The sequence below is a fragment of the Dreissena polymorpha genome, chromosome 16 (genome assembly GCF_020536995.1).
Source record: "Dreissena polymorpha isolate Duluth1 chromosome 16, UMN_Dpol_1.0, whole genome shotgun sequence".
Classification (NCBI taxonomy): Eukaryota; Metazoa; Mollusca; class Bivalvia; order Myida; family Dreissenidae; genus Dreissena; species Dreissena polymorpha.
Window position 1 is genome coordinate 27,001,575 of NC_068370.1, and position 128,138 is coordinate 27,129,712.

At 34.4% G+C, this 128,138-nt stretch overlaps 3 protein-coding genes and 1 non-coding gene across 8 annotated transcripts; 1 reads left to right on the forward strand and 3 right to left on the reverse strand.

Moving 5' to 3' along the window:
- The first annotated feature begins 22,158 nt into the window (after window positions 1-22,158).
- On the forward strand, window positions 22,159-33,573 carry LOC127861536 (neurogenic locus notch homolog protein 1-like). The gene is made up of 5 exons (XM_052400134.1): window positions 22,159-23,001; window positions 29,756-29,926; window positions 30,118-30,261; window positions 32,857-33,068; window positions 33,450-33,573. The coding sequence occupies exons 1-4, from the start codon at window positions 22,182-22,184 to the stop codon at window positions 32,991-32,993; spliced, it is 1,272 nt and encodes a 423-aa protein (XP_052256094.1). The 5' UTR covers window positions 22,159-22,181; the 3' UTR covers window positions 32,994-33,068; window positions 33,450-33,573.
- A 9,203-nt stretch (window positions 33,574-42,776) lies between these two features.
- LOC127861526 (delta and Notch-like epidermal growth factor-related receptor) lies at window positions 42,777-65,547 on the reverse strand. The gene is made up of 5 exons (XM_052400088.1): window positions 64,434-65,547; window positions 47,323-47,481; window positions 46,988-47,131; window positions 44,676-44,894; window positions 42,777-44,443 (listed from the first exon to the last, which is right to left on the reverse strand). Exons 1-5 carry the CDS (start codon window positions 65,338-65,340, stop codon window positions 44,196-44,198), a joined length of 1,677 nt encoding a protein of 558 aa, XP_052256048.1. The 5' UTR covers window positions 65,341-65,547; the 3' UTR covers window positions 42,777-44,195.
- Window positions 61,545-61,634, reverse strand: Trnaf-gaa (transfer RNA phenylalanine (anticodon GAA)). The gene is given in 2 exon segments: window positions 61,545-61,580; window positions 61,598-61,634. It is a non-coding gene; the product is annotated as a tRNA-Phe (tRNA).
- Window positions 65,548-79,461: 13,914 nt separating the features above from the next.
- LOC127862664 (multiple epidermal growth factor-like domains protein 10) lies at window positions 79,462-112,395 on the reverse strand. 5 transcript variants are annotated; one of them, XM_052401874.1, is made up of 5 exons: window positions 110,519-112,395; window positions 86,327-86,497; window positions 85,944-86,087; window positions 83,161-83,379; window positions 79,462-82,818 (listed from the first exon to the last, which is right to left on the reverse strand). In XM_052401874.1, exons 1-5 carry the CDS (start codon window positions 111,495-111,497, stop codon window positions 82,361-82,363), a joined length of 1,971 nt encoding a protein of 656 aa, XP_052257834.1. In that variant the 5' UTR covers window positions 111,498-112,395; the 3' UTR covers window positions 79,462-82,360. The 5 variants fall into 5 exon arrangements, with proteins under 5 accessions (XP_052257834.1, XP_052257830.1, XP_052257833.1 ...); XM_052401870.1 differs by lacking the exon at window positions 110,519-112,395 and adding an exon at window positions 101,411-103,513; XM_052401873.1 differs by lacking the exon at window positions 110,519-112,395 and adding an exon at window positions 91,040-92,542.
- Window positions 112,396-128,138: the final 15,743 nt, after the last annotated feature.

The following is a 128,138-nucleotide window of genomic DNA, read 5'->3' on the forward strand; positions in this document are numbered from 1 at the left end:
CTTAGGCCGACTATCACATCAAGCCCGCGATCAGTGGGATATACGTTTATTACCTGTTCTCCCAACATGTTTGAATATTTAGATATAATTTACCTTATTGCATTATCAAGGTCACAGCTTTTATATTTGTTTTGTCTTAATTTGCAACATTTTTTGTATTGAACCGAACGTTGAACCTGTTACATTTTCGTAATTGACAAGTCACAAAATATAGATAGAACGAAATCTTTGTCATCTTACATTAGGAATTTGAAAAAAACACACACATATATCTTGCCGTCGGTCTAGAAGTCTGTCTTTCCAAAAGTTTAAAATAAACTGATTTGAATGTTTAATAAGAACCGGAATGTAATATTTATTTATCAAACAACTGCATCAAGTCTTTGCCATAACAACTGAAACAAGACTATTGCCACTTGCCAGGCAATACAAGTCATCAACCTACGCAGGATCTACCATTTTCAGCAATATATGTAGTTTATTTATTGCCGTAGCAACCATAATTCTTGACGTAGGAACAAAATGAAATGTAGTGCATAATCTCCATATTGACATCTATCCATGTTTCAAGTTTCGTGAAAAAAATATGAAAAACTTTTATAGTTATCGCAGGATCTACCATTTTCAGCAATATTTCTAGTCTATTTGTTGCCATAGTAACCATAATTTTTGATTTAGGAACACAATTAAATGACGTGCATAATCTCCATATTGCCATCTGTCCATGTTTCAAGTTTCATGAAAAAATATGAACTTTTAAAGATATCGCAGGATCCAGAAAAGTGTGACAGACTGAAAGACTCACAGAGCGCATATCATAAGTCCATCTCCGGTTTCACTGGTAGGGGACTTATAACGAAATAAGAAGAATGCTATTCTATTTAAACACACGATACTGCGCATGATTTTGGAACATGTCACATGTTAAATTAATCAATGGACTATACTTGTTTAGTTCTCTTTGAATGCAGGATTTCTATCCACTGTGACTTATAAGTACTTCTCCATTAAGGGTAATATACATGCTACAAAACACAACGTTGATTATCATATATGTTCGGTGATTTATTCATAAAAATGCCCTGATGCTTATCGTTCTCCGTTGATTTGATATACGGAATATTCCCTCTTGCAAAGCACGTTAAATATTTTAACCAAATTTTGCACTTTCGGTAAAATATAATTATTGGGATAAAATATTTAACTATAAACACTGGTTATAATATGATAAGAATATCTTATCATGTTTTACACGATTTATTTTGTCTATGGTATGCTTACTAGTAAATGCATATTTGTGTCTAAATGTATTACGACAAATAATTAAGAAAACAACAACATCAAAATTGTGTCTTGTTCTAAGAAAAGTGGGCTTAATGCATGTGCGTAAAGTTTCGTCCCAGATTAGTCTGTGCAGTCCGCACAGGCTAATTTTCGGTAAAAAGAGACTTCCTTTAAACGAAAAATACCATTTAAGCGGAAAGTGTCGTACCTGATTAGCTTGTGCGGACTGCACAGTCTAATATGGGACGACACTTTACGCACATGCATTCTGTCCAGTTTTCTCAGAACGCGGCTCAAATGAACTTACTGCGAGTGCGTTCGTAAATCATCTATTTCAATTTATCCTCGTTCATATATTGTATTCTACTGTATTTATTACCGTTCAAGCAAACTATTGAATAAATTTTACATTTTTAATTTCGGAACTGAAATTTGAATTAATTACCTGCAAATGACTTAATGTTAAAACATCATTGCGATATAAATACTGCCTAATAAATTTTTCTTGTGGCTTAATTGAAGTGCGAGCCATAAAAAACTACAAAGCGGAACGAAAAACAAGACAAACGCTGTTAACGTTCAACGTAAAAACAACGTGCGTGGAAGTTAAACCCTCTATAAAATGGTTTATACTAAAACGCTTGAGGCAACGTCATGGCTTGAACAATGCCCTCCTAAATAATAATTTTGACAATTATTAAACACACAAGGTTTGTTTCTTGTAAACTCTGTGACATATTTATTCGTTTTATCAGCAAATTAGTTCATTAATCATTACGAGGCTACATTTTAAAATTGAAATGCGTCACTGCTGCGAGTAGAAAGGAAGTTATCATAACTCGAAACATACATTCAACGTTTAATATCTACTGCACGCAACGAAGTAGATCATTTATGCATTTCATTTTAAAAATAACAACAGATTATTGCACAAGCCAAAATGTTGCAACCACTTAAGCGAAACTTGACACGTTTGTATTTAAATCCCAATTTTAATTTTTCTTAATATTTTTTTGCCATAAAACCACGTGTGTACGTTAAACGGTGAAAACGTATTTTACAACTATACATGATACTTCAGTTAAATAAGATATCGAAAACATATCTACAGTCGTTTAAATCTCGCGATGAAAGTGCATATTAAAAACGATTTTGTACGATCTACATGGTTAATTTATGCACTGCTGTACTTTTAAGACTAGTGTCTCTTAAAACCATAGTTCCTGCTTAATTAATCACAGAAACCTGTTACTTGGTAGTAAAGTGCTAAGATATACATGTTCAAAAGTCTGATACTATTAATATTCAACCTACATATTGCGTCTTTTTCTTTTATATGATGTATTATGTATAGCGAATACGATCATAGTTTTTAATTGCTCTTGTGAAAGCTTAATGAGAATTGCTTGTTGTAAGTGAAGTAAGTTTATCTGCTTAACGCGTATAAATGTCCATAGCTAAGTGCACATGCACTCTTACAATGTTGAGGTGTACCACAAGCATATCGCCTTACTTAAAAACAAACGAATAAAAACAAAAAATCCACTGGGTTTCGCGGATAACAAAATAAATGTACTTCTCGTGGTTATGAATGCTGGTGAATCATGTTAACTTTGTATAATATGTGTTAAGAAACGCTTGTCAAACTGAATTGAAGATTCTAGTGCACATGTAACATGTGGACCTTTTAATGTGTCTGATGAAAGAAAGCTCATAAATGGACGAACCTATTCCTTTTGTACTATTACTGATAGGTATTAAAAGCTCTAACCTACACGAAGGCATGTGAATTATTTTGTATAAATAATTGTACATACTATAGAATGTGTGAATTTTCACGATTTAAGGTGAAGAAACTCTATGAAGATTTCAAATACAATAAAGCACACATTGTCGTAATGGTTTCTTAAGTGCTTCTATAACTTACAATACACTTTAAGCGCAAATGAAGTATTTTTTTCTTTCAAGTTCGACTAATTTATGATTGTTGTACATTTACCTATATAACAATATTTTCTCATAATTTACACGGATGCATCATATTTAATGGGAACTTCCTGAAGATGTCTGATCACCACGCAAGTTACATATATGGCCTGATTGTCAATCGATTAATGTTCAATAATGTTAATATAATTTTGTGGTTAAAAATAACACTCGACGTCTATTTATGGTATTCGAACATGATTTGTCCAAATATTGTTGCTGTCACATTTAACCATTAGTAGTACAGAGCTTTTCGTGATCCTAAATCAACCTAAAACAGACTACCTTATGACAATGTATCAAAATTCAGAGATTAATAAAAAATAGATTTGATGTAACTGTATCAGAAAAATGTTTCTTAAATCATTGGGTATAAATGGCTTGTTCAAATTTGAAATGCGCACAGTTTTACAGAAAGCCGGTTTTTGACCACCGTACGGATGCGGAAGAGAGTTCTCTTTCGTCAATGAGATTTTATTTATATACTGAATTTATACTGAAGTATATTTATATACTTTATACTTCACCGCTCGTGTAGTTACAAAGAGAGGTCACATGCACACTACGTATGAAACTCATTAAGAGTGATCTACCTTTGATAAAACATTAACACGATCCGATTGAAAAGCAATTATACAAATAAACGCGAGGAAACTCTAAAAGAGTACCTTTAACTTTCTTTAAAAGAACACAAGAACAATGCATAGGTATATTTAGACAATTAACAACGTTAAAACAGTAAAAACAGTGTTGATTTTTTTTTAAATAATCATTTAAAGCACTCAGTACAAAGGAAATATATGGGGAGGTTCCTAACAGCATTTTCATTGTTTTGTTTGAATCCCAGTCATTATCTTGTTTTAGTACGTCATATTATTACGTATTTGGAACATGTTAACGTTCTGCATATTATGACCACATTATATATCGTGGAATAACTAAGAATTGCCTGACAACAAACAGCACGTGTGCGCATATATTATTATGGCGTTACAAAAGAAACTGGGCTCATCGTTTAACGCGATCAGTTACGCAGCATAACGTTGTCGATGGTGAATTTTGATTCTGTTCAAATTGCTCTAAATTGTTCAGTGTTTAACGTTTAACAAGTATCACGAATGCACGTTTATCGCAGATGAGGCATAGTGGATAACCTATCAACTCTATCAATTTCTTTACGTCTGTTTCGGACAATTTAACCAAACACGAATTCATTCGTCTGCTTAATAATAGCTGCGTCTGACAATTCATTTTTATGTTCTATCTTTGTTTTCTTAAGCTTTTGGAATTTGTTGGCACTTTCTCCTTCGGCATGGGATTTTCTTTCGCCCTCTGTACAACTTATTTAATTTGTTTTAAATTGACAGTTTGCATGTCCTTGTTCAAGAATTCGTACAACGAACCATCAGACTTGTTTGGGTGTAAAATGTGTTCTTTTCGTTTAGAGCTCGAGTTAATGTTAAACTTGAAAATATGTTCAAACTAACTAGTTAGCTATCTTAATAAATAATCAAATTCTTTTACTTACTTCTTTATTGTTCGAATGAAGCTACGACAATTGCTTATTTAAAGTATAAAATACGACCATCATAGTATGGGCACGGATGGCCGAGTGGTCTAAGCGATAGACTTTTGAATCGAGGACATCAGGGTTTAGTTTAGTTTAAACACTTTTTATTTATATACACATTCATTTACAGACAATTACATATAATATACAGTTTGAGGTACATGTAGACGAATGGATTGGGCCTAGAGTTATACCAATATCATCGAAGGGCCCTCTCCATAACACCAGGTGTCAGTGGTTCGAGCCCTGTTGTGGTTTACTTTTTTTTTCTTTTTTAATTTTATTCTTCATTTTTACTGGAGCGTTTAAGATCCAATGGTTACATTTATCCAAATAAAGCATTTAATGACAAACTTCAATACACGCCAAAATCTGTGAAAAGGCCCCTTTAAAATCAACCCCTGGACGTTCTGAAATCAAACAGCTTTTAACCAAATATTATTATAAGATGTATAAACATATACATGAGATGACCTACTAGATTTCAGTAAAAGAACGGTAGATTTATGATTAAATTAAAGAGAATATTTGAAAACTGTGTATTTCAAACATTCATACTTTTGTTAAAAAATCAGAAACACATTTGCACAAGATGACCTTTATTTGATTCCTTTTCAGTTTTCATACTTTTATCAATAGATCGTACTTTTTTTAGGTTTTAAAATTAAAAATTCATTTTGTTTATTATATAAGTTATACAATATACAAAAATCATTTGTATACTGCAAACACATTCTAATTTGTGTGACATAAATGTTTGGTGTTTTTAAGGACAGACCATTCAACGATTAAGAGATCAAAACGCAAAAATGTTTAAATGTTTTAAGACTGAATTACCGTAAACACGAACATTTTCAGTATCTAGGGTGTCCCCACAGGAGTTAAGGATGTGTTATTGTTACGACTCAGGTCTTTCCCTTTATCAAAGAAGACGAAAGAACGGTATTGCATAACATTTTATTGCTTAAAACGTATACCATTTTATTGAACAGAAAAGTTCAACAGCATATTAACGAAATAACCGCTGAGAGATGAGAATTGTTTTCATTTATGTTCCCTTTATTACCTTGTAATCTACGTAAAAGTTAGAATGTTAACATTAGGCATCATGGATGATATATCAGCATATAAATCATGAACATAAATAATACTTCAGTCTTTAAAAATGAAAATCACTTTACTTTACTACACAAACTTCGAGTTAAAGAAATGTACGTGTTATTTTATACCTCAAACGTTAAAGCAAATTTAATAAAACTTTTAATGCTAACCATCTTATCAGAAATCCGCCTTTTAAATAAATTAAATGATATTTCGTCAGTTTTAGAATTTTGAATGTCCCTTGGCCGAAAAAGAGCCTTACTTATATATTTAAGGGTGGCGTCACGGGCTATTATGACATCATCAAACAAGCTTGAATATTCATGTAAGGAATGGAATTTTACGGCTACAAAGTATATAAACACTAACATAAACATGGATTTTGTACATCTTGAGTGAAATTTGCGTTATTCTTAAGGAATTTAAACAACAAAAGACAATACAAAAATAGACTGGTTACTTTTCCTTCAGAACGGCTTAAGGACAATGTAAAAACACGTTTTGTAATGTTAAACGTAAACAACATGGATACATGCAAATAAAATGCTTTGAATGGGAATTGGAGCGACAGGCCATACCAGGCCTTGACACTAACTTTTTTGACAGGGTACCCGGAGGGAACCCTACTTTCAACTTTTGGTGGCCCTCACCAAAACTAGGGAGTCCTCTTGTTTCAACACACAGCTACTCTCGGCGTAAGGGCAAATAAGTTCAAGAAGCATACTAGTACACATTTTTATTTCCTATATTCAATTCTAATGCCATTTAAAGCAGACCTATTAAAAGCTCATAACCTTGTCTTGTAAACTTTTGATATCATGTATTTCATCAATATCATAAGCATCGTCATCCTTGTCATAATCATCTTCAGCATTGCCCTTCGCCGCCAGAGCTTAGCGTTTCAGAAGTTCTTATTTTAAACTTTAAAGAAATAAAAGGTAATTACGCACATTCAGGGGTTTCACTGGCTCAACAAAACTTGTTGCAACTTTTTCGCGCCGTGAAAATTGTCGATTATTCCAACCTTATTAATAAGAACAATCATTTGAAGAAACCTTACTACATTAATGTCATTGCCTATATTATCACTTTAAAAAATATATTATTACATAAAAAACAATAAGTACCTTCATAAGTCATACCTTCATAAGTCTTAATAAGCTTTATTTGTATATAAATACCTTTTTTTCAACTTGATAAACAACACAGATAACCAAAATAATAAAACAATGTTAACTTCAATGTATTAAACAGTATGCTGCCTAAATGTTTCAAAATTAATTATTTAAACATAGAATCACACCAATTTACATCATTTGAAAGGGAAAAAGAAATATAAAACATCAGAAAATAAATCATCTCACTTAACTTGTTAAACAGTTATATATGGTCATTTTGACACGTCATACATCAGCTTCTGTTGTTAAAACGTTTTCTGTTAGTGGTGGATGATTTCCAGGATCAATTAAATTATAGTTGTTCACGCCTATTTCCTGACAGAAAGGCCCAGATAATTACCACCATCTATTCTAGTTGCCTGAAATAACATAAAGCAAATTTTTTTTTACAAACTATCAACAACAAACAAACAAACACATGTCCGAATTTTAACATATCCGAAATATAGTACACCAAGTGAACGATATACTTTTTATTTCAGAAATTGTTGGTATCTTAATCAAATTATATCCTTCCAAGGTCATTATAATAATGGAACTATTAAACAGAAATGCTCACAAATACCTGTAGAAAAAAGTGTATACCGGCATGTGTTTTTGTGGAGAAATTAAATGCTTTTGCCAGCCCGATCGTCTATGGTTTTGATTAAATAAATAGCGGCCCTAATAATTATTATAATTACTGATCGTCGTGACAGTTTGTCCCAGTGTTACTTTTTGGGGGGGCTCAATATCATAAAGGAGCCATTAATAATCCGATAATCCGATAATAACCCCCATAAAACTTGACAATAGCAGTAAAAACACCGTTTGTAACACTTACACGCTTCAGTGATTTCAATATACTCTATGCACTGTAGGTCGCTTACATCGTCGAAAATCAATATTTACAACTAACAGACGCTGGCCGCTTATGCTCTGTCGCGTGCTTTCGATTCGCAGTACATTTTCGGATAAGATTTTACCGATTTTTTTTATACGCCGCTCTTTAAAAATTGGAGGCACTTTTAAAAATTCAAATGGTCAATCAAGACAAAGTGGTGATATAAATTTAGGGTTCCCGGAGGACCACCCAGCCTGAAAGAACTGGTGGTCCTCGCCAAAATCTGGGGGCCTCGGGTCCCCGGACCACCGTTAGTGTCGAGGCCTGCATACTGGCGTTCATGAACAGATATGGCCTGTCGTGGCAATTCAGGGGCACGAAATAGGTACGACTTAAACTAGTTTTAACAGGTAAGTGAACATTACACATTTAACTAAACACGATAATGCTGGGGCATTACACTACACCCACTCAGCATGGCAAAGCTCCTACTGCCATATATATTAACATGTAATACAATCCCCTAAGTAACAATTGCAAGTAAAACATTTAACACTTAACGCAGAAAATTTAAACAAACAACTATTTTAACTTGAAAGGTTAAGTTCACACTATTTTCCCAATGTTTAAAAGTTCACTATTTAAAACGTCACTTTGCACGCACACGTACACATAAACACATGGTCAATGGTAGATCATAATTTATGTCTTAAATTGCGATAACAGTTTTTCAAATCTTCGTAATTGCTGAAGTCTTGCGCTCAGGGTTGGTTTCGCTCTCTTCCCTTTCCGCACAACGCTGTTCAAGATCGATCGATTTTCGCCGTCATTGCTGCGCCGCCGCTTGCTGCTTGTACTCCTACCAGACGACTGCTCTCGCGCCCTGGTCTTAACGTCTAGCTTCCTCTCAATGCGCCTGACCTCTTCAAGCACGCTGAGCACCTTTCGCTCAGTCCTGACTGCGGCCCTCAGATGCTCTTCCGTGGTTCCCAGCATCCTATTGAGGAGGTCTTCCGCCCTTGACGGCAAATCCGCCTGAGTTCCCTGCTGAACTAACCGAGACCCAGGCCTGTCCACGACGGTCCCCGAAAAAAGTGGATCACATATGTCCGAAACATTCGGCAAAACATTGACGTGCTCGTCCAGCAGGGGAGTGGATAACGTCGACGATTTCTCAGGTGTCATCTTCAAGGCGGGTTAAAGGATTGACGCTTGGGGCAAGGTCAATTTAGGTAGGAATAGACGTGGTTTGGAGGACGTGTGCAATGTAGACTGCAAAGCTGACGGCATTGTCACAGAAGGAGCTGAAAAGGAAGGAGAGGGACTCTGATGAGAATGGCACCTCAGTTTGCTAAGCAAACAGATCCAAGCTGGGAAAGTAACTCGGCATAGTGGCGAGTATGGAGACACGTATCCATCAGGTTGCAGGGGGGACTGTGTTGCCGCGCTAGCGCTGTCCAAGGAGGCTCTCGACAATGTACGTGCTGGACCGCTTGGTGCAAATGTACACTCCGGCAGTGGAAGGCTTGTTCTTACAACCGGACTTAAAGCTTCTGCAGTTCGATGAACCACCGGCGTGGCCACGGCAAACGTGGAGTCAATGGTTAAAAATGACGACTTGTCCAAGTATTCTTCCTGGGGCCCAAGCCTACCAAGGGTTAGCTGATCAACAGGCTGTGCGGTCGACATCGACTGGCTTAAACCAGTGGTTCGTCCGAACTCTACCGTCGACTGAACCTTCGACGGCACGAAGGCAGCAGGAACGCGGCCCCGATGATGGTTTACCGGATCCGTTGTCAGAGTTATTGGCGCAACCATTCGCGTTGGCTGGTAATTCAATTGCTTAGGTAAGGTCATGGCTGTTGTAATCGGCATGAACGTGCCGGTGGGCGATCGCTGTGATACCAACTTCATGGATGATATGCTTGGTGACGCATGCACGTGTCGTTCACCCGTTACCATAGAGGCCGAAAAAGTCTCTTCTGTCAGCCATGATGGAAGAGCGGGTCCTGCTGTATTGTAAGGGTTTTCCTCCTGATCGAACCATGCGTCATAAGCCGAGTCATCTATGGTACTCAGCAAGGTCTCACTCTCTTCGCGGGAAAGCCGTATAATGTCCGAGTCGCCAACGAAAATGGGATAGTCAGCCTTTTGCAGCCAGGTCAAATAGTGCTTCCCACCTGCCATGGCCTCCTCCCTCTGGTGGCGCTTATACCTGGATGTGGCTTTTAAGCGTTGCAGCGTCCTGACACCTGAAGTTACATAGATCGCAGTTAAACGGAACCCTGTCGGCCGGTATGTGATCACGCATGACGTGGGAAACGATTCTGTTCTTACGTCCATAACAAGGACATCTTCGTCACCGGTAGACCCGTCGATCCAGTGGCTGAGTCTTGTCCTAAATTAGCAACCGAACATCCATGTACAACATTTCTCAGCTGCAACCATGATGCCTATATGTGTGTGCGTCTTTTAATGTTAAAGTGAACGAAGCTGAAAACCTCACGACCTCATTAGACGTTGGACTGCGTGCACCAAGAAGGATGCAATTACATGCGGGCTAAACGTTTCTGAGCTCGCAATACCCAGTTTGGCGGCTCATGACCGGAGTAGGGCTTAATTTTATTATGGTGTACGACGCGTTTTAAGCCATCTACGTTGATTTGTAACTCACAGTTTATAGGCGAATATCTTTTCACGATCAAGTATTGACCTTCATGTGCTCTTTCCAGCTTTGGGCACACACCAACCGAACGCGTCTCATGAAGGCACCACACCAGATCACCGACTTGATAATGGTGGAAATGCATCGTATATCTCCTTACTCGAGTTTGCAGTTTTTTGAAGGTGCTTACGTGCGACCTCGTGTGCCAGCTCGTGCCTTAAACGCAATAGCGCAACGTAGTCAGCGGGACTTACAGTGTTTCGCTAGGTACTAAACTCGTGCTACCAAATATTACCTCAGCCGGCATACGTACTTCTCTACCGAGAACCAGCATGTTTGGCGTGAGGCGAGTTGACTCTTGGATGGTGCATCGATATGCACCGGCCAGGCAGCCAAGGTTTTCGTCCCAGGCGTCTTGCCCTCCTACCAGGAAGGCACGAACCATACACATAAATGTTCGCATAAATCTCTCTACTTGGCCGTTGCCCTTGGGTGGCGGGCACTTGTACGCGTTTTCCTAATTTGCAAAAGAGCGCAAACTTTCTCAAAACTCTACTTTCAAACGGCCCACCCTGGTCGGAGTGGATGGACAATGGGGCGCCCACCTTGAGAAAACGTGATTCAATAGTCGGTTTGCACACTCCTCGGTGGTCTGAGTGGCAACCGGTATGACCTCAACGTACTTGGAGAAAATGTCCGTCGCTACTAAGATATACCGAGCACCGCGTTGCGTTATCGGAAATGGCCCTGTAAAATCAATAGCCACTATATCTCAGGGAGGACCAGCATTTAAATGTCCCAGGGGAGCCTTTGGCGTCTTTGTTTTATCAGATTGGCATTTGTCGCAGCCAAGGACATGAAGCCTGACATCGACTTTTGCCTCATACCAATAAAAACTCTGACCTAGATGGGCCTTAGTCCTTTTGATGCCAAAATGACCGGCCGGCAATGCATTATGCACGAGAAGCAACACCACTTTCCGTACGCTTGAGGGGACAATAAGCCGAAGTCGGTCTTGAGTACCATCCGCACTTTTGTACTGCTTATAAAGCACGTTCTTCTTTATGCAGAGAGTATCCCATATGACCCAATAGTGACGTGTTTCCGGACACCTAGTTTGCATCTCGTCGCTAGAAAGTTTTACGCCGTCACGGGTAGCAACGTAAATAACGCTGATACCTGGGCCATGTAGCTGCAGTTTTGCCATATGCTCAGGTGTGTACAAACGAAGCCAAGGCGGGTCCCGTGTTTTAGGTGACGTTTCAGCAGAGGAACCGGCTTCAACCTGGGTAACTGTCCTGACAGGGGTCAGATCTTTGGGCACTTCCGGTTGAACTGTCTCCCGATTCATTGTAGATCCAAATTTATCCGGGAATTTACCTGGCTACACCAGTTCCATGCACTCCGCCAGCCGCCGACATTTACGACAGGGGCCACAATTGATGGGTTCGGTGGTGACAACTCGCTGCACGTGCAATCGCGAGGGGACTCGCACAACCGACTTAGTGCATCACAGTGGGGTTGCTTGGAGCCCATGCGATATTCGATGGCAAAGTCAAATGGAGCTAGTATCTCAAGCCATCGCGCTATCTTGCCGTTTGGCTCCTTGAGGCTAAATAGCCAAACAAGCGACTGATGGTCACTACGAACAATGAAGTGTCGTCCCAGTAAATACTGTCTATAGAATTGTATAAAGAATACTGCGGCGAGCAATTCTCTTTCAGTAACGCAATAATTTCGCTCAGCCTTATTCAGAGACCTACTCGCGTACCCTTTTACGCGATCGCGTCCATCCTGTATGTGAGCCAACACCGCGCCAATACCAATACCCGAGGCATCCACGTTCAAGTAAAACGTACCACCTTCGTTAAGAGGGTACCCCATTACCGAAGGGCTCACCAGCGCTTGTTTCAGATCATTAAATGCAGTTTGACAACTACCGTTCCACGCGAACTCTGCACCTTTTGCCGTCAGGGCCACCAGGGGCTTTGCAATTTTTGCAAAGTCTCATAAAGCGACGGTAGTACGAGGCGGTTGCAACAAATTGCTTTACCTGCTTTGCTGTTTGGGGGACTGGTCAGTTAATCACCTTGGCTACATTATTTGTGTCAGGCTTAATGCCCTTGGTGAACACGACGTGTCCGAGAAATGTTACCTCCGTTTCCAAAACGTTGCATTTATCTGGGCATAGCTTCAAGCCCGCATCTTTAATACGGCTCAATACCTCGTCCACCCTGCTCATATGCTGAGCCAAATCTACGCCAAACACGATGATGTCGTCAACGTAGACTAGGCAAGTTTCCCACTGCAATCCATGCAGAGCAAGCTCCATTGTCCGTTTAAACGTGCTGGCTGCGTTATTGGGGCCGAACGGCATGCGCGTAACCTCATACTGGCCAAACTTGCACACGACGCGCTTTTTGGGATGTCTTCATCCTTTAGCGGTATCTGAAAGTACCCGGAAGTGAGGTCAAAACTGCTAAAGTACTGGGACCCGGACTCCGCGTCAAGGCAGTCATTGACCCTGGGCAAAGGAAAACCATCGGGTTTTACGAGGGCATTTACCCGTCTGTAGTCAATGCATGGACGTACCGCACCGCTCTTTTTACGAACCAACACGATCGGGCATGCCCAAGATGAGGTACTTTTTGAAATGACCCCTTTTCGCATAAGGTCTTCGATGGCATTTCTCTCCTCGTCAGCGTTGGCCAACGGCACACGCCGTGGGCGCTGCTTAACCGGAGCGGCGTCCTCGGTGTTAATAGGGTGTTCTGTCAAATTAAGACCCAGATCCCAATCATCCTTCGAAAAGGTGTCACTGTACTCGACCAATAAGCCAGCCACCATGCTTTTTTCGGCGTCCGTTTTACCCAGCGTTGATCTGGTATACAACCCTGTCAGATGGACAGGGACATCTGTTTCGCTCGCTTTGGGAAACATAACATCCGCAGGAGACGACTGGGAATTCCTTAACTGGACCCTGCGAACCCTTGCTAGGCTTTCCTCGCCTTCGTTTTCCTTCTCTGTTCATACACTTACGACCCTATCGATCCTCTCTGCACGCGCGATCTCAGCTTCTTGCTTCAGAGCAACATCAGCCGCCTCCGTATTGAGAACCCTTACCTTACAAGTAACGGCTTTATTGATATCTACCAAGGTCGCGCCCATCATGAGATGATACCTGTCTTAAAAGCCATTGGTTGCTTCTATTATGTACTCAGCTCGGCTATGATCGTCATCGCTTTCTCTGCGACCTACGAAAACATCAACCAAAGCCGCAGACTTGGTCGGTACGGTGACGTCTTCTGCGACAATGACCTTTCTGTAACGAGACTCAACTGCCTTCTTAAAACACGGTATTTCTAACCTACCAAGGACAACAACACCCTTACTTAACAGTAAGTCGGCTGGACCATGTTTACTGCCCACTTGGACGTCGTACCCAGCAGCGCCTGGTCCTCTATCTCGGCAACTACAGCATCGCACTGCAGCTCCACGTTGCCCAAGCAAAGATTTAACCGTGCGGTTCCCCAGTCACGGATGGGTGAGCCCCCAGCTCCCATCAACGGAGCGCTCCCCTTCAACACAGGTCTCTTGCACACCGGTATTTGGCTGTTAAAACTATGTGCAATTATCGTCCTTGATGAGCCTGTGTCAGCCATGAAGGCTATCGGCACCCCTTCAACGGAACCCCGTAAGTACACCCCGTTACCCAACTTAAGGTCAAAATCACTATGCCCAAGTTTTGGCATTTTGTCACTGTACTGATTATCTGATTGGTCCTCATTTCCTGTGACAAACGTGTCTAAATGGAACTCTTCTCGGGCGCACGAGAAGGTCCTTGCCCGTTTTAATGCTTCACTTCGTCCTGGCCCTTAGTTGGATATCGCTGTTTCTCCTCGATCCCATTCCTGGATGGGCATTCTCGAGCGTAATGACCTTTGTTATGACATTTATAACACTCCACGTTCAGTCTAACCCCTTTTCTAAACGGGCCGGTTGCTTCTCTATCCTCTAGCTTCTTTAACCGGGCCAGTATCTGGTTTAGTACCTCGTGCTGATCACCTTCAGGTTGCTCGCTCCCTGATGCGTTCAGTCTTCGATTTGGAGCATCCATGCGTTTAATTGGTTTGCTTTCCGGCATTCTGTTTACCTGTTCCACCTGTTCGTGAGTGCCGTCGTCCACTGTACGTCTGGCGTAAGACTTTTAGGACGGTCCTGCTTACACCCGTTCTTTACCTGAATTAGGTTCACTACCTGAAACACGGCCTCCTCTAGATCTTTGGGTTCTTTGTGATATTCGACTTCAAACCTAACGTCTGAATCAAGCAATCCGACCAAGAACTTCCTTTCCAAATCTTCGTTTCGAATCCCACGAGCACGATCTGGGTGTGCCTTATCAAATAAACGCTTCAGTTCAGCTGCATATTCTTTCGCTGTCTCCCCTTGCCTCTGGTTACGTTTACTGAGCTTTGCCGCGAAAGCTTGAGGAGTTTCAATGACCCGGTACCTGGAAGTCAGTTCATTCATTAAATCGCGATAACTCGTGAGAACTCGCTTCGGCAACTGGGTAAAAACGAACTCACTTGCCTGGCCTTCTATCATAGGCAACAAGTTGTCCAGTCTCTCATCGTCCGTCCACCTGTAGCGTGACGCGATAGCGTCAAATTTGGCTCACTGCCCAGTATTCCTTACCTGTGAAGGGGGATTTTCATTTTGCTCAAACCCCTTGTCGCACTATGCATTCCCCTCGAAGCGGAAGTCGAATGCATGTTCTCATTCTGCACTGCGGCCTGCAGCTGGGTTGAGTGCACGTGGTTATCCTCTACTGAGATACACCCACGGGCATGGTATTGGTCGCCCCTTGCCCCAGATACTTCATCTGCACTAAGTTCTCTAATGGGATTACCCACCTCTACGCGTCCAATCATCGGGGGTGCTCCTGGGGTCTGACGCCACGCCAACTCCCACTGTGTTTCCGAGGTGGGAACACACAGCCTATGTTCAGCGGCACTAGTCTTATAATTGAGATTCCTATCCATCGGCGCAGAACCGCGTGACGCTTCGTCCCTACTTCCGTTCTGCTCATCCCATTGGTTATATCCCGTGTTACATACATCGGCGTGCATGCCTGGTTCCTGCCCGTCACACGAGTAGATGGGCCTGTTGTGCATACCATAGTTGAACTCACCTTTTCTACTGCGGTCGCCTGAAACGGGGTTTAAGGCGTGACTTGTCTACCCTTGCCCCTTTATTAGTCTGCCCGCTGGTCTACCTGGTTCATCTAATATCGAGCGGTCATGCCCTTGCGCAGTATCACCTACACTGCTCTCAAAAGCCTGTCTAGCCAGGGCATTGTCATTTATGTCCGGAAGTACGTGCCGATCACCCATACACACCGATGTTTCAGTTGAAACAAGCCTATTCTGAAATAACCCAACGATCCTTGTTAGCTGTTCAATGTTCCGAGACATCCCTTCAATTTTCGCTAACATATAAGCGGATGACGAATGGGAACGACTTCCGGTAGCACTACTAGCCCGATAGGAGAGGTCGGATACGGCATCGACGGTTTCAAGAGACTGGTCCCTTTCGTACGGGCTTTTGATCGAGATAACCCCCTCACTATCGACGTGTTGCAAAGTTGCCATAGTATCGTTATATAATGCCGAATGTGTTTACAAACGCGAAAACAAAAGTCTCTTCGGAAATATAAGTTCTATCACTGAATCTGTTATAAAAAAAACCTGCCGACAACGCCAAAAGTAATGTTAGGACTCAGGTCTTTCCTTTTATCCAAGAAGACGAAAGAACGGTATTGCATAACAGTTTATTGCTTAAAACGTATAACATTTTATTGAACAGAAAAGTTCAACAGCATATTAACGAAATAAAAGCTGAGAGATGAGCATTGTTTTCATTTATGTTCCCTATATTACCTTGTAATCTACGTAAAAGTTAGAATGTTAACATTAGGCATCATGGTTGATATATCAGCATATAAATCATGAACATAAATAAAACTTCAGTCTTTAAAAATGAAAATCTCTTTACTTTACTACACAAACTTCGAGTTAAAGAAATGTACGTGTTATTTTATAGCTCAAACGTTAAAGTAAATTTAATAAAACTTTTTATGCTAACCATCTTATCAGAAATCCGCCTTTTAAATAAATTAAATGATATTTCGTCAGTTTAGAATTTTGAATATCCCTTGGCCGAAAAAGAGCCTTACTTATATACTAAAGGGTGGCCGAAGGCCGAGGCCGGTGGCCGATAGCCGAAGGCCGAGGCCGGTGGCCGATGGCCGAAACAAGTGGCCGATAGCCGTGGCCGTGGCCAAACATACAGAGAATGAGCGCTAAATGTGCCGAAAATATGACGTCACGGCCTATTATGACATCATCAAACAAGCGACTACTTGAATATTCATGTAAATAATGGAATTTTACGGCTACAAAGTATATAAACACTTACATAAACACGGATTTTGAACATCTTGAGAAAAATAAGTGTTATTCTTAAGGAATTTAAACAACAAAAGACTGTGTCAATACAAAAATAGACTGGTTACTTTTCCTTCAGAACGGCTTAAGGACAATGTAAAAACACGTTTTGTAATGTAAAATGTAAGAACATGGATACATGCAAATACATTTTTTTGAATGGGAATTGGAGCGACAGGCCATCCTGGCGTTCATGAACAGATATGGCCTGTCGTGGCAATTCAGGGGCACCAAATAGGTACGACTTAAACTAGTTTTAACAGGTAAGTTAACATTACATATTTATTTAAACAAGATAATGCTGGGGCATTACATTATTGGGCATAGGCGGTTTGGGTTAAGGGCTGTTTATTCCGTCTAAGTTTTTAGCAAAGTTTACGTTTGAAAATGGTTATTTGTGCAATTTGGGATATTATGTGTGCACACTGACTTTTGTACTTGTTAGCACAACAAAACAATGTTTGCAAAAAATACTTTGAGACCTTATAGTCTGCACATAACTTCTTATACTGTTCAAATGTCGATAAGTTCAAACTTCTAAGCGACGGTTCCTGCGTATGGTCCATTGCGAAATAGTTACATTATAGTGCATTTTTTCCGACGTCTCTTCTTTCATGGGCATCCTGAGCGTATTTGAAGAAAAGAAAAGAATCTAAAGGACGCGTATCTTATGCCTACCGTGTCAACCATTCTCAGATTAATGACTTTTAAGATAGTAATTACGAATGCAAATGTTCTAAATATAATGAATGGTGGGATTTGCATAAACTATTATTTTAATAGTATAGCTTTTTTCCATAATACTTATGAAATAAAGGACAAACGGTTAACAACATGTTATGCAGAACGATACTTAAATAAAATTAACACCTTTTGTTTCACAGTTATCATTTAAAAGACGTTTGCAGACTTCGAAGACGATATTGAGTGCCATAAATTATCAACAACATAATGGGGAAGCCTAATGAATGATGACCTTCGGAGTTGTTCATGGCATTCGCTTCGAAGTAAAACCCGTGAAGAAGCAAGATTGCTTACTCTCTTCTTTCCTGTCCCTTGTGATAATAAATTGGGTCACAAAGATCTCGGCGGACCAGAAGCAAAACGGAATCCGTTAGGACGATATGGAAGCAGTCGGACGACCGAAACTTTTCCGAAAATCTTGCTCTTGTGAGAGATCACAAACCCAAGAGCAGCTGCAATAAAATACCAACATCATTGCGGACAATTCAGCTAGACCGGGTAACTGAAAGAGAGGGAATAGCATCGGTAAGGCAAGAACAGCCTTTCATCAGCCAAAGAACATCTGGAGATACAGTGTGATAGGCATCAACTCAAAACTAAGGCTCATGAATTCATATGAAACCAAAACTTAACTACGGAGGAGAGACCTGAGACCCACCGTAACCAACATTAAGACTATCTTCACCGATACCTGCATCAGATAAATCCTTTAGATCCGTTACAAGTCTTCACAACGATTCAATATAATGTGTAATTCAAAATATAAATGTTTTGTTAAGAAACAAGATTTCAAGTGGAAATTATGTAAGCAAAGAAATAAAACATGGCTTCGTGTTGTAAAAAACCCCTGCTTTGAATTAGGAGCTGTTGCACATCACCGGAATTATTACAAACGCAGGTCAGTTAGTTACATTAGATTAAATTTGCTGATCATAGTTTTCGTTAAACCGCTTTTGGTACACGTTTAGTTTTGTGTAAATTGTTTACAAGTATTTTCAAAATGCCTAATTTGTGAGAACCGGCACGTGTGATATTGCATATGTTTCTCTTTTAAGATTATCATATAAAATTATACTAAATATTGCAGTTGTGTAAGTACAGTCATTTAATGACATTTATGAGAAAACACGAATGTATGTGTACGATCGGTCTTATTGGTAGCATGTTAAAGCTGACAGGTCTCATTTGTATTAATGTATGTGCAATTATTATTTGGCATATGTTAATAAGTAAACAATGTCATCGTGATCAAGATTATTACGCAACGTTTATCTACCTGAGGCCGACCAAAAAATATATGTTTAAACAACCATTGTTGCATTATCAAATAGTGCATCTGTACGTTTGATTGCATAAAATAATATACACGGAAATTGATGCATGAATAATGTTGCTTAATCTGTTATGTGCTTGTTTACGAGACTTCTATCTTAACGTTGTCAAATTCAACGAAGCACAGCGAAACCGATATAACTACGTAATAATTCGATACTTAGTGTTTAAGTAAAAACAATATTGTGTTTTAATAGAACATAAGCATGTGACTTTGATTCAGTAAAAATAATGACTAAGATCCGTCATGGTTAATGCGTATTTTAAATGTCTATTTTCATAAAAACATTTAACATCAGCGTTTAATTGCTTTGATTAGTATTGCATATTGTGCCTATTACTTCCCTTTGCTAATGCATGCGTTGTGTAATGTAAATATAGAAATACATAATATTAAACTGACTTTCTGTAAAACTTTATTCATTTAATATTTTAAATTAAAGTGAAAAAACTGTGCGTGCGCTTTGATTTACGAGAACATCTACTAATACATTTATGTTTAATGAACATTTATTAATAAAGTGTGGTACATTTTATATTCAGTAATCTGTTTTAAATCGAGCTAAGAATCACATAAATATCTATACTTCTGAAAGCTACATAAAGGAGACACAATTATATTTGTACATATCCTGTTACAATATAAGAATAGACAAACCGCGCGACAAGTCCGGTATGTTTAACCACATACACGGATATTATTGAAAATTAATTGATGAAAAATCAGGCTATATCTCTCAATTGCATGCTGATGATACTTGATTGGTAAGGTTCCTTCCAATCAAATGCATCTGAATGCATCCAAGTAAATTCTTCATCCGTGTAATGTGAACAAGTACGGAGGCGCGTAAGTGTAGAATTTAACAAAATATGTGACGATACAGAGAAATACTTTTTATTTAGCTTAATATGTTTCAATGTCAGTTTACATTTTTTATTTTATGCTTTCCGGTGGTTTATTGAGAAATATCAGTGAATTAAAACTGATAATTTCACTGTTTCAAACAATGAAAATTATCAGTGAAAATTATCGATAATTTTCACTGTTTATGTTTAATGACGTCAATTTTTTTGACGAAATGACGTCATTTTCCCAGCGAAATTCTTTAGTTAAACTCTTTAACAATGTATATAAACTGTGAAAAAAAGCATAAAATAAAAAGAAAATTTGTTGGGTTCAGTGGATTATCGATTTTAATTTACTCGTGATCATATAAAATATATATTTTCTATGATCACTCGTGAATTAAAATCGATAATCCACCGAATCCAACAAATATCCTCTATATAATTGTAAAATGTTCAAAATCATTGAATCATATGACCGTTGGAATATCTAACACTTTTTCATTGAAATTGTGTAAGATGTAAATACATTATAGTCAAATCACCTAAACTAATATCGATAAAATGAAGCTCATAACTGACATATTCATGACATCTTCACTATAATGCATAATGGTTGCAGTTATGGCGCACCAAACCTCGAACCTAACGAAGCGTTTCTTACTCAAATAAACATTGGTGACACATGCTTCAAATGAAGTAAACATATTTTCGGCATGGAATAAACAAGACCGAATTATCATTTTTAACCACATACATTACTTATTTACGAGCTTTAATTTTGTTTTATCTATACGTTAAAGATTTTGTGGTCTCTATTTGTAAAGTCAAGACATTAACTAAAATAGACTTAAAAAGGTACTGCTTTGTGCGGATGAATAATGCACAATATTGAGTTATTATAACACTCGATGAGGTCGCTTTGTTTTCAACTTGGCGAGAACAGTGTTTGTGAAACTTTAAGACTCTAAAGGATATGAAATAACTGTAGTATCTTATATGCTCCCAGACGGTGCAGCCTGGAATGTAAACAGCTGGGTGGGTTGTGTAAAGATAATAGCGCGTTCTGGATGTGGATGTTGAATGTGTTTAATCGTATATTTCTTGAAAGTGGAATACAATGTATAATGAAATGAGGAGCACATAGGTTGACCAGGCAGCGATTTTCTCATCTAAGTTCTAAGTTTTTACGACACCAAGTCAGGTCTCTTGTTATAAATAGTTTGACCTTTAATAACACACACACTATGCTGACCAACTTATATAAAAATTGTGTTCGAGGATACTATTGCGGTTGTTTTCTACTATGGTTTTATTCCGCTAACCATATTGCATCGGAATTTCTATTCGGTTAGATTAAATAGCAGTTTAAGTATTGGACACATGCATATCGTTACATGTATAGCACTTGTGATTAATTATATATTTGCTTAATGTTACTTGTTATTCATTGTTGTCTGAATAAATATTGACTTTAAGACCGAACATCGACAGCTGTAATGTTTTTAATCACTTCATAAAGAAATTTATACAAGTGGTAAACCATAGATTTTTTTTTAGGTTACCAGTCAATGCTTTGCTTTTTTTTTAAATTATTTAAGTATGAAAGAACATACGAAGAACCGACGATTTGTACATGTGTGCTTCTGAACATATATAGGCATAACATCCAAAACCGTACCTTTTAAATTCTTTATCACCAATTGACAAATGACATACGACTAAACTCGTCTTCAAAATGGCGATGCTGGTAAAATTAATGGTTTTACATATGTCAGCAAGCGTGTTCTTTCATAACCCGGCCTATGCAAAATGTCCTTTTGACGCGTGCTCTATAATACCCCACTCGTGTAAAGCTAATCAAGAGTGCGTAACTGTGGATGATTGTTCAATGATGTGCACGTGTCCATCAGGGCAGTGCGATAATGTGACGTCAACAAACTTCATAACTTCAACACAACCCACTGAGGCAAAGGTAACGTCAACGACAATATCTGGGACAAATTGCTCATGCGTTCACGGTACGTGTGTGAATAACGCCACAACTCCATGTGTCTGCAACCACAACTGGTTTGGTAAAACGTGTAATGTAACATGCAATCAAATTTGTGGAGAAAGTATGTTATGCATTGGTGGTATTGAAAACATGCTATGTATACCAGATGGTGTGAATGACAATCATGAGCCAAAGAACCTTTCAAACCCCGACGTATGTAGTCCGACCTACGTCAAACGACCAGATTCGGAAAGAAGTTGCAGTTTGATTCCACTGAGTTGTGAATTTGGAGTATGCATTGAAATGACGGATACGATTCACTGCAATTGTGACCTTGGGGCTACCGGTCAGCTGTGCGAACAGAGATGCTGTCGAAACTGTGGTGCGCATGGCTCATGTCGTGTCGTGCCTGGATCTGGAATAGAAGAGTGCAACTGCGAGAAGAACTATACCGGCGCGTTTTGTGAAATACCTAACCACATAGCTAACAATTCTTGTAACTGTGTTCATGGCTCATGTAATGATGCGAGAACGTGCATTTGTAACAAAGGATGGACGGGAGCCACGTGCAACATATCCTGTTCGGATCATTGCGGTCAGGGTAGCACTTGTGCAGAAGTCTTTAGCAAAGTAATATGCAACCCAACCAGAAAAGAGACCACGAGCCAGAGTCAGACCACGAGTATCCCGCGCCAGGACGCTTGCAGCTCCGACTACGTCCTTCGACCAGTACAAGAACGGGAATGCATGGGCATATTTAATTGTACATACGGGACCTGTGTTATCCAAGGAGACTTTATGTTGTGTCAATGCGATATTGGTGTATCGCCCGGATATCAGCTATGTGAGCACAAATGTTGCAAGGACTGTGGAAACAACGGGCGGTGCTACTACCACCCTGAGCTAAATGAGATATGTGACTGTGACATTAAATATGCAGGGTCACTGTGTGAGATATACAATCCGCCAGGTACGATTGGGTCTTTATTTACCAGATGATTTCACAACACATGGTAAAAACAGGTATATAATGTCCCAGTCGTGAAATACTTTAACGTGTCTCAGTTGCATTAGAACATAACAGTATTGTGTCAATCGTCTTTGATATATTTAAACTTAATATTCATTTCTATAGTTTGTAATGGATACTATATGGCTGTTCAATGAGGAATCGCTTTTATATAATTAACTTCAAAACAGTATTACCTTATTAAGTAACTCAGATGTTGCTTTTGCATATACCGTTGATATTATCACTGAATTGCAACAGTTCAAACAATGCTGCGTCTAATGACAGTGTATAGCATTACATGTAATTAGTGACTTAATTCCTGTTTTATCTCGTTACTGTTGGTGAAAAAAAAGATTACTTTTATTGTTCTTTTAACCGTGTGTAGCATATTTATACGTGTTTATATTCATGTCAAATTGTACGTTCGATACGTTCACACTACAGTAATCTTACTGACGTGTTTCAAATAACATTATTTTAAAAAGACCATATCACGTGTTTGCATTTCTGGAGCAGATCAGGGATTTAAATTTATAAAAGAAAGTCAAATTGACTTTTTCTTGAAATTTTGCGGATTCAAACTAAATATTGCAAGAGCATCTTCTTAGCGCGGCTATTTTATCATAAACATTTACCTAACAGTTTCAAAATATTGAAATGCAAGCATGACAAATATATACTGAAGTTGATGCTTTTTATTCATATATAGCAATGGTCATCTCAATTATTTGGTATACTGTAACCTAGAATAAAAATTAACTAGATGTATAGACATATGGACGACGGACATGAAAACGTTATCCAATTAGCGTCTAATTAGCATTATTTGCTCTGCTGAGCTAAAATGAATTGCATTAGGCCTAAGACTTTAAAAAAATGACATTCTGATAAAATATTGAAAGCATAATTAAGTATTAAATGTTTGTTTTACACATCCTAAAACTTTCAAAACATTTTAAGGTAGATATAGATGTATTTATATAATAAGATTAAAATATGACACAAGTTGTTAATGCTTCCATTGTGCGTTTGACACACATGGGACACTTTGTTAAATATCTTTATTTGCATAACACGAAAACCCTACGTAAATTTATTATGACAAACATACAATATATACCATGTTATGTGTTCTAAATTCTAATACGTCACTTAGCTGATCATCTCGGTTCTTTATTATTTTAAGCATGATGTTTAAAACATAATCAGTAACAAGAATTGATCTTTTAAGACATTTCTTGCATATATTATTTAGCGGTTCATTTTGGTCAATATTTTTCCAATTCTAAGAATTAATTTTATAATCTCTGATTGTAAATCAATAACCATAAACTAATTATAAACTTAAATATTAATTGACTCTTGCTTAGAAGATCATGTAATTATGTTTAAAAGGCATTTCAAAACTGACTATGATTACCGTACTTTGCAATTCGGTTCTTTTTAAATAATTGGTCACGTTTGCATGAATCCTTTTGAAATGTTACCTATATCGAAAGTAACTCAACGGGCTGCAATTTAAAATGCATGCACAGAGAGTTATACAAGGCAATTATTAGAAGAAATAAATATTGTGATAATTAATCTACAATGCCATTAACACATGCTATAACCCACACCCAATCATTATAAAATATCATATTTATATTATTTACAACTTACATTGCAGATAATTTTAATATTTGGTTATTTGATCGGGACTATCGCAAACTAATTAATTGGGGAGAGTAATTTCATGTTTTAGCCATAAACCGTTTTATTTAGATATCAAAATATATAATAAGTTCAGTACCAACGCAAATGATCGATGCAACTAAGCAGTATCCTGCCAATAATATACTGAATTATTTTTTTGTTATTGTGCTTTTCACATTTAAACATTGATTATAGTGATATAACTGAAATTTAGATTAGATTAACGGCGTCCCACGGTGTCCACTTTGTACATAGATGTTTTTCATAATTGATATGACGCCCTAAACTTATGTTTGTGATTGGTACGTCCGCAAGCAAAATTGTGTTTAACATTCGCTGTACTATTTGTTATCTGATATTTGAAACCTTTAGGCTAACTTTTCACATTTACTTATATCCTAAAATGAATAACATGATTGATATAGCCTTTAATATAATATTTTATCACATGCCATACCCTGTTTCCCATGTAATATAACCATTACATATTTTTTTTTATTACACATGTGTAATACAACATTTTTAAGCGTTTTAATTGGCTTAGTTTTCGTTTATTGACCTAATCGCATTTTGTTATTTTGTTGAAATGACGTTGCAACGTCAGATGACGTCACGAAATGTAAATAACATTCGGGATTTATGATAATGTTTGCGTAGATATTTATTTAATTGGCCCCTTTAAAAGAATGTGATAAAAAAGATCTGACACTCGTTGTCATATCATACCATATTTTATTAAACTCGTCCAGGAACTTCGTTAGTAAGCGAGCGTTTCCTGAACTCGTTTTATAAAATATGGTATGATATGACAACTCGTGCCTAGATCCTATATATTTATAATGTGGTATCATACTTATCAGTGTGTCATGATTTTATTTGTATTTTCCGGGTGAAAGAAAAGGTTACATTATTCCGATTGGCTGAATTTGTGCATACGAACATCCAATAAAATACGTTATACCGAAATGTTGATGAGATTAAAATCAATACGAAGTGGTTTCAATGAATGCGTGAAAAAGAAATAAAAATCATTACATAAATATTTGAAGGTAAACCATTAAACTTATCTTTATCAAGAAAACGTACGAATTTCAGTGAGCATATGAAGTCTGTATATCATTCAAAATGAAATTCAGTTTGCTGTATCATTTGATTTGCAACATTTGCTAAACTTTTAAATGAATCAAAAGTATGTATTGCTACAGTTGATTTAAATTGAAGACCAATGTATCCGTAAACGAAACGTGTTAGAGTAATATACAACTCCTTAAATGAAACATTAAGAACAAATAATATATAAAACATGTTTCCTTACTCTGTTCTATTACAATGTTAATAATGATTTCAGTCGCGTAAAATACTGCACAGTTGGTGCACATTACATACTGCGTTTTCATCACATGATACACAACAACTGTAATTATCTCTGCCCCTTGGAAACATGCCGATATTTAGTTGTTCTATCGCTTACTTATGTACTTACTTATGTAAATGCTATATAAGTTTGGCTGCAACATCGATTAACTACGATTCACCAAGTCTCATAAATCGATGTTGATTGCAATTTTTATATTTGTTTAAGATTTATTTGTGTGCTACAATAGTGTAATACTCAACCCGCATTTGCGCAAAGAATGAAGTTCTGTTTGAAGTCAGTACATATTGTCTAAGATATCTATTTTGAAGTGAATACTATGTTGTTTTTAACGAGTTCCAGATATAGTCATTTTTACTAAGCCCAGATAAAGAAACCAACGTAGAGGAATTGTCTGCTCTTATTTTTCGGCGTAAGCTGTATTAAGCCAGCTTTTCACCCTGACTTGACCTTTGTAAGTGTCCAATAATACTCAAATAAAATTTCCCGCGGCTAGGTACGAATGAATACACTTCATTTATTCCATTGGCTGATTTGAGTATAACACCAGAACATTGGAAACATATCCGCGTCTTTGTAACACTGTTTTACTGCATGAAACAATTTTATCTCTAATGAAAAGGCTCAATAGATAGAACAGTTTTACAATCAATTTTCGACATAAATACAGTTTGTGCGTTCACCTTTTATTTTCAGAGAATTACCAGCGCAAAAGCGTTTATACTAAAGGCTATGTTGTCATATTTAGTACTTACTTGCATTGCATTTCAACCCGCGAGGTTTCGGGTCAAGTCGCGGCCATTTGTGAAAGTCAGAGTTTATATACAGTTCATCACCGGAGTTCGCAGAAGGGGTTGCGATCATTGTGTTACACCGGTCTTACTGACAATAACGCAGTGACTGTAATGCATTGCATTCCAATCCGCAAGGTATCAAGGTCAGTTTGCGGTCAGTTGCAGAAATCTTTATATAAACGCCGTCTCGTAAACTTTGTGCACTTGAAGTCTGTTTTGATCAGAGAGATACTAAATAAAGATATTCGGCGATATTATTGTGGTATGTCAATCATCGATTTTTAATATGGTTTCAACCATGATAAGGACCAATTTTGATAAAATTCATTAGAAATATTTATCCATTTAGACCAGTTTATTAAGCATGAGCACAATAATTCACTATACTATAATTATGCAATTAAATAAGATTCGAGTATTGCCGGCTGACCTATATGCACTCGTTTATTTTCATGTTTCTTGTGTTTTTCTATTATGTAAATATAGATATCTGAGTAATAATATCACATAAAGCAAAATAAGCCACGAAATCTGGCGTAACACCCCGTAATTGATTTGCTTATGATGTAGCTAAGAACTGCGCAGAAAAGAGGCATCCGCTACTTTTTATCTCATAGAGATAACTTTTGATCGTTCATAAACATCGACCACAATCAACGCCGTATATCTTTTTTAAAGATATTTCTTGTTTTAAATATACCAATAACGTTAACATTTTTAGCAATGATCTTCATTTTTGCGAAACGTTTAGTTACAGTTATCAGTACATTTGTAAATAGACTTTGTTGTAACGTGTATACAATACTTTTTAGACAACATATGTATGAATGTATGCATTTAAATTTTCTAGTTAAATCCAACTATCTATTTATCGAATGCGCGTTAAGATATAACCATGGGGAATTGTCTTAAGTTTGTTTATTAAACTATCTAAAACAAACATTTTGCAATTCCATCGACAAACAAAACATGCAACAGTTTGATCAAAAGTTTTTTATTACTTCATGTTCATGTTTACTTTATTTTCTCAGTTGCAAGAGGACAATCTAAGGTATTGTTTATTGAATGACGCATGACTTACTAGTAATTTACAATGTTCACCAGTAAACTAATATACCGAATTGATCAGCTTGCTTAAATGGGATATACAGTTTAATAAACCCAAACACAAAACTTGGGCCCATCACTGGGCTTACGCTGATGGCTTGCCTTTTATAGATTGATTACTCTGATATATGGTTTACCGGGGTCATTTGGCAACTTTGGTAACTTTCTGCTGTTTCTGTTTATAAACCATTGAAACAATGTTTGCGAACACTTTAAATTACTATCGACACAAATGCATAATTAGCTTTTTGAACAGTGTATTTCAAAATATCAATTTGAAAATCTGTAATTCACATATGATAACGCAAGTGCATGTTTTGATCAAGTGGATGGTGTAGATGTTGTTATAACAAATCGTTATATGTGTAGAATTAAAAGATGCGTTATGTGTTTGAAAACTTTGCCACCAGGCCGAATCCAATGTAAAAACTTGAATCACAGAACAGCTGTCTCCGTCATAATTTTAACACATATTGATAGATTTTGAAATAACTTAACAAAATGCAATTTGTTAACCTCAACAAGCAGTGTTTAAAAAGTGTCAACTAAAAAAACCTCAACGTCTCAATTAGGAGTTCAAAGACCGAATTTGGCAAAAAGACATCTTGTTCTCACTGTAAACTCGTCATTCGTCACGATATATTAAAATAACTAAACAAAAATGACAAAAATAAGAAGACGGCATTTCGTGTGTAACATCCGTCTGACTAGCTGAAATGTCAAGGGCAAAATTAGATGTTGAATTGCAATAAAGCAGCTTATACATCCCTGTCAAAAAAGGTTTAAAGTTTAAGCCCGACAACATCAATGCCATTTTAAATCTGTGTTTATGGTGGTTTTTAACATGTGTCTCAATTTCAAGTATTTGATAAGTGATGTTCCCTGAATCTCATGCGAGCGTTTCAGGGAAGTTACGACCCTCTTGTTTTAAATATTAATTGAAAATAGTATATGCTTGATTTATTGTTTGAGTGTTTATGTGTTTGTGTTCTTAGGGGAGGGGGGGGGGGGGGGTTGCTATTAACATAGGTGCAAGCCTTTCTGAATCTAAAGAATAGTGTGTTATACTGCAAAATAACGTACTTATGTAATTGCTGCATTCGCATTATAAATTTTAACAGCGTTACATCGTTATGCATTTACCACAACGCCGGCTGCTATATTTCAGAGCGCTTGGTAGGGTGCGATATATATTTGTGTACACTCCATTGTAAAAGGCAAACATATTCCTAATTTTATCTAAAATCTGCTGTTGAAGTTGTTTGCAATTGAATCTGCATCTTAATATAACTTAATCGAGTAACGTAATAAGTTCTCTAGCGAATCGAACTACTTGCGACGTATACACTCGATAAGAATGTTCATTAGGAATATTACCATCAAGGAGTGAGAAATTTACAATAATGAAATAAAAATAATCTTGTTTGTTAAAAAGACTGACTTACGCTTTATTGTCAATTATATCGATGTATGTATGCCCAGAAATAGGTTTATCTAAATTGTCACGTTTTTCAATAGTGCTTATTTTGAAAAATATTAAAAGCTTAAATAAAGTGCTTATGATAACAAAACAATGATCTTATTAATTTACCTCTTATTTTATAAACACCATTAACTTTAAAATTTGAAAATGAATTAATAAAACATGAGCCAGTTATTCTTAAATCTGTCTTAAGACATTAAAAAAATAGCCGTCTGATATTAAATGAATACTGAAATGTTGATGGTGATGTTTTTTCAGTGAAGTACACAGAAGTGGAGAAAGTGCAATGGTGGTTCTATCTGCTGGCTATATTGATCCCAATCATCGTGATGACGCTGTTTATGTCACTGGTCCTCATGTATCTATGGAAACGGCGCGTCATCGTTGTTCTGAAAGCTGTCAGGTTGTTTCAAGCGTACGAAGATGACGGTAATGAATTGAAACATAATACGAATACATACTATGCTTAAGAAATGACTAGAATTAAACTATTTAAGAAATCAGAGATATAAACGTGTGTAGTTTAATATTGTTGCTGACATCAATATCGTTAATAAATTAGGAAACACTGTTAACATTTGATAATATTAATATAACTATTCATTTTTTTTCTCTGGTAGACGAATGTCAATGTGACGCTTTCATCTCGTTCCGTTCCAATACCCCGGACGAAGATTACGTTATTCATACGTTATTCCCGAAACTAACGCGAGAAATGGGTTTCAACGTGAACGTCCATTATAAAGATTTTATTACGGGAAATGGTAAGACCATCTTTCTTACAGTACAATTTATTATGGGAAGAGCATGTGTGAATGCTTTGTCCATTACCTTGTTAAATATCATGGGCTCTAAGTATTCCACATTGACTTCCAAAATCAATGAGAACGATTCTAACTGTGAAAAAAAGCCATATGAAAATTTATCACATTACTCTCTTTTTTAATTAACTTCTTGTACTACAGTATATGACCGATTAGTTGCTATCCAAAGGCCTTGTATTGTTTATACAAATTACACCAAGTCATAACGTTTGGTAAGGACTCAAGTATTACAATGATTGCATATATATTTGTTCATGATAACGTCCGACATCAAGACTATATTTTAAAACTAAATCACAGATATTTTTGTGGAATGCATTCTGGTAAAGTCTTACGCAGTTCTTTTTTACATAAAGATAATTGTTATTAAAAAATGCAAGACAACTATCCGAGTGTGTATTTTATTAGAGTTTTATTATAATTTATAGCCTTTATGATTGACTTATCCTCGAAATCGTTTTGTTCTTAAAATAATGTAAAGGTAAATTATCATTTTTCGAAGTAAGACGCTATTCTCGTATACACTGTAAATTTGATATATATATTCTAGACCTATTCAAGATTTAATAATGTCAAGTTTCTGTATATTATTACTGTTTATAATCGTGCTTGTACTAAACATACTTGTTCATGGCAAACTTAGCACATAGCTAGCTTTTTTCAGACAGTTTGTCACACAACTTTATCAATGTACGATATGTTCTTAAAACTTAATATTCTAATGTTTTTGTCTTTTTTGTTTTTGGCGATGTAACAACATACGCTTTTTTTACCTAATAATCGCTTTTAAAACTCATTTAATTGTTCCGAATGCATATAAGGAAATGTGTTGAGTTTTGACATAAACTGTATAACGTAAGTATGTGTAATGACAGCCAATAATGCAAAGTTGTTGTATGCATTTCGTTGATGTAAAATGTATTATTTAAAATGCTTGGAAACATTTGTTTCAAAATATACTAGAAATGGCTAATTTCAAACTTCTGAGGGAGCTTTTTAAAATAATATTTCAAATATAGCAACGTAACGTTTTTCAATTTCATTAAAGGTTATAACTGTCGGCCAAGAAAATGCGAAACATGTGCCGTTAATTAGTTTAAGTGAGTCATTCTACGTATGAAATACATATTTCTGGCAATTGGTAAAACAGCATCTACAAATTTGGAATATGTTTAAGAAATACGCTTTTTACTTTAAACGATATTGTGCATTAAGTCGTGCACTGTAATTTATATATTTATTAGAGACCTTGCATCACATCATGTTACGTTCAGCAAATGAAACTTGTTTAGCACATACTCTTCTGAAGTGAATATAAACGATTTGAAAAAAGGAAATATCAAACGTGTCTGTAAAATAAAATGTTAATTAGAGACATAGCGATTGCGTGCTTTAATCCCTATGTGACGGTGATAACTTTAAAACTTTATTTACATAAATAAAATTGCATTATTTTATTTTCAGTTTATTGTATTTTGTATGGCCTAGTTTTCGGTTAAAGAAAATGTAAATCACAGGCCTGGTGTTTGCTAACAAAAATTCCGTTATTGCGGTGAATAATTCGGGGTCTGTCCATTACGCTTATACTTAGATTAAAACGATTAGTAAAATCGTGGAAAAAACAATTGTAGAATGAAATAAAAAACAACATATTTTTTCCATTAGAATTGACATATAACTGATTGTAAACATGTTATGATACTTACTTTCTTTATTATTTAATAAACTATGTATGTTAAAATTCGGATACAGTAAGAGATACGTCCTTCTTAGCAATTTAAGTTACATGTCCATCTTATTGCGGTTAAAAGTACAACTGCTAATGAAAAGCATGACACTTTGGATTATCATACATATGGAAAATAAACAAAGTAGCGTTTACAAACAGTTCGAATCGAAAGACAGTATTTACACTTTTCAAAAGAGTCAAATTACCGGTATATTCTTCCCTCATCATATAAATAAAGGTTACCTGCCTTTACAACTATTTTATGTGACATTTGAATGTATGTTATGTCGGTTTATTCCTAATTTGACGATTGTCAACTTTACTTGGACGTTATTTAACCAGCACACATTTATGTGTCAGTATAATAATAATAAACGTATTTAAACGACTACAAACAGTTCAATACGAATCGATCCGAACTTGCGTCAATCTTCGCCCTTTGTTTTGTGTTACATGCACACACATAAGTCAGGTATACAAAACAAGCTTTGAAATTATACGTGTAGGTCAAATATACCATGTGGAGTGGATTTATCACAGTACGTGCCTATAGTATCATTTAACGCAAAGGATGCAGCTAGTATAATGCCAGCTGAAATATTTGATATCATGTACTGGTTTAACGTTTTTGTAGTTGTCACTAGACGAACAAATGAATCAGGATATTATACAATTTTCTGTAGGATAGCACGACTCCTTCACACGTGCAATTACTCTCAAATAATGTTCTGGTGGTGCGGTTATTAAAGCGTCTTGCCGTTTGTATTGTGGATTTCTATAAGGCTGATTATGTTTGTTTATACCAGAGATCACCAACAACATCATCTACGCCGTTGAGAACAGTCGTCGCACGATCCTGGTCGTCTCACCTCACTATCTCACGAGCAACTTGACCAATATGGAGTGGCACAGCAGAAGGTGCTCGAGCACAAGAACAAGATAATTCTCATTCTTCTGGAAGATATATCGTCGTTCAAAGACACCATAGACCCCAACCTGAAACGAATTCTAGACTCTGGTAGGCTGTGTAGATGTGTACATGATAAACGATACTATAGATTTTATTTGCATACTTTCGTATTTGATGCGATAAAAAATGTACTATAAAAACATTAACTGCATTGGAAAAGTTTGAAAAGTGCGGGGTTAAACTGTGTGAAGGCAATGTTTCGGTTTATTTATCGATGTAATTTGTATATGTAATGCTCGATTATTGTGTTTAAGAATTAACTAGCTAAACATTATATAAAAATATATATTTTAACTATTATAAAATAAAAGTATGTAAGCAAAATAGTTTAATTTAAACATGTCAATGCCCTCGCTTCATAAGCATTATTTATTTCATAGTAGATTTATTTTACTGACAAATTTGTATTTTTTGTGGTTTTGTTTTCAGTAACATACATTGAATGGCCGGGAAACCAGTCTGAAAAGGTCGATAAATTTTGGCAACGAATAAACTTGTCAATGCCAAAGAAGAAGAAACACTCCTCTTCGTACATGAACAGTTCTCTTACAAAATGATGGACTCAGGTCAGCCAAACAATCTGACCAATCAGAAATCAGACTCTTTTAACGAGTCATTTGAACTTGATTCAATTAAACCAAGTTATGACCGAAGTGTTTCAGAAAGAACAGAAGTGTTTCACCATGTAAATGAGGATAATATGTTGGGTCTTGATGAAATGTACAGCATAATAAACGAAGCGTCCACAGATCTGGACGGTAAACATGTACCTGACGAACAAACGCGGGATGTGGATTAACAATGACAGTGATGTTTGCAATAGACCGAAAGCATTGCTAAAATGTGTCGAAAAGAACTGAGAACGAGTATGTCTTCAAATCGATGTTTGAACATTCACCTATATTAACTTTGTGGCAGCTTTAATTATTACTTAATAGTTTATTGAAGGCAGATTAGCAGTTAGGACACGTTAGCATATAGTGGTTAAGGTTTCACTTCACTCATTAGCTGCAGACACGTTATTGTGTTCCAAACGTTGATTTGCCTCATGTGATACAACAGGCTGATACTATATAATGACAATAATACGAATCTCACAATTATATATTGCAAAATTTGATCAATATCATTCGAGTATGACATAAGCTAGATAATGCAATGCATTCCTTTTAATTTTAAATTGTTATCGAATACGTTACACTATATTATGTACCATATCGCAAACACAAAGTTAAATTTTATATTAATTATTTATTATGTATAAAAAAACTTTTTAATAAAAAACAACAACATTTTATTGCAAACCACCATGAATACGTTTGGATGTTTAATGATGAATATTTCTGAAACGTATAACTGTCTGTAGAATAATGCAATAATGGTTTCATCGCTTCTGAATTACGTCATTTGATCAACTTTTACTGTCTCAGCTACATGCTTTTGTCATCGGGTTTATATCGTTCAACTTAATATTTTCTCGCTGACGGGCGTTTCTCGGTCGATTTGTTTTTAAGCTTCGTTGTATATATTTTAAATAATATACGCGTGTATCCATCACGCACCTTTTTATCATTACTTGTATAATTTTCGCTGTAATAAATTTTCGCCTCAATCCATACGGTTATTCTTTTTAGGTATTACATGCATTTTCATTTACATTTATTTTCATAATATATGACAGTCGCATAAATAACCAAGCAATGTTATATGGATCTTTAACACCCAGTATTGCTGCTTCTTCCTGTATTTACACGATTAATTATCTGAAATATTTACTACATGATGCTATATTCTTAAATATGTATAAAAGGAATGCAATACTGCTTGAGCGACTGGAGTTTCACTTTCTATAATAAACTGTTAATTAAAGTTAATGTTGAAAAGTGGTTAATAGTTTATACAGTGACAGGCGAATATGATAGCAATGATAAGATGTTGTGTCTTACGTTTTAATGGCCAAAAGGGTTTGTTTAAACAATCATAAAATGTTTACCATAGTAAATATTTCAACTTCTCAAACTGAAACTGAATATATATGTATAACACGAATCATTTATATAAGTGTAAACCCAGTATTTATATTACGTTTTTCATTTATCATTAAAAAATAATTTTTTATAACCTGTAAATATCCTCCGTGCCGGAAGTACTGTTCTTCACTCCTCTGATTTCTTTTTTTTTTCAACATTATCTTCATCAGTTAATTCAAATTGTTTGAGTGTTAAATTATTTGCATAGCCATATCATTATTTTTTAGGATTGCTATTAAATGTATTGTTAATACTCGTCTTATATATACTCACGTCATAATTGTTTTTGTCAAAAGTCGTATACATGTACTGCATTATAAAAATGTGCATAGCACCCGATTGAAATAAAAGATTTGTAAGCTTCAGCCGTGTTTGTTACTCATAGTAAGTGAAAATAGTCCAGGATTGATATTAAAAAAACACTTAATTTTGAATTTCAGAAAATAAAATTTTTCATCTCTTATATGCCTTATTATATTTTATCGTGTTAGGTTCAATATTAGAAACTTTGATATAAAGTTTTCAACATAAATGTTATATGTTATTATTTGTTATTACATTAAAGACTCGAATATCTATTATACGATATTGGATGTAATAGATATATGACTCATACGTCATTTACAAAACAGTTTGTTAAGTAACCCTTGTAGGTGATTAGTAATAATATCTCGTTTCTAAAACATTTTTCAGCATTGTCCTCGTCATCGTTGTCCCTAAATTTTGTATTCTTATAAAGCCTGACCGAAATCTATTGGAAGTATGCATGTAAAGTGTTTAATATTTTTGTTGCAATAATTATTGAAGTTTTGTGCACAGGATTTTATGTTTTGTTGTTTAATGTTGTCTTTATGATACAAACATTTAATAATATACCCATGTCTCATTGAGAATGTATCATTGATCGAAATACCCATAAATCTTGTGGAGTCATAAAGTTTATTTACCACACAATAATTATAAGCTGTTGGCTCGTGATGAAAATTTGCTGAAGTGTCAAATTCCGGTTAATAAAACAGCAACAACATTATTTTTATTAGTGGATTTTATTATCTTGTTAACATGACTGCCAAAACACTCATTTAGTTCATCTGGATCTATGTAAGTAGTTAAAAACTGTGTTTTCTTACCAAATATAAACGAATTATTTAATGATATTGATTAATAACTACGATAGATAACTACAGAACATATCATAATGATGCTGTTGATTACGATATTACATTATTATGTTGTTGTAGCTGTCATCATCCTCACCATGTTCATCCTCATCATCTTCCTTCTAATCACTCTCCTCTTCTTCATCATCACCATGAACAACGTATAAATCCTATGAAACCAAATCATCATCTAAACAAAAAAGAAAACAAAGTTTTTACCCGACTATACAAATGAGTAAATTTAAATTGCTCTTATAGTCAATGCAATATTATTTCAATATAAACCAAAAGCGTTTTATTTCGTCAATAGTTTTTATAAATTTGCTTGTTTTAACATAAATTTGTTCGTTTAAAAAACATGATACTTCTGTTCAAAATTTAGAAGTTACGATGTATAATTAAAGTGATCATACAATTCGAAGGTTTATGGAACGAAACAAATGCAATTAAAGTATGCTTTTTGTGTTCAATGCATAACTATCGTATCTGATACGGATAGGTTTGGTAAATATGATAATAATCACTTTCCACTCAATCGATATGATTTTTAAGGGTTGTTTAATGCAGAAAAAACACACTCATACATGACATAAACAACGCATACTTTGCAAAAAGGAGAAATATTTTCAAAAATAGAAAAGTATAAATGGAAAGACGCCCACAAACAAATTTTCCTGAGAGTATTTGAAAACAATTTTAACTTACATCATTCGCAAATATTGGAAGCAATCGCGTCTACGGATATAGACGACGCGATCGATACAATATAAACTTGTGCAAATACGCTGCGTCCGATATGAAGGTTTATTATAGAACACAGTTTCTTAATATTAATGACACTTCAGCAAATCAGCCATGGTGGGAAAGGGAATGTAAAGCGAAAGCGGCTAAACAAACGAAGTACGAAGCACTACGAAAATTCCGTTTAAGTCATGATGTATCGGACTATCAACACTATGTAACACTCCGTAGAGAGTTTAAAAATATGTGCTCGGTCAAAAAACAAGTGTTTCAAACGACGAAAAGAAACGAATTGGTTTAAGCGCGTTCTTAATCAAAGTTGTTCTGGAAATTAATAAAAAGTAGTCAAGACGAACAACACAGATTCTTGGTATAAAGATCCATGTGCATGGTATGCTTATTTCAAGGGTCTTCTTGTAAAAGACAATCAACCAAGTCTAATTGATATAAATTTGGAAGGTAACGAAACTGAAGATGATCAAGATCAATTTTTAAACTCAGAAATCACGAACGAAGAAATAACGCAAGGTATTTAAATACTCAAAGAAGGTAAATCGCAAGGGACCGATGGCTATTGGGGCTGAATTTTATAAAAGTTACGATGAATATGATAAAACCTATCTTCGAGATTTATTTAATCAGATTCTTTATACTGGTCATTTTCCAAATACTTGGCAGGGATATTATGATTGTGCCTATTTATAAGGCAGGCGCTACAGACTACCCCTCTAATTATAGAGATATATCACTAATTAATATAATGTATACAATATTTTCCAACAGTGTATATAACATATTATGCAAATGGTCAGATTTTGATAATAAAATAGACGAATCGCAAGCCATTTTTAGCAACGGATATTCAACCATCGACAATGTATTTACTCTTCAAAGTATGGTTCAAAAATATACGTGTAGACCTGGTGGTAGGTTTTATGTTTTATACGTGGACTTCCAAAAAGCATTTGATAGTTTGATTCTTCATAATCTATTTACAACTATGTGTTAAAATGTTGTCAGAGGGAAGCTTGTTCACGTATTAAAATCCATGTATTCAAATTGACGCGGATGTATACGGGTCAATAATAATAACGTTACGTAAAACATTAATTGTATCATCGGCAATAGGCAAGGGGACGTAACCAGTACAATTATTTTTAATTTGTACATAAACGAGTTGTATACCTTTCTAAAATCTAAAGGTTATAGGAATATTATTATCACCGGAGACATTTCAGACATAATTTGCATTCTTTTTGCCGATGACCTTGCGAGCTGCGCTGATACTGCAATCGAGCTACAGTCACAATTGAACTCAATATTGGAATTGTGTGAGCATACAGGTATGTCAATTAATCGACAATTATTTTTTTAGAAACGGAGGTCCGCTAAGATCATACGAACATTGGGTCTATCAATATAATCCGGTAAATGTCACATCTGTATATAAATATATGGGTCTTCTTTTTACGCCTAAACTATCATGGACTATCAAAACAAAAACTTGCACCTCAGGCCCAAAAATCTATTTTTTTGCTATTAAATCATATCGAAGAAACTTTGTATACTTTTCAAATACAGACTATTTTAAATTGTTTGATTCAATGGTAAAAAAGATGCTTACATATGGTTCCGAGATATATGGAATATAATTCTCAGACATTCTTGAAAAAATACAAATAGAGTATTGTAGATATTTTCTTGGTGTAAATAAATCTGTAAATGATAGCATGATACAAGGAAAATGTGGTAGATTACCGCTTTGTATAGAACATCGTGTAAAATGTGTTAAATATTGGTTTAAATTGGATAAGTATGACAGCGGATCGATATCATAGAAATTGCTATACTATATTGAAGCGGCACGACGAAATCGGAAGAACTAATTCGGTAACATCTGTTAAAACATTTTGTACCGATATGGATTTAATTTTGTTTGGATAAGTCAAGAGATAGGAAATGTGGAATTATTTTAAATGTCATTTAAACAAATGTTCATTGCTTATAAAACTCAAAACTAGCTTGAAACTCTAGGAAATTCATTAAGATGTGATACCTACAAACACTTCAAATCTATGTTAAACCCAGACAAATATTTGTATATTGATATACACTTTTATGTTCCAAAGTCATTTGCTAGATTTCGTTGTTTAAGTCATAAATTAGCAATTGAAACTGGTCGACATTAAGGAATTTCTAGAAAACACCGATTATGTACATATTGTTTAGTCTCTTTTAATAATATATGTATGGAAGATGAGTTTCATGTATTTTTTAAATGTCCAAAATTTAGAAAGGCGAATGTATATCTTTTCATGGTACAATGGCGAAAAAAATCCGTAATGTTTGCAATCTAATGTATATTTCTGATGAAAGAAAACTAAAAAGCATAGCCGTTTTTGTAAACGAAATAATGAAAAAGAACGATGTAGATCAAAATTGATGTAAAACATTGATGTATCACAACTCATAAATTATATGTTGTTACTTATATATTCGGTGTTTTAGGCCTTTATCTACAAATAAACATTTGTCTTGTCTTGTCATGTCATCTGTAAACCGTGGTAAATTGGAAATACCAAGCAACTCTCTAAATTTCTGTATTTCTATTTCAGACAATTCATTTGTCTGCTTAATAACAGTTGCGTTTGACAATATATTGTTGTTTATCGGAGACAGACTGTTTATGTTTTGTTTAGCATTTTAAACAAGGTGGCCCTTTCTGTGGTACTACTGTACAACTGATTTAATGTTTTTTCATTAAACAATTGCATTTCCTTGTCCGATTATCCGTCAAACGAACCAGCTGACTTGTCTGGATGTAACACGTCTTCGTGAAGTTTGGAGCTCGAGTTCTAGTTTGACTTGAAAAAATATTAACATAACTAATTAACTATCTTAATAATAAAATAAATTAATAAAAACAACGGGGACTACGTCTAAGTTTGCGCCACAATTTTTCGTGCTTATATCGTCCCATTCTTCATTTTCTTGGTCATAGTTCGACTGTCAGAAACAAACGAAAAATGTGCTGTGTGCCTCCAGTGTACTTCTGTTTGGATAACTTTGGGTAGACTCGATTTTTCCCCAAATTAATCGATTAGTTTGAACTCGGAATACAATTCAATGGTATACATGTGAGGCCGAATGCATTACAAAAAAATAAATGTTCACATCAGCAAGCATATGGGTGTCAATCCTACTTAATGTCTGACTGTGGCCTATTTTTACACGCTATGAGATCGTATCGACTATCTAAAACATAAATAGTGATCTTAGAACATTAGCAAATATAACGTACGTAAGTTAATTATTAATAGGACACAATTGTCGGTATTGACAGATTTATGTATAACGAGTGTTCTTGCTTACATATTATCTAAAAACCTCGTTGATTGTGCATGCATAATTCATACCAATATACAAGAATGAGCACAGTGTTGGTTTTTGAAAACAGGTTCATTTATTTAACTTGAGTTGATATTCTTTGATTCGTTATATGTTTTAAGTTATTACACATATTTAAATAAAGCGATCAACACTTATGGTAAAGTAATACACTTTCCGGTGAAACTTGCTATTTTTGCCATGTTAAAATCAACCACGGGAAGTACTGAAATCAAACACATTTAAACCAAATGTAATTATAAGATTATACATTCTGAAAAAAAAAAGTTAATATATTACGATGACAAAAAGGCCACAATGTATCTGATGTTGGCTCTTTCGCAAACTATATCCAACTTTTAATGCAGCCCCGCGGATGTTTTCCATCAAAATCTATGATAAGATTGAGGATTGAATTAAATAAGAAAATTGGGCAATTTGAAATATCCCATTGAACAAAAACCTATGGTTCGTTGTACCACAGGAGTTTAAATTCTATCCATAAAGCTTATCCAATGGCTAAATATTTAAAAAAAAATAAACTTATACTATATAGGGCTTTATGTTTTTATTATTTAGTCATTGGATTAGCTTTATGGATAGAATTTCAAACTCCTGTGGTTGTACTTGCTAAGTAATTGGTTCGAACGACTCGGGAATAATGCTATTGTATAAGTTCTCTTCCAACGGATTACTTCCAATAATGACCATCATCAATTTTCAAAGCTAGGCTAAAAGTTCGCTTTTTACGTCGTCACAGTTCAATTTACCACCATGTTGGCGTAAGAAGACATCAAATATTTATCAATACTAACAAATATCTAAACCAAACATGCATGCATATACATTGCGTTCAATATTACTACAATATGCTTCCATACTTCATGAAAACGCAGCGATATTTGTTAAGATTTAAAACCGACATATGTTCAATTAAAGAAGTGTCTATTATAATAGGTATTGTAATACGCATGCTAATTTTGGTAAATATAAACACATATGTGTAAGCAGTCCTGTGCAAATAAGCTCAATAGGAACCATAACTTAAGCAGACACTCATTCACAAATAAAATACAAGTATATGTAATTCCGTACCTTCAAGTTATCTAAAAGGTTGTTCCTTTTTACAAATTTGAAGTGTGTTGTATTTTATGTATGAGTGTTTTGTTTTTCCTGTACTAAAAACAACTTTCTAATTGTTTAAAGGCAACTCGTCATTCACAATAAGATCTCTATAAACTATCCATGTAATTTATTTTTCCGTCGTGAATAACACTGTATACTCTATTTATGACGTGGCTTTTCACATTTGTTGACTTAAAGATCATGTCGATTGAGTGCGTAGTATGTATTATCGTTTTTATCAAACATACCAATACCAGATACGACAGTTTTGCACTAAACGCAAGATGCATACTTAATTACATATGATTCATTCCAAAACTCTTCGTTGTATTCGTAGTGTATGATCACTATAATTTTAATGCAACACTATAGAACTGCGATTTTGGTATCATTTATATAATATTCCATTGACTTTATTGAAATTTGCGCATTGTGTATCAAAGGGTAAAAAATCTATTTCCTCTTGTTTTGAGAATAATATGGGTTACTAGAATATATAACTGTTTTCATGATGATGATAATGATGAAGAGGGGAAGGAGCAGACAGAAGATTATAAGGATAATGAAAATGCTGAGGACGATTACAGCTACAACAACATAATCGTGGTCAATATAATAATCAACACCATCGGTATGAGTTGTTTAAGAATTATCTATACAAGATATTCGTCAATAACATTAAATAATTCGTTTACATTTGGTATCACACTGTATTTAACTATTTACATAGATCAGGCTTTACTAAATGAGTGGTTTGGCAAAAATATTAAGAAAATAATAACATCCACGAATAAAATGAATACTGCTGCTGTTTTATTTACCGGATATTGACACTTAAGCACGAGCAAACAGCGTTACAATTGTTTGCTGGTGTTGAATCTTTATTACTCCATCCGAATTATGGGCATTTCGATAAATGAAACATTATGGTGTCGAACGTTGCGGATATATTTTGTTAATGTTTGTAAAATAAAAACAATAGTAAACATAAATAAACCCTTTAAAGTGACTTGTGCACAAATGTTCATATATGTATTAAGAATTGTTGACACTGAACGTGTCAACGTGTATAAGATTTTGTTCATGCTTTATTAGAATACAAGCAGTCTTTAAATACAGACACAGCAATCAGGAAAAAATACTGAAATGTGTTTCTGAATAGAGATATAATAAGCAGTCACCTTCAAGGATTACTTCACAAAACTGCTTCGTAAAATATTTATTTATTTCATTTATTCATTACACACAATATCTTATAATTTGTATTCAAGTCTTTAATTTAGTCATAAATAACCATATATCACGTTGTCTTCGAAAATTTAAATAAAAGTTTCTTATTATAAACTGAAGATTATAGATGTACATTTATATTTGTTTAAAGTCAAAAATAAGGTTAAGCTGTTCTCTTTTCAATATCTTAGAAGAATAAACATGGCTAAGCTAACATTGTTATGTAAGCATACTACTTTTAACAAAAACAATTATGTCGTTTATATAACACAATACATTTAATGTTCATCCTAAAAAATATCGACATGGCTATGAACATAATTTTAGCCTCAAACAATTTAAACTAACTAAAAATAATGTCGAAAATAAAATCAGAGGAATAAATAACAGTACTTGTGGCACATATGATATATACAGTTATAGAACATTTTTTGTAATAATAAATGAAAAACGTATTTCAAAAACTGGGTTTACACTTATAAATTATAACGATTCGTTTGATAAATATATATACGGTATCAGCTTGTAAAATATAAAGCATTGACTATGGCATACATTTAGCAATTGTTAATACAAACATTTTGGCCATTTAAACGAAAGACTCAGAATCATATTATTGCTTTAATATTCGACTGTATCAACTATTAACCGTTTTTCAACATTCATTAAACAATGTATCGTGCATTATTATACAATGTATAAATTGGTTAAGAAATGTTAAGCATTGTACGTTGAAACGTTATTATTGTAAATTCTGTCGAAATCGAAATTCTAACACTTATCCAAAATTAAAGAAAAAACAAATTACTAATTGAATTTACAGGAACTATATACTATATGCTTATAATTTGAATATTTTGCAAACATACAGCCCATACATAGATTCATGATCCAGATACATTGGCATTATCTTAATTAGAACATACTATGTTTGAAACTTTGATTCTGTAGAGCAGCGGTATTTACAACGGCATACACATCTCAAATGCATGCCTTTAATTCTCAATATATTTTCATAGTCGAATATCATTGACTTCATTTCGTAATAACGTAAACGTGAGATTCTGAAATTGTATTTTTTATAATATAAAATCAGCGTTTTGTTATACATATGGCTAACCAACGTTTGGAATATAAGAACGATTCTGCATTCAAAGTGTGTATTGAATCCATGCCCTTAATAGGACTACACGATGATAATTTTGATATTGCTACAATTCATGATAAAGTCATCATATATCTAACCACCATAGGTTTACGTGTCTTACTGATATGCTACATGTTTAAGACGTAAAAATTATCACACACAAAAATAAATATAAGGCCATATTTAAACATCGCTTTTGAAGATGTTATCGTTTTCGATTCGTTTAGCCGCATTTTCCAATGTTTTCGGTCCTCTGCCATCATTTCTTTCCTTAATCTCATTACGCGTGTGTTTGTCAGACACATGCGTAACGTCCAGTTCATCAGGACCAAGTATCTCTTCCTCATTTACAATGTTACACTCCTGTACATTCTGGAACACTGTTGTCATACCTTGGTGTCATTAAATCAAGTTCAAATGAGTTGTTGAAATTTTCTGAATTCTCATTTGTCAAATTTATCGGCTGACTGAGTCCACCATTTTGAACAGAACTTCTCATGTAACAGGAGGCTTGTTTCTTCAATTTTGGCATTGACAGATTTATTCGTTGCCAAAACGTATCGACCTTTTTAGACTGGTCTCCTGGCCATTCAATGTATGTTACTGAAAACAAACCCGAGAAAGAATACAATGTTTTCAGGAGGTATTATTATATTATTATAGAAAAAAATCAGCTGTATGAACAAGTAGTGAGATATAGAAGTAAGTCAATAACAATAAACCGAGGCAAATCCATTACCGTAGTGCAAATTTAATCCCATACCATTCCACTGAACTGACTATTTAGGGAACATTTTCATTGCGTACATTCCGAAAGAAAATCTACACAACCTACCAGAGTCTAGAATACTTTTCAGGTTGGGGTCAATGGTGTCTTTGTACGACGAGATATCTTCCAGAAGAATGGGGATTATCTTATTTTTGCACTCAAGCATTTTCTGTTGTGCCAACTGCCACTCCATCTTGGTGAAGTTGCTCGCGAGATAGTGAGGGGAGATGACAAGGATCGTGCGACGACTGTTCTCTACGGCGTATATGATGTTGTTGGTGATTTCTGGTATAAAAAAAAGAATTTTGCTTACTTGAATTAGCCACCCATTTAGGATATTAATTGCAAGTTTCAAACGGGTATTGTTTTCCTTTGCGAAAACAAAATGCTGCGAGCTAACTTGATTCAGTAATTTTTCCCTTGCCAATTTCAAACCCCTAAATCAGTATATTATATCGATCCTGAAAACGGACATTCAACCTGCTTGATTGGTGAGTCAGATAATACAATACATAGTTACTGTAAGTTGCTGTAACACAGTTCATGTGGAGTATTTCGCAAACGAAATATGTTTTTGTATTATGGACTACTATTTGAATGTATAATAAAATAATATGTAAAAGATTATCCTTAGCTTGGATTAATTCGTATTGAACTGTTTGTAGTCATACTGCTACTTTTGTGAGTATTATATTGACCCATTGATGTCCGCAGGTGAATTAAAATACTACTTAGAGTGAACATATTCAAATAAAGAGTAAAAGCATTTTCTAATAAACTTGTTTGATAGCCGTTAAAACTTCATTTATGAAATGTGAACAAGTGATACGTTTATGATTTTGCGGACTCTCTTAGAAGTGTAAATACTCACTTCCCTTGCAAACTGTTGGTAAATTTCATTTAATTTAAGAACACGTTTTTTCGTTCGCCGCAAAAATATACTTTTCGATAGTGTTAGACCGTATACACTGACCTAAACACATTGATTCTATCAATGATATTTTAACGTTACACTGAATGCTCAATAAGTGGCAATGTGGCCGAACGCTTATGACATATAATAAATAGTATTCTTGATTTACAAATGGCGAGACATATGTATTTCTTACGTGGAATGCCTTTTTGAGAAACAATGAACGAAGTATGTTAGGCAGGATTTAGCAGAGATGTATGACCTTAAATTACAATTGAACGCTGTTCGCAGTTGAATTCCATATGTCACATTTATAAGCTCCGTCAGACAGGGGGGCATGCGTATACGGGAGCTTACCGCGTTTAAGTAAGAAAGTTGGAACAAAACTTCAAAGATGGCGTCGTTTATTGTGTTTTCTTGAAGGAAGAGAGGATATTTTCACCCGGTAAGCCACTTTGTATCTGTAATTATTTTAAATGAATACGCCCTTCCGGCTCTCCAGTGTTTGTGCTTCCCTCGGTTTTTTGTTTCAAGATCGTAGACGTCGGAATAAAAAAAGTTATTGAAGGAAAACCGTCCACAAATTTACCAGTGATATGAATGTTTTAAAGAACGTTTCATCTGTTTAAATGTATACCTCTTTCATACTTTTCAAAGATACGAAACTTCAAGCTGCATTACAAAAGATGAAACATGACTTGTATTGTTATAAACTGCGACATTATATGTGGGGAGCTTCACTTTTTTGCAATATACATGTACTATTAAGCAGCATAGCGCCCTTTTTGGAAGGGATATTATGTTCTGATGTTATGTAATCGACTTACCGGTTCGGAATCCATTCTTAACTACATTGTAATTGGCGGGTGCACACAGCAGCGGATAATATGCAGGCAGGTCAAAAATAGATTTTACATCCGGTGATGCTGGTTTTGACACCCGACGCATATATACATTTATGAATGAAAGGTTTCATGAACGTTAACGTCGCTCTTGGTTACCAGAAAAATTCCCACGAAAGGATTTCAACCGTCATTGTTTACAATATATTAAGTGCACAAGTACTGGTATTGGTATAGCGTTTTAAAGGTGCGTGTGCCGGGAAAACAGGGCTTTATGTAAAAAAAATTCAGCGCTATAATATTTATATCAAATCTGTATGAAAAAATGTCGGCGAACATTAATCCGGTGTTAATTTTTGAAAATATTGAGGCGTTCATAAATTTTGGATATAAAATGGAGCATTAAACGTCATATTAAAAAAACACCGGGCGTATTGCATATTAGTTCGGAGACATGACATTATTTCGAAAGAAAGCAATAAGAGGTTCAATTCTGTATGAGCAAGTCTCGCTGCGCACGATTACGCTCTTACTTCTCGTATATATTTGACTCTTATGAATCTTGGCAAATACCTAGTGTTTTATTTTGCTTGTCCACAATACTTTTATAATTATGGTCTCACCGTTTCCCGGAATGAAATCTTTATAATGGACGTTCACGTTGAAACCCATTTTTCGAGTTAGTTTTGGGAATAACGTTTGGATGACGTAATCTTCGTCCGGGGTATTGGAGCGGTACGAGATGAAAGCGTCCCATTGACGTTCGTCTGTAAGAGAAATAAAAACAGATAAAGCTACATATGTTTTATTTCAAGAAAGCGGGAAGAGACGCTTGATATTCTCAAATCCTAAACAACGTTTCCAGATGTATGTACAGTCTTTACACCAAAAACAAGTTACATGCAGCTAGACAATATAACATCTATACTTTCTAAGATGTCCAGTTTCAGATAATTACCGTCATCATCGTACGCTTGAAACAACCTGACAGCTTTCAGAACAACGATGACGCGCCTTTTCCATAGATACATGAGGAACAGTGACGTAAGCAGCGTCATCACGAGGATTGGGATCAGGGTGACAAGCAGATAGAACCACCACTGTACCTTCTCCCCTTCTGAAGAAAAACACCAATAACACTTGTAATGTTTTCACAAAGATTTATTTGGCACACAATTGATAAACGTTAAAAAAAAAATTATTAATCCTGTGTAAACAGGCTTTAAACCTTTCCATCAATCGCTTCCATAATGTAGCAAAATTGCGCAACGCTTATTCGAGACTCTTAAAGTATGTGCGCGAGATCTTGATTCATCTAACAAATTTATGTGTGAGTAAAGTATCAACTATATTATGCAAGCAGAAGAGTAAATGTTATTAGACCAACCAAAAAAATGGCTGTAATGGACAACCCGACCTCTCCACCTCACGCAGAAATACAAGTACTTTAGGGCATACATGTATTTTTTTTAAACATTCACACAATAGGCATATACAATTGCGGTCGTATTCACGTGGAATCTCTTTATAAAGCTATTAATGTTATCTTTCTGTGGGAGGAGTAAACTTGTGTTCTAAATGCAACAATACGTAAACACGTTTTACACTTTTATTGCAATGCACATTAGTTTCGTTCTGAATTGTGTGCTGCTAGAAAAGCGCGCAATCTGCATAGTGTAAGTACAACATTCCGCTTGCCTTCGAAATGGTGGCAGTTTTCTTTCAAATATTGGCAACATGTTGACCAAGCGGTGGTAGATTGATTGTTTGCTTGTCGGCCTTCACAATTTTCGAAATGCCTATACAAACGTGCTTGCATCGTGTTACACGCTTTTAAGTTTCAACGATACTAGATAGTTGACACCATTTGGACGTCACATTTTACATGGAGCTTTGAAATACGGGAAAGAGGTTCATTTCTCCAAATGTAACTATTTCCACAATGCCGGTGGAATGACAGTAATGTTTTACATTGAAAACTGAATAAAGGTCAACCTCATAATTTTTAAACACAGTTTTAAAATTGAAGAAATACATGCGTACGCATTCACGCAACATCTCCATTTCATTTGTTTAAAATGATAATGAATTATCTTATCTGAAATTCCACGTATCCACAAATATGAGCATGAGCTCATAAATACTCCTGGGTTAAAAGTTATGGGTAATAAATGGGTAAAATGGGTAAAAAAAAACTCAATTTACTAACAACATGCGATGCACATGATAATAACTTTTGACCCAGGGGACAGATAAAAATTCACCATCGCACATATGCTCATAGCTACCATGTTTGTTAGTTTCAAGGCTCTAGTGCTAATAGTGTAGGATGAGAAAGTGACCGATGGGGGTTGAGGTGGGTTTTGTTTTAACATCACTTCTTCATTTGTTCACCAATTGACCTCAAATTATTACTATCTCCTATGACAAAACGGTCATCTCGACCATCCATGTCAATATTACACACCCCAGGCCCATTGATAAAGGTAAAGGCAGCTTGGTTTCCGTCCTCTTTCAAATTTATCGAAAGGTCAACGGGTACTATTTCCCCGTATCCCCATTTTTTGTGTACCCAAAATTGTTCGTACTCATTTTTTTCGTACCTAGTTAATTTGTGTACCCACATTTTTGTTCGTACCCTAATTTTGTTCGTATCCCAATTTCCCCGTACCCCAAAATTTTGTTTCGTACTCAATTTGTTTTTCGTAGCCAACTTTTTTTGTACCCACATTTTATTTCGTACTCAACTTTTTTTTCCTAACCAAATTGTTTTCGTACCCAAAACTTTCGTTCCCACATACACAATAGTGGTGATGTAGATAGACTTAAATCGATTCTTTTATATCCATCTTCTTCAAGGCATCTTCACACCAGTACTATCTGTATTTTGATTCTTATTTTTCATTGATTATCCGCATGCTCTTAATTTGAGCGGAGGGATTATGTGGTTGTCTCCGCCGTCTGTATGTCCGTCCGTCATGGCCACTATCTCCTCTTACACAATTAGCACTAGAACCTTGAAACTTAAACTTATGGTAGCTATGAGCATATGTGCGACAGTGCACTATTTGGAATTTTGATCTGACCCCCGGGTCAAAAGTTAGGGGGGTTGTGATGGAGCCGGGTCAGAGATTTTCACTCATTTTTTTAGGTTATTTTACATTCACTTCTTAATTTCTACACCGTTTCATTTCTTATTGATACTGAACGTCTCTTTTGACGAAACGGTCAATCTCAACTATGCATGGCCTCATTACCAACCATCGGGCGCCCCGCCCACCCAAAATTTTGTTTTAACATAACTTTTTCATTTATTCACCAATTGAATTCAAATACATACTGGACATCTCTTATAAAAACATGGTTTATCTCGACCATCCATGTCCAAATTACCCACCCCGAGGCCCCACCAACATAGGCCTTGCCCAACCACAATTGCCTTTTAATATAACATCTATGCAACGTGGAGATACGCGTCGGCCTCTGCTGCGCCATTTCTAGTTTTGATTATGATTTACTGTATTAAAAAACTATTTAAATATTATAAATACAATTACTTTTGTTTTAAAATGTTTCGCAAAAACATCTATCGACCCAAGTTCCGTGTGATTAGTCAAAATATCATTACACGAGATTTTTTTTAAAGGATTAAATTACTAAAGCATAGGAAAAATTAGAAAACATACACTAAATAATGCAAGTCTAAAAAAGGCAATTGGATTCTTTTCGTGAGGTAACGTTTATATGTTAATACTAACGTATAACAGGTTTGCTTATATTTCTTGAAAGTGCATATAGAACTTGCATTGATGAAATTGCGTTTTCATGTAATATCCTTTAAGACAATTTTGATTGATAACACCACTAGATTTTGATAACTGATTGATCGAATCGCACAAAAAACAAGAAGTGTCAATTCTTAAATTTTATACAGCAATCATGTGAACTGTAACCATGACTTATAACGAATGTTTAAGGTACGTCCGTCATTTTTTAAGTGAAACATGGTGGATCACTTTTAAGATTCTGAAAATACAATAAGCTGCTTTATTACCAGTACGTTTATTCCAATACTTTCTTGTATTACGTCTTTAAGCTTCATAATAAATCTTATGTGATACGGCACCTATTAACCAACTAACCACACATCCATTCATTCGGTTCATGAAGATTGGGAGATAATAATTGTACCCAGTATATGTCTAAGGGGAATTCATGTAATACATAATTATAAAATATTATATTCTTTAACACATTAAGTCCGTTTATTTTATGCTTAAAAAAACATTTTTGTATTTTTTGCCATCCAGGACAATCCGAGTCCCTATTTGGCGCACCGATATGTCATAACATGTATGTTAAGGAGGCTATACCGTATGCTATAATAAACATTCAATGCAGAGTAGTCGCCCATAGTTGCATTGGGGTTCACCATGGAAAAGCCAATCATCTAAAAAAATAGCAGCGTTAAAACAATTTAAATTTTCGATAATTGTCGCTGTTAATTTACACTGTTTGAAACAGTGAATTATCCGTTTCAATTTACTGATATTTCTCTTTCAACCACAGGAAAGCATAACATAAAGACGTATAATTATATAAGGGTTCGATGTTCGAAAATGAGAAATTTACTGGAATCATTCGGCAATGACCCGGTGATAAAACACAAGTAAAATATTAATGCAGACAGAGTTATAATAGGCTATACCGTATGTTATTATAAACATCCAATGCAGAGTAGTCGCTGTTAGTAGAGTTGGGGATCACCATGGGGAAACCAAGCATATCTAAAAATAGCTGCGGTACAACAATTAAAATTATCGATAATTGTCACTGTTAATTTTCACTGTTTTAAACAGTGAATTATCCGTTTTAGTTCACTGATATTTCTCTATCAAACCCAGGAAAGCATAATATAAAGTTTTATTATTATGTAAGGGTTGGATGTTCGAAAATGAGAAATTGACTGGAATCATTCGGCAATGACCCAGTGTAAAAACACAAGTAAAAAACTAATGCAGGCAGAGTTATGCATGCAGTTTTTCTTTAGTTCTTTAAATAATCTCCTAATCATTGACATAGAAAAACGTGTTTGTCATGGACAACTGAGCAATAATAATAGCCCTAACAGTATTGCAGTAATACGATATATTTTCATGTTGACAAAAGCGTGAACACACAAGAGAGGTCTTTAAAAAGATTATCGGCTTGGACATTTTAGTCTTCAGATGTACTACACTAAATAAGGACCAAAATAAAAAAAGTTAATCGGTAACGTGATTTCTCTGAACGAATAATATATTTAACATATTGCTTATGGAGCGTATTACAATAGAAATGCAAAAAAAGCCTTCGACGCCGCTTCCCGAAATATGTAGCAATTTAATCCAACAAACTGTTCACATGGGGTTGGCTTTTTTTACCAAAGAAGCATGGATCGACACATTGACTGGATGTCGGCATTACATGTTTTATACCAAATTGTATTACTACTGTAAGAATGTAGTTTCTGAGAAAAATATGTGTTTTAATATATTTGTACAAATATGTCTATATTTAACATGATATACATTTCAAAGTGTTAATAAACAAACTTGTTGTTCTACAAGTTCAACACACGTCTTGCAAAAAAGTGACATTACTTAATATTCCATTGTTGCCCGAGATCTAAATGCATCCATTATTCGTGTGACACATGGGACATGGGACTAATTACCGTTATAGGCATAGCATTAAAAACATAATTGCGCTATTTATGAGAAAACAAAAACAATAAATGTCGTATGTTATCGGGTCTGCAAAGTCAATCAAGCGATCATCTCAGTACTCTTGTTTTGAGCATACCATCTTAAAATGAATGAACGTCACTATCCTTCTTCAAGACATTTTTTGCATACATTATTTAGGTCTTTGATTTGGTTCAACATTTTCCCAATGCCAAGAAACACGTATTGCAAAATGTTATTCTTATTTAATTAATTTTTTAATTAACTAAATATAAACAAAACAGTCAACATTGCTGAACAAACGCCTGAAGATAATGTTATAATATGTGAATGTTTTTTTTTAATTGCTGACCGCGTACGATTTCTGTAGTTTAATTTGATTATAAAAGATCTTCTATTTTACTGGCTGATTTCAGTGCTATGAAAGTAATTTAAATTGCTTGACACAAATATTGCAATAAGAAAAGTTTACGTCAGAAGTATAATGCAAATTATACACTTTTTGTAATATGATATCGATACGTTTGTTATTAACAACTCAACTGTAAATATTCAACGCATTTGAATACAAAAGCACGTGGTTATTCGATCTTGACCGTTTGACGTATATGTATTCACCGAGCGAGTAATTGTATTTGTGAGCTATTGAAAATTTGTTAAGATATAGAGTTTAAACATTTAAGTGTACCATAAAATACAAAGGTATCAAATCAAAGCACCTGAAACAATTTTGTGCAAATGATATACTTAAGCGGAAAATGAAATTGGAGCTGGTATGAAGCTTTTCCCAATTAAAATTAGTCAATCATTTACCGATGAAGCATTCGTAGAAGCCCATAATACTTTTGTTGGCAAAAATAATTCTTTTCGATTATTGTAATTTTTCATTCTTGAAATGCAAAATTTCTCAAGGGCATTTTTATGAAATTGATATCATGCAAGTACTTCGATACGCAAGGACGGTCTCAAGCACGACTGAAACTGAAGAAAAGTTGGGCGTATAGTCAGCTACCTAATTCTGTTTTTGATTTAAACCTATTTATTTTAGCTCGATGGCATCGAAAGCCTAATGCTTATATAAACGCTGTCGAGTCCGTTTCCATGGCCGAGAACCAGTACTTGCTGTCTTTGGAGAAGATCAAAAGAACACTTCCAAGGTAGGGATCGAACTCGTGACCTCCCAGTCGCTAGGCGGACACCATATCCATTACACCACGGCGACCTATTCTGTGAAAATCGTATTGCTTCAGAAACGAAAAAAAAACTAAGAGAAGATAATTCTCCAGCTGGAGGGTGTTTGTCACCGGGCGGTGAAAGCCACAGTCCATAGGATCGACCGAACCATATAGCTTAATAAACGGATTTACCACCAATTAAAATTGATTTACCAATCAAGTGCTGAGTAACAACGAAGGTAGAGATAATCATAGCAACTAAACAATAAAAGAACGGCAAGTCTGCAAGATAAGACAGCATACTGGCAGAAGCGCTAAATGAGGTTCTCTTCCCGCTCCTCAGCAAGATATGTGCATAAGAAGTGTTACCAAAGAGGGCCACCTCATCAGGCTCTCCAAAAGAGGCGCACCCATTTCCTGCTCATACTACAAAGATATAACGCAGATGTCCTTCCAGGGAAAATGTTTAATTACATCCTGCTAAACTGAATATAAGACGCTGAAGGAGCCGCATCACATTGATCAACAAGCCGCATGGATATATCGTACATGGGCCAGATTGCACCACTGCGCATCATTCAGTAACAATCCATGTAGTGGAGCTCATCATTATATATCAATGACATCGACAATGAGAAGGAGATTGACAGCCTTTTAAGACAATTTAGATTATACGAAGTTTCAGAACACATCCCAAACATCATCAACAGTCTCATGAAAGGAAGACTTATATAATAGGTCTCGACAAACAACTCAGAGTAGCCTTGAAAGTTAAAATCGGAGTAATATAAACATATATTTACATATCAATCAAAAAATGTTAAAGTTTGAGTGCTATCTTGCTCCACTTCAGAGTATTAGGTCAGGTTGTTGCATCAGAGGCAAACTTTTAGGAATCTTTGAAATTTCCTAAAAAAACGATTAAAATACCAAATTTGTTTTTGTCCGAGAAGTAATTTGAGTAATAGTATGCATTATTAATCATATTATTATAACATGTTTTAGTTGAAAACTCGACGTCACGTTTTGAATAAAAAATATTGGATGAACAACACAATTAATATACGTCAATGTTGATTCAAGTATGCCCCGGTAACTAAGTAACGGAATAATAATACAAATGCGTGTAATTAGTATTGAAAATAGTGGATTCATTTTATTAATTGCAAAAAAATGTTTGTATTTTCCTTCATATGTTGTTGTCATTGCAACTTTGCGTTTTTTCCAACGTATTACGACGCTTCACTTTTTTTTTGTATTTTACTTGCAGACAGATGTTTAACTCCATGTGCGATGAGTGGTTCATCATAACTAAATATATTTTAATTCAAAAGGAACAATTGTACTTAAATTCTACTATGACTTATTTAAAACAGTACTAGTTTACTTTGTTTATCGGTCAAACATTTATTTTTTCTTCAGATAATCTGAATATATAATACAAATAACTATTAAAGTAGAATACATGTTTTTAATAGATGGGAATGTTTGTAATGTTAGTTTTTGTGTCTAGTTGTTATAACTTTGATAAACTACAAAACTAAGATGTGAAAACTTACCAATTGTTAATTGTTACCGTATAAATAAACTAACACAAATATAAAAGTTAAGCCAAGTGAATTTAAAAATATCCAAAATAATACAATTTTACAAGTTCTACATAACATAACCTTTATACTGAACCTTATCAAACAATACTTTATCCTAAACTTTACATATATCTAATTTGAGTAATAATTTGAACAACATGGTTCTGAATGGCCACGGAAAGTCTTTTGAAATCCACTGATTCTTCACTGACTGTTCCCAGTCAGAACCAATTTGTATACATTTATCACATAAAGCCTCAGATTACTGGCGCAGGTGCTTAATCATAGTTTCATTATAAGTAGATTTTAGACACAAATAATCACAATTAGCAATGGCAATTAATACCCCCAAAATTAACCAGCTTTCCCGTTTAATACATTGGTCTATGAGTCGATACTTCCTTTATCAACCCCGGAAACCCGATATTATGTGAAAAGTTGGACGTGCTTGGAGAAGTTTCCGATATATTGTGCTGGATTTAGGTAGGGTAAGTGAATCCAGTTCTATAATTGTTTAAAGGCATTTTTGCATTAAAATATCTTCTGGTATATGCAAAGGAGGTATTATCATGTATGTTAGAAAAATCCTGGTTATTATTATTCAGGATTTATTGAAATATGGCTATTTGAAGTCGACGATGCAGGGACTTGTCCCCTATTTAGTACTTTTTTTTTTACAAATTTCTTCAAAGGAATGTCAGTGAAACTGTTTTTGCACCGAAAATGATATCAACCAATGTTCCCGAGTAACATATCCGCAAGGGTTTTAAAAAAAAATCGTATTGGTGGAGAAATTCGACTTTACATTCAACATGTTGATGCAAAAAAATGATATGACCCGGTGCAGTGCCAAAGATGACAAGACATGACAGGAGTGCAGATCATTTATAAACTTTTCGGGGGTGTTCTTAAAAATAGAGAAAGCTTAATTACAAAAAAAAATGTAAATAAATAAATCACATCATATGCTGCTAATATTATATATATATTTCTTACCAGTAAGTACAATAAATGTGTGAGTGAATATGGTTTCTGACTAATAACCGGGAGGTGAAGAGTTCAAATTGTGGAATCGTTTATATAATCTTCAAAAAATGCAACAAGGACTGATTATATTTATGCCACGGATACATTTGGATCTAATTGCAATCAAGCTTAACTATTTTATTCGTTCCGAGCCTGATATATTGCAAAAAGATGTTGTCTGTTTATCATACCTCTACGTCCCCAATTGTAAAGAAATAATGAAACATAGCTAAAAAGCTGCAATTTTAGCGGGAAAGAATATGACTTTTGTCGTTTGACGTGTTAATAATGACGTCATGGGCACGCGCGCTTAATATTTGTAAGATGTTTTTGCTGTTTATGTTGCAATTTGTGTTTAAAATATATGACATCTTGGTATCAAATTGTTTGTTTTGTTGAATCTGATTGGATTTTACTAAAATTGATTACTTTATATTTGATTCCGATTAATATGACCATCCCCCATACCACTGCGGGGAATCACGTGATCACAAAAGTACATCGTACGAACAAAATGGCGGAAAAAGCTCTCGCTTAATGACGAAAATCAAGGTATTCTCTTATTTTATTATATCAAAATAAATGATAACTATGCGCGGAGTACCCGCTTAGTCGCCTTATGTACTCTGGTAATTGTCGTTTTTCTAAGATTTCTGTAGTTTTCTCAAACATTCAGGAACAATTAACAATGAAAACTGTACATCGTCTGAACATACTTTATTTTGACGTGTTTGCCATTCAAGACGACAGACAACGAAATAAATACAACATTGTTTGCTTGATAACATGCTAAGAATATTTCGTACAAGGTTTTGCACGTTGTTTAAGCTTGATTAGATCTGTGGCGAGGAATTTGGAAAATAGTACATCGTCTGAACGTTTTTTGTTTGAGTACATCGTCTGAACGGTTTTGAGTACATCATCTGAACTGCTTCTGTTTTTTACTTTTAATGAAATGTTTATCATAATACAATTGTAATAACATCTGTGATCAGTCAATAACTTTATTTATGACGCTAGTATTCTTTTAATTTTCTACAAAAATTAAAAGACAAAGAAATCCTTCATGCCCATCTGTGAATGTGTATTTATTTAATGTGTTAAAAATGTATTTGCTGTTATATTGTCAACTGTATGCTATTATATCTTTAAATTTCAGAACTGAGATCAGATTGTACTACACAAGGTCCAAGAAGACTTTACCGTATATGCCAACAGCAAAAATCGAATCCGGTAATGTTATCTCTACATATCGATGGGCAAATAAATTAAGCCATCAATATGAAGTGGACAAATTACACACTGGATTGCTTACGATTGTTTCATATTGAGAAATAAACAACAGTGAACGGAATGAAACAAGCCTCAGTAAGGGCAATTTAATAACCTACCATGACCACGAATATTTGTGCTAAGGTACAGCTGGCTCGTTTTGGACACGTCACAAGACACGAATCTCTGTGCAAGACTGTTCTCCAGGGCACGTAAGAGGGAGGTCGACGACGAGGCCGTCAAAAGAAAAGCTGGATTGATAATGTAAGAGTGGACATCCCTTTCCATGGATCAATTACTCTAAGCAGCACACAACAGACTTGACTGGAGGAAGTGTTGTCCCTCATTTCCCACAACAGCCGAACCGGTCAAGGGATTAATGAGAAAAAGTATCACCGTGATATGACTTTAATAAATCTTGAGAATGACTATGATAAAGAATTTATTTAAACTAACAGTCATATATTTTAATTTGTAAACATGCCAATCTATGTACTGTATATGTGCATAATCTTGACCTCTCTGACTATGACATAACCAATATAAAGTACTGGAAATTTAGTTTAGTGCAAATAAAAATAACATTTGTTTCATAAAACACATAACGTTAAGTTTCTTATGTTTAGCTCACCTGGGAACAAGGGGTTCATTGTGTGCTTTTAGGATCATCATTTGTCCTTAATGCGTCGTCAACATATTTCATTGTTAACACTCTAAAGGTAACATTTATAGCTTGATTGTCATGAAGTTTGGTATGAAAAGTTGTCCCAATGATATCTTTGTCGTGTTCGAAACTGGGTCACACCAGTTCATAACCTAGGTCACTTGGTCAAAATAAAGAAAAGATTGTTAACACTAGAAATCACATTTATAGTTCAATCTTCTTGAAATTTGGTAAACACGTATGTCTTAATGATATCAGCTTTCTTTGAAAATGGTTCAGGTTCGTTGAAAAAGATGGCCGCCAGTGGGCATATTTGCTTACATGGCTATAGTTAAACCTTTTTAACACTCTAGAAGTCACATTTATACTTCAATCTTCATGAAACTTGGTCCGAACATTTGCTGTTATGATACCTCGGCTGAATTCGAAAATTGTTACGGTCCGTTGAAAAACATGGCCACTAGGGAGCGGGGCAGTTTACCTTGTATGGCTATATGAAAACCTTGTTAACACTTTCGTTTATAACAAAAATCTTGCTGCATTGATGCTGTCTATTGGAACTTGTATCTGACAATGTAGAAAATACCCTTAGCACTAGTTCTTATGCACCACATCCAGGTGAAGGTTACAAACGCATAATTTCAACACTGCGCTAGGCTATCAAAAGCAGTATATACTGATAGGAAGACATTCATGTACCGGGTATACTAGATATAAAATAGATAAATATATATATATATAAGTCCTCAAAATGCTTTAATCCAATAAATTCCTCTTGAAGCATCAAAACTTGTGTAAAGTGTATTTGCTGATTTTTTCTAATGTCTTATATCTACCCCCCCCCCATCAAATTGGGCACATGTCCGGTAGAAGTTATTTTATCAGTTATTTAGCTATTCGAGTCAATAAAATATTTTACTTCCTGCGTGCGGCCATTTCTGACCCCAGTCTAGATTAAATAACACATACGTGTATTCGAGGGCCTTTATATGATGTTTCTTATAAAATATAACACTAGGTCATAATGACTTCTTTATTAACATTACATTTTATTTCATGACATAACAATAACATAATTTGTATTTGGCATAAAATAGCACAAAGCATTCTTAAAGCATTCGGAAAGTCTATAACAATTCATAAAATTGGTATTAAAAGGAGGTGGTAGAATCTGAGAAGAGTTAATATATGAGATGTAGATATACAACTATTTCATATCTTAGATACGTTAGTACAAAATATTTTATGAATATGTATCTCGTTAAATTGTCTGCTTGTGTTGTAGTATTCTCATAGCTTTGAGATTCTTACGATATCGATTCCACTTAACTGTTCGCTTTTCGTTTTGACTGATCCATTGTTAATGTTCAGAACATAATCTGATTCAGTAGCGTCATGAATGCCACGGCATATTTTTTCATAAGATGGCTGCTGCTCATAAAGAGCTCTTGCAGAAATGCTTTTCTTTGTTCCCTTTTTGGGTGGGGATACATTATACACTTGTGAACGAAATGGTGACTTAATGGGCGTTAGCACAGGTGTAATTTGTTGCAGACAAACTCCAGTGTGACATGCAGTTGACGAAATGTATTTTGGTGTAATTAATTGTATTGTCTGTGATGTTTTCAAGCGCTTTCTCTTCAAACGATGAAGCGATCGACTTGACTGTTTGCGCATTCTGAAATAAAAAAAACAGCTATATATAACAGAAATCTAATTATATCAACTTATTTGATGACATCAATATTTTATCTTCACATCAATAATTATATATCGATTACCACATTTATGTATTTCAGACTAAGATTTACATTTAATATTATATACTACATATATTATTGAAGCTTGACGAAAATCACCGAAAGATCAGAGCTGCCACTGTTTCGAGCCGAGCATTGCTTTTAATAAGCACTGATATGTGCCAAGTATGTGAAAAGAAATGTTAAGTTCAGTTTAGTTTGACTGCAAACTACATTTGGTCTATTTAAATATAAATATGTGAAAAGCCAAGGATCTTTGGTCCAAATGACATACCTCGTATTACATTATTGGCCTTTATATATATATATATATATATATATATATATATATATATATATATATATATATATATATATATATATATATATATATATATATATATATATATATATATATATATATATATATATATATATATATATATATATAAACAAGATAAGTATTGATGCAAAGCATCAAAGGGCGTCGGGAATTTCAGTGTAAAAGGCACTCAATGAAGTTACATGGAACGATTTTTGTCTACTGTAAATATTAATATATTTGCCGATTATATTAAACAAAATAGAAAAAGATGCTGGTAAAACCATTATCTATAATTTTGTGTTATAACACCCAAATAACCATTATTTATGATGTTGTGTTATAACACCAAAATAACCATTGTCTATGATTTTGTGTTGTAACCCCCAAATATTTCATAGTTCATTTTGTTTACATTGGTTTTCCTTTTTAACTGGCATTCGTGTGCAGTTTTAATTAATGGAACAGAACTGTGTAGGTTTTAAAAAATCTGCTTCATCTTGTAAGCGTAATTTCATATTTTTCTCAACTTCAAGGGAGATGATTCTGAACTTATGCTTACGTTGCTCATTTACGGTAGGGGTTGAGTACTCATTGATATGAAAACACTGAAAAAGTTTGAAAAAAATGAAGGAAAACTGTAAATTGCATGAAGAAGCTGCATTTCACAATACTTTGAAATTCAGTAAAAGATCATAATAGATTTATTGCTCCGATATTCATCATTTTCAATAGGGTTCGAGTAATACTGATATAAAACACTTAACAAGTTTAGAAAGATTCAGACGAAAGTTGTGAAATCTTTTCAACAAGTGGAAATTGTTTATTTTGTCAAATTTAATAGAAAAAAATCTGTACTTATTGTTCCGATGTTTCTCATTTTAAATGAGGTAAAAATGCTCATAAATATGAAGACACTGTAAGTTTGGAAAGAATCTGATGAAAAATGTTGACATAATCACCTAACCAAGCAGTTTTTCACTTTTATTTTTAAATTCAAAGAGACATAATTCTGTACTTGTGGTCCGATATTGCTCATATAGAGTTTGGGTTAGGTCCTCATTGATAAAAACCTGTGCAAGTTTGGGAACAATCGGATGTAAATTTGGACTTCGAACAACGATTTCAAAATTTCTCAAATTCTAAGGAAGATAACTATGGAAGAAATGGTCGGATAATGCTAAAGGGCCCATACCACCTGGATAGTAATACGTGTCGCGCTTCGCGCTCTATATGTGGTTCTTAAAAAACAAACTCCGAGGAGTGCTTGACTCTAGGGAAACGGGTTGCTGGGACACAGCTCCTCCTTGATAAGCGGCTGCTTCCTTTATCTCAACTCATTGTTACAATCAATAAAACATGTCGCGCTTCGCGCTCTATATGTGGTAGGGATAGTACTTAGGGCTATGATAGACAACCATAAAAATACATGGATAATAGATGTGGTGTTTGCATTTATTTGTTAATATAAAAACACGTGTATTTTTAATAAGATATTTAAGTATATAAGAATTTAATTAACGTTGTCACCACGCGGCATCCATTACTTTTAATAAAAATGTCCAAGTGTAGTAATATGGATTTTAAAATGTCTACATAAATAAAGCTTGATTATATTTATTAACCTGACTGAAACAAAAATGTCAGCCGCCGAACTGTTCCGTTCGTGCCGGAACCCGGGATTGAACCGGGGGCCTTTAGATGTTTGTTGCGTAAACAACTTCAGTCTAACGCTCTCCCAACTGAGCTATTCCGGCTGACATCATATATGTACTTCTATTTGATTAAGTTGTGTATAGCGATCGTTATTATATGTCAATTTATAAACTAATACATTGTACGTTTTCGTACCACTACGCCTTCCAATAAACTTGCTTGCGCGATAGGTCGTCAAATATCGTACTTCATTGATTCTCCACTAATAAGCAAATTAGAAAAACCACAAAACAAATATATTTTGATTATGTTTTGTTTTTATACAAAACCAGAAAGTTTCGCGTATTTGCCAAGTCCTGTGATCTTTCCCCTGTGATCAGTTGTGGATCAGTTATTAATTAAAACAATTAGCTTTGCATTATTGGCAATAAATGTTGTAATAAATGTACAATACATGTAATAGGCACAAATGCAGTTCTTATTTACACTAACTTACACAAAAAATCACCACTATGCAAGATATTCTTAAAACAAAAATATATACATCGATCCGTAAAATAACTTCTCCTCCCATGAGCGAAAAAAAATGCATTACATACTAGTCGCCGCTCTCCAGAGTGACGCCAATAACAACCTTTTTCGAGCATGACTTAATTGAATTGAATTAATTTAATAAAATTAAACACTATGTAAACATGTAAAATAACACAGGATTTTGTGTTTTCTGTTCATAGAACGGAACGTCATTTGGACGAAAAATCGCTTGGCTGATCACAGACGTTATTGCAATTTTATTATGATAAACATCGCATTAAAAGTAAAATCAGAAGCAGTTCAGATGATGTACTCAAAACCGTTCAGACGATGTACTCAAACAAAAATCGTTCAGACGATGTACTATTTTCAAAATTCCTCGCCACAGATCTAAACAAGCTTAAACAACGTGCAAAACCTTGTACGAAATATTCTAAGCATGTTATCAAGCAAAAAATGTTGTATTTATTTCGTTGTTTCTCGTCTTGAATAGCAAACACGTCAAAATAAAGTATGTTCAGACGATGTACAATTTTATGGTTTATGTTCTTGAATGTTTGAGAAAACTACAGAAATCTAAGAAAAACGACAATTACCAGAGAACATAAGGCGACTAAGCGGGTACTCTGTTCATAGCTATCATTTATTTTGATATTAAAGCATATGAGAATACCTTGATTTTCGTCATTAAGCGAGAGCTTTTTCCGCCATTTTGTGCGTACGATGTACTTTTGTGACCACGTGATTCCCCGCAGTGCACACTTGACTGATAATAATAATTTCCTGTTGACCATGATATAAAAAATATATCAGACAACGTTATATCAGGGTGATTTCAATTCGGTGGTATGATAAAAATGAATTTTTAACCAAGCAAGATATGTGTATTTCCGGACATCAAACCCACCATCCACGAATTTAAGTCCTACCAACATAACTTGTCGATAACAAATCATTATGTTCGGGATGAAAAAATGTTGTCTTGAAATAAATGATATGCCATATGAGCCGCATTAATGTTATTTAATCTCGAAACTAAGACGATTGGCACAGGAGCATTATAGTTGAATGCCATACATCAACTGGTCTTAAGGAATATTTTGTTTTACTGTAGGCTCCTCTTTTAGGAAGGCTGAGTAGATTGGGTGACTTAACAAATTACAAATCAGTAAATGTTTAACAAAAATGATTTACAATTCATAATATTAAACGAATTCCATATCATTTCAATATAATTATTTACAGGAATTTAAAACTGTCATTTAAAATCGATATACTTATTATTACACTATAAGGCTGTTTTTAAATAGCTATATATGTTAATGAACAGAAACATGAGGACAAAGTTCTATCATGTTTGAGTTATAAATGTGTCATCTAGAGTGCAACGAGAGTTTTGTATGATTTTACCTGATAAAATTCATTTTAAACGCATGCATATTCAAATACAGCCTAACTTTTGAGTAGATACACATTCTTACAAAGTGTTATATCGATTGGATGAACACGTTTGGATATATAAGAAAACTAATAGAATAAGCTGTTTAAATTGTTGTTATGATAACATCTTTCCAATTCAAATCGAGAAATACATTATAATATTTTATAGTATGATAAGCACAGACTACATAAAGGAAAAATAGCAGCATATTCTGTTCGAGAACAAATATTTCATACGGTACAATAATAAAACATATAAGGTTCGCAAACAACTTGTTCAAAACTTTTTCGCAATAACAAAAACAATAGTGTTGCTTAATTTTTACAATAATCAATAAAAACTAAATATCAGAGTAATCAATAAAAAGGATCGTAATAAGTAGTCCGTGATTACAAACTATACCTAATGTTAGCGATGATAACTATGGAAGGTTTACGGTTAACCTTGTGCATTGCCAGCAAACAATTTAAAAAAACAACAACATTAAATTAAGTATCCTCTGTCAATTGTGAATACGAAGTTAACACAACCATCAAGTTATAGGACTCTATATGTAACAATGTGTATAGATCGTATAAGAAAAGTAGTTGATGCAGTAGGTTTTGATTCGACATACTTAAGGAATTATGTTCCTTAGTATATGGTAATACACATTTTATTATTAATTACAAAACAATCGTGAATATCGTACATATGAAAATTAGTTCAAATTACAATAGATACATTAAACAACATGTCTAACGATTTAGAATATTTTTTGTCAGGACACATTTATATTAATGTGTAGGTGGTATATTTTACAATATTTTGCAGCACTTTTATTTAATTAAAAGAATATATTGGGACATTTTAATTTTGAACAGTTTGAATATGAAGCATTACGTATGTCTTTAAAAATAATAGCGAAATCTAGACCAATTCGTACCTGGTGAATTGTAAATCTCACACATCGACCCTTTGTAGTTTGTGTCACAGTAACACAGCTCCTCTTTTCGCTCTGCATTGTAGATGCACTCTCTATGGCCGCCACATTCCTTGCAACACTTGTGCTCACAGCGCTGACTTGGCGATACACCGAAATCGCACATACATGAGAATCCGTTAACATCTATAACGCACGTGCCGTATGTACAATACAAAATATCCATGCATGACCGTTCTGCTTCCGGTCTAAATACGTAGTCGGAACTGCAGGCGTTATGACTCGATTTCTCCACTCCGTTTGGAATGCATATTACTTTGCCAGAGACTTCTTCACATGTGCGTCCTTGATCACAATGATCCGTACAAGATATATCGCAAATGGTGCCCGTCCAGCCTTTGTAACAATTGCATGTTCCCGTTAAATAAGAATAGCATGAGCCGTGAACGCATTTGCAAGGAATGTGGGTCGGGTAAGTATTGCGTTCCGTCAAGCGTTGACTGGTAGTCTTCATGTGGATAGGGCTTTCACAAAACACCCCCGTATAGTTCTCATCACAGTGACACTCTTCTTTTTGATATCCAGGCACTACACGACATGAGCCGTGCGGACCGCAGTCCCGACAGCATCTCTGTTCGCACAACTGACCGGAAGCCCCAAGGTCGCATTCGCAGCGTATGGTATCTGTACCTTCAATACAAACTCCGAATTCACAACTTAATGCATACCCGTTGCAGCTTCTTTCCGATTCCGGTCGTTTGATGTAGGTTGGACTGCATACGTCCACATTTAAAACTTTGCATGGATTCATCAACACCAATACATAGCATACTTTCGCCACAAAGTTTGCTTGATTCAGAATCGTAAACAAATCGATCTTCAGAAAATTGACAAAATGCGTGCCTATCATTTCAGTATTTTCCACTTCCAAGAAATGTATTGTTATCGGCGATTAAACGCATTCAACATCCAAATCCAGAACTCGGTATTATCCACACTCAACGCCAGCCATCGCCCCAAGTTTATATTCGAAGCTCCACCGTCCGGGAAAATATATTATATTGCAGTTATACAGTGCCCATTTAATATTTGAAATTTCACTCTCCGAGTTGAAAACCATTTCACGTAAAGAGAGTCATAATAACTGAATATTATTTAATCATTCATTGACTCGAGATAATTTGTTTTTAAACTCTGCTTACTTCCTGTTGTAAATGTGTCAACGACGTTTATTTTGGGTATGAAACGCGCCAATAAGTACCATGTATGGTGCGCAAAGTTTACCATAATTTTTCATTATATTGAACAAACAATTAATATATTGCTTATGGCCTTCCTTTTATCGCAAACTATTTAGTTGGTGTTAATTTAGTGTATTGATATCTTATACATGTAAAACGTTAGTGAATTGTGAAATTCCAAATGTTATATAATTCAAATATTTAGAAAAATGCACACTTTCAATTGTAAACTATATTGTAACATAATAAGTTTTCATTAAAAAATATAATTCTTAACTTGCTATACGATATATTTATGCTCACGTAAAACTTAATGGGACACGCATAATTTTTATTTAACAATACAGAAAAACAACAACACTCTTTTCATGGAATCATTAACATTAATTTAGATTCGATGACACTTGTAAACTCTAAAACACAACTCGAAATATCCTTTTCAGGACGGGATTTTCATTACTTGTATTATTTAAAAATTAAGTGTTTAGTCAATTGTAACGTTTTCTGTTATCTATTATACTTTTTAGATCGTATATTGTTAGACGCTAAGAGATTATATATTAGGTAACACTACGTCACATACTGACATTAATAAGAATGACTACCGTATGCTTGCATACTCCATTGTCGTTAAGCTTTTAAACATGAGCAAATACACACACAGGAAAAACCAGGCTCAATGAGAGTGCTGAAATTAACGTCCCAGATGATCCTGTGCAGTCCACACAGGCTTATCGGGAACGAGACTTTCCGCTAATATGTTTTTATCGCTACAGGAAAGTCTCTTCTAATCGAAAATTCAGCGTAAAGGGAAAGTGTCGCCCCATGATAAGCAAGTGCGTACAGCCCAGGCTAATCTGGGACACAACTTTACGCAAATGCTTTTAGCCCGGTGATAGTAACACACTGTATATGCTTTCTGGATTACGATAGGCTTAATGACTCGAGTAGAATGCGCAAATAATACAGCTTTTATATCACAAGCTCCACCACCTTATATTATGTTTTCTATAGACCGCGAATAATATAATTAATATACAACAATGCACTTATGCGTATAGGCAAATTCGGCAAATGCGTGCACTCGTCTTGTAGAAAATATGGGGGGAGGGGGGTTTTGGCAAATGTGGCTGAGGACTTTACGGATAGTTCTTAGTTTAAGTAGTTTAAGTGTGTAAAATCGATGTCAATAAGTGAACATATCCTACAGCTCGGTTTATTTGTAACTGTTTTTTAAACGTTTTTATACACAACTTGTCATAACTAACAATTGCCTGAAAACACACTGCACAGGTTTGCATAGAATAGCTTGGCTAACACAAATAGATAAAAGCGAGTGGAATCATAGTTAACACGGGATAAATTAGGCGGCATAGCGTTGAAAACAGAATAGCTTACTATTATTCAGTTAACTTAGCATTGTTTAGTTTGTACCGCTTTAATAATATACCGATACAGTTGTATCGCAAGTGTTTGTTTCTTTAAAGTTCGGTTTATAAAAAAGTATGAGTTGGGTAACTATAATTAAAACAAAAACATATCAAATTGTAATAGATCTTTCGATTTATTAAGACCGTTCAACGCAAGTCTTATCAACGGACATACATGTAAAGCCTTACTGTTCAAGAATCAATTTTCAAGCGCGTGATTTGCTTGATTTGGTTAAAATATGCGGAGTTATCATTTGACATAGATAAATACTGACACATCATAATTCTAACTGCAGCTGTTTCCTAAAATATGTTACACACTTGATCGTATACTACTGTAAAATTAATCGGAATTAGATGGAGTCACGTATGAGATGATAGTAACCGGCCGTGTTAATACCTTACCAATTTACTAATCCTTTGTTATGAAGTGATAGTAAATAGATAAGCCCGACTAAATGGCACGAGGAGTTAAGAACATTATTGTTAATGATTAACGTCGTCTGCTTAAGATGAAAGCGCTTTTCGTTTGTGTGTGTGTATGTGTATGTGTGGATTTATCTCATCTCACCATTGCGTGTTGTTCGGAGATATAGTACGCCAACCAACGCCCTTAAGGTGTTACGGTTCCGGGTGAGTATTTTCACATATCCCGACGTCTTCTCCATCTGCATGACATCTGCATCCAGACCTCGGCGCAAGGTGACTGTAGCCCGCCCTCTCTTCCCGAGTGGTTCCATGTAAGATATTGCCTTTTGTTTGGGAGTTCAGGCTCACAAAGAGTGTGACGTTTCCATAGCCAACGTCTCCGCAGGATAGTTTCCTCAACGGGCTGCGGCTTTATTCTTCTCCGTTAGTCTTCGTTGGTGATCTAGTCTGGCCAGCGGATCTTCAGGATCTTCATGAGGCAATAATGTATAAGACCTTGATTTTCATAATGTAGGTTAGGGTGGATCGTACGGCCTCTGCGACATAGAGTAGTATTGGCTACCAATCGTAATGAGTATATCGTGCTTGATCCCTAAATAGTATTGGCTACCAATCGTAATGAGTATATTGTGCTTGATCCCTAAATATTTTTCAGCGGATGGAAGGCTGCGGGTGTTTAACGATGCGCATTCTGACGTCTGCATCCGTTCCTACACGGCTACCAAGGATGCTGTCTAGTTAAATTAAGCTGTCCACCTCTTCCAGCGCCTTGCCTTGGAGTGTGATGGGTGTGTTGTTGGATGCGTTTCTCTCAAACATTTTGCTCTTACCCGAATAATCCTCGTCAATGTTAGTCGTTCCCTGTATCTGTTCTTGGGTGTGAGAGTGAAAAGCCTGATTGTCAGCAAAGTCATAGTCGTCCAACTGTGTCCAAAGTGTCTTTTTGGCGCTGTGTTTGGCCAGCAGGAACAGGAAAGGTGAGAATAAGCAGCCTAGCGTCATTCCGGTTCTTACCGAAGTGGTTGGTAAGATGTCTACCCTGAACGATTCTGAACGTCGTCACTTCATGAGACTTCCTTTGAGGTCGGTGACATTTTTTGTCACTCCGTAGTGTTCCAGTTGTATCCAAGTGTTATGTCGATCAATACTGTCGAACGACTTATCATATTCGATGCAATCGGCGTAGATGGGTGAGTCTCACTCTAGAAAGTCATCAAGAATAATGCGCATCCTTTAGGAAGATGGCTCGTTGATTACGGAGCCAATCTGCAGCGTCTTTCATTTCCTGGGATGTAAAACAATGTTATTTTTGTGCATTTCGAGTGGTAACTGTGGACGCCTTTATTTGGTGCCTTAATGAGGTAGCTCTCTTTCCACTCTGGTGTATTTGTTTTCTGCGCATATCTTGCTAAAGACCGGATTGAGTAGCTCCACACTAGTCTCGAAGTAGTGCTTCTGCTGTTATGATGTCAAGTTCCGCATACATGCCATTATGCAAATGCTTGATGACTCTGCGGAACAAATCCTTCATGATTGCGCAGCTTTTTATTTGCAGATCGCTCGTCACTTGCCGTATCTCCGTTGGATTTGCATTGGCTAAACTGTTGAGTAGCTCCTAGGAGTTCTCGGCTCACCTATTTCTCTTCCCTTGTTAATATGCTATCATCCCCCCTTCTTGTCGCAAATCGACCCTTATGGAGTTGAAATGACGTTTTGTTGTAAAATGTTTTATTATCGGCCACTTCAATGCCGTTCGTAGCACTTAATGAGATCCATGTTGATCCTCTTTGCTTTGTATGGAAAGACGCTGTCATGATCCGTGTATGGTCCGAGCGCTGTCTGTGCCGATTTGGAGAGCATTTTGACTTAAGAACTGACGGAGAGTGAGTACGGATTTTTAATATATAAGTTTGATATAAACATGTGTACTTCGACCGTTGCCGATGATAGGATTCTGATATGGTTTGAACACTATCCCGCCATGGGCTAAAATGCATGATGTCCATATGTGAAAAGGTACCCTAAGCAGTTGTGGTTCGAGTACAAATCCGACAAGTGTGGTAACGCCTTTAATGACAGTGTGTGGTTTTGTCGTGAAAGAAATTGAAATATGGGTACGCAACAATTAAACGAAGAAAGGCTGTTCAACCATTTTAGTCGTATATGCTACGAGTCAATTGGTACAACCAAATCACTGAATGACGCTTGCAACAAACTGCGCGGGACTTTCCTAAACATACTGAATAGTTTGTTACATCTACGAGGCGCAAACCCACTTACATTTAAAACTTTATACAAAGCAGTGGTTATACCTTAATCAACTTACTTACGGATGTTGTGTAGTCTTTCTTATAGATACTTGGCCAAGCACCTTTTTCTGAATAGGCTGATGCGGTCAACAATGATTATCAATAGCAAAGATTTATCCCGGATATAATATTTAGATTACTTCAAAAGAGTAATATGAATGAAATCTAAATATATACTTGCGCAGTGGGACCATTGTTCTAAAAAATGAAGTGGAAAAGCATTATACGGGGCACGTGACAAATCCGGCCAGACAAGCGTGGTTCTCGGCAATATGCATTCAAAGACCTGGTCTGTTCGAGATAATGCCGCAGGACCGTAACCCATATGTGCCTTATGCAATCTGGAAATCCCATCCAGAGTTGCTACCCATAGTTAACTCGGAGAACAGAGCGGTAGGGCGTATGTTGTCCAGATTATACGCGAAACAGTGTAACAAGTGCTCAAGATGTTTTGACAATATTTGTGAAAACTTAATTTTTGTTTTCTGCAAGTAAAATAATCCCCACATAGCACGCATGGTTGCTCTCGTCATTCTAACTTGAGGGATGGACTTCCTCTAACCATGGTATAGTTTACTTCTTGAAAAACAGGAAGACGTATTTGTATGTCAAACGTTCTTTAACGCAGGTGCGTAAAATTGTATAATGCTTTAAACATTGTATCTAGGTTTAAAAAGATACGTTCCAATTGAAACAAACTTTTCTTGGCACTTTGAGCATAGATACTAAACATAAGTTATTCTAGAATTTCATTTTCGTAACTTAAATACCAGTCTGTTTCTTATGTTGTTATCAACCTTGTCGCAATACGCTATGAGTACATGAACAGTAAATAGAAGTTATTCTAGAATTTCGTTTTCATGCCTGGAATGCCATACTGCTATCGCTTATGTTTTGATCAGCGTTGGTTTGATAATACATGTGGATGTGCGTAAAGCGTATTCACTCATTCCCTTATATACAGCTTTACTGTGATACGATTTGTTAAATGTTTTTACCACTTGCATTATGATTCTGTTTCGTTGACAATCAGCGTGTCAGTGCGTTCCTTATCTCTTTTGAGGACCGGAAAAGGCAATTGTCGAGATGATTTTCTTAAGGGTAAAATTACGTCTAAAATCAAAAACGGACGTTATTCAGAGTTTGATAGACAATCGGTTATTCTATCCAAACTTTGTAAAGAATGACAATTGAAGTTAATGTTGATAAGATTGCTGAATGATGATGTAAAAGTGAAATAAATAAATAATACTAAAATTCACATGTTAAGTGCACTAATTGGAGATAATGATAAGGGTGAATATGGAAGCTGGGAATTGCCCCGTCTAACAGCCCAAGTGAAGGGCAAACCATAATTTGGTAAAGTGAACAATAAAACGTAAAAAAACACAGTGCGAAACAGGTGCGTTTATAGCTTAGAACTCTGTTCCTGAAAAATGTGAGATAAAATGTCCCCCATTGATTAACAATGCCATCAGGGCATTTCTTTAAAAACGCACACATACATAAGACAAAAGTACTGTGCAAACTCAAAATCTGGTAGCTACAAGTATGCCATCCATGATTCGTCGAGCAGTGATTTTAAAATCACAAATAATGGCAAACACAAAACAGAAAACCTGTAATTCACTGAAATAAATGGGTCGGTCAGGTGCAATTAACCTTTAAATTAGCAGAAGATACATGATAAGGCAAGTTTTAAAATGGAATGTTATCCATTATGTAACATTTCTCAAACGATTGCCAGTAAACTAGTTTTGACGAGTCGCAAACACATTTCAAAACGTGTGACTCAGTGTCCTAAAATGTGAGAAATTAAATGTATATTGAGGTCGAGGACACGTTAAATCCCATATAAGAGGTGGTTTCAGCAAATTGTATGTCCATATAGGTTATGTGGATCCGAACCGTTACAAATAGCAACCGTACAGGGGTCGGTATAGATCTGTCAGCCGACCATTCAACATAGATTTCAAGAAGTATGTCAATACGGTTGCTACACTTCCAAATCAACACTCAAATGAGTAGCTTTTGAACACAAAAAGGTATTACAGTTGGAAGTAGGGTGCTCCTATCCATAATGTAAAAAAAATAATCAAGGTATTCATTTACCACCGACCCACCATTTGATGATGTGCCATATAAAAACTCAGTTGCCAAAATATAACATGGGATATAAGTACTATAGTGCTCCTTACTTCCATCAGAGGCCAGTTGTTATCTCAAAAGCCTGATTTACAAGTAATCTCACTGATGAGAATTCACACTTTCAGTCAATATCTGTCTGAAGAGTCAGCTTATACATCGCAATATATATTTAACAAAGAATTTAGTTTTTAAAGTTACTTGAACAGTATAGATAGTGAAACACATCGAATAGCATTGAGTAGATCCCAATTTTATTCGCATCCACATAAATAGAAATAGGGAGAATTTTAATGATATTTATTACAATGTGACAAATTGTATTATCATCAAAACGCTTATGATGTTGATTATATTCATGTATGACAGTTAATACATTTAAGCCTTTGTATATCATTAATATCATTAATAGCATATACTTATGATATATATTGGCAAAATAGAGATCAATTAAAAACACAACATTGATATAAGCGGTAAAAATCGTACTTAAACGGCTTCTTTGTGAAAAGGTTCTGAGTCTTCTGTCAAACTACAGTATTTCACGAATATTTTCCATCTCATGGTTAACTTCATGCCATTAAGTGATTTTGAGAAGGACGTGTTGGCTAGTATTCGCTAATATTGAATATATACATTTACAGTTTAAAACTGTAGATATTTCATGAAACTGCTAATCTGCTGATGATTTTAATGGTTGCCATGCACACTGTTAACCTATCATTATCATAAAATATCAATGTACATGTACTTCTGTTTTGAGAAACTGCGCGTAATCTGGTCTCTGTGATACATTTTCATGCTACCATCCAGCGACACTCGAATATGCTTGGACAGTCTAAGAATTAGATGGTGATTACAGATCATGGTTTGAACTTACTGATTAATCTATCTTAGTAACAACTATCAATGTTGCTTGAATCAAAATCATGTAAAAAGAACACTAAATAATGTTATTATAACAATGCAATATAGATATCAACTTCAAGTCATGAAGATAATAGACATTTTTTCGATACCAACTAAGTCTTCAGCTGTTAATGCCAAGTTACAGTCACTGTTCCAAAGAACCTAAAGGAAAAAAATAATTATTGTACATTAATTCTGGTTATTTTGACTATTAAAAAGTTTCAGATAATGATGTATGTACAACTGTCATAGGTGTGTTCCGCGGGTTATTTGACTCGTGATCACAGGTTTCGACACAAATATTCAAAACTGTAAAACTGTGAAAGCGTTGAGCAAGTCATTTGTCATTTTAAGCCAAATTATTTTACAGCTTCTCTCGAACTGGCATCATGTAATGGAGGGTTGGAGAACACTATCCTGATACTTTCATTTTTTGGGAGCACCCCAGTTGGAAGTTTGAAATACATTATATATCTGACATGCTTTGAGAAATGCAAGATCAATCGGCTCTTTAGGCCGTTTTAGGCTACTGTATTCATTTTGACATAGACCCATACAAATGTAGAATTGTTAAAGGAATCTAATAAAAAAAGAACATATTCAGATTGCAGATCAAGTAGTCAAAGAAGTTTTTTCATTTAGACATATACCCATACTTTTCTAGAATTCAAATGTAATACTATTTGAAGAAGAACACATTGTAGATCAAGAGGTCAAATAAATTTTGTGTAAACAAGCTATAATAAATTCTAGGGATGAAAATAAAAAGTTAAAGTCAACTCTATTTATATAACCTAGACCTTATGGAACGTTTCGTTTATATTTGAATGATTTTGAGGTATTTGTGTATTAAGATCACTTTTTAAGCAAGAGACATTCAAATTCGTACTTAATATTTTACAGACAATTTCTTGACATCTGTTGATTTGCAAGATGCTTATTTGTCTGTTCCAATTAACACACATGTTCAATATTATTTGAAGTTAAGATGAAATACTAAATTGTACCCGTTTGTTTGATTTCCATTTGGTTTAAACTCTGCTCCATTATTTTACACAGAGGTTCAAACATGTATTTGCATAATTGAGGCATGAGAGCATACAATAGTTCATTAAGTAATTAAGAAGAAATGGTAATTAAATTGAACGCGTTTTAATGCCCTTTTATTATTGTTTAATTTGAGTTGAATTGCTATTAGGTTAAATTTTATTTACACTTATATGTATCACGAATACTGCTGGGCCAAGTGTGAGGTTGAGCGCTCTAAAAACCGGTTTAAACCCCCAATCCTTCGCATTGACCCTTCCAAGGCGGTTATCCCAGCTTTATTCTTCTATGTGTGTATGTTGTTTCGTATTGTGTGGTTTCGCATGTTTTGGCAATAGGTCGCCTGCCTTAAATAAAGGACCAACTAATTGTATAATAATGATAATGCAATACTGTTCCAGCAGCTGGAGTTTCACTTCTTTATATTTTATATTGATGATTCCTTAATCATGAATCAAAATATATTTATTTGTAAGTAAGATACAATAGTTACCCATTTGGTAATGGAACGAGGGCAAAGATTAGTATTGGGTTTTATAATTGACACAGTTTAACTCAAAATATTTCTTAAAGAGGACAAACGAACGAACATATTAATTCAAAGGTTTTAAATGAAACAAACGTTTGTTTTTGCCCGGTACTCTTTAAAAAGGTCCCATCCTTAATGCCTTTTATGCCGTGCTTAAGTCCCTTTCACATTACAAGCAACTGGAAACGAATAAAGTATTGGGTTTAGAAAACATGATGAATTTTGATAACCATGTTTTACCGAATAATGATTGCATAAATTAGCTTCAGTGGTGGCTAATTAATCGTATAAACCATGAAAAGCCAATTAGGCAAGGAATGGTAACTTTTTGTGTATAGCTGATGCAAGCCTTTAAGGTTGGGGCGTTGCTGATTTGAACAACCGTTGCCATTCTTATGGGAGATAGACGATAGCTGAAGAATTGTTTTCTATAAACTACTTGAATCTTTTGCAATTTGTTTTGTCGATTCCAATCCTTTTATAATACATAGAGGAGCGTTCATATTCAAGTTCAGCCGGACAATGTAGCAGCCTTATCATATGCTAACGATCACGATGGAATGGCCTTATTAAGTATAGGCAGATTGTCCGGTTATATCTGGCAATGGTGTTAATTGAGAGATATATTCCTTTCAGCAGTTTACTACCAGGTTCAAGTAATACTGCTGATTATTTTTCTATAAACTTTTCCTAAAATACTGTATGGATCATGAAGTCTGAACAGTCCAATGCACCTTGTATTCAAATATTATACCCTAACATTGAAACGTTAGCTTCAAGATTAAATCAATCAATAGATTAGTTTGTATCATAGTAGCCTGAACCTGGTTCCTTTCATAATGATGCATTTTCATTACATGACAGATAATTCTAACCGTACATATTTTATTATTTTAATTTGATTGCAAAGGTGTTACATAAGTGAAAAAAGACTGAGTTGAAAAGAAAATTTTAATGTCTCAATATTGGGTGTCAAGGTTTTGGTTTCCAGTTTCATCAGCACGTTTGACCAATATTCCTGCCAGCTTGCCCACACATAAAGATTTGCTTTTTCTCCCTCACATCGGAGACTGAAATAACTATGTTGACATATTTTTGTTATTACTTCCAGATATAAGCATGATACTCGGTGATTTAGTTGCATAAAGCAGGGATTTTACAAACATAACAATTTATGTGAGATATAAATTGTGTAAACAATAATTTAAATAGTAGGTGTATGAAAGGGGTATTTAAGAAAATAAATTCCCAAACCTAGGTATAATATTACTTTGTATGGCACTTCTGTGTTGAAATTAATGTCTTTATTATTTTCTTTGGAAAGTTCATCTTTGAAACTATTTACTTCAAAGTCGTAGCTTTGATTTACCACTAGGAAACCAAATTAAGTTGCAACGGGTATTGATTATATTTTGAAGAAAAACCACTGTCTTATTAAAGGTTATCAATTTGTGTAAAAAAAACTTCCAGAATTGGACATGCATATATACTAAAAAAATCTATGGCAAAATGGTTTTGATACATCTGTATCGCAAGCCTTATTTAGCAGTTGCTCTTTACAAAATATATTAAGTACACCTGACTGGTCTTCTGTCAACAACCTTTGGAAGTTTTATTAAACACATACTAATAGCGAGGAAAACATTTAAGTTTCTGATTCTGTATTTTGATGAAATTGAACATTTATTCTGATCAAAATGTTGTTGAATGAATGCTGTGTTGCTCTGTGAAGATGCTATCGTATAAATGGTAAAACGAAGGCAATTACGTAAATAAACACCCTCATCCTGGCTTTAGTGAAAGATAAGGGTCAATACTAAAGTAAAGTCGGAATCTGAGCATGTAAACACCCACCTAAATGTGTGCGTTTATTTCATATTTTCCTCAAGATTACATTCGTTATATTATATTAATTCATATTAATGTCTGTTTTTTTCAATGTTCTTGATGTGTTTTTCAACAAAAATAATTAGAGTTATTAAACATATACATCTAATTATATTCTTCAATTGAACTTGATTTTTGATTATTTTAATAAAACTCGATTAATTCGTTATACTGGCTAAGTAATTAGTTCGAACGACTCGGAAATATTGCTATTGTATTCTTGGTCCGCGACTGGATTACTTCTTTTAATGGCCATCATCAATTTCTAAATCTAGACTAAAGGTTCATTTTTTCACGACTTCACAGTTCAATTTACCACTATTTCGGCGAATCAAGACATCATATGGTTATCAACACTAACAAATATCTAAACCAAATCGCAACAAATACATGCATACATATACATTACGTTCAATAATACTACAATGTGATTCCATACTTCATGAAAACGCAGCGATATGTGTTAAAATTTTAAAACCGACACATGTTCAATTACATTAGTCTCTATTGTAATAGGTATTGTAATACACATGTTATTTGGGAAAATATAAACACATGTGTATAAACAGTCCTGTGCATATAAGCTTAAACGACCCTTACCTAAAGCAAATATTCTTTTACAAATAAAATACAAGTATACTTTCTTTTCTCTCTTCAAATTATCTTAAAGGTTTGTCCTTTTTGACAAAGTATACGTTATTTGTATCGGTGAATTTATGTATGAGTGTTTTGTTTTCCCTGCATGATAAAAATATCATTGTTTAAAGGCAATTACTTGTCATTCAGAATAAGATCTCTATGAAATCACCATGTAATTCATTTTCCATCGTGAATAACACTATATGTACTCTATTTATGACGTCACTTTTTACATCAGTTGACTTAAAGATCATGTCGAGCATGTGAGTGCGTAGTGAGTACAATCGTATTTACCAAACATACCCATATCAGATACGACAGTTTTGTACTGAACGCAAAATGCATACTTAATTACTCGATTCCTCCCAAAGATCTTCGTAGTGTATGATAACTATAATTTTAACGCAACTCTATAGAACTGCGCTTTTGGTATCATGTATATACTATTACATTGACTATATTTAAATTTGCACATTGTGTACCAAAGGGTAAATAATCTTTATCCCATCTTCACCGCGACATTGACGGTATAACACCCCATGGAATAAACTATAAATCAGCTGATTGACGGCTTCATAAAATGACCTACGTATTGCGTCATATTCCAATAATAATAATGTGATGTCATCTTTTGGTGTACACGAAACTAGTATGCCATGTCTGGGAATAAAACATTGAATACATGTTAAAGTACTGCTTGTAATTATGAAAAAGTGCATATTCTATGGATTACTTACTTCGGATGGAACCGGTGAGACGAAGGATTTAGATCTACATGTAGCTCTAGCTTATTCGTGTTATTGATTTTCAGAATGTGCGTGCCTATTTGGTTGTGTGTGTAGAACATACTGATGTGTGTGTATTTTTGTTCATTAGTCTATTCGAATTGTTTTGCTTTTGGATGTAAGTAAACTTAAGGGTTTTTTCGTTTTTGAATTAACTTTGTCTTTGCTATTTTATCAAAGAAAATATTTTCAGTAAGAATAACCCGTTTGCAGCAAGTGTTTCAAAGCTCAATATAACTATTTCGGATTATCTTGTGTTTGGGTCACAAACTACAGTATGTGAAGGCTAGATCTAGACGCCATCAAAATCTGCAGCATCCCTAACAAAATTAGGCGAGTATAGTTTTTTGATAATTCATATTTAGAACGACTCTGTGTGTAAATCTACATGTACATGTATGTTGACATCGACATCCTTCAGTCAGAAGCAATCGCCGCCATATTGGATTTGATCATTTTCTTTCGAAAATAAAATGCATTATATTAGAGTAAAATTTTCTATTCGCGGTCGTAATGTCAATTTGCAGGCTGCGTACAATTGAATCGAGGTATATGGTGTTATTTTTTTCTCGTTTTACAGTTTGTGTGTGAAATTTTTTAAGACTATTTTGCGTACCGGAACAAATACATTCTATATCACTACGCATGGTTTCATTCATTGGATATAGATTTAAAGTGCTTTTAAAAATAAATTAAAATTATTGTTAAGGTTATTAATCTATTTATGTTAAATGTCACGATGAAAAAATCAATGGGATAAATAGAATACTGGAATTAGCGTTCAATAGAGAGAAGTTTATGTTGTTCGCGCTCCCGGTGTTCTAAGCCTCGCAACATAAATTTCTCTCTACTCAACGCTAGCCTAGTATTCTCTATTTGTCCTCTTGTTTGGATAATAATATGGGTTTATAGAATATATACCTGTATTCATGATAATGATGAAGAGGGGAAGGGGAAGAAGGAACATTATGAGGATGATGAAGATGGTGAGAATGATGATAGCTACAACAACATAATCATGGTCAATATAATAATAAAAACTATCATTATGAGTTGTTTTATAATAATCTTTCAAAGATATTCATCAATTACAATAAATAATTCGTTTACATTTGGTAACAAAACACTGCTTTTAACTATTTACCTAGATCCGGCTGAACTAAATGAGTGTTGTGGCAATTATGTTAAGAAAATAATAAAATCCACGATAAAAAGAATATTGCTGCTGTTTTATTAATCGGAAATTGACACTTAAGCCACTCCTCGTCACGAGCAAACAGCGTTACAACTATTTGATGATTTATAAATTGTATTACTCCACCAGATTTATGGGCATAACGATTAATGAAACATTTCTATTGTCGAACGTTGCGGGTATGTTTGTATAATAAAAACAACAGTAAACATTAATAAACCCTTTATAGTTATTTGTGCACAAATCAAATTTTCATAAATGTACCAAGAATAGTGTACACTTAACATGTAAACATGTATAAGATCTAACGCAACACTTTCAAACTTGATTGTCTCAGTTATTAGTAACGATTTTGATTTAAAACGATCATTTGAATACATTTTGATCAAGCTCACGATAAAATCATTCATCCTTGACGATCGGACGCTTAAAAAACGAGCAGTATGTATGTTTTATCTGTTTGCATGTGGAAATAATGAAACGCAATATTATTCTAATTGTATTTCAATTTTTATCATTTAAGGTCTAACATCAGGATAACATAAAAGTAGTTTTTTTTAAAAATGTATTGCTCATATGAATATTTCGGAGTGCAACCGCGCCTTTTAAGCAAATTGAAGGTTACCTGCGAGTGTACTGCCGACTTTGCTAACGCAACACTTTTCAAATTTGAATATCGATTTCATTCAAAATTGAAGATTTGGTTATCTTACTACATTCGGTGCAAGCTTACGATAAAATCATTCATCCTTAAAGATCGCACGCTTTAGCACGTGTAGTGGGTAGCATGCCATTTGCCAAAATGCTCGGTTGAGCTTCTGAATATTCGTATGTGTCTTACATTTTCCTAGGGTGAAAACCAACCTAAAATGATGAAATTAAATTAAATTTAGAATAATATTGCGTCCGACCATTTCCAAGTGCAAAAATACGAAACTATACATACCCAACGTGCTAAAGCCTTCAATTGTCACGGAGGAATGATTTATCGTGAGCTTGCTCAAAATGTAATCAAATGGTCGCATTTACAATTTTAAATCAAAGTCTTAACGCATAATTGAGGTATTCAAGTTTAAAAGTGTTGCGTTAGAAAAGTCTCCAGGTGTACAAAGAGTCTTTAAATACAGACACAACAATGATGAGGAAAATGTTAAAATGTGTTTAGAATGGAAATAGCTCTATTATCAATAGTCACCTACAAGAATTTATTCATAAAACTGCTTTGTAAAATACGTATATTTCGTATTCATATTAATTACACCCAATATCGTATAATAGATATTCAAGTTTTTAATTTAATTACAAATATTGAAAACTGTAAATATAAGTTTCTTATATTAAACCTAAGACGGTTTGAGATTATAACACATTAAAGATGTATTTTTTTATTATTTCTGAAAGTCCAAATTAAGGTTAAGAATAACACTGCTGGACTATTGTCAATAACTAAGATGAATAAACACAGCGTAAGCTAACATTATTAAAATGTTTAAAAAGTATACGACTTTGACAAAAACAAATATGACGTGAGTATATATTAAACGAGTATTACCTATACATTCAATGACTATCCCAACAAAATATTGATATGGCTATGACAATAATTTTGCCATCACACAATTTATATTAACTAATGGAGATAATGTCGAAAATCAAAGAAATGAGAGAAATAAAGAGTAGTACTTCTGGCACGGAGGATACTGACAGCAATAAAAACATTATTTTTAATAATAACTTATATTAACTAATCGTGTTATAAATATAGGAGCAAGTTCAGCGTGTACAAGATGAAGCAATGGCAATTGTATACATTCTGCTTTTGTTTAAACAACCCCTTAAGGCATTCAAACGTATGACTCCGAATCTTTTAATTGCTATTATATTCGCCTGTTACTGCATCACCTATTAAACACTTTTCAACGTTCATTTTAACATATACGTTTAGTGAATTATTATACAAACTGTAATTTGGTACAGTATTATATATAAGTTGCGGTTCAATCGTATTTATTGTTACTTGTCGTCGCTTTATTGCTGTAGTGCTCTATCTCCCTATTTTCAAAAATGAGTTTTTTATATTGCTGTGTTCGTGAGAACGAGATCTTTAATATGACGTAATCGGATTCAAGATTCAGTCGTCACAGAAGAAGTTGTTCGATTCCATTTTGCTCTATCTCCTACATTTTGTATAGAATACAGAAGAAGTTTTTCGATTCTATTTTGCTCCATTTCCCACATTTTTACAAACGGGTGAATGCTGTACTGCACCATCTCCGGTACTTAGAGCAAAGTAATTAACGATTTTTATATAAAAAAAATAGCAGAATGCTCTATCTCCATACATAAAATTGCAAAAAGCATTAACATATAATTTACTAAAGTAAATATTTAATTAAATTCATAGTCGTCGTTTGCTGATAAACACTCCGGTATATTTTTGTCCACATACGTGCACAAATAAGAGAGAAAATAAAGATTAAACCTTTAAATGCGTTTTCCTCCAAAAAAATGAAATTGGTTGTTAGAGCACTATAGCAATCAAGCGACGTTGTGTTAAAATCGACATTCTAACATTTTATCAAATTTAACACAGCAAGAAATTACTAATTGATAATTGCATTGACAGTAACTATGTGCGTATCATCTACATATTTTGCAAAAATTCAGCCAATAAATAAAAGTATGATCCGGATACTTTTACATTTATTAAATTGAAGTATAATGTATAAACTTCAAGACTATTGAGTAGCGATACTTACATGTATAAATGTATCTAACAAAAATCATATGCGACATATAAAGTAAAACACAGGTATATACAGAACACAAATTAATTCTTACACATATACGTGTTTATAAACAATAAACATATGCGAACATAAATAAGTTTGTCTCATTATTAAGACATATGTAAATAAATGTTTTTCTGTTAAATGTTTGGTATACAAAATAAATGAATTATTATAATTTAACTTTTTGTGTACGATGTGGTAATATCATATCACTATATATCATAATAAAGTGTAATGTATTCGTTTAAATGTTATAATTAAAATGAATGAATTTAATTTTCTAGCTAATGTCATACTCGAATGGCATTGATCTCATTTTGCAATATATAAATTGTGAGATTCTAATATTTTATTTTAATGGAATGACATCCGCTTTTTGTATCACATACGGCATACCATTATTTAAACACAACGACGTTTCTGCAGTAAAAGAGTGTATTGCAGCCTTACCGAACATAAGATTAGATAATGATAACTTTACTACAACTAATCATAGAGTCATAATATGTTTAACAATATTTGCTTACGTGATTACTTCTAAGCTACATGATTAAGACCTTAATATTACCATAAAAGGAAATATAAGGCAATGCTCAAACATCGATTTTGAAGACGTAATCGTTCTCAATTCTTTTTGAGACATTAAGCATTGCTTTCGGTCTATTGCCAGCATTTCTGTCATTGTTAATCTCGGTCCGCGTTTGTTCGCCAGTAACATGTTTAAAGTCCAGATCTATGGCCCCTTCGTTAATTATGTTGTAAATTTCATCAGGAGCCAACATCTCATCCTCATTCACATGGTTATACACTTCTGAACTTTCTGAAACACTACTTGCATACATTGGTTTCATTGATTCAAGTTCAAATGACTTGTTAAAAGAGTCTGAATTCTGATTGGTCGAATTTGTAGGCTGACTGAGTCTACCATTTTGAAAAGAACTGTTCATGTGAGAAGAGGGCTGTTTCTTCTTTTTTGGCATTGACAGGTTTAATCGTTGCCAAAATTTATCGATCTTTTTAGACTGGTCTCCCGGCCATTCAATGTATGTAACTGAAAAAATAATACAATGTGTGTAAGAGGTATAACTCTACTATGAAACATATAATGCTTATGAAATGAAAACATTTACATATTTAAAGAAACTAATTTGCTTATACACCTTTCTTTATTTACATTTAACATATATATATATATATATATATATATATATATATCGTTTTGAGAGTTCAAGAGTTTTATCTAAAACACAATCATATAGCAGTAATATAAAAAATGCATGTATAAATATACCGAAACATTGCCAATACACAGTTTAACCGAAACTTGTGTATTGCATCAAATTCGAAGTATGACAAAGATATATTTAATCATGTACGAGTTTAAACAACCTACCAGAGTCTAGAATACTTTTCAAGTTGGGGTCTATGGTGTCTTTGTGCGGCGATATATCTTCCAGAAGAATGGGGATTATCTTGTTCTTGCGCTCGAGCATCTTCTGCTGTGCCAACTGCCACTCCATCTTGGTGAAGTTACTCGTGAGGTAGTGAGGGGAGACGACCAGGATCGTGCGACGACTGTTCTCCACGGCGTAGATGATGTTGTTGGTGATCTCTGGTAGGAACAAACATAATAAGCGTGCTTATGGAAATCAACAACACAAACAGTAAGTCGAGTTTAAACTCGCATCACACAGACATTGTAAGGAAGTTATTCCACGTGTTAAGGAGTCTTGTTTCCCTACAGACAATGTTATACTATCCTGATTCAGTTGTTCGTCACTTGACAACTTCAATAACTTAAATCAGTACAGGGTATCAAATCTGTAAACTGGCATTTAACTATCTGCATTCTTTGCGTCAGATGTTACCAAAATCACTTGCTGAAAAACAATACACTCCATGTGGTATATTTTACCCAAAATGATATGTACACAGCTTGTTTTGTATTATTGATTTTTTTTTATATTTTGTAAGCATATAACACAGACAATATGGCAAGATTGACGCAAGTACGATGATTGTACTGACACATATATTTGTACTGGTTAATTTAAGTTCAAGAAAAGTTGACAATTGTCAAATTAAGAATACACCGACATTACATACATTTTAATGTCAAATAAATTGTTGTAAAGCAATCAAAGCTTACTTTATATAATGTGAGACGGATGAACCGTTATATGGGCTCTTTCAAACGTTTATATACTGTCTTTCGATTCGAACTTTTTGCAAACGCAAGTTTGTTTATGTCCTATTTGTATGATCATCGAAAGTTCATGCTTTTCATTAGCACTTGTACTGTTAACCGCCATAAGGTGGACAAGTCACTTTTAGTGCTAAGCAGGAAGTATATCTTACTGTATTCGAAATTTGAAATACATATTTTATTCAATTAAAATAAATTAAGCCTCGTGATATGTATATAATCACTTACTGTCAATGTTAATGAAAAATATGTTTGTTTTTCTTTCTACAATTGTTGCTTTTTCACTAGAAGTACTAATGGTTTTTATCAAAGTATAAGATTAATGGATGAACCCCGAATTATTCACCGCAATAACGGAAGTTCTCTAAACACACACCATGCCTGTGAATTACATTTTCTTTTAACGCAAAATCTGCCATAAAAAAATCCACAATAAACTGATCATAAAAATAACGAATTTTTAATGTAAAGAAAGTTTTAAATTAGTCACCGCCGCATAGGGATTTCCAATCACATGGCTGTGCTTTATTTTTTATTTAACAGACTCGTTTGATATATTTTCTTAATGTGTGTTTTGTCATATAAACTGAACCTTACACTTTTTTCAAATCGTTTATATTAAATTTAGAAGCTTCAATGGGTTGCATTTGCTGAACGTAATAAAATGTTATTACAGGTCTCTAATAGTCATATAAATTACATTTCACGACTTAATGTACAAATCCTTGAAATTATAAACGAATATCTTTAATACTGTCCAAATGTTTAGGTTTTGATTTACAAAAAGCCAGAAAAAATGTATTTCAAACGTGGATTGACTCACTGAAAGTAATTAACGGAATACATTTTGCATATTTTTGGCTGACAGTGATGACCTTAAATTAAATTGAAAAACATTACGTCAATTGATTCCACTTATCATTTTAAAAAGCTCCGTCAGAAGTTTAAATTAGCAATTTGAAGTATATTTTAAAACGAAGCATTTTAAATAATACATTACATCAATGAAATGCCTAAAAAAACTTTGCAATATTGACTGTCATTCAACGTACATATGTAATATATTTTATGTTAAAACTCAAAACATATCTTAACATGCATTCGGAATAATCAAATGAGCAAAGTGAATTTAGGTTTACCCGTAAAAAATCTAATGTTGTAACAACGCCAAAAAAAAGCAAGACATAATAATATTAAGTTTTAAGCACGTATCGTACATTCATAAAGGTGTGTATGATAAACTGTCTAACGAAACTAGTCATGTGCTTAATTTACCATTAACATTAATTTTTAATACTAACACGATTATGACAGGTAATGATATACAGAAACTTGAGCTTATACAATCTTAATTAGGTCTAGAATATATATATGTCAAATGTACCTGTAGATGAGAATAGCGTTTAACTCCGTAGAATGATAATTAATCTTTGAATTGTTTTAAGAACAAAACCATGTCAAGCATAATTCAGTTTTAGGGGCTTTTAATTATAATAAAACTCTTATAAAACCGACATCATGATAGTTTTATTGCAATTGACAATGACAATGATCTTCATGTTAACGTAATATTTGCGTAAGACTATACCAAAACGCATTCATAATAAATCAATTTTAAGGAAAATTTGTATTAACATAAAAAGTAAGGCACGATTAGATTCCGGGCGTCATCGTGTAAGAATATATGAAATCTTTCTATGACAAAATGAGTCATTTCCAAACGCTCTGACTTGGTGTGCTTTTGATAAAAACAACAATGTTTGTTGAAGGTAACTAATCGGTCATATAGTACATTTAGATGTTTTTAAATTAGCTGCTGTTCATATTATTTCAACAGTAAGACTTGTTTTAATTGATTTTTGAAGTTCATGTGGAATCATAAGAGCTCATGATAGTTAATCCGTTTATTGACAAAGCATTAACACATGTTGGTTTAACAAGGCATTTTACTGTTAGAAAGATGGTCTTACCATTTCCCGGAATAAAATCTTTATAATGAACGTTCACGTTGAAACCCATTTCTCGGGTGAGTTTTGGGAATAACGTATGGATGACGTAATCTTCATCCGGGGTATTGGAACGGTACGAGATGAAAGCGTCCCATTGCCGTTCGTCTGTGGGAGAAATATAAGAAAGCAATAGCTTCATGTTTTACGAAGACAAAATATAAAAAATAAGATTGATACCCTCAAAGCCTAAAATAGTTTCCTGATTTATTCACGGAATTGATATCAAAAACAAAATATATTAAACTGCATAAGGTGCATGTTCAATTTCTGAAATAAGTCCCAGAGTTTGATTTTAGTCAGTCATAAAAGATAGGATGTATTCACGTCTAGTTTCAGTTAATTACCGTCATCTTCGTACGCTTGAAACAACCTGACAGCTTTCAGAACAACAATGACGCGCCGTTTCCATAGATACATAAGGAACAGTGACGTAAGCAGCGTCATCACAAGGATTGGAATCAGTATGACAAGCAGATAGAACCACCACTTCACCTTCTCCGGTTCTATGTACTTCACTGGAAAAAACAACAACAACACCAACATCATTTCAGTATCAATCCAAAAGCAGTCGACGATTTTTCAAAAAGGCTTAAGCCAGATTTAATAACAATTGCCTCAAGTTACACATTTTATTATTTTTATAATCCTATTCAAGCGTTGATGGCTCTCACAATATAATTTATCTGATAAAATATATGTTGTTTATTTTTCTTATGTATGTTGTTTATTTTTCAAGCCATTCCAAATTAAGAAAAGAAACACTATTACAACGTAAAACGTGCTTGTGAAATAATCATGTGTGAACAGACATAACATTTTTCAACAAATGGTCGCCGTGACATAGAAAAAAGCAAAATACTTATTCGAGACTCTTTTAACAATCCTCTGCGTGATATCTTGTTTTATCTAACATTTGTACAACTCCATTTTATTTGGTATTTTAAGAACAATGTCAACTACTTAATGCAAGCAACATTATAAATGCTATAGGTCAGTTTAAAATAATACTTTCAATCCTTGGAAATATGTTTGTTTGGGACTGCCTAAGAGACTCGACAAAAAGTTGCTTTCGGCCTGATTAAAAATATTTTTTAACCAAATTCACAAGAAACACCAATGAACTTACGTTTATGTTCACAATACGTGTTCATTGCAACCATTATTTAATAGGTGGCAAAACTTTAATAAGTTGGTGATTTCATCAATCGGTGGGATACGTCCGTTATACATTCAACATTGTATTAACGCGACTTCTATTTTTAGAAATGCACATATGTTTTATGTTAAGCTTTTATTATGCTAGAAAGAAGCGCAAACATTATGTTTAATGTAACATGTCACGTAATCTTCTTGTAAGCGACATTTGTTGATTTGTGTCTGTGTACACATGAACGTTTTTAACAATAACACGTCAAATCAAAGTTAAATTCCACATTGTATTTGCTGATTTTTACTAATGCAAATTACAAAAGCATCGCTCTTCACCAAAACACTCAATCCATCATTTATGCAAAGAGTATATCGATTGGAGCAGAATATAAAACAGTTATCATTACAATTACAAGTAAAAAACTATTTGTTCCAACTTATCAGAACACCATATATTTTGTTATTGGCCAATTAACAACAACACGCTGAGTTTTATTTTTTAAACACATTTTTTTACACACATATCGGTTTATTCACTAATGTATATATTTTATTGATTGCAAATTATGTGATTAACAAGTGTGCAAAAACTTGAGGGTTAATTTCATCCGAGATAAACTGTCGTTGTTTATTAAAATTGTCAAAATATAATCATACATTTTTCATAAATAACGTCAACATATAGAGAGGGAAATATACAGGGAAAATAAAGATGGACTATAGTAAAAGCGAATTTAATTCAGAGACAATTGTGTGCCTTTCGATTGTTCATTTCGACATTTTTACGTTTCTGTTGTTTATGTGCATGTAAATAAGCGAATGGAAGAAAAGTTCGACAATAATCTAGACTGAAAAGTGTTATGGAAACGTGTGAAGCTTTGCTAAATAGATATTACAGAATCCGGATAGTGCCATCTATAATCTCGCCCTTCTTTCATCAAGGGCGACACACGATACACGATATTTTGTGTGACAGTCGCGGCGACGCACGATATTTTGCGCGATAGTCGCGGCGACGCACGATATTTTGCGCGACAGTCGCGGCGACGCACGATAAATTTAACACGAAATATCGCCCTTGTGCGACAGTCGCCCTTTTATATACGATATCTCGTCCTTTGAACACGACCGTCGCCCTTTGAACACGACCGTCGCCCTTTTAGAACGAGACCGTCACCCTTTTAAATGCAAAATATCGTGTATCGTGTGTCGCCCTTGATGAAAGGGCGAGATTATAGATGGCACTATCCGGATTCCGTAGGAAGAAAATTTCGACAATAACCTAGACTGAAAAGTGTTATGGAGCCGTGTGAAGCTTTGCTAGATAGATATAGATATAGATATAAGCTACGTTAAGTTGTAAAGATGTAAACATGCGTCAGGTCTACTACAAGTAAATGTGTTTACTAATTATTCTAATGAACTGGATTGCAATGTTATCGCCTAAATATACTGATATGCAACTTTTTTGAAAACATCATCCGAACAAATAACAAAAGCCCTATGAGAAGGAATTACAAAGGGACATAGTTCTGTGCATATTGCATCTACAGTGATATTTCACTGCACCTAATAACCCACACATCCAGTCAATCCATTCAATAATATTTGGAAATCATAACTGAATACGTAGTGCGAAAGATGGGATTGCATTACAAAATAAATACAACAGCTAGAAATTATAATCCTAGACAAATAAAGCCGCTTGTAAAACGACAAAACATGTTTGAAGTTTGAAGGTGTATAAGTATGAAAAGGTTTAACAGTACATGTTCGACAATTGAAAACAAAGTATTAGGCAATCGATCAACAGTAATAATTCTAATGCAGCTGGAGTTATGATTCTTTAGAATTAAACAAATCCAGCATTTATCGATACACGAAGATTTTGCTCTTGTAATAAATCCCGTTAAAATATGCTCAGGAAAGGCCCTCATCGACACCTGAGAATTGGGAATAACCATGGAAAGTTAGAGATGTAATTCGAATTCGTTGCGTTCCGAATTATGCCAATATAGTTATTTATCAATGTACAGTTACAAAAGCTCTAAATGGATAAATTGTTCGGGCGATAAACATGGGACCCTATGTTTATGACCATAATAATCATAGCACGAAAAACTAATTTGATTCTCTTTCAATGATATGCATTTTTTTGAAACTTTGCTGGCCTTTAGTGGTATTAAACCGATTCAAAAGGTTTCAATTTAAATAGCTTGACAATGTCAAACAAATAAGTGCATTACAATTATATCGAAATATATTATGCCGATCCTAAAATAATAATAACAGTTAGAATGGGTTTTACTCTATGCCAGCCATTTTGTAATACCATCTTAATGTATTTGTCTGTACAATTTAAATGTAGATTTAATGAACGTATTTGAATACTGACGAATGTGAATATTGGACCAGGGCCGTTTGACGTAAATGAATTCACTGTGGAGAAACATTTCAATATGAGCCATGAAGGTTGTTGTATACATAGATTTGAAACAATTCAATTTAACCATAGAATAATAACTTTATCAGATTAAAGCATCTAAACCAATTATGTGCACAAAGTATACTTAAGAATAATATCTTAATATAGCTGTTATCGTGCTTTTCTCATTGAAAACTCGTTTAAAATATCAGCCTAAAGAAGTTTCCTTAAATAGATTCGGATCCTCGTTTACAAATGCTTCATTCAAAGACTTACATCTTACTTGTGTTGCCTATAAAGTGAGTCTAAATGACACACGAGTTGAATTTAATTTTGATATTGTACATTTCCAATTTGTAATATTCCTGAAGTCAATTCTGATGGAAGTAATATTATACAAGAAGGCTTAGTAAAATGGCTAAATCTTGCACTCGTTAAAAACATTATTTTATTCAACATAAAAATATTAGTATAAGGCAATATATTCTGATTTCCCACCGGACTTCACACCGGACCTCGATCTCTGCCCGAATGCGGTTTGAGTATAACAATATTGTAGCTCACAAGTAAATGTTAAAAGGATATAACAGTTTGCACTCAAAATCGATAAATGTTATTTGGTGAAACTTAGTTGTTCGATGCTGCAGAAAATTGTGAAGTATAAACAGCAGTTTTTCGCGAGACAACTACTAAATATCGGCATATTTCCAAGATGAGATAATTGCAGTTGTATATCATGTCTAGATTCCGCATGGTCCCATGAAAAACCTTCATAGTTTTTGAAGACACTATATTCGGTTCTTAGAAATTATGCTATAAGAAGCACCTAAATAATGTCTAACATCAATAATTGTAACGTTCGACAGCCATTTACTTCTTTAAATTTGATGACTTTATTGAATTTTATTTTCGAGTCTGTTGTAGCTGTATTTACAACATATGCATATGAATGGATATCTTGTAGAAAATTACTGTTCATATTGCATACGCAATTTTTGGATTCAGAATATTAATACCAGTTAAACTACGCAAACCTATATAACATTTATGCAGCAGTAATATTTTAAATCTGGATATTAATCCAATACATAGCTCTGCGCTTAAAAATGTTAAAGCATTTACGTTTTATAATATTTTACAGCTGGGGCATTTTATCATATTTTACAGATGTACCATTTTATAAAATTTTCAGCTTGGCCATTTTATTATATTTTACAGCTTGACCATTTTATAATGTTTTACAGCTGAAACATCTTGTACGGGTTTTCAGCTAAGAAACCATATATTTTGAGTTGCAGATGTGATATTTAATACTATTTTTAACCTGCTAACTTTAATTGTATACGTCTTAAGGTTTATGTAGTTATTAGTAGGAGAGGTTTATAATAAAGTGCAGGCGAACATTGAAAAATATTTTGCAGCGGTATTATTATATACTATTTTGGGTGTATGTATTAAACAAACAATAAAGACCTATTCGTACCAGGCGGATCGTATATTTCACACAGTGACCCTGTATAGTTCGTGTCACAGTTACAGCGCTCCTCCTGTCGCTCCACGTGGTAGTAGCACTGCCCCTGGTTGCCACAATCCTTGCAACATTTGTGCTCACACAGCTGACTGGGAGATACACCTAAATCGCACCGGCAATAGAGCAAGGGATCATTTGTGACGCAGGTTCCGTACTTGCAGCTAAACATGCCTTTGCACGACCGCTCTGATTCCGATCTGATGACGTAGTCAGAGCTGCAGGCGTCCAGGCGCGGCGAAATTGGCGGACTCTGAGTGGTGGTCTCATTTCCGTTTGGAAAACAGTACACTTTACCAAACAGGAACGGTATACATTGACGACCTGTCCCGCAATGCTCCGTACAAGAAATATTGCACGTGCCACCAGTCCAACCTTCGTAACAACTGCACGTGCCCGGACCATTACAAGCGCCGTGAACGCAGCTGCACAAACTGTTAGATACGTCGATTGGTGCGTCGCATTTGTTTCCCGTGTAATTTCGCTCACAATCACATACGTTCAATCCGTTTTCCGGCACTACGCGACATGCGCCATGTGTGCCACAGCCCCGACAGCAACTATGCTCGCACAGCGTACCGGTAGCCCCATGGTCACATTCGCAACGTACCCCTTCTGTCTTTTCAATGCAGACTCCGAATTCACAAATCACAAAAGATCCTCTACAGCTTCTTTCAGATTCTGATCGTTTTACATAGGTCGGACTACATACATCAGGAATCTGATGGTGCACAGGACTGTCATTCACGCTGTCTGGTATACATTGCACGCTCCCGTTCACATCAATACATAGCATACTAGCACCACAAAGTTGAGAGCACGACATATTGCACGTGTTACCGAACCAACCTTTATTACAGAGGCATTTGGTAGTGGCGTCAGACAAACACGTTCCGTATATGCAATTACAATTTCCGATGGATGATAATGTTGACTTGATGTTTACCGCTGTAGATGGTGGTGACGTCAATATCTCGGATGACGTCAAATTATCACACTTTCCTGGTGGACACACGCAGACCATTAAACAATTATCCGTAGTTATGCATTCTTGATCAGCACTACAGTTATTTGGTATTATAGAACACAGATCAACTGGACATTTGGCACTAGCCCGGTATAAAAAGAATACGCATGTTAAACAATGTAAATTCATTAATTTTACCCAAACAGCCATTGTAACGCACGTTTAGATCGTCTGCTATATGTCAATTATCATGATAAATACTATAAAAATCCGTGTGTAACTCGTTGTCCAATTATCTTGTATTATTTGCACGGTTATAATTCAATATTCACGATAATTCGTTTCTAAAGAAAATAACAACACGGTCATATGAGTCGTTTTTATATTGTTCTGGTTTGTAAAATTTAGTAAATTCATTCACTTCCAAATCCAAAATCATGGGTAGAAAATGGTTTTAATTTCACAAATAGCATGTCTTCAAACACCGCCTCGTCTATTTGATCATCGTTTTCTTTAAACAGGATTTCAAACTGTAAAATAGCATTCGTTCAACTTCCTATTATAAGCCTTCCAATCCCAATACAAGGTACAAACGCCTTATTCAAATATCGCTTTCCACAAGTTTACAACTCGGTCTCTTGTGTCCACTAATTAAACTGCCACAACACCGAACCCAATATTTATTCCGATACCGTAGCATGAACTTATCCAGCATGAAAAAACACCCTAAAAAGTGCTTAATGACAGTCGAACGGCGGTGGCATGTTATTTCAGCTAACAACACAAAACTTAACCATTTATGCCTAGCGTCCTGAAAAAAGGCCTTGGCAAACAGCGTAGACAGCATAATGCGGCGTCTATTCAGGGTCTACACTGTTTGCTTAAACGAAATTCTGTAAGATATATTCTAAAAATACAAATAAATATACCAGACATCCCTAGTTTTGGAAATAAATTTATCCAATTTAGAAGGATGGGAGAGTCCACGAGGCATAAATGGGTTAAGTAGAATGGTGTCTGGCTTCTAGTCTCTCAAACATAAAATCTTAAAACTCTTGAAGATTTATTCGCATTAAACCGAAGAGCTCTTTTTTCCGATTATTACCTTTCTAAGAAACTTTCCTCAGTCGGTGCACAATCACATTTTTTTTCAAAACCTAATCACATGCATTCCGTTTTCGCCAAAGACATATATATAAATATATATGTATATATGTAATGTCAATTGTGAGTAAGCCATGCATTATTTAATAACAATTGTATTAAAAAAACCACACTCTGGCAATTGTGGATAAAAGGTAAACCTTAAATGTATGTTTTCTATTTGTGTCGACAGAGTAGGAAATATGTGTATATATTGTGTTCTTAATGTTTCTTTTCGTGAGTTTTTTTGTTACTCTGACACGTTTCGCTTACGGAAACATTGATCTTCAATTAAAGTCAACTGTAGCAATACATACTTTTGTTTCATTTAAAAGTATAGCTTATATTGCATATCCAATGATACAGCAAATAGAATTTCCATTCTGAGTGATATACAGCCGTCAGATGCTCAATACAAATCGTGCGTTGTCTTGATAAAGATATGTCGCAGTTATTTGGTTCGTCTTAAAATATTTATTTCATTATTGATGTTATTGTTGGATCTAACATTCATTAAAACCACTGCATACTGATTTATTGTTATGTTATCAACATTACAGTTCAATCTTGTATTTTATTAGAAGTCCGATTAACGTTTGCACGAATTTAGCCAATTGGAAAACAGCGACATTGTCTTTCACCAGTAAAATAGATTTAAATCATGGCACAATTATAAGTAAAACTACACATTTTGAATAAGATTATATTTCAGGCTATATGCTTGCATTTTAAGATATAGGTGCATGGGAACAATTAGGCTCACGGGTTCAGATATTGTATAACTATTGCTTCAGCGCATTTTAAACAAACGTTTGCTGCTGAACGTGCCAGTCACAAACATACGTTAAAGGGGCCTTTGCACGTTTGGGTAAATTGACAAAATTGGAAAAATGTTGTTTCAGATAAGCAAATTTTCGTTTCAGTTATGATATTTGTGAGGTAACAGAAATACTGAACATTTACCACGCTCTAAAATAGCCGTTATATGCATCTTTTGACGATTTAAAAACCTGAAAATTATAAAGCGCTGCAACGCGAAACGAATTAATAATTTGGAGAGTTTTGTTGTTGTCGCTATATTTTGTGAAACTACGAGGATTACTTATATAGAGTATAAAAAACGTTTGACATTGTATCTGGAACGATAGGTCTAAGTCGTAGAGTTTTTACTCCAGAACTCCAGGGGTCAGTGGTTCGAGCCCTGCTGAGGCTCACTTTTTTTCTTTTTTTAATTTTATCCTTGATTTTTTACTGGATCGTTTTAGATCCAATGTTTACATTTATCAATATAAAGCATTTAATGACAAACTTCAAAACATGCCAAAATCTGTGAAAAGGCCCCTTTAAAGGGATCTTTTCACGGCTTGGTAAATTGACAAAATTGAAAAAAAATGTTCATGCCGGGTATGCGAATACTTCGTTGACGGATGGCACTTCACTAACAGAGAACAACAAAAGCCACGCGCGAGAGGCGAGTTCTTCAGCTTTTTTGTATTTATGTTCTGTTTATTTGGTTTTTAGACACAGAACATTGTTTGGGTGATTAACGGTATAGCACTTCGTATTGCGGAGAAAGAAATTCGCGGAAAAACGGTGAATTATTTTTTAAAAAAAACGATAAAATTCCATCGATAATCAGCATGAATTGAATGATCAGTACATATTTTAACAAAATAAACATACTTGGAAATAAATCAAGAACGTGCTTACTATTCGAAATAAAAGATCAATATATCCAGTAATGTTACAACATGTTACATTTTAGTTTACTAATGTATTTGAGAAAATTCAAATGTTTTAAGAGTCGCATGCACATTTTTCATCTGCACTTCGTTTACCGATCATCTAAAAAACAATGGCACTTCGTTTCCCGACATCTAGACACTTTTTTCCAGATACAACACACTCGTTTTTTGTGAATCAAAAATTCAGAATTCGCTGTGGAATACTGTTAAAGTTAGCAGGCAATAAATAAAAATGTATGTACTTAGTACGCAAAAAAAAACGAATTACCAAAGCATGTTCTTATCCCTTTGAAATATGATTATGATTTGGTATAAATGTGAAAGAGAAATGTTAAACACATTGGATATGTCTAATGAGTAAAATCTATATGACCATATATTTTTAATTACGTTCTAAACGGTTGATCTAAAGCATTTATCTCTATGTCCAAATGAAGGTACTAAAGCTATTTACTTATATATTAGATAGCATGTCATGAATAATCACTCTGCATAAACTGCCTCTCAGAGATTAATATCAGCAGCGATGCAGGTCCGAAATTCTATAGGAACTTTTTGGCTCAATGCCAGTAAACGAAAATAGCAATAAAAGTACGGGCTGGGTCGACTCAATCACACGACAGTGGTGTAAAAAGTTATGCATGTCCGTCTTTGTTTTTAATATAAACACAACACATGCTGCATATGAAGTTGCATATAAGTGACACAATTATTTATTACAGGATGAGTGACATGTACAATAGAAGCACCTATACTTCGAAAGAGTCTTCTTATCCATGGGTTCAGATCCTGTAAAAAGACAAAACAAGAATACATTTGAAAGAACAGATGTGACAAATGTCAGACCAATATTCAAACTTGACATAAACATCATCTAGAATACCACTTCTGACCAAGTTTGGTGAAGATCGGATGAAAACCGAGAGAGCGGACACTTAATACGGACCGACCGACCGACAGACCGACAGACAGACAAGTTCTATCCTATATAGCACCCTAAACTTCGTCTGTGGGGGTATACTAAGTACTAACTCCATAATATGACATTTAAACATTTTATGTACGCATTCCTTTTTTCCGGAATCAGTTGTTTTTACGATTTAATTTTACCCGTGTTTCTTTAAACTCAACCAATACAGTGATTTAGGGTCAGGTGAATCGCACTTCGAGCAAACGTTAGCGTTGCGTAAAGGGAATTGCTCCCTATAAGCAGGGCTCAAAATTAAGGGAGATTTACCATTCTCTTTTTAGTTTTGTTGCTACGCATAAGTATCGTCTTGATGATGCGATTCAAATAAGCACAACCGACATAGGATTTTATGAAGAACAAATGTGTATTTGCCTCATAAAGACCCCTTCACTACCGTTATCTAGAGCCCTGCTATCAGTAAAATTAAACACGATTTTGTTGATCCGCATTATCCGTTGTATTTTCATTTCTCTGAATCTCAAGTTACCAATAAAAACATGTTCATTATGTACACATTTATTTAATAATAAATATTATCTTATTTGAAAATTGCAATTATAATAAACATAATATAAATTAATAGTAATGTGATATTTGTGAAAAATATATTTTCAAAATGTTTCGTATGAATAGCCATAATATAAATAAATGCATTTAAGGTAGAAGATAAAACTCAGTTATTAGAGTGGCCGCTTTGTTGAAAGTCTCCGTAATCTGAAGTGCCCTTTATCGGTAAACAAAGTGGCTGCAACTTTATGTATGCCAACTATTACAACATGCACTGTCTTTGTTTATATTTCATTGAATATTATCAAAATTTCAGTATTTAAAGCACAGTGATTACTCTACATGCTGGAATAGCAAACAATTTCTTGCAATAATTCTAAGTAGTTTTATTTTGTTAAAATGTTTACTGTTTATCCAGTTTATGCTGTTTTCCGATCGAATTTTCTATTTTTTGGGCAAAACTGTACCATTCTTCCGTGAAATTGTGTATTTCCAAACAAAAGGATACACCATTTATCAACTCGACCATGTGTCTTGTCTTAAAAACTAATCTTTATGATATAACTTTAAATAAAACAAAGGAACTTACCTCTCGCCACGCGCGTTTGTTGTTCTCTGTTAGTGAAGTGCCATCCGTCAACGAAGTATTCGCATACCCGGCGTGATGTTTCAGATTCGCAAATTTTCGGTTTAGTTATGATATTTGTGAGAAAACAGTAATACTGAACATTTACCATGGTCTAATATAGCCATTATATGCATATTTTGAAGATTTAAAAACCTGAATATTATAAAGCGTTGCAACGCGAAACGATTGAATAATTTGGAGAGTTCTGTTGTTGTCGTTTAAATTTGTGAAACTACGAAATTGCTTATATAAGGTATAAAATACGCATCTTATGTATGCTTGGCAGAATAGCTCAGTTGGCTTATGTGTTTTTATTTCATGATTTCGGGGGTCACTGGATCGAGACCTGCTGCGCGCTACTTTTTTTTACTTTTTTAAATTTTATTTTGTTTTTTTTAATGGAGCTTTTAAAATTAAATATTTACATTTATCAATATAAAAAAAGCATTTAATGACAAACTTCAAAACATGCCAAAATCTATGAAAAGGCCCCTTTAAGGCAGTAAGATCAACCATTTAAAAAAATTAAGAAAAATCAGGTGCACTTCATGCTTAATGATATTAATTTATCCATAAACCGGTACTTTTTAATACTGATTTTATTCTTCATTGAGACATTATTAAATTGGATCAAGGTGTTTGCATCTGATATCTGATATTTGTTATGTATATGACAGAGTATTAATAAAACAGCTAGTGATTCTATTTTATATATCATTTATTGTGACGATATTCGGATTTATCACATGGCTAAGTAGGTCAGAAGTAAATTCATTGGAAATAGCAGCAATATATTTTTTTCCCCGTTTAAGATGTCTTGACGCGTCATTAAATTATTGCATTGCGGCGTAAAATAAAGCCACATATTCAACATATGAACCCTTTACGTAATTGACCTTTTTAAGAAAACCAAATTACTGTTTCTTAAAAGTCCTTGTCATTAGTAGAAATATATATTTTAGTTCGACATTTTATTATGAATATTTTAAGCGTAATATCCCAGACCGACAGGCATTTACATTACTTGACATTAATAGAAAAACTAAAATGCAAGGTAAGTGATTTTTTGTTTTGCTTACAAGTGTATCACGTACGATAATAAAAGAACCCATGTTTTCATTCACGATCTGTTGTTATAATGTATTAAACTCTTTCTTAGTTGCTGCTATTAATAATGCGTGTTGTGTCACACAACATGTTCTGGAATGTGCGCGATATATCCCATGCGCCGATCCGAATCCTTATCAATGTGAAACGTCAAGTCAGAACGTGTCAAAGCAGAACATTTCAGATTAGAGCGTTTTTATCCGTACGTAAACAAGTCAAAAACGTACTGACTACGGACAGAGGAAACATGGAACAATTGATAAAAAAGACGAACTGCGAAGTATACTTTTACAAAAAAAATACGGTGTATACCGAAAGGTTAATTCCCACAATTAACAAAATGCGATATTAAGTTTTATTCCATCTGATGAAAACATGAAACACGAATCAATTTATCGTTCGGATATAAAGTGCAACAAATAAGCTGCGTACACCGTGAGAATGAAATGAATGTCTTAGCTTCCAATCGATGTTTGAATCTCGATGTTTATCATGAAAACGTGTGCGGGGGTAAATATAGTGCTTTGTTTATATTTCTGGAAAATATGTTCCACTCAATTATTTTTGATTTACGAATACCACTATTCCTCCCGAATTACATAGTTCGAAGTAACAAAAATACCAAGATACACAACCATTTTTATCGGGGACCTGATAGATTCAAGAACTATGCCTAAACAAGTGCCAACAAAAGAGGTACGTAAACTGTGTGTTAAAAAGAAACTTAACATTGATCGGCGATTAACATGTAAAAAAAATTAATTCGTTTCAGAGAGATCCTGCAAACGTGGGTATGATTTTTTTAGATGAAGTGAAGAAGACAAAGGCGGAGACTTGCACAGTTGTGATTTGGTGCTTTAAGTTGAACGCAGAGAGATGAAACATCCTTTTTTAAGTGAAAAAACGTTATAGGTATGTTTAAGTAGTGCAGAGTGATGCTATTCTGCAGGGATTCGAGGAGACGCAGAGTCTTGCAGTAATGCAAGCATCTCGGAATTGGTTTGTTTTTGACAGAAGCAAATTGATTTCATTGGGTTATTCAGACATATCCTGAACAGCGAATCAAACATCAACCAAACGCATCATAAGTGTAATGGTAATATCCCAATTATTCCACTACTTGACATCACATCTTAAACACTCTTACGATTGAAGGAACCCTTGGTACGTCGTTAATCTTCTCTCCATTTTATTATTATCACTGAAATCAAATTGTTAAATGTAAAGAGCACACTAACAGTTCTATTCAAATATATGTCTTCAGCAGCCCCCCCCCCTCCCCCGGCTCAAAATTTTAGTAAGCCATATTTACGTAAAACACAGAAATTCTTCACATGTTAACTGGTTCATGGGGTATAATGAACACAAATATATTATTAGTATACAATTGGTTTCGCTGCATCGATCATTTGCGTCGATACGGATCATATTATATATTTTGATATAATATGCAAAACTTTAAATGACTAAAGCATGAAATTTCCCTCCCCAGTTGGCCAGTTTAGGCCAAATGGTCCCAATAAAAAACCATATGCTTAAATGATCTACAACTAAGCTGTATTTTAAAATTTTAATGGTTGGTTGGGAGAGGGTTCTATCATTTCTTACTGGCATTATATATTAATTATCAAAAAAAATTTGCTTATAATTTCCTTGTATAACTCTGTTTGCAAGCAATTTAAAATGCAGCACGTTGCGTTCCTTTTGATACAGATTACAATTCAAAGCATTAATGCAAACTGGATTAAATATTTTAAAAGAACCGATTAAAAAAGTACGGTAATCATATTCAGTTAAGCAATTTTAAAATGCCTTTAACATAAAAGTACGTGATCTTCAAGCAGATGTCAATGAATATTTTAGTTTATATTTACTCAATGGTTATTGCTTTGCATTCAGATTATAATAAAACTAATTCTTAGAATTAGAAAAATATTTGCCAAAAGTAAACAACTAAATGATATATGCAAGATATGCCTCAAAAGGGCAATTCACGCCATTGATTATTTTGTAAACGTCGTGCTAAAACTAAAAGGGGAGCCGGGATGATCAGCTAAGTGACGTTTCAGAACACATAACATTCTTTATATTTAATTTTTATGTTTGTAATTACAAGTTTACATATTGTTTTCGTATTATGCAAATAATATTTAACATAGTGCCCTATGTGTGTCAAACGAACATGGAAGCACTTACAACTTGTGTCATAATACATACTTATACATATTTATTTACTGTTAATTGATATAAAAGTTTGCGGATGTGTTAAATAAACAGTAAATACTTGTGATAAAGTAATAAATACCAAGTTATTAAATAGGTTTCCGTATATCTGTACGTTAACATATTATTATTTTCTAGGTAACAGTATACCAAATAATTGGTAGATGAGCAATGCTATAGTTGCATTACAAGTATTTAATAAAGTATATATTTTTCATGCTTGGATTTCAATATTTGGAAACTGTTTTTAAATGCTTATAATAAAATAAAGAAATGCGATATTTTATTATGTTACCGCTTCTTTTAAATGAGAGTATAGCCGCGCTAGTTTGACTCCGCACAATTTCAAGAGAAAGTTCATTTGACTTTTTTCATCTGTTAAAATACTTGGTATGTTTAAGAAATGCAAACAAGTGATATTGTAAATTTTGTAATAATGTTATTTCAAACACATCAGTTAGCTTAGAATGAAAGTATCGAACGTGCAGTTCGACATGAATATTAACATCTCTAAATATTGCAACACAGGCTTTTAAGAACAATAATGGTAATCCTTAATTTAACCAACAGTAACGAGATCAAACAGAAGTTAATTAACTATTGACATGTAATGATTCACACTGTACTTTAACGCAGCGTTTTTTTAGCGTATCAATTCAGTTACAATATCAGCAGTTAATGCGAAGGCAACATCTATGTAAGTTAATATTGTAATACTGCTTTGAATTAAATTATCTAAAAAGGATTTCTCATTGAACAGCCATACAGCATACGTTACGAAATTTATAAATGCTTGTATCGGTTTTTCTCTATATGTTGTATTCATTGTATTTGATCTAAATATATGCACTGGGGTATTTAACCGTAAATATTGTCTACACTGTTTGTGAATTCAATAAATCAATGTCGACTGACACAAAATTGTTTTATACTAATGCAGTTGGGACATTTTATAGTATTTCATGACTGGGATATTTTATACTTGTTTTTTAACTATGCATTATGAACTCATTTGGTATTTAAGACCTAGGCATACCTTGCGGATCGTATATCTCACACAGTTTCCCTGTATAGTTTTTATCACAATTACACATCTCTTTCAGCACCGGGTGGTAGTAGCACTTCCCGTTGTTTTCACAGTTCTTGCAACATTTGTGCTCACATAGCTGACCGGGCGATACACCGATATCACATTGACAAAAGAAAGAGTGTTCTTGGATAACACAGGTCCCGTACGTACAATTGAAATAACCCATGCATTCCCGTTCTTGTACTGGTCGAAGGACGTAGTCGGAGCTGCAGGCGTTCTGACGCGGGGTAATGGTGGTCTGACTCTGGCTTGTGGTCTCTTTTCCGGTTGGGATGCAGACTACTTTGCTAAAATCTTCTGTACAATTGCTACCTCGACCGCAATGATCCGTTCAAGATATGTTGCACGTGGCTCCCGTCCATCCTTTGTTACAAAGGCACGTTCTCGCATCGTTACATGACCCTTGAATACAGTTGCACGAATTGTTAGGCACATGGAAAGGGATTTCACAAAACGCGCCCGTATAGTTCTTTTCGCAGTTGCACATTTCTGTTCTAGGTCGAGGCACGATACCACAAGAGCCATGCGCACCGCAGTTCCTACAGCATCTCTGGTCGCACAACTGACCGGTAGCCCCAAGGTCACATTTGCAGAACATAGTATTCATAATTTCAATGCATACTCCGAATTCACAACTCAATTGAATCAAACTGCAGCTTCTTTCCGAATCTGGTCGTTTGACGTAGGTCGGACTACATACGTCGGCATTTGAAAGGTTCTTGGGCACAGGGTTATCATTAACACCATCTGGTATGCATTGAATGTTTTCAATGACACCAATACATAACATACGTTCGCCACAAAGTTGCTTGCACGATACATTACATGTGTTACCGAACCAACTTTCGTTACAGAAACATGGAGAAGTGGCGTTATTCACACACGTACCGTGCACGCACGAGCAATTTCTCCCGGATATTGAGGTTGACGTTACGTTCGCCTCAGTGGGTTGTGTTGAAGTTATGAAGTTTGTTGACGTCACATTATCGCATTGTCCTGATGGACAAATGCACATTATTGAACAGTCATCCATAGTTACGCACTCTTGATTAGCTTTACAAGAGTGGAGTATTATAGAGCACGCGTCAAAATGACATTTGGCATAAGCCGAGTTATGAAAGAATACGCTTGCTGACAGATGTAAAACGATTAGTTTAACCAGAATCGCCATTTTTGAATCAAATTTAGTCGTTTGTCATTCGTCAATTATTGTGATAAAGAATAAACAAAATACGTTTTGGGCTTAAATGCCTATACATGTTCTGCATCACACAAGAACAAATCGTCGGTTTTCTTATCTTCTGCACTTTCATACGTTATCACTAGTCTTTAACAAAAGCAAAGCATAGACTCTTAACCACTCCAGTGTTTACCACTTTTATACATTTCTTTATGAAATGATTTACAACACTACAGATACCGATGTCCGGTCTCAACGTCATTATTTAATCATACAAGACATAATAAAAAATAACTGTCAGCCAATATAAGATTGTAATCTCTCCAAATCTTACGAAATAAAAGCACAGGCGCTATACATATATTTCCATCATTTTATTGTTACCATACCCATGTGTCCAATAATTAAACTTCCATTAAATCTAACCGAATTGAAAGTCCAATGCCATATGGTAAGCGGTATAAATCCAACGTAGAAAACAACCTTAATAGTCCTCAAACACGATCTTACTTTAAGATGGTCAAAATAGTTTGTTTGTAATTAAAAAGGCGCGTACTTAAATAATAACTTCAATTAATAAGAGACCTGACTCGGCGTCGTGAAAACTTTACTCTTAATAAAATCTCTGCCCGATCAACCTACGTGCTTCCCATTGCAGTAAACATTGTATTTCACTTTCAAGAACTGTGCAATTAAACACATTCAACATCCACATCCAGAACGCGCTATTATTTATACACAACTCTGCCAGCTGTTTACATTCCAGGCTGCACCGTCTGGGAGCATTAAGATATTTCACTTATTCTTATCCATTAGGGTCATAGAATTCACACACACTGTTCTCTTCAAGTTGAAAACGAAGCAATCTCAGCGGGTGTTATTATAAGTCAATATTTTGTGTGTATTCTTCCGCACAAAACATTTACGTTTTTTTTTATTTATTTAGTTAATATCTTTACTTCAAAAACAAAGACCGCAAAATCGATAACGTATAGATGAGTTTTCAAATCTCTTAAAAAAGTAATGTATCCAGTTTAAAATCATAATTTGGTCTAGTTTACCCCATGCAGAAAAATATGTTTACTTCATGTTAAGCACATGTCACCGATGTTTATTTGGTAATGAAACGCTTCGTTAGATACGAGATATGGTGCGCCATAAATGCAATCTTTATGCATTAAAGTGAAGATGCCATGAATATGTCAGAAATGAGCTTCGTTTTATCGATATCGTTTTAGGTAATTTGATTATAATGTTTTAATATCTTAAACATTTTCAACGTGAAAGTATTAGTAATTCCGAATGTCATATTATCAAATGATTTTGAATATCTAAAAATTATCAATTTTAATTAATAGTGTCGTGTTCTGAGAAAACTGGGTATAATGCATGTGCGTAAATTGTCGTCCCATATTAGCCTGTGCAGTCCGCACAGGCTAATCAGGGACGTCGCTTTCCGACTATATTGGATTTTTGCTAAGAAGAGACTTCATTTAAACGAAAAATGTCATAGAAGCGGTAAGTTTCGTCCCTGATAAGCCTGTGCGGAAAGCAAAGGCTAATCTGGGACGACACTTTACGCACGTGCATTAAGCCCAGTTTTCTCAGAACACTGCTCATTTGTACTATGGAGTACATATATGTTAGATAGTCATACACTGTATTTTAACGCTTGTTTACATGTTTATATTTACTGTTTTATCACGACTGATTAATCGCCTGAGTTTCTAGGGAAATTATGCGCGCAGATTTCCATTCATAAAATCCGTCAATAAAACATTATTGCTACTGTTTATTTTACCGTAATTGATACTAAAGCAACTCCTCGACACGTGCCAACACAGAAACAACTATTTGCACTTTGATAAACTTTATTGTGCAGCACATTTTATAGGCAATTCGATTAATGCAGCGTTTCTTGTTCTTGTCGGTGACAAAACGTCACACAATTGACATGGTTTTCGGTTAGGTGAATGTTATCTTAACTGCATCGGTTTTACAACAAGCGAATTGTCGTCATAGATTGTTTACATAGAATAGCACAATGCCGAGATTTTTAGGCTAGGACATACAATGTTCAGCACTCATACAAACTATTCGTAGTACCCAGGATACAGGATCACGTGACTTACCGGGTTTCGCAATTGAAAGTTAATGGATGTAAACACACTGGTATGTGGAGCTTTTCTCCAAATAACTTTAAGAACGATTTTATTTAAGAATTTCAACTAGTGCACAAAAGAGAGTTTTTATAATGAGTTTGACAATGTGAAATACATCAGAACTATTATATGCAATAAGCATGTGTTCATGGCGAAATATTCCACGTGTAACGCATTTATGTACATGGTTATGCTGAACGTAACGTGAATTTGTGGCACCGATTTCAGAAGTATTCAATGATTTGTCCTTAAATCTTAAGATATCGGCACAAACTGCAATAAAAACTGAATTTTATGCATTTAAGATTTTTGCAAATGTATTTCAATAACTTTACATATTTTGGCAAAAAAAGTTCTTAACGGCGTGTTTACATTCTGTCCAGCCCGTGTGTAAGCCCCGTTGATCCTGCTTCCTTGTACCAAAGCTTAAACATAAACCGGTTAACCTTATACTGTAACCGCTTAATTAACCGTTTAAATGGGAAAAAGTGTTGAAATTCTTTCCAAATGTCATATTGCTCGTACATGCAATCTTTTAAAGACCGAAAGAAATTTATGGTCACTTACGTTTGTTAAATAAGCGGCAATTACATGTTTGTAATATAAGTCTATTTTAAATAAAAAATAAATTTAATGGATTTGAAAATATACATTTTATTTTATATTATCTAATTATCCTTTGCAAACGCATAAGTATAAAATTAATACCGTAAACAAGTACTGTACGGATAACACCTCTGTGAGGGCCTTAACAGATACTTCACTTAAGAGTCATGGAGTAAACTTAAACGATTTATGTAAATCTACACGTTTACGCACTGTTCATGGAAGAGTTCGCAAAAGCTGAAAACACTCTTTTTCTTCTAATAACGTTACGTTTGTGATTGATTTGATGTCGACAAAAGAATACTGCTTTTTAAGCATATGGTATTTAATCGTGCATGATTTAAACGTATTTAATGATTAAGTCCCGCTTTATGTTTCCTTTTTATGTAATAATGTCTCGTCTAGGTATACATCTCACCGATGTCAAGTAAAAGTGGGATTACGCGTGACGTTGGCAATTTCATTCATGAATTATTTATGTTGCCTATGTGTTTAACACTATTGTACAACGTATAGTTTACGCAAGTAAAATGTCTATTAATGGCGTGCGAATAGATTAACTGAAGCCATTCACAGTGTTGTCTACCCGTTATTTTCTGAAATAAACGTTTATAAAAGAAACCATTGTTTCAATGTAGATATCTGTAAAATGAATTATGTTTTTGTACCACGACATTCTACGTATTTCTAACTTGAGATTGAACATTTAAGAAAACACAAGCCAAAGGACTTCAAGCGATTAAAAAAAAACACACAACATAATTAAAATTTAAATATTTGAAACATAACATTTCACTGTTTTTATTGTCAGCGTTAGCTTACAAATAATGTAGAAGCAATTTTGCAAATCAGTATGGGTTTAACTACGCTAGGAACCGTAACTCGTGACTGCCTGTGTGGATAACTGCAGTAAAATTAAGCAGACGACGAATGCTAGGCTAGGAGAGTCTGCTCTAACCACCGCATCTGCCTGTTTATAGTTCCCACTGGTACACAACATAGTGTGCATGTATTCAAAAGTAATTAACAGTTTGTAAGACAACGTTGGCCAGTCTAGTGTTTATCATTGAAATCTGTACATATTGGCTGCTTTCAGGGAAAACGGGGCTTAATGCATGTCAAATAAGATTAGCCTGTGCACACTGAGCTGTATCAATGATTTGAAAAAAAACACATCTCGACCTGTGCTTTAAGATACACTCTTTATGAAATTTGAATTGGTTGTGGTCATTTCAAACTTGCGATATAAAAAGCTATCACATAATTTTGAAAATTGAATTGCGTCTGAGTTACAACAGTGAACAAATTTAGTGCCTTCAGCGCTTGGATTTAAACTTTGTTAGCAATACGTCTGATTTTTTAATACTGAATCTGAATATTTCTGTTTAATGATTTTCATTTTGAAAATACTGCATTTCAAAAACTTGACGTACCTATATCGCTTGTAGAAGTTAATTCTGCAATAAAATACTTAACACTAAATAAATCAAAAGGTATTGGTTGCATTTTAAAGAATAATTTCGTGAATGAAGTGATATGTTATGCGGTGTGATTTACTCCATTCCCGATAAATGGGTAAAAAGGGTTAAAAACCTGTTCATAAAGAAGGTGCTGTGTAATTATGTAAATAACTATTTAGGGATTATTTCAATAGTTTGCTTTTCAAAATTATTTTCTACGATTTTAAACTAGCGCATTAAAAGTGTTTACAATAAAAAACAAATAAGAACTGATGGGCAGTTCTGATGTATAAAAGGTTATGCAGCTAAAGTTTAATGTCGATTGCACATCGAAAAATAAACGTTTGAATGCTGTATTCGTCGATGTGTTTAAATGATTTGATAGTATATACCGCAAAGTATTATGGTTGACAATCTTTAAGTCTAGTACACCAAATAAAATTGTTTTAAAAAAAGTGAAGGATACGTATTCGAATGTAAAGTCAAGTGTTCAATCATGGTAATCTTATTCAGATTATTTTAATTGTGCGGTTTGACTGAGGCGATGGGAGATAATGTCGCCAATTCTCTTTTCCTTATTTGTTTTATACATTGAAGTTTACATGCAAGATAACTAACATTAACTCTGCTTATAGATTATTGATTTTACAGTTAAAACGGCCAATTTTTATGCAAATAGCACGGCAATTTTAACAAATTCACCTGCTGAAATTCAATCGCATTTAAATAATGTATATGTTTGTTGCATTATTGTGGTTTAAATTTTAAAGATGCAAAAACGAAAATAATAGTAATTTCGCAAAAGAGGTAGATGAAAGAAAACGAAAAATGGGCGTACACTAGGAATGATTGAAGTTCTTGATAACTTATTTAGGAAAACTTTTGAATTACACTTGGCGTTTTTATTAACCCGGGAACATTTGGTAAATAAAGCCTTTAAGCAATGAATAAATTAGTGTTTAAATGAGATGACTTCGAAATTAAATCCAAAATTATTCTGTATGATGTTCCGCTCTGATATGGGTTCTATATTCAGTAAGATCGCAATAAGAAAAACGATATAATTTTATTATAACATGAAGCGTTTTAAAATCTTAAACTTGTGTGTAAAAATGAAACTTAACATTGATCGGCGATTAACATGTATAAAAAACTAATTCGTTTTAGAGAGATCCTGCAAACGTGGGAATGGTTTTTCAGATGAAGTAAAGAAGACAAAGGTGGAGACTTGCACAGTTGTGATTTGGTGCTTTAAGTAGAACGCAGAGAGATGAAACAGCCTTTTTTAAGTGAAAAAACGTGATAGGTATGTTTAAGTAGTGCAGAGTGATGCTATTCTGCAGGGATTTGAGGAGACGCAGTGTCTTGCAGTAATGCAAGCATCTCGGAATTGGTTTGCTTTTGACAGAAGCAAATTGATTTCATTGGGTTATTCAGACATATCCTGAACAGCGAATCAAACATCAATCAAACGCATCATAAGTGTAATGGTAATATCCCAAATATTTCACTAATTGACATCACATCTTAAACACTCTTACGATTGAAGGAACCCTTGGTACGTCGTTAATCTTATCTCCATTTCATTATTATCACTGAAATCAAATTTTAAATGTAAAGAGCACATTAACAGTTCTATTCAAATATATGTCTTCAGCAGTCCCCACCTCCCCAGGCTCAAAATTTTATTAAGCCATATTTACGTAAAACACAGAAATTCTTCACATGTTTACTGGTTCATGGGGTATAATGAACACAAATATATTATTAGTATACAATTGGTTTCGCTGCATCGATCATTTGCGTTGATACTGATCATATTATATATTTTGATATAATATGCAAAACTTTAAATGACTAAAGCATGAAATTTCCCTCCCCAGTTGGCCAGTTTAGGCCAAATGGTCCCAATAAAAAACCATATGCTTAAATGATCTACATTTAAGCTGTATTTTAAATTTTTAATGGTTGGTTGGGTGAGGGTTCTATCATTTCTTACTGGCATTATAGATAAATTATCAAAATATTTTTGCTTATAATTTCCTTGTATAACTCTGTTTGCAAGCAATTTTAAATGCAGCACGTTGCGTTCCTTTTGATGCAGATTACAATTCAAAGCATTAATGCAAACTGGATTAAATATTTTAAAAGAACCGATTAAAAAAGTACGGTAATCATATTCAGTTAAGCAATTTTAAAATGCCTTTAGCATAAAAGTACGTGATCTTCAAGCAGATGTCAATGAATATTTTAGTTTATATTTACTCAATGGTCATTGATTTGCATTCAGATTATAATAAAAGTAATTCTTAGAATTAGAAAAACAGTTGCCAAAGTAAACATCTAAATGATATATGCAAGATAAGCCTCAAAAGGGCAATTCACGCCATTGATTATTTTGTAAACGTCATGCTAAAACTAAAAGGGGAGCCGGGATGATCAGCTAAGTGACGTTTCAGAACACATAACATGCTTTATATTAAATTTTTATGTTTGTCATTACATGTTGTTTTCGTATTATGCAAATAATATTTAACATAGTGCCCTATGTGTGTCAAACGAACAATGGAAGCACTTACATCTTGTGTCATAATACATACATATACATATTTATTTACCGTTAAATGATTTAAAAGTTAGCGGATGTGTAAAATAAACAGTAGATACTTGTGATGAAGTAATAAATACCAAGATGTTAAATAGGTTTCCGTATATCTGTACGTTTACATATTAATTTTTTTCTAGGTTACAGTAAAACAAATAATTGGTAGATGAGCAATGCCATATATGCATTACAAGTATTTAATAAAGTATACATTTTTCATGATTGCATTTCAACATTTGGAAACTGTTTTTAAATGCTTATAATAAAATAAAGAAATGCGATATTTTATTATGTTACCGCTTCTTTAAAATGAAAGTACTGCAGCGCTAGTTGACTGGCGCGCTTGTTTGACTGCCGCGCTAGTTTGACTCCGCACACTTTCAAGAGAAATTTCATTTGACTTTTTTATCTATTAAAATACTTGGCATGTTTAAGAAATGCAAACACGTGATTTGGTAATTTTTTTTAATAATGTTATTTCAAACACGTCAGTTTGCTTTGAGTGAAAGTATCGAACGTGCAGTATGACATGACTATTAACATCTCTAAATATTGCTACACAGTCTTTAAAGAACAGTAATGGTAATCCTTAATTTCATCAACAGTAACGAGATCAAACAGAAATTAATTAACTATTGACATGTAATGATTCACACTGTACTTTAACGAAGCGTTTTTAACGTATAAATTCAGTTACAATATCAACGGTTAATGCGAAGGCAACATCTATGTAACTTAATATTGTAATACTGCTTTGAAGTAAAATATATTAAAAAGATTTCTCATTGAACAGACATATAGTATACTTCACGAAATTTAGAAATGATTTTATGGTTTTTTCTCGATATGTTGTATTTATTTTATTTGATCTAAATATATATGCACTGGGTATATAACCGTAAATATTGTCTACACTGTTTGTGAATTCAATAAATCAAAGACGACTGGCCTGAAACTGTTTTATACTAATGCAGTTGGGACATTTTATAGTATTTCATGACTGGGATATTTTATACTTTGGTATTTAAGACCTAGGCATACCTTGCGGATAGTATATCTCACACAGTGACCCTGTATAGTTTTTATCACAATTACACATCTCTTTAAGCACCGGGTGGTAGTAGCACTTCCCGTTGTTTCCACAGTTCTTGCAACATTTGTGCTCACATAGCTGACTGGGCGATACACCGATATCGCATTGACAAAAGTAGTGTTCTTGGGTAACACAGGTCCCATATGTGCAATTAAACATGCCCATGCATTCCCGTTCTTGTACTGGTCGAAGGACGTAGTCGGAGCTGCAGGCTTTCTGGCGCGGGATAATTGCTGTCTGACTCTGGTTCGTGGTCTCTATTCCGGTTGGGATGCAGATAACTTTGCTAAAGACTTCTGCACAAGTGCTACCTTGACCGCAATGATCCGAACAAGAAATGTTGCACGTGGCTCCCGTCCATCCTGTGTTACAAATGCACGTTATCGCATCATTACATGACCCTTGAATGCAGTTGCACGAATTGTTAGGCACCTGGAAAGGGTCGGCATTTGAAAGATTCTTGGGCACAGGATCATCATTAATACCATCTGGTATACAAAGCATGTTTTCAATACCACCAATACATAACATACTTTCTCCACAAAGTTGCTTGCACGATACATTACACGAGTTACCGAACCAGCTTTCTTTACAGACACACGGAGAAGTGGCGTTATCCACACACGTACCGTGTACGCATGAGCAATTTCTAACAGACGTTGACGGTACTTTCGCCTCTGTGGGTTTTGTTGAAGTTATGAAGTTTGATGACGTCACATTATTGCACTCTCCTGATGGACAAATGCACATTACTGAACAGTCATCCACAGTAACGCACTCTTGATTAGCTTTACAAGAGTGGGGTATTATAGAGCACGCGTCAAAATGACATTTAGAATATGCCGGGTTATGAAAGAATACGCTTGCTGATATATGTAAAGCCATTAATTTTACAAGCATCGCCATTTTAAAATCAAGTTTAGTCATTGGTCAATTGTTGTGATACATAATAAACAAATTACGTTTCGAGCTTTTGTGCCTATAAATGTTCTGCAGCACATAAGTACAAATCGTCCGTTCTTCTTATCTTCTGCACTTTCATACTTTATTACTTTAACAAAGGCAAAGCATAGACTGTTAACCACTCCAGTGTTGACCACTATTATACTCTTCTTTATGAAATGATTTACAACACTACAGATACCGATGTCCGGTCTCAACGTCATTATTTAATCAGACAAGACATTGTAAAAATAACATTCAGCCAATATGTGATTGTAATCTTTCCCAATCTAACGAAATGAAACTCAAGCGCTATACATATTTATGTCCATCATTTTGTTGTTACCATATCCATGTGTCCAATAATTAAACTTCCATTAAAACTAACCGAATTGAAAGTCCAATGCCGTATGGTAAGCGGTATTAAACCAAAGTAGAAAACAATCTTAATAGTCCTCAAACACGATCTTAATTTAAGATGGTCAAAATAGTTTGTTTGTAATTCAAAAGGCACGTACTTAAATAATAAGAGACCTGACTTGGCGTCGTGAACACTTAACTCTTAATAAAATCGCTCCCGATCAACCTACGTGCTTCCCATTGCAGTAAACAGTGTATTCCAATTTCAAGAACTGTGCGATTAAACACATTCAACATCCACATCCAGACCGCGGTATTATCTATACACAACCCACCAAGCTGTTTACATTCCAGGCTGCACCGTTTGGGAGCATTAAGATATTTCACTTATTTCTTATCCATTAGGGTCTTAAAATTCACACACACTGTTCTCTCCAAGATGAAAACGAAGCAATCTCAGCGGGTGTTATTATAACTCAATATTTTGTGTGTATTCTTCCGCACAAAACATTTACGTTTTTTTAAATTTATTTAGTTAATATCTTGACTTCAAAAACAGAGACCGCAAAATCGATAACGTATAGATGAGTTTTTAAAGCTCTTAAAAAAGTAATGTATCCAGTTTAAAATCATAATTTGGTCTAGTTTACCCCATGCAGAAAAATATGTTTACTTCATGTTAACCACATGTCACCGATGTTTATTTGGTAATGAAACTGTTCGTTAGATACGAGATATGGTGCGCCATAAATGCAATCTTTATGCATTAAAGTGAAGATGCCATGAATATGTCAGAAATGAGCTTCGTTTTATCGATATCGTTTTAGGTGATTTGATTATAATGTATTTATATCTTAAACATTTTCAATGTGAAAGTATTAGTAATTCCGAATGTTATATTATTAAATGATTTTGAATATCTAAAAATTATAAATTTTAATTAATAGTGGAACATAATAAGCTAAAGAAAATAGTACTTGTGTTATCTTTTTTTAATTTAAATGCCAGCGCGGCCCACATATTGTATTCAATGCCTCCTTAACGCACCTCCGTACTTGTTCACAAAAAAACACAACATTATTTGATACCCTTCATAAATGAAAGGAGTGTCTGGGCGTGCGTAGTTTATATGACGTATATAGTTATTTTTAGTTCGGTGAGATTAAATGCTTTACATTTGAAATCGAGTGAATCAAGTGCAATTTGACTCACTTATTAAGCGAATTATCCTTCACGGATGTAATAAAAGTGCGTTTATGTGGTTTCCAGCTATTGTAGAGATCTATTTATGTTTAAAAAAGACCATTTTTACAACCATACAGTGTACTAGAAGTGCGATTGTTATTTTGTTTATCATATATAATTTGAAATATTCTTCTTGTTAAGACAATTATTGGTTATATATCGCGTATATCATAAGGATTATTAGGATCAGGGTCATCATCAGTAGCAGTAGCATCATGAACAACAGCATTATCATCATCTTCAAAAATAATCATAGATCATCGTTATCATTATCGTTATCATCTCATCACTATTAGTGTCGTGTTCTGAGAAAACTGGGTATAATGCATGTGCGTAAAGTGTCGTCCCAGATTAGCCTGTGCAGTCCGCACAGGCTAATCAGGGACGACGCTTTCCGCCTATATTGGATTTTTGCTAAGAAGAGACTCCATTTAAACGAAAAATGTCATAGAAGCGGTAAGTTTCGTCCCTGATTAGCATGTGCGGAAAGCAAAGGCTGATCTGGGACGACACTTTACGCACATGCATTAAGCCCAGTTTTCTCAGAACACTGCTCATTTGTACTATGGAGTACATATATGTTAGATAGTCATACACTGTATTTTAACGCTTGTTTACATGTTTATATTTACTGTTTTATCACGACTGATTAATCGCCTGAGTTTCTAGGGAAATTAGGCGCGCAGATTTCCATTCATAAAATCCGCCAATAAAATATTATTGCTGCTGTTTATTTTACCGTAATTGATACTAAAGCAACTCCTCGACACGTGCCAACACAGAAACAACTATTTACACGTTGATAAACTTTATTGTGCAGCACAGTTTATAGGCAATTCGATTAATGCAGCGTTTCTTTTCTTTTCGGTGACAACACGTAACACAATTGACATGGTTTTCGGTTAGGTGAATGTTATCTTAACTGCATCGGTTTTACACCAAGCGAATTGTCGTCATAAATTGTTTACATAGAACAGCACCATGTCGAGATTTTTAGGCTAGGAAATACAATGTTCAGCACTCATACAAACAATTCGCAGTTCCAGGGTACAGGATCACGTGACTTAGAGGGTTTCGCAATTGAACGTTAATGGCTGTAAACCCACCGGTATGTGGAGCTTTTCTCCAAATAACTTTAAGAACAATGTTTTCAAGAATTTCAACTAATGAGTTTGACAATGTGAAACACATCAGAACTATTATATTTAATAAGCCTGTGTTTATGGCGAAATATTCCATGTGTAACGCATTTATGTACATGGTTATGCTGAACGTAACGTGAATTTGTGGCACCGATTTCAGACGTATTCAATGATTTATTCTTAAATCTTAAGATATCGGCACAAACTGCAATCAAAAATGTCTTTTATGCACTAAAGAGTTTTGCAAATGTATTTCAATAACTTTACAAATTTTGCACAAAAAAAGTTCTTAACGGCGTGTTTACATTCTGCCTCAGCCCGTGTGTAAGCCCCGTTGATCCTGCTTCCTTGTACCAAAGCTTGAATGAATTATGGATGCAACACGTTACTTAAAAATAAACCGGTTAACCTTATACTGTAACCGCTTAATTAACCGTTTAACTGGGAAAAAAGTGTTGAAATACTTTCCGAATTTCATATTGCTCGTACATGTTATCTTTTTAAGACCGAAAGTAATATATGGTCACTTACGTTTGTTAAATAAGCAGCAATTACATGTTCGTAATATTAGTCTATTTAATAACAAAATTAATTTAATATATTTGAAAATATACATTTTGTTTTATGTTATTTAATTATCCTTTAAAAAACGCGTAAGTAAAAAAATTAATACCGTAAACAATTACTGTACGGATAACATCTTTGCGAGGGCCTTAACAGATACTTCACTTAGTAAGAGTCATGGAGTAAACTTAAACGATTTATGTAAATCGACACGTTTGCGTATTGCTCATGGAAGAGTTCGCAAAAGCTGTAAACACTCTTTTTCCTTCTAATAACGGAACCTTTCTGATTGATTTTATGTTGACAAAAGAATACTGCTTTTTAAGCATATGGAATTTTACCGTGCATGATTTTAACGTATTTAATGATCAAGTCCCGCTTCATGTTTCCTTTTTATGTAATAATGTCTAGTCTATATTTAAATCTCACCGATTTAAAGTAAAAGTGGCATTACGCGTTACGTTGGCAATTTCGTTCAGGAATTATCTATATGTTGCCTATGTGTTTAACACTATTGTACAACGTATAGTTTACTCAAGTAAAATGTCTATTACTGGCGTGCGAATAGATTAACTGAAGCCATTCACAGTGTTGTCTACCCGTTATTTTCTGAAATACGCGTTTATAAAAGAAACCATTGTTTCAATGTAAATATCTGTAAAACGAATTTTGTTTTTGTACCACGACACCCTACGTATTTCTAACTCGAGATTGAGCATTTAAGAAAACACAAGCCAAAGGACTTCAGGCGATTAAAAATAAAAAATAAAAATAATTACAATTTAAATATTTGAAACATAACATTTCACTGTTTTTATTTGTGAACGTTAGTTTACAAATAATGTAGAGGCCATTTTGCAAATCAGTATGGGCCTAACTACGCTAGGAACCGTAACCCGTGACTGCCTGTGTGGATAACTGCAGTAAAATTAAGCAGACGACGAATGCTAGGCTAGGAGCGTCTGCTCTAACCACCGCATCTGCCTGTTTATAGTTCCCACTGGTACACAACATAGTGTGTATGTATTCAAAAGTATTTAACAGCTTGCAAGACAACGTTGGCCAGTCTAGTGTTTATCATTGAAATCTGTACATATTGGCTGCTTTCAGGGAAAACGGGGTTTAATGCATGCCACATAAGATTAGCCTGTGCACACTGAAAAGCTGCATCAATGATTTGAAAAAAAAACACATCTCGACCTGTGCTTTAAGACACACTCTTTATAATTTTGAATTGGATGTGGTCATTTCAAACTTGCGATATAAAAAGCTATCACATAATTTTGAAAACTGAGTTGCGTCTAAGATTATACAACAGTGAACAAATTTAGTGCCTTCAGCGCTTTGATTTAAACTGTGGTAGCAATACGTCTGATTTTTTAAATACTGAATTTGAATATTTCTGTTTAATGATTTTCACTTTGAAAATACTGCATTTCAAAAACTTGACGTACCTATATCGCTTGTAGAAGTTAATTCTGCAATAAAATACTTAACACTAAATAAATCAAAAGGTATTGGTTGCATTTTAAAGAATAATTTCGTGAATGAAGTGATATGTTATGCGGTGTGATTTACTCCATTCCCGATAAATGGGTAAACAGGGGTTAAAAACCTGTTTATAAAGAAGGTGCTGTGTAATTATGTAAATAACTATTTAGGGATTACTGTAAAAGTTTGTTTTTCAAAATTATTTTCTACGATTTTAATCTTGCGCATTGAAAGTGTTTACAATAAAAAAACGAATAAGTACTGATGGGCAGTTCTGATGTATGAAAGGTTATGCAACTATAGTTTCATGTCGATTGCACATCGAAAAAAAATCGTTTGAATGCTGTATTCGTCGATGTGTTTAAATGATTTGATTGTATATACCGCAAAGTATTATAGTTGACAATCTTTAAATCTAATACACCAAGTAAAATTGTTTAAAAAAAAAAGTGAAGGATATGTATTCGAATGTTAAGTCAAGTGTTTAATCATGGTAATCTTATTCAGATTATTTTAATTGTGCGGTTTGACTGAGGCGATGGGAGATAATGTCGCCAATGCTCTTTTCCTTATTTGTTTTATACATCGAAGTTTACATACAAGATAACTAACATTAACTCTGCTTATAGATTATTGATTGTGCAGCTAAAACGGCCAATTTTTATGCAAATGACACGGCAATTTTAACAAATTCACCTGCTGAAATTCAATCGCATTTAAATAATGTATATGTATATTGCATTATTGGGGTCTAAATTTTAAAGCTGCAAAAACGAAAATAATAGTAATTTCGCAAAAGAAAACGAAAAATGGGCGTACACTAGGAATGATTGAAGTTCTTGATAACTTATTTAGGAAAACTTTTGAATTACACTTGGCGTTTTTATTAACCCGGGAACATTTAGTAAATAAAGCCTTTAAGCAATGAATAAATTAGTGTTTAAATTAGATGTCTTCGAAATTAAATCCAAAATTATTCTGTATGTTGTTCCGCTCTGATGTGGGTTCTATATTCAGTAAGATCGCAATAAGAAAAACGATATAATTTTATTATTACATGAAGCGTTTTAAAAGCTGCAACGTGTTAAAAAAACTAGCAGATTTCTTCATTGATTCGATTAACTTTATCTCACCATATCAAACGTTTTAATTACAGTCTCGATCGCGGTATGTATCGAGATTATTGGTGCAAAGGTGTAGTCATACCAATATTTAAACAAGCAAATTCGTTTAATTGATATCCCCCTCCAAATAAACTTTGTGTATGGATCGGTGCAAATCCCTTAATATACAACATAATCATCAAGTGTAGGGTAATAATTAGATAGGAAAGAATTAAATATAGGGTACCGGTAGTTGTGTTTTTTTTTAACATTGCAATTCTCCTCATTGATATAGAGATACCCATGCAAATTCATTCTTGCAGCGTATATGAGATATATCTTTGAAAAGTTACATCATACAACACCAACAAAGGGCAATAACTCTTAGTTAAGAAAGATCAGGGTTATGGTTCGTGTGCATGGCACATCTTCCCATCGATTTATACACACCCACGAAGTTTCATGTTGAAATGTTGTATCGTATTAGAGATATAGCCATGAAAAGTTCCATCATACAAAAACAACAAAGGACAATAACTATAATTTAAGATAGCGAAGGGGTATGGTTCTTAAACATAGCACTTGTCCTCATAAATATCAATACATCCATGACTTTTTATGTTGAAATCGTGCATAGCATCAGAGATATAGCCCTTAAAATGTTTATCATACAACAAAACAAAGGGCACTAACCCGTTTTAAAGAAAGTGTAGGGTTATGGTTCTTGTGCATGCCACTTCTTCTCATTAATATTTATACACCTATGAAGTTTCATGTTGATATTATACAGTTTCTTAGATATAGCCGTAACAAAGTGCGTGACAGACTGACGGACGGACGGACGGACGGACGGACGGACGGACGGACTGACTGACGGACGGACGGACGGACGAACGGACGTACGGACTGACAACGCGGGGAATAAAAAAGGTGACAAGATGGATCCTTTAAATGATAGAGGATTCGCTCTTGTACCTGTAATTCAAAATTATTTTCATTTAGTCTACGAAACATAATCATTAGCTGGTGGGACGAATCATATATACGGTTGTATATTTAATTCACTTCAATTCGGATATAGGGACAAACAAAGTACAACTGTTTGTATTTTAATAATACACAGCATAATACAATGTTCTTTTGCAGAAACATGAATTATATTGTGCTTTTATTAGTTACGAAAAGGCACTCAATAAGATATTCACAAAGCATTATTGATAAAATTGATCGCATCAGGCCTTAGCTGCACAATTATAAGAATGATAAAACTATACATGCAAATGTTAAATCGTGTACAAAAATACTAAGGATATGTCATATTCCGACTTCTTTGATGCCTCTCATGGTGTTGAACAAGGAGATCCCCTGTTAACGCTTATTGTTATACTGTTTATTGTATTATTTGCTGATTATAATGTATTATTTACTACTGTCCCTGTTAGCCTTTATAACCAACTCTACGATACATACCTTTGCTCTTCTAAATGGGTTCAAAAAACTATAAATAAAACGAAAATGTGCATATTTGAAAAACAAAAAAAAGCAGGTGCAACTATTCACGATCGGTAAATAACGAGTTTATTGAAATAGTCGATAATTGTGTGTATAACTACACTGGAACTTAGTCTAAAATTATTTAAAAAAAAATTAGATGAACATGCACTAAGAGCTTATCATCATCGTGTATCTTAAGCCGCGTCAAATTAGATGTCAAAATCAAACTAGCACTATTCGATTCATTAGTAGTGCCAACCATACTATATGGTTCAAAAGTTTTGAACATCTATGATAAATCTGAAATTAATAAATTGCATTACACATTTTTGAAAAATGTTCTTTGTACACTCATGTTGTACGTTGAGGTGGGTAGATTTTAGCCGTTATATGCAAACTTGGTGCATTGCGTTATTGGATAAACATCGTTAGTAATCAAAAGTCAATATTATATCAAGTATTTATGGAACGGACGTTTATTTCAACCAATTTAAAGTGTATGTATAAGTGTAACGTTTAAAGTTTAAGTTTAAGGTGTAAACATAATATATGATGCCAAGCTTTGAAATCAAGTAAAGCCAGCAATGGCTTTGGCTTTATGCTTAATACAACCGAATTAATATGCGACATTTAATACATGGTAACTCAAAGACTTAAAGATGACTTTGTACAATAATGGAATGGTACATAAGCTTTTTAGCCAAACATGAAATTCTACGTACAATAAAAAAAGTTTCAAATATGAAAAATACCTTGATTGCATATCCAATGAAAATTCCAGAATCCAAATGAGTACATGCGGTATAAATTTCATTGGCCAAAGTAGTAAAATGCCGGATTGCCAATAAACTTTTTACACTAAGTTATGCTTCAGAAGTTTGTGGTTATATAATTATAAAGAAATGAAACTCGAGCTGCTGGAGCAGATTGCATTCTCATTATATACAATGTGTAGTCCTTTATTTAAGGCAAGTGACCAAACGGACAAAGGCAGATGATATGAAACGCATATATTTAAAATGTGCAAACGATTACTACAGGTTAAAATAAAAATAATGTTATGTTGATGTTTTCGGAGAAATAGGTGGAAATTTATTATGCGAACACAATTTTTTTTAATTATAAAATATTGGTGAACAATATTTTAACAATTAAAATAACATCATGCAAATTGCTTATACACAAGCCTTAAACGATAGTTAGTTAAAACCTATTTATGCTAAGGATAATTAAAGAGGTGATACAAATTAGGAGTCGAATGTCAAGAAAATGTCAAATAATTTTGGATTTGAAATGTTATGAAATTATAAACGTTGTGGAAGCGAAACTGTTAATTACCTAGTACAAACGCACGCTTGTTGACAATTTTAAACAGATTGTGAAAGGCAAAATAAATAATAGTTCTGTTTTAATTTTTGTAACTTCTTTTTTGTACGATAACGATTCTTCGCACACCCTTTGAGCATCCAAACTGACAGATATAATCGGAATAACATTCCACGAAATATATATTATTGTTTATGGTGTAGTGTCTTTGATGTAGAAGACAACAACCATTGTCTACGTATATTTTGCTGTTACACTGATTTAAAACAAAAATGTATAAGCCGTTTATTTTATACAAGCCTAACAATATGTTAGTGTATTTAAGTGTTTGATTAGTTATGTAGTTGGATATATGTGCTGTGTTATTACAAGAATAAATCTTTAAATCTATCTTATTTAAAATACATTTTTATACAGTTGTGCATAAATAATTTTGTTATGATTTAGTAATAAAGGCTTATAAAATAAGAGATATTTTTGTTATAGAAATGTGGCTCTTGATAATGTTTCTGGAGTTTGGTTATTCATAAACAGTTTACTAGTAATTGTTATATTTAAAAAGAATGTCTGTTTAAAGATCGAAAACAATTGTTCGGTTTACAAACTTTTGGTGAATTGAAATCAGTTTCTATGAATATTGATAATTATGGATTAATGACACCGTTCTCAAAACAATTATATAACTTACATTCGTCAAATTCCGGATCAAAACGTGTGCAGTTGTCCCCAGAGAAGTTTCCCTTGCACGCACACATTGGCACCAAATCGTCTCCGATCACACACGTGCCATTGGCACCACATGGCAGACAGCACGTGGTTTGACACCTGTCTCCTAATGCGTTTGTGTCGCACTGACAGAGTTCTTCATCTCCATTTTTGTTGCAATATCCGTAAAGGCATATAGCGCCTGAGAGACAGGTGCGTTCATCCAAAGGTCTTTGCTTATAATCCAATTGACATGTGTCAAGGTAGTCTACTATAGGTTGTGTCGAGGTTGCAGGAGTCACACGTTTGCTGTGATTGTCCACGCAAATCTGGAGCGACGGCGAAACGAAATGGCAGTAAAGGCCACTGGTAACGTCACACGCCTTTGTGCAAAGTGATACGTTGCACGTGGCGCCTTCCCAGCCGCTGTCGCAGACACATGTCTTTGAACGCATGCATTTCCCGTTGATACATGGATTGTCGTCGGAGCATTCGGTCTCCCGATGAGAGGTAGTTGGTTCTAATGTGGTTGTAGTTACGCCCTCGTTTTCCTCCGCGCATGAAGGGTGCGTAGAGTGATCGGTGCACTGACATTCTGGCATACAAAAGGTCCCCAACGCGCACTTCCGTCCGCCGGAACAGGAAAAAGCGGGACTAGAGCAAGGGTTAAATGTGCACTTGAACGGCTGGGGTGTAGTAGTTTTATCGTCTGTTTCTTTACATTTCACGTGGTCTGAATTCTCCTCACAAACGCACCGGTGAATACAATTGTTATCCATTTCACACGTTCGTCCCCTCCCGCAGAATCCCGGAACGCTGCATGGGTTGAAAGCGCAGCTGATAGCCGCCCCGGGGGACGGGGTACCTGGGGCCTGTCCGAACCAAAACGGCTGGACTTTCCGTGGCCCAACATCAACACCGAAGCCATTTGTCCGACCGTTGAACAAACTCGATATACAAATTATGAAAAGAACAATCATGTTTAAACAACTCGCATTTTAACGAATTATTGACACCATTTGGATTCAAATGTCAATAAACTTACATCCTCGTAAGGCATTGTGCCGATTTTTTTAATGGTAACTATGAATGACGCACTGTTTATAGAATTCATGAACACTGTTAAGTTTTTGTAACTGAATGTCATCCAAACCGCTTACACTGTTTTCAAATGTATTCCATCACTGTTCCTCGGTCGGTAAACATTGTCATACACGCAATCCATCAACGTGATTTATAACAGTATTAGAAAAAAGTTAACGTTTTATCATTAACGGAACCATTTTAATATTCACGTTTTACTACTAGTATCTTGAATACATTTAAATCTATAACAACACCGGACAAGCTTACCGAGGCAGTTTATTAGTCTACAGACTAATACAGTAAAATGCTATTTACATTTACGAGGCGTTTTGCTAATGTTATTTTTTATTAGCTTTTTTCAGGCCATCACGCCGTCTTTTGATGTCTTCGAATGCACTCGTATTCCTGAAGATACGAACAGACGCAAGTGCAAATATTAAATACGAAGTAAATACTAAAAACGAAATGATTGATCAATTGCATTTAAACGTAATTTTGTCGCTTCAACAAATTATTATACCATTAAATCAAAGTGTAATTGACAGTTTCAACTCACTCCATGTATATATTCAGTTGTTTATGAATAATGTGTAATTTATTGCTGAATATATTGGTAAGGCAAGCATGCACATTTCTCATTAACTTATGCAACATTGTTAATAGAAACGGTAAGAACTCTGATCTAATCCAATTATTGTTTTCTGTCAACCTGTTACTTAATGTTTAAATACTAAGTAATCTACCATTGTGCAATGTCAACGTTTCAGCCCTTTATTTTTTCCCAAAATGTGCATATTTTTTGACGATATAGATTTCGAAACCTGTAACATTTTGATAATTGATAACTTGACAAAAACATAGATGACACGCCGTCTGATTGGCTTATGAAATAACCAACGGACTGCTAACCCTTATCAAAGTATGAATAATAAATATTCACGAAGAAACTGCATCAAATTTTTGCAGTCTTAAATTAAGGATTTTAAAAGTCATTTCTGTTTTATGTCAATTCCGTGCTCTTTTTTAATACATTTACAATTGGTTGTACTAATACATGTACTACATATAGCGTACTGTTCTTTATATGCGGATTATGGTCTCTGTCAAAGCGCCTTATATCGCTTAAACCATTTGCTACGTTCATTTTACTAAAATGAGCACTATTTAGACTATTTGTTATTCGACAAGAATATTGCATAAAATTTTAAAAGCTCTATTTTTAATGGTTCACTTCCTAGTAAATGCCATTAATAAGTAGATTATCTATCTTAATTATCGCGCAAATGAAAATATTAATCAAATGAACTTACAGCAAGTTTTTTGGTTAACCATCCATTTCAATTAATCGTCGTTCATTTATTTTTATCCTACGGTAATTTGGTAACGTTCAAGCCAGCAACTTAAATAAAGTTGACGTATTTAATTTAGTTATTAACAACGTTTACGCTTTACCTTCAAATGATTAAATGTTAAAAGATCATTGTGATATAACAGCTTCATAATTGATTTTCCATGTGCTTAAACTAAACTGCGTACCATCAAAGAACTACAAAGCGTAACGTAAAACAAGACATACGCTGTTGACGTACAACTTACAAAAAACAACGTGCATGGGGGTTAAACCTAATATAACCTGGTTTATAGTAAATAGCTTGAGGCAAAAGCATGACATGAATAATGACCTCCTAAATAATAAATTCGGCCATTATTAAACACGAGATGGTCGTTTCTTGTAAAGTCTCAGTGACATATTTATTCGTTTTATGTTCTAATTAGATCATAAATCATTACGAGGCTACATTTTTAAATTAAGACACACTGTGCTATTGTTTCGATTAAATGAAAGTTTTTATTACTCGAAAAAATATATGACATTTTAAATTTACTGAACACAGTCTAGATGTTTTTGTATGCGTTTTAATTAAAACACGACAAAAAGAATACACATATTAAGCGAGTCTTACCGTTTTTAACTTTGCGTACAGTTTGGTTATATGCAAATACCTAAACCGAAATGTATTTTATTTTAAACTTTACTGAAACTTTCACGAATAATGTTTTGTGCATTATAACTCCACTACTTTGAATGTGTGTTCAAATCCTGATAAAAATAGCAGAAAGATTTAAAAAAAAAACACATGTGAAAGGAAAACGGTGCACACGGGTTTTAATTGAAATTTAATTCATTATTGAAATCTCACAGTGCACGTGTCTGTGAAAAAAGATTGTTTATAACCATTGCGGTTGCATTATGCATTGGGTTTATAAAAAAAATTCCTCCAGATACATCACTTTACGACATGAATTGAATCCCGTTTTTTCACAGCGCGGCTCTCTTTTTACTACATGCCCATACACTATTAAAGGGATCAACGAGCATATCTCTGAAAAGCAAACGGGAAAAAACGTTGGCTTTCGTTGGTAGCATAATACATGTTCTTTTTTCGGTGTTCTATCCTGGCTTTTCGTTTAAACCTTGTATACACTGTGTTTACAAATGCACGCCAAACTGAAGCAAAAAATCAAGTCAGCCTAAATCATCAGTGCATATATTACATGTACATGTGAACATTTTCATGTGTTGTACTGAACGAAACCTCTTAAAGGGACGTACTTTGTCCAATTGTACTTTGATGTTAAGTTGTAGCTCTCCGCAACAAGAAGGCATGTGCATCGTTTTTAATAAACAATTATAAATACTAAAAATATGTTTATTTTAACGATATCAGATAAAGGAAATGAGCTCAATTGCATGCACACTTCGAATTTAAGTCAACCCTATTTTGTCGTTATGTTTGAATGAATACTAATATGACGTACGGTTGATATACTGTAATCGCAGATTAGTATATTGTTGGTGTCTTTGAAGTTCTGACTATGTAATATGTTAATTATATCTATAAATATAAAAACAATCGCCCAGAATATACAAGGATACATTTCATTTGACGGCAACTTCCTAAGAAAGTCTCATCAATACACAATTTACTGATTGCTTGATGTGTCATCGATCAATGTTCACTAGTTGTAATGTATGGGTTTAAAAATATCAGAGATGTCGATTTAGTTGATTTACGGTACATATATTCGCGTATTCGAACAATAGGAGTCCAAATATTGTGTCTGCCACGTGAAGCAGCAAAAAATAGAGAGGTTTGTGTGATCCTTAACACGATAGAAAACTGTCTACTTGATTAAATTATATTACACTTTTCATTAAAATCGTCGTTAAACATGGAGCATTTAATAGCGTGTGCACTTTTAAAATGAGTACAGGTAACAGAAAGTCAGATCCTGAATACCGTACTGTTGCGAAAGAGCTATTTCGTCACTTAAAACTTAAAAGCCTATAAACACTCAACATCAAGGAATATTTCGTACACTATTTCGAAAATAAAGTTACAATCAATGTTGCTTAAAGCAATAGTCAAACTTTCAACGCTAGAAGTGATATGGTAACATAGATTTAGCAAGATACAAAATGGTCTGTTTTTGTTTTCTGTTGGACAATATATTCAACACATGTTCATGTACCATGTTAGGGTGTGTGTGTCGCATGAATAGATACCGTTGCGGGAAATTAAATGGAATATATTGTGCAATCTGCGTTACCATATCACATCTAGCGTTGAAACTTTGGCTATTGCTATAACGAAAACTGATTGTTTATGGGATAACTTTATTTAACGAAATATTTTGCGCAATACTAGTAATTAGATTTGAGTATTTATGTTACTTTAAAGCCAGTATATTTATATACTGCATGTAACTTACACAGCTGAAGTAAAATCAAAGGGAGGTAATAGCTATTGAAACTCATAAGTAGTGATCTCCCATTTATGAGTCGTAACACGATCAAATTGCAACGCAATAAAAATCAAAGCAACAAAACTCCGAAAGTGTTAATATTACTTTGTAAAACCGATCTCAAGTGCAATGTATATTTTTCGTCGATCAATAACATAATAGTCATTATTTCCATATAATCCCAAGCAATTTATCTGGTTTTATTTCGCCATTAGAGTTCGTATTTGGCTCATATTTACAATCTGCCAAGTTGGATTTGTTGACTCAAATGCTGCGTCTCGATTTACTACGTGGTTGTATAACAAAGACTAGTTTAGTGTAATAAAACAGAAAGGCGTGACACATCGTAACTTAAAAATGATAAGTGACGACACATAAGGTTTAAAATAGCTGGTTTAATATTTTCTTCGCGTTGTTCTACGTTGTCAATATTTATGAGTTTGCTACTAAACAGTATAACACTAACCCTACGTAATTTAGATACATGTAAATGTATGTGATTGGATGGAGCCTTTCCACGGAAGTTTAATCAACACGCAAATGACTTATAAAGCCTCATTGTTAATGAATCAATTTTCAATACTATTCATGTGGGTAGTTCAAAGTAGAAACTTGTCGTGCTATTTGATTAACGGTACGTCTATTCTAATATTGGAAAATTATTTTGTTTCACATCCATCATTGCGTCAACCACAAGTAGCTTAGCATTAAGTGATACATTTGAACTCGTTTATTTGATTAAAACCTGACGATTTATCATTTAATAACAATAAACACTATTGTCACATAGTTGCGTTTGCAGCTATTATTATTAAAAAGTCCTTTTAGCTTCATGTACGAGTATACGGATCGTACATTTTTGTCATATAACTGGGAAGCAGAACAAACATTTAGAATCGCATATATTCGTATATTTGAAAATACTTTTCATCAATTTGCTGCACTATTTGATATACTTAAAAAGATTAAAGTTTCAAACAATGAAAAGGTAATAAATATGTGCATGTCCTAAAACAATAAGTTTTTTTTCATTTTAAAACATATTGAAACAATTTGCACGACCAGTGCTATAAAAACAAAAAACTTAATCGTGTACAAAAACAGAATAAATGAAAACTACGTCAAGAATATTTAGCCTGCAGCGACAAACTGGAGAGGGTTTTTAATTTTCCTGTAGAAGGAACACACTAATCATGTCAGACATCTTTCCTTCGATTTAAATCGTGGTCAATCACAAAATGTGACAAAGCTATATACCAGATTACATGATTGTATGAAGATAGGGCCGAGGCTTAGGTAAAATTTTGTTTACAGAATTCTCACTTGTAAATGTTTCGTCTTAAGATATTTTAATTTTGATTAATATATATATTGAATTGTTGTAAAGGCTCGGACCCCCTGAATGTTAAAATTTTCATAGGGTCAGAGGTAGGTTAATATAAATTAATAAATAAAAATCTCTGAAGAATTGAAGTTTTATGCATCCACTTTCTCCGTTTAGTACTATACACCGTACTTTCTAATGGCAGTGTTTCATGTACCGGTAAAGGTGTTTTTAATTCAGCTATACATATATTACACAGATTCGTCTATCTCAAATGGGGTATTTGTCTTGTGCACAGAAGGTTAAAATGAGTGGATTTTTTGGAATGTATGAACAGTCACTCTTATAACCATAAAGCCATTTTTTTATGACTTGCATGAAAAACATTGTAGTCTGTCAGATCATCTGTCAGATGACCAGGATAGATTCTAATGTTGACTCGGACCCCAAAAACAGTGAAATGATGACGGATATTTTTTTTTTCTGGACAACCCTTTTTAAAAGTAATTATAAGATTTCAAAATAATAAAAACACAACTAAACTCAAAAAATATTGTTTCGATTGTATTTGATGCCGACGCTATTTTTTAAATTAGCAATTAACCCCTTGATTATTCCTTTGAAGCCTTTTAATTTTATTTCATTAATTTATGACAATATATCTCGTCGATTGGTTTTTACAGGATTGTCGTTAACGTGTTAAGATTGCAATTTAAATTCAAGGAGATAAATAATTGTTGAAACAACACGCTTCCTTGATGCTGCTAACAAAAAACAACACAGCATGTACTAATATTTCACCTGGCAGTACACATACATGCAGATAAATCTGGAAAAGATGGACACCAATAATAGAATAACTGTATTAATGATGTACTGCGAAAACATATCCAGTTTGCTAAAATTGAACACCAACTGTAGCACGGTAAAGCTTTGATTTACCATATAACATTCAGACAGGTCATTTAAAATTAACAAT

Coding starts and splice junctions, on each gene's coding strand:
- LOC127861536 (XM_052400134.1), top strand. CDS start 22,182: ATGCTATGTATACCAGATGGTGTGAATGACAATCATGAGCCAAAGAAC. Junction 23,002..29,755: donor TGAGATATACAATCCGCCAG/GTACGATTGGGT, acceptor ATGTTTTTTCAG/TGAAGTACACAGAAGTGGAG. Junction 29,927..30,117: donor TCAAGCGTACGAAGATGACG/GTAATGAATTGA, acceptor TTTCTCTGGTAG/ACGAATGTCAATGTGACGCT.
- LOC127861526 (XM_052400088.1), bottom strand. CDS start 65,340: ATGATAGGCACGCATTTTGTCAATTTTCTGAAGATCGATTTGTTTACG. Junction 47,132..47,322: donor TCAAGCGTACGATGATGACG/GTAATTATCTGA, acceptor TTTCTCTTACAG/ACGAACGTCAATGGGACGCT. Junction 44,444..44,675: donor GAAAAGTATTCTAGACTCTG/GTAGGTTGTGTA, acceptor GTTTGTTTTCAG/TAACATACATTGAATGGCCA.
- LOC127862664 (XM_052401873.1), bottom strand. CDS start 92,261: ATGGCTGTTTGGGTAAAATTAATGAATTTACATTGTTTAACATGCGTA. Junction 86,498..91,039: donor TGAAATATACGATCCGCCTG/GTACGAATAGGT, acceptor TGTTTTTTCCAG/TGAAGTACATAGAACCGGAG. Junction 83,380..85,943: donor AGATTTTATTCCGGGAAATG/GTAAGACCATCT, acceptor TGTTCCTACCAG/AGATCACCAACAACATCATC.